At 44.5% G+C, this 144,179-nt stretch overlaps 1 protein-coding gene across 3 annotated transcripts; it reads left to right on the forward strand.

Moving 5' to 3' along the window:
• The first annotated feature begins 9,274 nt into the window (after positions 1 to 9,274).
• Positions 9,275 to 107,829, forward strand: IP6K3 (inositol hexakisphosphate kinase 3). Of its 3 annotated transcripts, XM_069633518.1 has the most exons (6): positions 9,275 to 9,394; positions 46,442 to 46,833; positions 77,238 to 77,442; positions 82,155 to 82,333; positions 88,389 to 88,564; positions 105,812 to 107,829. In XM_069633518.1, exons 2-6 carry the CDS (start codon positions 46,629 to 46,631, stop codon positions 106,271 to 106,273), a joined length of 1,227 nt encoding a protein of 408 aa, XP_069489619.1. In that variant the 5' UTR covers positions 9,275 to 9,394; positions 46,442 to 46,628; the 3' UTR covers positions 106,274 to 107,829. The 3 variants fall into 3 exon arrangements, with proteins under 3 accessions (XP_069489619.1, XP_069489620.1, XP_069489621.1); XM_069633519.1 differs by lacking the exon at positions 9,275 to 9,394 and having other exon boundaries at positions 46,709 to 46,833; positions 77,222 to 77,442; positions 105,812 to 106,394; XM_069633520.1 differs by lacking the exons at positions 9,275 to 9,394; positions 46,442 to 46,833 and adding an exon at positions 56,025 to 56,126 and having other exon boundaries at positions 77,222 to 77,442.
• Positions 107,830 to 144,179: the final 36,350 nt, after the last annotated feature.

Consider the following 144,179-nt stretch of genomic DNA (forward strand, 5'->3'; position numbering starts at 1 on the left):
AATTGGCTATTGATATAGCTGGTCCATATGAATCTTTGGAGTGTCAGAAGATCTATCTAATAGTATTGGTTGATTATACATCCAAGTGGGTGGAATGTGGCATAGCAGAGGAGTCAGTGACAGCTGCTAAAGTAGTGAAGTTTTTGGATGAGATTTTTAGTAGAGAAGGAGACCCGCAAGAAATTGTATCAGATAATGGAGCCCAGTTCATGTTGTCAGAGATTCAAGGATTTTTAAGGGACAGATCTATCAAACACAATACTACAGCGTTATACCACCCAATGGGTAATGGTCTGGTAGAAAGAATGAATCGTTTCATTAAAGGTATATTACAGTTAGCGTGTGCAAATGGGTTACCTTGGAAGGAGACACTTAAAGAAGCTCTCACTACATATAAGGTCACACAACATTCAATTACCGAGGAGGTGCCATTTACATTGATGAGAGGGAGACTTTTCACCAATAGATTGAGGCCTGCTTGGATGATGAGCAATGAGAGTAAAAAAAAAATTAACATGGATGACATTGTTGACAAAGTGAAAAGGAAACAAGAGAAATATAAAAGTTATTATGACAAGCAGAGAAACGTTCAAGAGAGTAAAATCAGGAAAGGTGATATGGTTAGAGTGAGGGAACCAACACGTATGATGAAAGGAGATTCTAAGTTTCGTGCTCCACAGAAAGTTATGGAGTGCTCAAGAAAGTCTGTGATACTGGAAGATGGCAAGAAATGGTCATGTGATGATATTGTGGTGGCAAAGGAGAATGAAGTGAGGAGATATGGAGAAGATGATTTTGTTGCAGGAAAAGGAAAGTTGCAAGGGAAGGAAGTACAGAAAGGTTCAATTGAAGAGAAAAATGACAGTGTTCAGTCAGGATCAAAAAGTAGAAAAAGAATATGGAATTACAGACAAGACTATGTATATTATTGAAGAGTTCAACATAGTGATATTTTCAAGACTGGCTGATACGTGAAAAAAAAACAAGGAAGAAATTGTATCCTTTTTCTTGGTTATTAAGATACAGTGTGATGTTCAATATTTATATTGTTTAGTGTTTTAGTTAAAGTTAACAGAAAAGTTTTGTTTGAATACAATATGTATTTTTATTGTTTAGAAAGGGAGATGTGAGAATGTTGGTTTGTTACCATGGTTACATCTTCGTATATGATTCCAGAATGTTGATGGAATCATATACGAAGATGTGGCTTGGCTGAGAAGGCCGTTTCGGGGGCTCCTCCGATTAAACTGATAAATAATCCAAATATACATGCGTTACCTGTGTCAACATCATTAAGAATTTCACAACAGCAGTGTTCGTGTTTGGGGAATGTAATTTTGCACCATGTTTCTGCTTGGCAAATGGTTGGGTGACTGGGGGACACAGTACTAGGTGTGTGTCTAGCGAAGACTGCTGTTTAAAACTGTTCGTTTGGTTTGGGATAAACTTTAGTAAGGAAAGGGGTTGGGAATAGCAATGTACAGCGCGCGGTAGCATTCCAATGTACCAATTTTACATGGCCGCCATGCCGCATGGGCTTTTGCAGATTACCAGTGTTTTTAAAACGCAATTATGTTCAGGTGTCCCACGCAAGGCAAAGTCGCACTATCTCCGGCAATGCTTGTGGTCTCATGTCACACCGGGGTAATTTATAAAAGCAACCATTCACAAGTCTTTCAAGTCGCAAGGATAGTGAAAGATTGGTTACATGGACCAGTCGGGATGTACTCGCGGGTCGGTTGGTTCACGTAGGTCAGTCAAGTAGTTGATGGCTGTTTTCATCGCTATGCTTCCATTGGGGCTCCCTGAGGCCGTATAGTGTTACAAATAGAGGGCATCAGGAAACAGATTTTATGGGGTCCTTAATAACTTGGTTGCATGCACCCAATTTCCAGGGACTAGCAGGAGGCAAGGAAGCAACATTTAAAACACGCCTAGCCACACGCGTTTGGGTCTGTAGGAAGGGTGTTGGGGGTCTTGGTGTGATGCACCTCCGTGGACAGAAGTTGTAAAGGCCGGAGGCAAGGTGTTCTAGAATGGACAAAGGGGTTTGCAACATATCTGAATAACAACTGTCACTTTTGTACCAGAACAGGTTGATAGGCCAGCTACAAAGGACCAATTTCTAAAAGTACAGGAGGTACAGTGGACAGCGCTCACGCACTGGTTAGGTGTTCTTTGGTGATTGAAACACAGGAAGAAATAAACAGCAGCACAAATGTTTTGCTGGAAGGATCAGGGCAGGTGTTTTCGGGGGGGAGCCAGGGGTCAGAGCTAAAGAGGTGGGACGTTAGGTTGCAATTAATAACTTTAGCCCAGGTTGGGCTGTGCAGAAAGCAGTAAGGGGCAGGAAATAAGCAGGTTAATACATTGAAAGTGAGGTAGCAAATGTATGGTAATTAATTTGTTCTTAATTTTGTCATCCAGCTTTAGGTTCTCGTGGCAATGTCTCAGATAGGGTCACCGGACCTATTCTCGGGGATAGAGATAGTTTTGGACACATCAGCCAATGAATTTGATGAGGAGGCCAGGTTGTTCGCACGATTCCAGGAACAAATGCGGGTGAGAGGAAAGGACTGGGCGGAGAAAGTGCTGAGCGAAGGACAAGGGCCACTTCCCCACCAGAGCACTGTGCAAGCACAAGTTCACGCTGTTCCAGATACCCGCCCCGCTCACGGAAATAACGCCGGCAAGTGTCCAGGCTCCTAAGAGGGCATCAAGCACCAGGCAAGGTAAAGGGCAATTGGTGGCACCTGTGATAGAGCAGGCGGGGGCAGGTTTGGGGGTTCGGGTTACACTGACCCCAAAGAAATGGGCGGCTAGGAAAAGCAAGGCGACACAGGCTGTGATCTGCCCTCCACAAGTATCGGAGGTGCAGCGGGCCCACATGGGAGGGCAGTCACCAACTATTGCTTTACGATTGGGCGAGTCCATCCCGACGGCCCCAGTGAATGATTTATTGAGTACTTTACCGGCGGTGATGGCCAGGATGAGCGCAAAATTGAACGAAACGCTGGGAGAAATTTTGAAGTTATTGCGGGGACCCATTGTTCCACCTGTAGGGACACCTAGTAATGGGTTAAGGGAAGCATGGGGAGCCACAACACAGCTAACAACTGGGGGCATTATGGGAGGGAGCGCGCAACCAGGACCTCAACCTCTACAGAGCCAGGCAGTATTTGGCGGCACTGCCCTACAAATCCTGTCGGAAAAAAGCAATGTTTCACCAGGGCCGGAGGTTGTGGGACAATTGCAGGTAGGTACGGGGGGTAGCATGGCAAGTAGCGCGACACCAGTGTTAGCAGCGGCGGTCCCAGCACCCACAACGACCTTACCCACACAGGTGACGGCCCAGCAAGCAGGGGTGACAGTAAAAACTGTCACGCCAGCCAATGGGGCCACAACTAGCACACCCACAACCGTCACACCTGCTAGTGGGTCAGGAGAGCCTGCTATTCAGCGGGTTGCACACGCACCCTTAATAACTTCTACTCTGGGGGTTGCTTGGCACGTGCCTAAGGATTTTAAAGAAAGAATATGGGCAAGGGAGCAATGCGACATACTGTGCATTCTGGAGACAGAAAACGCAGGACCCGATTTTAACATTAGCAGGGAAGAGGAAAGAAAAAGGCAGAAGAGGGTAAGACCAGAGGAGAACATTCAGAATTGGGAGTTGGCATTTGATCTGTTGGCAGCTGTCTGGTTGGAGAAATTCCCAAACGATGGTCAGGACTTGATGACATATAAAAAGGGAATAACGACGGAGCATAGAAAATATGGGACCACGGGCTGGATAGACTGTGATAGGGCCTTTAGAAGAAGGATGGCCCGGGAACCAGAGATGAGATGGGATCACAAGGATGTGGATGCGTGGATGGAGTTTATGGGAGGTAAAGAAAGGACCAGCATACCCAATGATGTGGGGATCAGGAGGGCGGGGTGGCTATGGGCGAATAAGTGGGCGGTGAAGAAGGAGTGGCAGCCATTTCAACCACCCCCTCCAAAGCAGGGAGGGGGGAACAGACCAACAAGGGAGCAATGGAAGGAAAACAGAGACAGGAGGGGAGGGACCAAACAAGTGGAGGATTCAGGGAGGGGAAGGAATGCAGGTCATTTAATAAAGGGTCGTAGGCATGGAGAATCAAGTGCCGTTTCTCTCATCAATGTGCGAAGTGCGGGAGCGGGCACCCAAGCATTTCATGCTTCAGAGCAGAGGGGGGCTCTGACCGGGGGGGGGACAAAAAGGGGGTAAATGAAGGGGCTTGGGTGATGGGGCCATCCCCGGTGGACAGAGGGGTGCTTCTGGAATTTTTACAGGACTACCCGAGGGCCGGGGATAGGGATTTGCTGTGGGAAGGTTTCTCTGAGGGATTTAGGATTCCTTATGAAGGCCCCTTGACGGGACGGATGGCGAGAAACCTCCCCTCTGCCCTTCAGCATCCTCTGGTGGTCACACAAAATATTGCAAAAGAGGTTGAACTAGGCAGGGTGGCGGGCCCTTTTTCCATCCCTCCCCTCCCAAACTACATTATCTCATCACTAGGCATTGTACCTAAGAAGGAGAAGGGCAAGTTCAGATTAATGCACCACCTGTCCTATCCCAAGGGGGATTCAATGAACGACTGGTTGGACCAGGGCAAATGTTCAGTGCACTATGCATCATTTGATCAGGCAATGTTGATGGTTGTCGCCACAGGCCGGAGGGTCTTGGCAAAAGTAGACATCAAATCTGCATTTAGACTCCTCCGTGTACACCGAGAGAGTTTTCATCTATTGGGTTTTCATTGGGAGGGCCTGTTTTATGTGGATAAGTGCATGCCAATGGGTTGCTCAGTATCTTCTTATTTCGAGGCATTCAGTACATTTCTCGAATGGTTCACCCGGAAGGTGGAGAGGAGCGGGGACATGATACATTATCTGGACGATTTTCTGTTCTTAGGGCAAGAGGGTTCTGGGGATTGTATGCAGGCTTTGTCCTCATTTTAGGGATTGATGGCTAGATTGGGTGTCCCATTGGCGCCGGAAAAGACACAGGGGCCCACCGAGGTGTTGACTTTCTTGGGGATTGAGATAGACACGATGGAAGGCACCTGCAGACTGCCCCGAGACAAAGTGACAGAATTGGTTGAGGAAATTGGGGCCACATTGAGTAAAAACAGGACAACTTTGGAGAGGGTCCAGCAACTACTGGGGAAGCTGAATTTTGCGGCAAAGGTCATCCCTGCTGGGAGGGTATTTGCACGCAGGTTAGCCAGGGCAACAGCGGGGGTGACAATGGCACACCATCACATCCGCTTAGGTGCAGGCCTGAAAGAGGATCTGCACATGTGGCAGGCATTTCTCAAAGATTTCAATGGGGTCACTTTATGGAGGGGCCCCTGGCAGTCCAGTGAGGAACTGCAGTTATACTCTGATGCTTCAGGTAGCGAAGGCTTTGGGGTGATACTGGGCTGTGAGTGGAGTGCCCAGAAATGGCCAGGCCAGTGGCATAAGCAGGGGAAGACTAAGAATATCATGGCTTTGGAGCTATTCCCTATTGTACTGGCACTCATGCTATGGCCTGGGGAATTGGGCAACAGAAGGGTGCGATTCTGGTGCGACAACAAAGCAGTGGTTCAGGCCATCAACTTGCAGTCTGCCTCTTGCCCGGCGGTTTTGAGCTTACTAAGCAGGATGGTGGAAGTGTGCTTGAAAAGAAACATTGAATTCAGGGCCAGACATGTACAGGGTGTGGTAATATTGCAGCTGACTCTCTTTCTCGTTTCCATTGGCATAAGTTTGGGGCGGCACATCCAAAGGCAAATACAGAGGGGATGGCTTTCAGGGACGAGTGGTGGCAGCTGGTGACATGGACCAGGCGCTCTGGGAAATGGGCGAGCGATTCTGGGTGGTTCTCTGGAGGAACAGGTACAGGCATTTGTGGTATGGGCCCCATGGTAATGGGAAGAGCAGGAGCTGGGCAGCTGCCCACCTGGCGGCCATAGCATTCCATTGCAAACTGAGGGGATTGGGAAACCCAATGGGGGGTGTAGGGTTTGTATGGCTTTAAAGGGATGGGGACGGGCAGAGGGGCAGAAGCAGGACAGCAGGAAGCCTATTGACTTAGATCTGTTGAATAAGCTAATTGAGGCATTACCTGGAATATGTTTCGATGAATTTGTTTCAGCACTTTTCGCGGCCACATTTTCACTGGCATTTTTTGGGGCCTTTAGGATCAGCGAACTAGTGGCAGCGGGGAAAGGGGATGTTTCGGCCAGGGAAATTGCAGTGAGGCATGTCCAAATCTGTTCAGAGGCAGACGGGGTCAAGCTAAGGATCGGAATACGAAAAATTAAGACGGACCAGGCAGGGAAGGTGAAGAGGGTGGTACTTCACCAATACAACCATAACAGCAGCTGTCCAGTGCGTTTGTTAAAGAGGTACCTGGCCATGAGGCCCCAACAGTCGGGTACGCTACTGGTGCACCAAAACGGTTCCCCACTGACTAACTATCAGTTTAGAAAGGTCCTGTCCACAACGTTGGGGGCTTTGGGGATAAGGGAGCAAGGGTAGTCATCCCACAGCTTTCACATACGGGCTGCCACGGCGGCATTTTTACAGGGCATTCCAGCACACGATATCATGAGGATTGGGAGATGGGAGTCAAACAGGTTCCAGCTTTATGTAAGACCCCAAGGGGCCACAGGAACCCATCAGCAGGGATGTAGGCTGCTGCAGCCAGGAGAGAACTGATGGACTGCATGATACATTGATTTCTGTTTTCTTCCCGATTCCTCTGTCTTTACTCTTTTGTAACTTTTTACCCACAGATGACACAGTATGGATTGTGGAACATTCCTTTGTAACACGGGCTGAGGTCGCAGCCCGGCAATGGCACTTGGGTTCCAACCTAGGGATGGACCATAATAGAATAGTGTGGTTAGGAACATCAGGGATGCAATGGCACTCTCTATTGCCGACCGTCCATAGGCATTTACAATGGAGGCCCGCTCCTAGGGTGCTAGTTGTCTACCTAGGTGGCAATGACCTCGCAACCATGGGAAGGGGACGATTATGGGCACAGATCCAAGTGGGCTTAGGCGCACTCGCCCAGGAGTTACCGGGCACAGAGGTGATATGGTCGGAGTTGGTGCCCAGGCTGCAATGGCGTGGGGTTGATTCATAGAGGGCCATGGAAAAATCTCGGCGCAGGCTCAATAGAGGAATCGAAAGGTTTACACTAGCTAATGGCTTTGGCTTTGTGAGACACACATTGCTAAACTCACTACCATCCCACTATATGGCTGACGGCGTGCATCTGTCAGAGAAGAGATACAACTTGTTCCTTACGGCCATCTTGGGCAGCCTCTTGAAGGTCGGATGTAAATAAGTGATGGTAAGTTGGTACGTTTTTGGAGCATGGGGGCATTGGGGCCAGCGGGGTGCCACCCCCAAAGCGTGGCGGAGTTAGGGGCAGTCCTAGCTGGGGAGGAGTTTGCCACGGCTATAACCGTGGGCGGTTTCCCGATGGCCGTACCCGAGCCAAAGTCGGATGACGGGCATTGGATCCCTATGGACACTGGAGACTCCTCAACTTCATGTGCAGTGGCCCGAGGGAGAAGCACTCTGTGCAATCTGGCGCGGATGTCCGGTGCCTTGCGACATGCATGGAGGCGGCAAGGGGACACCGGAACAGTCAGAAGATGCCCCACACTTTTTGGGGGCTAGGACTTTTTGTGGTATAGATGGTCATGAACCATGGTGCTTCAGGGCTGGGCCTGCCCCCCAATTTTGTTGTATGCTCCAATAAACTGTGATCTGTGTTTCCAAAATGTAAAAGGTTGTTGGACTTTTATTCTCTGACTGATCAGGTGGGATATGTCATCTGTACACAACAAGGGGGGAGAGCCAATGGGGGTTGACACCGCTATGAACTACTGCAAACAAACACCCAGTCACTGGACGCTGCCCATCCGGACACAATGGCCCCATTGCACACAACCCAAACACACCTGGAAATCTGACACGCACTAGATGCCACTTCCTCCTGGTTCTACAAGCACTAACAGAAAAGCACAATGTCTCCTGCCACTAACCTACCCAACCCTTTCTCTTAAAGAACAACAAGAGCACCTGGAGACCATACCCATGGTAACGGAAAGCGTGTAAATGGCTGTCCATACAGCAAAAAATTGACCTCAAAACTATCTACCTCACTTACAAGTCCCTTAACCACTTAGCCCCACCGTACCTCACCAATAACTTTACCTTAAAAACCGCCGCCAGAACCACCAGATCTTCCAACTCCCTATGCCTGTCAGTGCCTAGATTTGCCCTAAAAAGAGCAGGTGGCGTTAGTTTCACAGTGCTTGCCTCCCAACTTTAGAACACCATTCCGTTCAACATTAAAACTATTGAGTCCTTTCCAATATTTAGGAAACAGGTTATTGGTTGGTTACCGAACAAAGAATAGCATTTACCCTCACCTCGAAGACCTTCACCTCCCTAAGGCCACCACCTTGCCTAAATTTTATGTAACTGCTGCCTATACCTTGTAATCTATGTAAATTGCTGTACCATGTAAATGTTTATCTCATGCCTGTAACCGCTTCCTTAAGCGCCCTTCTACCTACGGGTCTGGAGCACTATACAAATTAATAAAACAAACAAACAAACAAACGTTGCGTGGCATAAGACAACTTAACATAACTCAACATCCAGAGAACCACAGAGCCCGGCAGCAAGACCAGAATGTGGGTCGACAGGGAAGATTGCCTAGCAGGGCTCATTAGTACTATATGCTTGGAAAGTAAGAAATCAAAACAGGGGAATTCTCAGAAAAAAGGGGTGCTTTTGAGGGGAGCATGAATTAAACATTATAAGGATTTTGGCTGAGGTCATTCAGAAGGTGGATTGCTTTCATTATTAATTACTTGACAAGGAAGATGGACACAGAGTCAATGGAGGTAGTGCACTGACTGAACGCTGAACGCATTGTCAATTGTAAACCATAATATAATGTTGCCTGCCTTTCCGAGACCCCGCCCCCCTCCTCTTCCTTGAGTGTCTTCCTCCCTAGACACCAGGACTCACGCTTAATCTCCCCTCCTTCCTTCCCCCTTATTGTTGAGCCCCCAGCCGCAGACTGCCCCCCCTCCCCCCTTGGCATAGCACCTGCTGATCCCTCCCTTCCTCCCCCGCCTGCCCCTTGCCAGCTGTGAGTCGCCGGCTCCTGCCAATCACTGCGTGAAGGTCGCGTGATCTGCTCACCCCAGGGCAGGCTGAGCCCTTCCTCATACTCGCCTTGGACTCTCCAGCAAGCGGCAACTCTCGGGACAGCCGGCGCGTCTGCCCCCAGGCCGAGGCAGGAGGGATCAACGCAAGGACTGCACAATCGAACACACGTGCACAGGGGGTGAGTCCAATTTCATCAATACTTTATTGTCATGTCTTGTGAGTTACGATGCGTGGCGGAACTTCACAGCTACGCAAGAATTTTAAGAATGTTGCATGTTAGTCTTGGAATCGCCAATGGTGCTTGAGCACTAAGAGCAAGATGAGGTTACTACTGGACCAGGCGGCTCAGTAAGAAAGAGGGGTTTAAAGGAACGTGCAGATGCAGAAACGTATAAACAATAAAGGACAGGGAAAGATGAGGGACCATAGTTAGCCAAAGCACATAAGGAGAAGACACGTACACACACAGGCAGCTTAAAGTGCAGAGTGGGGGGAAGGAGACCTACCTGCTGGAATTTTACATTTGAGGGCTCTTTTGGACTCAGTGGCGTGTTCTGGCATTTGTATGAAAGAAGCTTTACCATGACTCTGGTCTGCAGAATTTTGAGATACAGTACCAACAGCATGGGGTTTTGTTGCTAAAATGAACCATTTATTAAATGCAATAATATATGACAGAAATGTGATCCAAGAACACCAAAGACTCATCAGCACAGATGTAGAGTTCTAGGTCTCTAGCACCAAAACTCAAAGGACTCCTTTATTACCAAACAAAACAATTTACCAAAGGGAAAATATCTAGAGTAATTAGTTACAGTCAATTCCATTCCCAAATAGTAACCCACTCCGGTACTTAACTTCCACATCTCAGTGGGGTAAGGCGGTACAATAGAACCCTTTTTGAGATGGTCCTGGGCAAGTAAAAACCTTCTGTTTCTTAACCAAGTTCCCACAGAGCACTTTAGAAAGAGAGCAGGTCTGGACACTAGAGTTCTGGAAATAGCTGTGCCTTTGCCGCACCAAGAACATTTAAATATGGCGCATACAGGGGAGGCTGGGAGTAACTTGAACCGCAGCTTAATCCGCATGCACCAGGATGAATGCGCTGGACAAACTCCAGAAATAGTGGGCACCATTACCCTGGGCATGGCGCCAATGTGAATAACGACGTCTATATCAGAGGAAGAATGAAAAACATTTTTATTTTTGTCCGCTGGGTCCAGTGGTGCATGGGGATAATGCGCCTGCGGAAGAAAGCAGGTCAGATGCTAAAATACAATTACTTCTACCCAACCTTTCATCATTCTAAGATCCAATAAACAAGTTACATTGATACGGGGCAGAGTAGCATCTGTCTGTTACCTACAGTATACAGTGGCTAAAGGACATGAATATATATATATATATATATATATATATCAAACACCATCAATGTTATGGTGGGTTTAGAAATGTGCATAAAATGAAAAATCTTTCTACCTCAAATGTGAGAATAGAATAGCCCATTTCAGTGAACCAGCAGTACATGCCACAGCACCACCCAGAAGCGACCCAAAAAGTTAACTTCCAGTTACGAACCACTGGGCAATGCATTCTGGGTATGCAAATTAGAAATATATGTATATAACAGTCTTTTGTTTTTTTAGTAGAGTTAGTAGCCCTAGGTGTTAACAGGAAAGGTTATGGCACTGAATCATATGCATTGAAATGCACCACAGGTTGTATTGCAAAGAGGCCTTTTAAAATGCATCGGAACTACCGGTAACCCCCTGCTGGGTGAATACAATGGAAGAGGCACGGAACATCGTCCTGCGACACAGGGATTGATACAATCTATGTGATACTTGAGGCTGCATTACACAAACGATTGCTCCAAAGAAAGGGAGAAGTCATTTATACCTGAACCACTTCACAGAGTCATATAGGTGCAGATACTCGCCATCTCGCCTGTTCTGTGGGAGATTATGGAGTTGAGGACTGGAGCGGGAAAAGCAATAGAAATAGATCATGCATCAAATGACCTCTGACGGCAAATTCTAGTGCCATGTTTTATTCTGCAGTTACCACAGGTGTCCAGTAACTAAGAGTACCAGGTTCTGACACTCTAAACCTCCTACTGCACATTGTGTAATAGGTCGGGCTGTTACAACACGCAGGAAGCTCCAGCTACCACCACCAGTACTGGCAAATCCCATGTAAAATGAGGTGCATAATTACAAACTATTCTCGGAGCAAGTCAAAAAAAGGAAACCAATGAAACCAAGGAGGCAGCGTTCCTTTCACAGAAGGTCCTTTTCTCGCTACCATCCACAGTGCTCTTTTACCTTCCCAATTTGTTGTGAACAAGGGATAGCTGCAGCCTGAAAGCACCATAATCACTGTGTAGCTAATTTGTGGTCTTTTTCTGTTCACTGAGTTTAGGACTAAACTCCAACAAAATGTAAACACATATAATAACTTTCAATGCAGCCACTCTAAGAATGCATCGTTATGCTTTGGGCATCCTTGGAGTAGACACTTTAGGCATCTTTGGATGTAGAACACATTTGTAGGGTTTGGGCATCCTTGGAGTAGACACTTTAGGCATCCTTGGATGTAGAACACATCTTTAGGCTTTGGGCTTCCTTGGAGTAGACACTCTGGGCATCCTTGGATGTAGAACGCATCTTTAGGCTTTGGGCATCCTTGGAGTGGCCCCTTTAGGCACCCTAGGATGTAGAACACATATTTGGGCTTTGGGCATCTTTGGAGTGGACACTTTAGGCATCTTTGGATGTAGAACACATTTGTAGGGTTTGGGCATCCTTGCAGTAGACACTTTAGGCATCCTTGGATGTAGAAGGCATCTTTAGGCATCCATGGAATAGATACCTTATGCATCCTTGGATGTAGAACGCATCTTTAGGCTTTGGGCATCCTTGGAGTAGACACTTTAGGCATCATTGGATGTAGAAGGCATCTTTAGGCATCCATGGAGTAGATACTTTAGGCATCCTTGGATGTAGAACGCATCTTTAGGCTTTAGGCATCCTTGGAGTAGACACTTTTGGCATCCTTGGATGTAGAACGCAACTTTAGGCTTTGGGCATCCTTGGGAGTAGACACTTTATGCATCCTTGGATTTAGGACGCATCTTTAGGCTTTGGGCATCCTTGGAAAAGACACTTATCTGTGAAGTTGCCTGTGAAAAAAATCTCCAGCCTGCTACCACGTTCTGTCCCTCATGTCCTTAGGCAGTGGCTTATTGTGGGATCCTACTACACCAAGCTGACCAAGTCACATTTCAACATAGTGCAACGACCAAACGTGTCAACAATTAAAGCGTATGCTGGTGTACCAGGTGAGCAGTCTAAATGATATTTCACAGCTTTCCAAAATGCTTTCAAGAACGGTGAAGTTATTGCACAAGTTTATTGCCAGAAATGGACATCCTCTTTCTGCCCGGTGGGAATACTTGAGATTGGGGGAGTTATGTCTGTGCAGGGACTAGTTCCTGGCAGTAGAATGTCAGTGGTTATGACGTCATGGCAGAATTACTATTTACCCTCCAAAAGGGGTTAGGTGGCATGGAGGGTGGATGCATGGAGGGTGCACCCAGTCCACTCGGGAGGATAGCTCATTGGCAATGCGCTCGTCTTGGAAACACTACAACGCGGAGCAACACAATTTCGATCCCTGGGTCCGTGCTTAGAAACCTCTGGGTATAAAGCGTGTTATAAATAACTCATTACAATTACAATTACTTCACTGTGGCAGAACACACGATCCCTAGTTCCACCTGCTCTTCGCAGCCAGTAAAAATAACTGAAACGGTTCCAAGGTATCTTCTTCAACCTAGGTATCAGTGGGTAACCAGTACAATATGTAGATATGATATGATAGGTTATTTATAGTCAAGAGTGCTCCTCCGTGTCAAAAGCCGCAGGGTCACGGAGGTCCAACATCTGCAACAGCGACAGCACACCTTCATCTGCTGGACACAAACGATTATCATACACGAATAACAGTCCTCTGTCTGACCCATGCTTGCAGCAGTAGTTGCACCAAAAGAGATGAAATCACCAATTTCTTAGTCCTGAGACCAATCATCGACACGTTAAAAAAAACAATTTGATAGCCAAGTGAGGCTGGTCATGGGGCAGAAATGTCTTAAAGGTGGGTTTTTAAAAATATGGGTAGGTTCCACACATGTTAATGCCTTCAGGATTACCGATGAAAAAATGATACAATTGGCAGCCTGTGGCCCACCGCCACAGCCTGTTTTTTTTTCAATACTAAAGTCAGGATTTCATTTCCTGCAACACAAATAGGGCACAGAAGGAGGAATAGAAGAATGTACCTTGTTGAGACATTGGAAGATAATGGTCTCAAAAGATTTTCTTCATGAGAAATCAGGTTTCTGCCAGATTTCCACGGAAGAAAATCTTTTGAGAACATTGTTGTTGGCTCAATGTTCTTAGCCATTTCCCCCTTTATATCCTTGATACATTTACATAATTCAAAAACGGTGATTACATAACTTATAGCATCACTGGGAGGAAGGTAACGTCTCGTTGAATTCTGATTGGAGAAAGAAGCTCTTGCATGTACTGACTGAGTTCTGTTAATTTAGTTAAGTGCACAGTCAATTGTATAGGTGAAGTTGTTTTGCTTCCAAGATTGCTTTTTTTTTAAAGAGCCAGATGGCCCTCAGGAAGTTGAGATTGGAGTCCCGCTACATTTATGGTTTGCCAAAAGGGGTGCTAATGTGTTTGACCAACTTAATAGGCTCTGAAGAACTCCTTAAACCCATTTTAGGAGAAACTAATGCACGCTGGTTAGTAAAGGTTATGGATGAGATAATGTACGGTAGGGTTCAGTTAGAATAGCAGGGTGAGTTATGGGGCACCTTCAAATGGAATCCAAAAACCATTGATTGCTCTTGCCAGCCACCCCTGAAAAGATCTTTTATCGAGGTAATAGTAATATTCCTAGACATGGTTTTATCAAGGCAGTGGCCTTTTTAATATGAAGTGGAAATGTTGAACATAGTTCGGTCATGAGCATCTCTCAGAACATGGTATGTACACAGTCTCTTTTGTGTAAACAGTTAAAACAAATATTAAAATCATCTATGATCAGTAGGCGATATATACACTTTATAGCATCACAGCAAAAGATTGAAAAAAGCTTAGGGGATCCTGGGGGCAATATCAGAGAGCATACTGTGGAGGATCAGAAGGAGGACACTGACCCTTTGTGGCCAGATCAGTCTTGGTTTCAATAAAGAATAAACAAAACGCCTAAGAGTCCCTGTTTCTAAGGGGTGTTCCCTACCTACCAAACAAAGGTGCTCATCAGTCATCAGCGAATGTTCAAAAGAAAAGTGTCCACCGTCCAAGCTAAACCTAACTGACCCTGCCACTATTCTAATAACTAAAGACAGGAGAATGACTCCCTTCTCCTAGAGTTTGCGTTTAGTAAGTTTCTTCTTCTTTCTTCTCTTTTAGTATGATATTTTTAAGTAGTCCCTTGTGACTCCTATTATCAGTCCCTACAGTTCCTTTAAAGCTCTATTGCAATCCTTTTCTTTCCTGGAATTCAGCTTCTTGGGTCTTGAATAGTTACTTGGCTTGTACAGGATGATGTTCCCCTCTTCACAGGGTATTGAACCCAGTCTCTAAGTTTCTCTCTTGAAATCTCTTTCCCTTATGTCTTGGAATTCTATCTCTTCAGCTTCTCTGGTGTTGGATAGATATTCATGGTTGCTCTTTTCCCAAGCTGTTTTCTCTCACTCCTTAAGTGCCTTACAGTCGCCATTACATTCGTATCTTTCTCATTAAGTACTCTAGTTCTTTCATTAGGCATTTGCATTTTTAATGTAGTATCTTTTCCAATACTTAAAGCATGCAGGCTTCTTTTCTTATCATCATACCAATTAATTACTCGCCCTGTTATATTACTGGGACGAGTATGAATGGTCCTGTGATGATTACTCTAATTTCTTTTGTCATCATCATTCTGTTTCCTTATTCTCTTGTTCATATTACTGGGACGAGTATGAATGGTCCTGTAACGATTACTCTCAGGCCTCCGGTATCTCCTGTTTTCCCCATTACCTGCATTTGCCTGGGTAACATCCCTGGGCCCTTCGTCTGCTCAGGGTAGGCTGGTATCCTCTTGCTTGCTTGACTTTGGCGTCTTGATGCCCGCACCCTTTATCATTAAGGTTTATCACCTCCTCTGGTGAACTTCTGGTAGGCGGTCATGTCCACTGGTAGTTTCGGTGCAGTTTGAGGGACCCTCTGTCCACCACGGGGTCTCTGTGGTCACGCTACCATAATTGCATTCTCTCGTCTTGGCTGTCGCTGGATGTTTGCGTCCCATCTCCCTCTTGCGGTTTCCCAGCAACTTTCAAACTTGCTGGCTTTGCCAGCGTTAGAGTCTCCTCCTCTCACAGGTGTTATGTCTGTCTGGGGCTTCCCGGGCTGACATAGGCATCTCCCTGCCTCAGCTGACTGCAGCGTCACCTGGATTTGAGCTTCCTTGTCACATTGAAATGGGCTACCCTATTTAAAGAGACATATGCATCTTCTAGTTGGAAATAACAAATGATACCACCACTTTCTTCCTAGTCTTTACCTTGTATGTCCTTCATGTTTTCTGATACACCCAAATAGGCCACAAACGAATTTGGGAGTTCCTCAAGGGATATGGAGTCCTTGTCCACACAGGGGGAGTCTCTAACGGTGAGGTCCTGCTTACCTCGACCCCTAGGGAGGGTGTTGCACAGCGGGCTCAGCTCCCTAGCCTCACGGGGGGCGCGGCAGGGGGGCTCCCCCTTGGGGAGAAAGTACATATTCCCTTGATTCGTCAGAATACGCTTAATCTTGCAAAGAACGGCCTGCCCTTTTGAAACGTTTTTTTAAAGTCACTGCTAAGCCACCCGCTCCACAATTTGAGCCTCATCACGAGTTGGGCAGTAACGCCTGCGTTATTAGCGCCGGCGTTAATAGCCTTAACGCCAAACCCCCCGGCGCTAATAGCGCCGGATCACGGGTTTGGCGGAACGGGTATTGCCCATTCCCCATTGTGCCCATTCGGGAATTGCCCATTCCCCATTGGGCTCAATGGGGAAATTTTGTGCTCTTACCGCCGGTGGATTTCCCGCCGGCGGTAAGAGCGCAAAATTTCAGCGGATTTCCCCCCAGCTAAAAGCTGGGGGGAAATCAGCCGAAACCGTGATTTGGCGGGCCCTTAAATGCGGCGGTAATTGCGCTACCGCCGAATTTAAGGGTTACTGCCAAACTCGTGATGAGGCCCTTTGTGTACTTGAGACGGCATGAAATCCATAGTACAGCTCCTCTGCAGTGAGGTATGGTCACATCCTGCGGCACTTCCAGAATTCAATTGTTTGGGCGATGTAGTATCCCCAGTATAGGCTCCCCTGTTTCATAAACGTATGGATTCTGTAGCGTCCACATGATGCTGTCCATGGACAGGAAGCACTCGCCTACATATGGATTCCTTGAGCAGTGAGGTACAGTCAGAGCACGCGAGAACTCCCACTACTGCCACTGGGCAGGCAAGCAGTGTGTCAAAGCAGAGCAACACGTCATGGGGATTGTGCATCCTAGCTGTACTCGATAAACTGAGACTTTGTACTCCCTCTGCAGCTCTTTCCTCCACGTGCCCCTTCCTTAGGAAAGATTTGGCTCAGGGGGAAGTACAGTACAGACGGGGGACTGAGTCCATGAAGGTGACGAGGGGGAGTGCAGCGAGTGGAGGAGGCACCCCGATAACCGGGGCAGGAGCCTTACTCCTTTTCGCGCTCTTGCCCCTCCCCCCCGAGAGGAGGGCGAAAGAGCAGAGGAAAGGGCGTCAAGAGCCCCGAAAAGCCCGCGAAGGGCAACAAAGAAAGTGGGCGTGGCTTGGCGCTTAAGTACAGCGGGCGCCCGGCTTGGGAGCACTTGCAGCTCTTCCAGCAGCCGGGCGCCCGCCAAGAGAGGAGGACTTCGTTTGAAGAGGAGGACTTCGGACTTCGAATCGACTTCGTCTTGTCGGCGCTTCGTGGTGCGGCGTTCATCGTGGAGGGAGAGAGGTGTCCAGTGAGCGCGCGGCATCTGGAGGCGGCTACGACGGAGAGCTGAGGTCCCCGAGGCGTGTTTCTACCGGGACTGCAACCGTTGGGAAGAAGCAGCGGCGCCGACGAAGGTGAGAGCGGCCGACAGCAAGAGCCGCGGTCGGCGGCGAAGAAGGTCCGGAAGCAGGCGGGGCCATACATCGAGCGGAAAGGCAGCAGAGAGCTACACGCTCGCAGCCGGCAGGAGACGAGGGACGTTGCCTTCGTGACGCAGTAGGCAGAGCGTCAGTCTCGAAATCTGAAGGTCCCGAGTTCGAGCCTCAGAGAGGGCACAAGTGTTTTCCGAAGGCAGGCAACCGGAGTGCTAATCCCGCAGCAGAGGGGCATTCCGGTAGTACGGCTTCCGGCTGCAGGGCCTTTCAGGGGCAATTTTAAGCAGCCACGTGCTGAGAGTCCGTGGCACAAGCGAAAAGTGCTTGGCCTGGCAAGGCAGGCGACCTGAGTTCTAATCCCACAATAGGTGTGTCATTCCTGAATTGGGAGTAACGAGCTAGCAAAAGGCGACAGCAAGAGAAAAGACTTCAATTGAAACAGAATTTTCGCCGGGCTGTGAAGGAAAGCGGACATTGTTGGCAAGGACGGTGCTTAAAGAAAAACGATGCAGAGGCAAGGAAAAAGTCAAGAGGACCAGCAGAAAGAAGAGCTGGAGGCATTTTTAATGATGGCAAGAAGGGCAGGGGACAAATATGGCACCAACTGGATGCAGTTAATGGCAGCTCAGGTGGGAGCTGAGGTTGCTGGGCGCAACCAGAGGGCAGGGTCACCACTCCTGTTCCCACCCACACCCATCGAGGAGGCATGGGTGGAAGTGCACTCGCAAGAAGAGAAAGAGCTGGACATCGAGGAGCTCGAGGAAGAGGATGAGCCGGTCACCAAAAGGAAACGAGTGATGACCAAGAAAGCGAGGGACAGCCAGCAGCAAGCGGCGGCAGCACAGAAAAGAAAAACCAACCCCAAGGGAAAGGGGAGGGCGCAGGAGGTTGAAGCCATTCCGGCACCTGTCCCTGCTGAGGCGCCAAGACCAGTGGGAGGTCCACGCAGCACACCTGTAGCCACACCGGCGGTAGCAGCGGAGGCGCCAACCACCTTGGAGATGGTGAAAGGTATGTTTAGGGAATGCATGGAGGCTTGGGTGACGGGTGCAAATGGTCAGTTGCCTGTTAATAAGAATGCTTTGAACATGGGGGGTAAAGGAATACAAGGAGAGAAGGGGAGCACGGAGCAACTTGGCTCGGGGGCGAGTCAGCCAATGGCAGGTACAGGACAGCCAGTAATGGGAGGGAACCCGGTGCAGATGGCGACACAGGGGGCAAGCACCAGCTACACGCCACAAATTGGGGGGACACCTTGGTGGGGGGCACAGGCCTCCGCACAGGTACAGGGGCAGGAGCTGGCTAGTAGCAACACAATATACGGGAGGCCCATGCCAGGGTTTGCACCGGCCAGAGTGGCGATCAATGCATTGGCATGGCATATCCCGTTGGCATACAAAGAGCGGGTTTGGAGGAAGGAATTCATGGACATTATGGAATTGTTGGGGATGGCCCCCTCGGGACAAGGCTTCAGCGAACCCACAGAGAGGGAAAGGGAGAAGAGGGAGAGGGAGAGGCCAAAGATAGAGCTCAGCATACATACTTGGTTGAGGGCGTTCAGGGTTTATGCCACGATCATGTTAGAAAAATTCCCACAAGATGGCGTGGCATTGATGGCTTATGAGCAGTATATTCACGAGCAATACTTGAAGCATGGGGGGGATACATGGAGCAACTACGATAAAGGTTTTAGACTTAAAATGCAGGTATGGCCGGGAATGACATGGGATGAAGTAGACGTGGGGGGTCGCATAGATACGAAATCGGTCCCAGCCAGGCCGGTGGACGAGAGCGTGGCAAGCGAAAGAACAGCACATAGCAGGGGCAGGGGGTCCTATGCGAAAGGGAGGGGGTCCTTTCGTGGGAACTCCTCTTGGACCAACCGGCCCAGTTACCAAGGGGAGTTGCCAGAATGTTGGTTGTTCGCCGAAGGGAGGTGCACGTATGGTAATGCGTGCAGGTTCAAACACACAAAGGCAGCGAGCGCGGGGAGACACAGCCCCACCAGCCGAGAGGGCAAGTCAAGGGGCAGCGGGAAGGGGAAAGAGAAAAGCAAGCATGAGTGAAACAGAGCTGCCCACACCCATACGTTTACAGGCCATGATTCCTTTCTTGAATGCATACAGCGAGAGGGGTGACGCAAAACTGTTATGGGAGGGTTTCAGGTGGGGATTTAAGATTCCCTTCCAGGGGCAGTTAGGATCTAAGGAGGCTTGCAATTTAAAATCAGCGCTAGCTATGCCCGAAATATTGGCGCAAAAAGTGGGGAAAGAGGTACAATTGGGGAGGGTGGCTGGCCCCTTCCGCACTCCTCCTCTGGGAAACCTGGTGGTTTCACCATTGGGCTTGGTACCTAAAAAGGATAAGGGGCAGTACAGACTGATCCAACACTTGTCCTTCCCCGAAGGGGAGTCGGTGAACGATGGCATTTCGGGGGAAGAATGCAGGGTGCATTATGCAACATTTGAAGATGCAGTGGACTTGGTAAAGGCAGCGGGGGTGGGGGCCCTCATGGGGAAGGCGGACATTGAATCAGCCTTCCGGTTGCTACCAATTCACAAAGACAGCCATCATTTGCTGGGGTTCAAGGTGTTGCAGGATTACTTCTACGACAAATGTTTACCGATGGGGTGTGCAATTTCATGTGCGTATTTTGAAAGGTTTAGCAGATTCCTGGAATTTGCAGTCAGGCGAAAAAGCAAGGTTGGGGGGATGGTGCATTACCTTGATGATTTCATGTTTGTGGGGGGCCAAGGGACTCAGGATTGCAAGAACCTCATGGCGGTATTTCAGGGGTTAATGAAAGAATTTGGTGTACCTCTGGCGGAGGAAAAAACGATGGGTCCGGTGACATCACTTGTGTTTTTGGGGATTGAAATTGATTCTGTAGCAGGGGTGTGCAGGCTTCCGGGGGACAAGGTACTGAGGTTGAAGGAAGTGATTGCGGGATTGTTGGGCAAGGAGAAAGCCACTTTGAAAGAGCTCCAGTCCTTAGCAGGCAGCTTAAATTTTGCAGGCAAAGTGATCCCCCCAGGTAAAGCATTCGCTAGAAGCATAGAGTTGAAGACAGTGGGCTTGAAGCACGCAGGCCAACACGTGCGCCTAGGGAGAGAGGTTAAGAAAGATCTAGAAATGTGGGACAACTTTCTGGATCATTTTAACGGGGTATTGGTGTGGAAGGAACCCCTGGGGAAGGGAGATGGACCGAACCTGATTACCGATTCATCAGGGGCCCTAGGTTTTGGTGCTATCTTGGGCCCTAGGTGGTGCGGGCAGGCTTGGCCGGCGGAATGGCGGTCCAGGGAGATCGCCAGGGACATTACGGTACTGGAGTTGTTCCCGATAGTGGTGGCATTCAAGCTCTGGCCAGGGCAGATGCAAGACAAGAAGGTGCTAGTTTGGTCAGACAATCTGGCAGTGGTCCAGATTATCAACCAGGGAACAAGCAAGAACGGGAGGGCACTGGGGCTGCTCAGGGAATTGACTAGGTGCTTGCTGCAACTAAATGCAGAAGTCAGGGTACGTCATATACCCGGGGTTAAGAATGTGGCCGCTGATTCTCTTTCTCGTTTGCAGTGGGGAAAGTTCCGGGAGCACCATCCGGAGGCGAGCGCACGGATGACACCCTTCCAGTCACAGTGGTGGGGACTGGTTGGGGAGATCTGAGCGCACTGATCAACACGGCTCTCGCACCAGGCACCATGCGGAGATACAAGGCATGCTGGGAACGGTTCAGGGCCTTTCAGAGTAATATTCTGCCCGAGAGCGAAAAGGGCCGGCCGGTGCGCGCCTTTGTGGGTTGGTCCTGGAGCCAAGGACGGTCCAGGGCGTGGGTGGCATATCACTTGGCGGCGATTGCTCAATTCTACAAATTAAGGGGCATGCCTGATCCCACGAGGGAGCATTATATTGTCATGGCAATGAAAGGTTGGGCCAAACAGGTATTGGCAAAGCCCGACGAAAGACGGCCCATAGATGTGGGAAAATTGCACAAACTGATCAGGAACTTGGGGGTGGTGTGCAGGGACGAGTACGAGATAAGATTGTTCGCGGCAGCCTTCTCCCTCGCATTTTTTGGGGCATTGAGGGTAAGCGAGCTGGTGCCTGCCAACAAAAAGGGGAAAGGTTCGAGTTTCTTGAGGAGCTGTGATGTAAGGGTACAGGGGGAGCAGTTATGCTTATATCTGAGGAGGTCCAAGACCGATCAGATGGGAAAAGGCAGAATGATCACATTGGGGAGGGGGCAAGACAGTCCGGTCTGCCCAGTAGGATGCGTGAGCAGGTACCTGAGCCACAGGTGCCTCACGGGGGAAGAGGCCCCCTTCCTGGTGCACAACGATGGAACAGCACTAAGCCTGTTTCAGTTCAAAAGGGTGTTGGACAGATCTCTGGGGGAGGCAGGGTTCTCCAGTGGGAGTTTCGGGACACACTCCTTTAGGATTGGGGCCGCCACAACCGCGGCTGGGATGGGCCTGGGTGCGGAAACAATCAAGCAGATTGGGGGCTGGAGGTCAGGCTGTTTTAAGCGGTATGTCAGGCCTGAAAAAATGCAAGACTAACAGTTCCTCCCTCCTGTTTCCCCGCAGTAGCACCAAGGCTGGGAAGGCGGCGGTCCGCCTGGGTGGTGGGCCATTCGTTTGTGACAAGGGCCAAGGGAAGCTGGTCAGCCAAGCAGGAGGTGCTGACCGCCGGGGAGTACCGGGTGCAGTGGCACGGAGTGCCAGGCATGAAATGGGCACAGCTGCGAGGGCACATACGCAGTCTCCTGAGGCGCCATCGAAGGCCTGACGTATTGGTGGTACACCTCGGCGGCAATGATTTGGCTGAGTTGGGGAGGGGGATCTTGCTCAGAGAAATGATGTCATCATTGCAGGAACTGGCGGCGCAATTGGGGGACACGGAAATCATATGGTCTGAAATCATCTCGAGGCGCGAGTGGAGGGGCGCCGAGAGTCAGGCAGCCGTGGAAAACTCAAGGAGGAAGTTGAACTGGGCCATGGCTAAGTTCTGCAAAGGGAGAGGCCTGCAACACATCAGGCACGGTCTGATCAATCTTAAAAACACGGAGTACTACTTAAAGGACGGTGTGCATTTGTCGGAGCAGGGAATGGATTTGTTTTTCTGGAACATCTGCACAAAACTACTGGAGTTATAAGCTAGGAAAGGGGGGAGCCACGGTGGGCGAGAACCCACCTTTGGCGTGGCGGGCTGTGGCAACCCAGGATAAGACTAAGACTCCGAATGAGCCATTGCTAAACCAGAAGGGGCTTCGCCCATTCTAGACAGCGCCTCCTGGGAGCCTAAACGGCGGGGGTGTCTGGCGGTAGCAATTGGGGCTCAACTTCCCCCCAACAAACGGCGCTCTCCCAGTCCGCAAAGACCTGCAGGGGCAGGCGGTTTCTCAGACTCGAAGGCCTTGGGGGAGTTATGCCTGCAATCGGTATGGAGAAAAAGGGGGAAGCAGGACGAGGAGCAGTCGCCACACCTATTGGATCAAAAGTTTAATACCTGTTTGCAGTGGTTTTTGTATATGTAAAAAATAAATCTGCGGCCTTGTTATGCCAAACAAAGGAAATGTCTCATGCAGCAACTTACTAGAGGGGAAACTGAAGGGGCTGATAAAATGAGTAATGTTGGAAACAAATGGCATAACTATTGGACAAATGCCCAGGTTATGAAGGTGACGAGGGGGAGTGCAGCGAGTGGAGGAGGCACCCCGATAACCGGGGCAGGGGCCTTACTCCTTTTCGCGCTCTTGCCCCTCCCCCCCGAGAGGAGGGCGAAAGAGCAGAGGAAAGGGCGCCAAGAGCCCCGAAAAGCCCGCGAAGGGCAACAAAGAAAGTGGGCGTGGCTTGGCGCTTAAGTACAGCGGGCGCCCGGCTTGGGAGCACTTGCAGCTCTTCCAGCAGCCGGGCGCCCGCCAAGAGAGGAGGACTTCGTTTCCCACCCTCCCACCCTACAGCTATGGCAGAGCCTGGACGTCGTTGTCGCAGGATGGACAGGCGGGCTGTGGCAACCCAGGATAAGACTAAGACTCCGAATGAGCCATTGCTAAACCAGAAGGGGCTTCGCCCATTCTAGACAGCGCCTCCTGGGAGCCTAAACGGCGGGGGTGTCTGGCGGTAGCAATTGGGGCTCAACTTCCCCCCAACAAACGGCGCTCTCCCAGTCCGCAAAGACCTGCAGGGGCAGGCGGTTTCTCAGACTCGAAGGCCTTGGGGGAGTTATGCCTGCAATCGGTATGGAGAAAAAGGGGGAAGCAGGACTTGGAGCAGTCGCCACACCTATTGGATCAAAAGTTTAATACCTGTTTGCAGTGGTTTTTGTATATGTAAAAAATAAATCTGCGGCCTTGTTATGCCAAACAAAGGAAATGTCTCATGCAGCACCTTACTAGAGGGGAAACGGAAGGGGCTGATAAAATGAGTAATGTTGGAAACAAATGGCATAACTATTGGACAAATGCCCAGGTTATGGGGTTAGGAGGGCTCAACCCATCACTCCATACACGGGGATGGCAACGCTAATCTAGCTGATAGGAACATGCCCGGCACAGCCAAATGGCAAAGCAGTCGTAGTTGCAACCGGGGCCGCCTCCTACATTGAAGTCCTCTTTGTAAGTAAGAGGACATGAGACTATGCTGGCCGCAGGTTGCTACAATCCCTTTCTTTACTCGCTCAATGCACCCTCGAGCATTCTTTGTGTGCTGGAGCCCGCGATGCTACACAGCGCATGCTCGCACCAATGTCTCTGTGGCAATGCATTTTCAGTCTACAAGCATGAGCAGTGTGCCAAAGGTCATACTTAGTCAATCAACTGAAATCCAACATCAATTTCTGCCAACCGAGTGCGCGGTCATGTAAGGACAGGCATGCACAGTCTATCCCTTGTACTTACAATGGTAACTGCCTCAATTCAACAATGACATTTTTTAAATTGCGTAGGTTGAAACAATGAATGCAAAGCTTGATGTCCATAAAGTTAAAAGTGATCCGGCTGAAATGTATGCACCTGTGTTCTAAAGTAAATGGCACTTAAAGCGTTAGAAAAGAAATACCCTTTTACATAGGTAGACATGTTAAATGTGTGCAGAAAAATGAAAATACTCCTATGATTCTGACATAGTTCACTGCCAGCATGTGCCAGATTTCTGACATGGTATCGGAGGTGCTGTCAATATGTCCAGTTAAAACCTAACAATATAAATTAAATATCTGTAATAATTAAATAACACGAATAGGAAACACGTATAATACACCATAATTTTAAAATATGTATAACATAACACCCAATAAGTACAACGTGTATAACATATGTCACTAACATTTCGGAATTAAAAACAATAACTCTAAAATGTTCACATAATAGTATGAAATAAATCAAAACATTGCTAATAAAAACTATTGGAAATGAATGTTAAGTGAAAATCTATAATAACAAAAAACATCACCAACAAAAACTGTGATACAAATAAAACAGTTGTTAGAACATTAATAATAATTGTATAAATATGCTACTAAAATATGCATTACCCCTCAAAAAATACGAATGGAAGTATTGTTTAACTTGAATGACCGAAATAAACTTAACAGAGCAGCCCAGTTAACATTCCCAGCAGTGATTTTAGTGCTGGCAATGAGGCATTAATCTGTGCAAACACGTGCAATGTGCTTTGAAACCTTGATGCCATGCTCCCACACTGCAGCAAGGTATCTGCCCCCACTCAGCCGTTAGCAAGAATAGATTTGGAATCCATACTATGCAACTAAGAGGAGCCAATGTGCGGCCAGCATGATTTTGATAGGTTTTTTGAAAGCCACTTGTTAAAGACTGCGGTCTGATTTATCCTTAGTCCGAGTTTACTTGATCTCTGCAGTGTGGCCCTAAACACGCATGGCAACATACATGTTTGCTACCTACTAGTGACTGAGGACCATCGGAGAAAGAAACCCAAGTGTGCTTGCATTAAATGACGAGCTGCCACCACAAGAGTCTGGAGGATGTTCCATTTCCTTCCAGGAAACCGGAGCAAAGCCAATGCATTGGAACGCTGTAGCCTATGGCAGTCCAGCAAGACCACCCTCTGCTTGCGTTGCGCCCTCATGCTGCTTTTTCGATGTAGCAAAGATGCGTTTCTCCAATGAAAATCCTGTACAGTACAGGACCTTAGCAACAGTGCCTGCATGATAAGTAGCGTATGATTGGGAATGCGGCTTTCCTCTCAGTAGGAGACCGTCTTCCTCAGAAGCCGATCCCACTCAGACGGTATTAAATGGAAATAAAATAAGGTTTTCCTTTGGTTTCAATCCATAATGCACAGGAATATGTCACTGGTCTAACTTCGCTACTCTGAAATTAATTTTGACACGACTGCTGTTTTCCAGTATTCATTTGATTTGTCACATGTCTACTCCTCATACATGTGTGGACATGCTACACATGCAGTTACAGTGATATGTCATCTGAGGACTATTATTGTAAACGAGCATCAATCCTTCGCATGGGTGCTGGGCTTAGCACTTGCATAGGGATGGCGGGGTCGACAGTGGATCCCGGACACTCGCAGCCACTCATTCCACCTACACTCAAGTCCTGCTGCTGTGCCCGCATACCTTTGTGGAGTGGCGAGTAGTTAGACATTTCAAATCATGTTCTAAGTAAAGATATGCTTTCCTTCTTGAAAAAGTTAGTATTTAAAAGAAAGTTGGGAGTGGCAAATAGTTTAAAAAAAGAAAAATATCTGCTAATTGTATGCTCTTCTCGGCAAGGCAGGTCATTACTATGATGTAAATGAGTTTGCTTACACTTCTGATGAGGAGGGAACAATGCCAGCTCATTCAATTGCAAGCCTTATGGAGGGGGTTGTCATGCTCAGGGAACTAAGGCTAGCAAACGACTGGCAAGAAAGAAATCCGACTACGGAACAACTCAACTGATGTTACTTCCCATTTATTAATTCCATGATTTCTTAACAGTAATCTTCATTACACCCAATCCTACACTTCCTCGGCCCAGTCCTTAAACTATTAAGACCGCTGCCTTCCCCAAAGAGGTTCTCAAACCCATTCCATAAATCTCTTGCAGTCCTCAACCCCTCCCATAATGGAGGACTCCTACCGCATCACTTCCTGGCATATCAAATTGCTGAAGCGAACCATTACTCTACGGTGGCCATGGGGTGCGGATGGAGGGGTTAGGGGGGGCTAAGAGCATGGATGAGGAAGAGTCAACTAGGTATATTGAACATTTCTGGTAAGTACTCGTGGCATTACCCAATGTTCCTCTGCCTCTTTGCGGGCATTCAACGTGGTGCGGCATTCACAAGGTGCTTCCTCTAAAATGCAGTAGTTCAGAACTATGCCAGTGGGTTCAATTGGTCCCCCTTCGCTGTGTGGCTAGGCTGCTAAAAAGTTCCTATTCAGCCTGCCCCAGGATTAGGCCTCTTTCTGCTGCTTGAGATTTCCTTTAAGTCTGCAGGCCGCTGCACTGTGCTATTTCGTTCCCCTGGAGTCCATTGATTTGCAGTTCCTCATTCGGTAAAGAGCCTTCATAGACATCATCACATCTGCCAGGCGTTTGAATGAACTCAGGACTCTCCTATCCTCCCATCCTTACTCATTAGTATCCCCTGAGTACATCACGCTCAGCTGTGACCCAACTTTCAATCGTAAAGTGGTCTCTCTCTTCTTCATGACCCAAAAAATTGTCATTCCTTGTTTGCTCACAGATCTCTGGGTAGCAGAGGCTCTTGCGATAAGCCTTCCTTGACATCACGGCTATTCTGCTGGACTACTGGGCTAGAACGGTGGCTTTTCGTAGGTCGAACAGTTTATTTCTGATGTTTGGGCTCAGGCAAGGGAAGGCAGGCATCCTTCCTGACCACCAGCAGTTGACTTAGCGTCCTCTTGGCCCTTGCTGGGGTGCATGGTCGTTCAACGTGGGTGATGGCAGTGCCTTGGAGAGTAGAATGCTCCATCTGGAAGCTTTGCTACTTGGTCCTCTCCCTTGACATTTGCTCATCATTATCGTTTACATCTGCCCGGAAAGGGAGAATTTGCCTTTGAGGTTCTGTGAATGTCCCTGTTTTCATTAATGTCTACTTGATGTGCAGCAATGTTGGGCTTTTGTTCTTTGTGGTAGATTCAACATATGTCTTGTGTATGCTTCCTACAATAAGGAATGAGATGAGAAAGAGGGACGTGCGGGTAATACTGTTCCTCATCCCAGTACTTATACCCGGTCCTACCTGGTGGGAAGGGTCGCTTCAACATTGCTTACAAACGAAATTCAATAACAAAAAAAAAACATTGCTTGAATTGGATGAACACCATAGGAATTCCACCAAGAAAATTTAACCCGAAAGCGCGTCCTGGGTTTCCTTATCTTAGTGAGGACCTACTTTTAGCCTCACTAGCTGTTCGTGTGACAACTGGGTCCGAACAAGTGCAAGGACTGGGGTTTGACTTTGGATCCTCACTAGTGAAATAGGGAGCCATGAATTTAGAAATGCGAGAGAGTACCAAAGACACTGTGGGCCCAATTCATGGAATATTTGCTCAGTTCAAAGTGAATTTGCACTGCAGAAAAGTGCCTTTGCACTGCTGACACAAACCCTGATTCATGGAACTGTGCAGAGTATTTTTGCCATGCAAAGTCATTTTGAACTGCAAAAATACACTTTGCACGTTTCCATGAATCAGGGTTTGTGTCAGCAGTGCAAAGTCACTTTTCAGTAGTCAAAATCACTTTGAACCGGGCAAATATTCCATGAACCAGGCCCACTTGTGTTTTCCTCTGGGGCAGGGGGGTTGGTAGGTCTGGAAAATATCAAGACTGTTGAGCTTCAATCCAGGGCTGCAACCAAAAGACCCGGGGCTATAGCCTCCCTAGCCCTCCCCCACCTCCCCAGCAATGCCTCGGCTCTGGGGGCATACCTACACAGAACAGCCCTGGCGAAACCCACTACCCATTGAACGCAATCGCAAAAAAGGGGCCCACGCCGCTGTGATGAAACGGAAGACTGGCCGTCTCTCTAGCGGGAAGGTGTTTACCGCATATTTGTCCGGGCCACGCGACTTTCTAAAAATGGCAACTTTCTCATCACTCCACAATGACCTGTGGGTTTGCAAGACAACCGAGAAATGAAGATGTTCCCTCCAAGCAGCAGACCTGTTGCGGCAGGACACTTGAGAAAGGCAGGGCGGCTGGAACACCTGTTTCCCTCCCACAGGCAGAGGCGGAAAGAGCGAGATGACAGTGACTCAGCGCCCAGACAGGAATTTCGCTCCTAGAGCACAGCTGAAGCAGCTTCCATCCATGTCGCTTCTCGTTTTCACGCCTGGGAACTCTTAGGAGTTACCAATCGTAGCTGAGATGCAATGTTCTCAGGGTCATCTGCTTTCGCGTTTAGAAACCCGAAGAAGGGTGGAGCGTGGGTGGGATGGGGAATTCAGAAAGATACAGATTTGCACAACAACTGCTTAATGCTTACATTGCATCAAACGCCATCGTTTACAAATGTTTTGCTGGTTTGTTAGTTTCGTGCAATCCCGTGATTCCAGGCAGGCCAAAGCACATTTAGATGGTGATCTATATGTTTCATCAATGTGCATTTAGAAAAAGGTTCCTTTTCCTAGCCTTAGATGTGTATAATGTACACACTTGTTACACTACCCATGCGTATGTTAGCAACAATACTTGTTTTAACTAATTATTTTCATACCCTAATATGTCCTGCATTCGTAAGCATTGCTTTCCCACGCCGACCCTGAAACAAGCATTGGAACAGCCAACAGTTTTGGCTTGTGTATAAGTATTGGATAAACAGTTGGCTCTGCTTTGATATGCCCAGGTTCTCAGACCATGTTGCAGCTGTTGCCATGTTATGTTTAGTTAGTACCATTATGTCAGTGCCTGGAAAATGGCAATATCATACATACACAAATGCAAAAGCTTTTGGCTACATCAGTGCTTTTTTTTTTACAAGAATTCCGTGCAAGGAACAGATGCAAGGACAACCATACTGTTTATAAAACATGTGGCTGAAGGCACATTTGGTTAATTAAGACACTTTTATTACATCGGGGGCAGGTTTATCTGGTTTATAGCTGTATGTAAGGCATTACCTTTCAGAAGGATGCTTAAAAAGCAAAGAGCTAGACTTAAAGAGATCCCAGGAGGATGTGTTTTGGGAGGGATAGGTGGTGGGCATGAATGTCCACAAGGAGTAGCATGGCCAACGGTAGTTAATGCATGGGTGACTAACACCTGAAGGGTGTGTACTCCTCTACTTCTCTCTTCTCTCTCCCGCATTCAGTTAACATGGCAATAGTTTGGGCTGAAAGGTAGCACTTTCAGTGGCACCTTTTGTTCAAAATGTAAGAAATTGAGCATTTTGGTGCACTGCCCAACATAGTATACCCTTCTTATGCTATTTGGGTGTCAAGGTAAAACAGGGAGAGGAAATGTTTTTACAAGTTTTCTATATTAAGTGATAAAGTATTTTTCAGTGGACCACGTCATGTCAGCATATTTTGCCTGATGAATGTCTATATTAAAGTGCAATCGAGTTCTCCAGTACCATATTTTCTGACAGAGAAAACAGCACATGCTTTTTCCAGACTATCCAACATATGACACCTTACGATTAATAAAATGACATCCAAAGTGGATATGGTGTAGAGTATCAGATGCTCCTGACACGTTATTCACAAGGCTCATCACAGAAGGATAGCTTAGTCCAGACACGAGGAGGGCTCCCATCTTCCAATTACACCAAACCCATGAGCGGGTTTTCAAGCAACCAAAAAATATCTGTTCTGATTCTCTTGGAATTACTTCAGGTATCACATTTTGTACTATTAATGTATTCTTCTGTGACAAATGAGGACTCTTTATTGTCATCAGAATGTGTTTACTTTTGTAACTAGTTATGTGCGTAATTGACTTGTCTGTTTAAACTTGCCACTTTTCTTTTTCAATACTGTCATGTGTATGGTACTGTCCGTTCACCTTAAATAATAGTGAAAATAGTAAAATAAACAGTTTTATTATAGAACAATCAGGCTATTTATGTGAGTTCGTTATATACACATTGAAATATCTATTTAGACCATATTAGTAGGCCTTAAGGTACACAAATAGAGGGAAGTGTTGTTCTTGACAGTTTCCTCTGTTAGACCGGTTGCTGTCTTGTTTCCATGGTTGCAAACAATTATGTCATCAGTGATGTCATAGGTGATGTCATAATTATGCGCGTGGGCTGCACAACAGGGGCGCATGAAGTTAAGGTGGTGTGGCTTCTATCTGTCAAATTACGAGGGTTTTGTTTTTAAAACTTGCACCTTAACATCACTTCAAAAAAATTGTCGCTGGATTTGAAAGGTTTTGTTGCAGTGAACTGTTTCATATTCATCTCCTGCTACCCAATCCCAATACATTTAGCTCCTCTGCATCCACAAGTTGTAACTTTGAAATATAAACTTTCCAATATATTTGTGCTTGAATTTTAATGCAAAGGAGGGCAATTACTTTTCTGTCAAGCCTCAGACATCTACAACTCTTTCCTGGAAAATGTTCACTAGAACATTCTCGTTTTTTCTTGGCACTTCTTTAATGACCACGCTACCCATCATTATGATTTTCCACATAGCCAACTTGGAGAATAATCTAAGTGCTTTCTTAAACATCAAAATGTTTAGTAAAATAGTCCTTATTGTTCCCCCTACATACAGGATGAACCCACTTTGATACTTATCATACTTAATTAGTTACTTCCTCCTCAGATCCTCAAAACTCCAAACAGCTCTATGTTCATAGGTGCGTTTATGTACACTTTAAACATATACATTGCAATTCTCTGTTGCAACATCTCGAAGTTTGCGAAAAATAGTATATCTGTGCATCGACACTTACGATATGCACTAAACCTAATATGCTTAGTCCTTTCTTACTAATTCTCTTCTGTCCGATTTAGTCTAAAATCACGCATAATATAGGATTTTTCATGCAAGGCATGTGTTTAAACATCTTCATGTCACATCGCAATGTTTACACAGCGAAGGATAGCAAAACATTTTCTCAACTCAACACAAAATGTGCACCGATTTCAAATGACGCATAACGAATATACATGCTCAATGTTTTTTACGCCTCCATGGCAAACTCATGTTTTTCTTTTACTTGGTTGTATTTCCAGTCAAAATTGTCTTAAATTTCTCGCACACACAAACATGTAATTTGAAGTATATCTGGAAACTATTCCCTCATTTTCTTGCAAACAAAGGAAAACTTTCTAAATATGAATTGCTTGCCTGCTAAGCTCTGACTTTATTACCATATCTCAAGTTTCTTTCATTATCTCTTTTTGAATGCTTTTTCTATTATGTTCATAATGTCGGACATTACAATATCTCAGCAAAAAGGATTACTCATGCATTCCCAAACTCTGCACCTTCACTGGTCTGCCGGACTAGGGCAACCCTACATACAAAATTAAGCATACTTAAAAAAAAGAAAATATCTTTACACAGCTTCTCTGTCTTGTGCTGAAAAAGCAATTTATAAAATTGCTGTCTATAAGAGAAAGGCAACTTCTTGGAGCTAAAAGCAGGCAGCTGAGCTAATTTGCATACCCACAATGCATTGCTCAGGGGATCTGAACTTCCGGTGATTGGCAGTACGTGGCATTGTGACATGTGTGATTTAGCTGAAATATTTTATACTACATCTACAACTCAGAGTACAGGTTTTATTGCCTGCTTTAAAAATAAAATCACTTTCACTTCAATGGGGTTTGCTAAAGATATCCAAACAGAAGTATATCAGATTGTACCACAATGATGATCCCAAGAAAGAGTGAAAGGTGTATGCAGTTGTCTTCATCCTTAAAAGCCACCTGTCTTGTGTTTAAAATGCTATGTACAAAATAGCTCTACTCTGCAAAGCAAAAACGGCCATTTGTAGGAAAAAGTAGGCATTTGAGCAAATGTACATACTGGCTCTGAGCAGGAGGGGAACTTCCGGTGGTGGCTGTTGGTTAGGGCTGTGGCATGTGTGACTTCGAAGAAGTGGCTGATTTTCAAATACAGGTCTCAGGCTGATGACAGGGAAACAGTAAACACAAGTCTTATCTTAGCCATCATGTACACGTGTAATCAAATAAGTGGTTAAATATAATTCACCATAATGACCACGCGTATCTTTAAAATATAAAGTTAAGCAAATACTTGATTTTATAAAGAAATTAACATGCAAAAACATTGCTGTCATATTGAATGTTATACTGTAACAAAGCCAGACATTAATTGTTGCATAAACTGGCTGGACAGATTCTAAATACAACAGAAAACAAATTAAAGGCAGGCCTGTGTCACTGCCAACAGCCTTTTTAAGGCGACAGTGTGGTAATTTTACTAGTTCCAGGAACTCATTTAATCTATACCCAGTAGACTAGCGGGTAGCTTCGGCATCAGGAAGATCACTGGCCCAGCATTGAGACTCCCTGGGGTTCAGGGAGACTTGGGTTGCTCACACAGCTGGGATTCTTTATTTCCCTGGTGTCTCCTTTCACTGCACAGTTGGATGTCGTGCTTGAACGCATACCCCAGTACGCATGCACCAGTTAGTAGAGTTTGTGCGTGGAGGGTGTGTCCAGGACAGACCCTCACACCTGCCTCCTGTTCAGGGCACATGTTGTCCTGTGACTGCATTAGTCTAAACAAGTTGGCACACCACACCCGGCAACTTACGCGCTGCCAGAGTTTATTGTAAGTCTCCAAGAGAGGTAAACTTGAACTGAAATTGAATTCCCATGACGATGAGTCTAATTTAGATTTAGCATTTCTGCGAACTGAAACATGTACACTTGATATTTTTGAGTAAATAAATAAAAGGTTGCCCTCTGACCACTGAAAAGAGATTCACTTGTGGAATTACATATCTAACCAACAGGTTAAAAATAGTACCTTTGTCCTAAGAAGAATTTAAATGTGCAGGATATATTTCAAATCCTGGATTGAAGTGTACCACCTCCCAGACTTAGCAGTCACACATTTATTTTTCCACAAAAACACCAAAAAGGTTTCCCTGCCCTGCTGCTAAATTGATTCACTAATCAAGAAAGAGGGTTCAAGGCAATCTAAATCTACGCAAATGTGGGTCCCCTCCTCCTAATCCTGCTACTTTTCTTGTCCCTCTAATTTGCTATTATTGTACAGTGCATAATTAAAAGGCAAGGCATGTGGATGCACAGACAGGCTGTAAATATCTGCTGATGCTTTCATGATCACCTACGTGTAGTGTGTTCCGTGCTAATTGATTAGCTGTGGCTATTCGGTGACTATTTGTAAGGCAAGCAGGCAAAGCCACACGGAACGCCACAAAAGCAGAAATGGTTAGCAGCGGAGCAAATACAAAATAGAGAAGGGCAACATATGCCACAAGTGAGAGCACCACATTAATACTATGCAAAAACCCGACAATTACAGAAATATATTAATGTCTAAAAGTCTCCTTTAGTTGCTCGTTAAACTGCAGCACATAGTCTCACAAGTATTGTGCACTAGATGAAACATAATCCAATAGATGGACAAGTTACTTACCAACTGTAACGTTCTTTCAATTGGATGTTCCTCCCACGTATTCCTCATCTTAAATATATCCTTACCTTTAGGTTTCGCCTCGGAAATTTTTTTCTCTCTCCAGCAGAGGGCGCTCCACTCGAGGTCGTGGCATCGATGTCCCTCGGCGGCATCCGTCGAACACCGACGTCATCCCCTGTATAAGAGCCTCGAACACGCCCGTTGGCTTCAGTTCTGTTTTTACGTATATTATAGTCTATGGATTTTGATTAGTTAATGGCATGCCTCTTTTGACCAAAGCCTTTAAAGAGTTTAGAGTGTAATTCACGTAAACTGTACTGTGGGAGGGTCGATGAGGAATACGTGGGAGAAACATCCAATCGAAAGAACGTTACAGTTGGTAAGTAACTTGTTCTTCTAATGGATTGTGTCGTCCCACGTATTCCTCATCTTAGATAGACTCCCAAAGCAGTTTTGTATTGGAGGTGGGAGTACAGTATCTTTTTTAATCGTGTATAGAATGGAGTACAGATTTAGCAAACAGACCTCCTTGAGAAGAAGTCGAGTCCAGTGCATAATGTTTTATAAAGGTGTGCATGGATGACCATGTGGCTGCTGCACAAATATCTTGTACAGGGACACCCCTCTTTAGTGCTGTTGAAGTTGCCATGCCCCTGGTTGAATGAGCTATCAGTCCATCAGGTGGTTGTTTTCCAGCCAATCGGTAATATTCTGTTATGGCTAATATTATCCATCTGGATAATGTTTGTTTAGTTACCGGAAGGCCCAGTTTGCGTCCAGTGTATCCCACGAAAAGTTGATCACACTGACGAATTTTTGCCAATCTTGAGATGTAAAAACTAAGAGCTCTCCTGGGATCTAGTCTATGAAGCCGCTCCTCTTCCTTGCTTGCATGAGGAGGAGGGTAAAAAGTAGGTAAAGTTATTTTCTGTGACAGAAGCAAATTTGAAACAATTTTTGGCAAAAAAGACGGTTTAACCCTAAGAACTACTTTGTCCTTATAAAAGATGGTGTGAGGAGGACGGCTCGAAAGCGCCTGCAACTCACTTACCCTGCGGGCTGATGTCAATGCTACAAGGGGTATTGTTTTCAAAGTAAGGAGCCTTAGTGGACAAGAATGTAAAGGCTCAAATGGAACACACGTGAGAAAGTTTAGAACCAAGTTTAGATCCCACACTGGAACCTGAAAAGGTATTGGGGGAAAAACATCATTTAAACCTTTTAGGAATTGGGGTATTTTAAAGTAAGATTCTTCTTCAGAAGAGCACTTAAATATGGATAGCGCTGCTAAGTATCCGTTTATCGTCCCAACCTGGAGCCCCAGATTGGCTAAATGTAACAGAAAAGATCAAATTGTGGGGATATTACATTCAAATGGGTCCACATTCTTTTCTCTGCACCAGATACTGAACTTGTTCCAACGACACCGATACAGAGATTTGGTTGCTGGCCTTCTGGCCGAAAGCAAAATCTCCATCACATCATCCAGAAGATCCCAATTCTTGTATCTCAGCCTTTCAGAAGCCATGCATGAAGGTTGAGTGTGTTGACCTCCGAATGGAGAACATGTCTTTCCTGTCGCAAGAGAAGATCCTCTCTTCTTGGAAGACATATTGGAGGGCAGATGGACATGTCCAGAAGGTCCGGCTATCACATTCTCCTGGCCCAATCCGGGGCAATTAGGATCATGGTTTTCCCGAATGTTCTCAACCTCCTGATTACTTGAGGGATCAGAGGGATTGGAGGAAACGCATACAGAAGTGGAAACTTCCATTCCACCACGAACGCGTCTCCTAGAGCTCCTCTCGGGGGAAATTCCCTTGAGCAGTACAGTTCGCACTTCCAGTTGGCCCCGGTCGCGAACAGATCCACTTGAGGGGTTCCCCAAAGGGCAAAGATCTTTTGAATGACTTCCTGAGCTATCTCCCACTCGTGAGAGTGCTCAGAGTGTCTGCTGTTGTGTTTTGCTCTCCGGCTAGATGAATTGCCGATAGAGAGATCACTTCTTGTATTGCGCAGAACCAGAGTTGCATCGCCTCTCTGCACAGCGGTAGTGACCCCACTCCTCCTCTCTTGTTGAGGTAATTGATGGCCACTGTGTTGTCCGTCATTATCAGAACATTCTTTCCCCGTACAGGGGGCAGGAAGGCCTTCAGCGCTAGTCTGATTGCCCTCAACTCCAAAAGATTGATGCGTAGTTTGGACTCCGATGGAGACCAACGTCCGCTGATTGTCAGATCGTTGATATGGGCTTCCCTCCCTATGAGTGAGGCGTCCGTCACTACTGTTATCTCCGGCCATGGCTGCCAAAAATATTCTCCTCTGAGGATATGATGTCTGCAAGACCACCATTGTAGGTCCTGTGCTACTTGGACTGGGACCTGCAGCAGATCTGACATTTCCCCTGAGAATTGGGACCATTGAGTTCTGAGAGCCCATTGAAGAGATCTCATTCTCAATCTGACTTCTGGCACCAGAAAAATGCAGGATGCCATCAGACCGAGCAACCTGAGAAAATCGAAGGCCGGAAGATGCTGGGCATTCTGGAATTTTGTTACCATCTGCAGAATGTGGTGAGATCTCTCTTAGGGAGGCGAGGCTTTGCCCGAGCAGGTATCCAGGACTGCTCCTATAAACTGGAGTCTCTGTGATGGTATCATGTTTGACTTTTTTAAATTCAGAGAAAAACCTAGTTTGTGAAGGAAATGACAAGTCTTGGACAGATGATCCAGGGTTTGCTTTGGAGAACGTGCTCTGATCATCCAATCGTCCAGATAGGGGTAGACATGGATCCGCCCTCTCCTGAGACTCGCTGTCACCACCGCCATCAACTTGGTGAAAACTCTTGGGGCGCAGATTAGCCTGAATGGCAGAACTTGAAACTGATAGTGAGAATTGCCAATCGCAAACCTCAGGTACTTTCTGTTCTTGAGATGGCTTGGCACATGAAAGTAAGCATCCTGAAGGTCTAATGATACCAACCAATCCTGGATTTAGAGAGCCTGAAAGATCTGAGAAAGAGTCACCATCTTGAATTTGTCCTTCCTTAGGAACTTGTTTAAGTTTCTCAAATACAAGATGGGTCTCAGTCCTCCATCCTTCTTTGGAATAAGAAAGTATGGGGAATACCAACCCTTGTTCCTCTCCGCTACAGGTACATGTTCTATTGCATATTTCTGTAGCAGGGATAAAACTTCCTGCAACAGGAGCGGATCTGGATATTTGGCAGAGTTGTATTTCGGGGGTGATTCTGAGGTTTCTTTAGAAAAGGAAGGCAGTAACCTTGGGATACTGTTTCGAGTGCCCAAGCATCTGAAGTAATGCCCCGCCATTCTTCTCGATGCTGTGAGATCCTACCTCGCACCGGGGTATTGTGGGTCAAAACCTCAGAGTAGTTTTGCGGCAGCTGCAACAGCGGCTGAAGGTACAGATGCCGTTGCTGGGGCTGATCTAGCACCTTTTCCTCGCCCGAGGATATTTTCTTTGACCTCTCTGATTGGCCTGCCCTCGTCCTCTTCCAATTGAGGAATAATAGCGAAAAGGACGACCCCTCCAGGACGATGAGCCTGTGTAAGGGCGCTGCTGAGGTTGTCTTATGGCGGCACTAAGAGATTTTGCCGCCGCTTTGGAGGTCTGTAGCTTCTCCAAACTTTCATCTGCCTTGCTACTGAACAACCTCGAGCCATCAAAGGGTATATTAAGAAGCCTACATTGCACATCAGGAGCAAACCCAGACTTTCTTAGCCACGAAAATCTACGTAGCACTGTGCTAGTCGCCATGGACCTGCTGATACTGTCAGCTGTGTCCAACCCCGATTGAAGGCATTCTCCCGAAGCCTCCTTTCCATCCCTTATAATAGCTAGAAAGCCATCACATTCTTCACCTTCCAGGATGTGTTCAGCTGCCACTGACATGCAGTCCCACAGGGAATATGTGAACCTTGCCAAGGTACAAGTTACATTAGTAGACTTCAAAACCATACTGCCAGATGCGAAGATTTTCCTAGACCATGCATCCACCTTTTTATCGTCCCTATCTGGAGGGATTGTAGGGTATGCCGCATTCTTTGTGGACGTGGCTGCTTGTACTACCAAACTTACCGGAGTAGGGTGTTTGCTGAGGTATTCCGGATCAGATGTGCAAGGTTTATATTTTGCCACAAACTTTCTATTTACTGCCCCTGTGGCTTCAGGACGTTCCCATGCAGAACTAACCCTTCTTTGTAAGGCAATATGAAATGGTAGAATTGGGTCTTGTTGGGGTGTTCCAGATATCCGTCATGTCATCATCTTGGCAGACTGGTGAACTCCTACCCCACCCCATAAATTCTGTAACTCTGCTCATGAGTTTTCTATAACTCATATTCATATCAACCTGTTCTGATGGGTCTGGTTTGTCAAATTCATACTCTGGAGAAGTATCCAGGTCACTTGCTGTTTGTAAACATTCTTGCAGATCTTGAATTCTTGATTGAGGGTTAATTAACTCCTCCGGGACAGATCTTGTGCCAAATTTAACACCAGCAGAGGTTACTTCCTCCTCTTTCTGTATCTGTACCCATACAGCCCCCCCCTTTTCTTCCTGCACTTTCAGACCTACACAGCCTGCTGCCATAAACCCAGCACATGCCACCTGCTGGCTGCACTCCCATTGTTTGTTGCCTTTTTATTTATTATTTTATTATTATTTTTTTTCCTTCTCGCTCCGCACTCTCCTTTGTTCCCCCTTCCATGCACTTCTCCCCCTTCTCCCTCTACCCTGCACTTGCTCGTTCTCAATGTCACTGGGCCTAGTAAGATTGTTGTTTTTGTTCTCCCCTGTTCCCTTTCCCTGCCTGGTCGCGCTCTGAAACACTTGTGTATGAGCGCGATAGAAATAAAATATCAATCAATCAATCTTCTGATGAATCTCCCTCATAGATGGATGACATGGTCCTGAAAAAATCATGTTGACTCTCAGGTTGAAAAAGCTTTTCAGGCATTACAGGTCTTTCCCTTATTAAATGTTTGGGCGTCGACGAAAGCGTCGATGGCGCCGAAGTTTTAATCACTTCCTTCGACATTGTTGAAGGAACTTTCGACGACCTCGATGTAATCGTCGAGGGAGCCGGGGAAACCGTCGAAGGAACTTTTGCAGCTTTCGAGCGCAAACTCGACGTAGCTTCCTCCGAGGGAGTTGTCGACTCGAGGACCTTCGAAGTCTTCGACGACGTTGATGTTGACTTTTATGGCGTATGATCTTTCGATGCCATTTTGTTTCCCTCTGCCTTCGATTTATGCACCGAAGGATCTGTTTTACGAGGTGATCGAGGAGAATCTCTCGATGACTCTCTCGACGTCTTTTTATCAGCTCTCCTTGTTTTGGACCTTCCTCTGTCACTTTTCTTGTGAGCAGGAGCATGGTCTTCTTTAGCTATTTTTGAGGGGGTCTGGGCCACGTTCTCAAAACTCAATTTTTTTTAGCATGGATACTCGAAAAGCTTCCCATTTTCTCGGAGAGTCATGTTTAGATGGACATGTGATAACCTCTTCTGAAGATGTCGAAGAGGATGAGGGAGATCGCTGTCGTCTCTTCTTAGCCTTTTTAGAAGATGAAGCAGAAGACTTCCTCGATCTACTCCTCGAATTATGTTTTTTATGATATGACTTCGAAGACTCGTCCGAGTCTCTCTTTTTTAAAGTGGACTTCGATAAACCCTCCCGCATCGCCAGTTTACCTCTACGCTCTTTTAGGGCTTTGTGGGTCATCGACTGGCACGAACCACAGTCTTCCGTACAGTGGTCAGGACCGAGGCACCATAGACAATTCTTATGTGGATCCATCAGGGACATCTTCTTTCCACATTTTAGGCATTTTTTAAAGCCTGTCTTCGGTGTGGAAGGGTTCGAATACGACGACGACATAGGTTTTTTTCACTCAAAATACTGAAGCGCCGTTTAACTCGATCCGAAGCGATGCTAACGGAAAAACGGAACTGAAGCCAACGGGCGCGCTCGAGGCTCTTTTACAGGGGATGACGTTGGTGTTCGACGGATGCCGCCGAGGGACATCAACGCCACGACCTCGAGTGGAGCACCCTCTGCTGGAGAAACATTTTTCCGAGGCAAAACCTAAAGGTAAGGATATATTTAAGATGAGGAATACGTGGGAGGACACACTCCATTCGAAGTAAGGGATACAGCTGAACGCACATGCGAAGGCAGGGCACATTTATGGCCGCACCTGTTGCAACAGTCCTATGTGAAAAGACCTCATTATAAAGGTCTCAGGAGAAAAAGACAGATTATATTTGATCGTTTTCCCGTTGATTGAACATCCGGCTTTGAAGCCAGCCTTTCTTTTCTTCATCCTTTTTACAAGTCTGAGGAGGCATGGGGGGGTTTGATCCCAGAACCTCCCACTGCTCCTCAGCCCTTATGCCCACACCCCACACTCTCCTCCGCTATTACCTCGTAATTGAGGGTTTTGCCCCTAACATTCCCTTTCCAAGCACCCGCCCCATCCTACCCAAGACTCCCCTAATCAAAAACACATACATACACACAACACACATACTTACCAGTTCCCCACTGCCTGGCAGCCCCTGCGCGCAATCGTGTGTGGTAGGGACTTGACAGTTCCATTTAGAAAGACTGCTCCGTGCGGTCACAGAGCAGTCTTTCTAAATCGTTTTTTTATTTTTATGCGTTCGTTAGAAAACGACATCTTCACTTAGGAGCGTTGCAACTCGTGATGCATTTGCTCACACACACAAAGAGGAACCTCTTTCTTCCATCGTCCACACAGGGGACTTCATGATGTGGTGTTGCCGCCATACTGTGATGGTTCTATTTTACAAACAGAGCTTCCTATTGAAGTTACACTTTACTGAACCTGCCTCGGGCATCTAGAAGGGTTTGGTGAAGCATATAACCAGGACCTGGATTGTGCATGATATGTGAACAATCGCTAAACTTTCTGTGATTTGAGCCATGTGGCCAGCTTCTTCCAGGGGGCCCATTATCAAACACAAGGGAAAGGAATAGGAATTCCTTTCCAGGTCCAAGGACCTGCAGATCTCCTTGCAATTAAGAGGTCTGCGCTAAAATGTCTTTTAGAAAGTCCTAAAACAAGATGTGTGTAATCTATACCTCCCAAGACTTTGGACTGCATTAAAAGTATGGTGGTAATCGTAAAAACATAGTGTTTTAAATAGCTCTTATAAAAATACCACCTAATTATGCGTTTGGATTTTGAGGGTTTTTAACTGTATGGGGAACATAGAAATTACGGCGTGGGGTAAACGCATTTATCGGAGGCAGTGCATTCATGTCCTTACTTCCACACATTTCTGTGATACCCAAACTCATAATTAGGTGGGATTTTGAAAGTAGGGTGTATTTAAAATATCACACGCTGTTACAGTTTAAAGCACCAAAAGTAGCAGGCTAAATCTTGAATAATTGTGACGAGCTGCCTGTGCCATGTATTGCCACAAGTGGGTATTCACTTGATGAATGATAGAAACAAAACTTTAGTTGCACATTTCTGGCCAACACATCAAATCTGTGCTTTTGGGGTCCGGAAAGGTGCTTATAGTGTGGGTGCTTGTTGGCCAGTGGCTGAGTATGTCGGGTGTAAGTTTCTGATGTTTCAAATCTGGGGCGAAGGTCTTTAGTTTGGCCTATTTGGCAGCGCTTGTGCCCCCTATAAGCAGGAACTATTGCAACTGAGTAGAGATGGGGAGAAATGGCATATGAGGAGGGACACACAGCTTGTAGGTGTTGTTTGGTAATATGCCAACCCATTGACTGCCTATGGCCATGCTAATACCTATGGATGTTCCCACCCAGTTTCTGCCACCCTGCCAAAACACCTCCTCATAGGAACTCTATGAGCAAACTTTAATCAAGCCTTAACATTAAACTTTGCACTCGAAGTGCCTACCAGTGTTTTTCAAAGCAGTCTTCTGAAAGTTAATGACAATTGCAGTGGTAAACCTGCTACTCGTGTAATAAAAATGCCTTCAAAAGGTATGCCTTCAAAAGGTATGCCTTCAGCCACTTGATTTATAAACACTATGCATGGACGTCCTGTTATAACCAAGCATTGGCAAAGCCAACTGTTTTGGCTTGTCTATATGCATAAGCCATTTGCTAGGCACTGCTATTAGATGCCCAAGGTACCTGCACCATTTTGCACTTGCTTCCATCAATGGGCAGATAATACCACTATGACAGTGCCCGGCAAGTGCCTTTCCCATGCTTACACGAAAGCCCAAACTGTTGGCATTCCCAATGCTTGTTAAGTCTTGTGTGAGCACAGTGCTCCAGATGTCATCGGCTTCATGGGGAAGGAAAAATGCACGGCATGTGAATATTTTACACCTACCTTTAAGAAAAGCTGCTTTTCTGTTAAATTACAGATGGTAATCTGGGAGCAAAAACAGTGCCTGGCAAAGGCCTAAACCTTATACCCTAGTCAAAACTGTTGGCTTTGCCAATGCTTGTTTTTAACACGGCATGGAGTGGCTAAACCAGACACGGCTAAGACATTTTTATTACACTGGTGGCACATTTAGAGCTCCAATAAGAGATTAACTCTGAGACGACTGCTTTGAAAAAACATTGCCAGGCACTTCAAATGCAGTTTGATGGTAAGGCTTATTTAAAGTGAGCTCAAAGAGTTTCCATGGGGAGGTGTTTTGGGCAAGGAGGGGCATAAAGTAGGTAGGGTTGGCCATCGGGATTAGCAAAGCCATGGGCAGTCAATGGGTGGGCAAATAACCAAAACGCCTACAAGCTGGGTGTCCCTCCTCATCTACCATTGCTGCCTATCTGTATTCTAATGCAATATGTTTGGCTTATAGGTGATACCAACTAATAGGCCAAGCTAAAACTAATTCTGGGGTAATTTCTAGCTCAAGACCCCTGAAAGTGAGAACTTCAGGGGCATCATATGTGCAAAGTGAAAAAGCTCCCCAACGAAGAACTTCTGCCAACAAAGACAGGGGCCGCAGGGAAAGTCAATCACGAGAAAAACTTTATTATAACTTCAGAGTTTAGAAAATAAATCCTTCAAAGAAAGAATGAAACTCTGAGCTGCTGGCTGTGGATGAGCTTAATCTCCAAACTGTCAGGCCAGCAGCCGGATTTATCTCCACGAGATGTGTACTTGTCAGGGCCCTGAGTGCATTCGTCTGGCCGGTAAATGTCCAGATGAAGGGGAGGGTTCCCGACAACTGCAAGCAGAGCTGTTCATCATTAGCCCAGAGGAGGCTGGGCGAGGTGCTAAAGAGGGACGGCGCGGGGGGGGGGGGGTGCGGGTTGCATCAGAACCAACCAGTTCATCTCGGGCCTGTGTGGGATGCAGGGAGCGCTCTCATCTGAATCAGAACTAGGCCATTTATCATGAACCTCAAAGGGTGAGGTGAGCTGGTGGAAGGGGGGGGCGTGTCTTGATCCTGGGATGCTTCAAGTTGGAGAACTGCTTTACTACTTGGCCTTGCATGGACTTCACACCTATGGAACCTTCAAGAGAAGAAATATTGCTTGCAGGATTTAAGCTGCAGGGAAGGACCAGCTATGAGGGTCCTGCAGAATAAGGATCCTTACCACAGATAGGCTGTGCACTGTAGGAAATGACTGGTTCTAGAGTTCCTTCAGAAAAGGGAACAATATGACAAGTAGGGTGTGCACTGCCCAGATATGGGTGTCATTCATAAGAAGTCAACGTTTGCAGCCGGTAGGCCATGGCCCCAAAGTCCTAGCTAAGGTCGCATACAGAACACTGCCTCCGGTACGTAGGTCTGTATGGGGGGGGGCGTGGCCTAAACAGAGCAGGAAAGTAGACCTGGAGGGAGGTGGATAAGTGGGGTGGAGAGGGAATCACAGCAGAGAGAGATGTCAGGGATCCCCTCGAAAGGGACTGGAAGAGGGCCGGTAACAAAAGGTGGACCTGGGGATGCAGCATTTTGGTCTTTTGTTACCAGCATTCAGATCCTGAACAGAAGGAGCCTTATCCATGGCAGGGAATGCCCAGATATGGTGATTCTTCGGAAGAGAAATCATTATAACTACCAGGGTGTGATAAGCAGCGAGTGCTCAGAATTCCTCAACTAATCAGCAAAGGACCTTTGGGACCTGCAACTTTTTAACTTGAATCAGACCGATATTGCCATGAACATGGACCGTGCAGTGCACAAGGCGTCTGCCAAGGGGTACAGGAGTATGGACTCATTGGGTGAACCGCATTAGGCTCTCTATCTGAAGCTAGAACAGAAGCAAAACTCACCTATAGAGGCTACAAAAACTCAAACAATGCAGGACAAACTGTTCTGAACACAACAGTTACCTCTCTCCTAACTGCTCTCCCTATTCTCTAGCATACTCACATCTTACTCCTTTTCACGACTCACACTTGCATCTACCACACACGACAGAAAGCTGCCCATGTGCACACCACAATTGCTGAGCAACACTGCTCTAGTCATACCACACCCCCACCCATCAGCTAAACAGGCCCTTGCCTAGCTGATCAATCGTGAGGTCTCCCTTATGGATGAAACACTCCCAGGGCATTTCTTTTCCAGGCCACTAACCACATTAGACCAAAACTCAGGATTGGAGTACGTCCAGCCTGCAAGCGTGAACACTACATGTTTCACATCTTCCTTTTTCCTCTAACACACAAACACCACCCAACTCCTTTGCTCGCAGGACCACCATAGCAATGCCATAAAGGAATGGCAGGAATGTGTTAAACAAGGCTACTTTACATTATACTACATGCAAGGGCCCCTCCAACGACGATGCAGGGTGTGTACTCAATGGAATATTCAGATACAGGGGTTCTTCAAAATAATAAAGCTTATCAGCAGGGAATGCCCAGATATGGGGGTCCTTCAGAAAGAGGAATCATGACACTGGCAGGCTGTGAGAGGCAGGGAATGCTCAGATATTTGCGTCCTAAGAAGGAGGAGCATTATCATTGGCAGCCTGTGAGCGGCAGGGAATGCCTAGACACGGAGGACCTTAAGAGGGGGAATCTTGGCACTGGCAGGGTGTGAGTTGCGTGGTATGCCCAGATATATGGTTCCTAAGCCTTATCACTGGCAGGCTGTGAGAGGCAGGGAATGCTCAGATATGGGAGTTCTTTAGAGGGGGACTCTTGACACTGGCAGGCTATGAGTTGCGTGGTATGCCCAGATATTTGCGTCCTAAGAAGGAGGAGCATTATCATTGGCAGCCTGTGAGTGGCAGGGAATGCCTAGACATGGAGGTCCTTTAGAGGGGGAATGTCATTACTGGCCTGGAGAGAGAAGCAGTGAATGCTCGAATCTGGGTTTGTAGTAATAACAAGTAACGTACACTTCTCTTACTGAGCAAAGTACATTATCAAACCCTTGCATGAGTATACACATTATTTCCCGATAGAAGGTCGTCATTTTAAAAAGGAAAACCTGGAACACCTTTATTTTACACTTTCAAAATACCCCTATGAGGCAGGGGACAGAGACATATAGAACCATTAAGGGTTGCTGGGTGCTTTGCATAAAATCAAAAAGCATTTTGGGAGCATAAGAATGACCACACATTTTTATATTTGTTAAATATATCTGGATTTAAAGGTGTGTATGTGTGAATCATAAGTACGTAATATACAGAGGGGATACATACACATACACACACACGGACAGCTCAAGCTTACAATTTGAGGATAAAATGGTGGCAACTTCAGTCGCATCCCTGGGATTCCAGGGCTGTACAGACATAAGGAGTCCTTTCCTTGCACTACATGTTTGCCAGGTCTCACTGTAAGGATGGATGTACAGATGCTCAGTTCCCAAATGCTCAGGCACCCTACATAGGATATGGAGGTAAGGCAGTATTAAGTGCTGAAAATGAAACTTATATATCAGCATATGGTCATTAAAAACAAGCACATTTCATATACTCATAGATAAGTTTGCTTCTGTGTAGAATCTGCACCTACTCACCTCCTTGACACATCGGCACTTTGTGACCCCTGTCTGATACCTATCCATTTTGGTTAATATCCCCATGCATTGACAAGTTCTCCTACTGGTTTGAGGCTTCAGATTCAGTTTTCATTCCTAAAAGACGACTCTCTTTCCCAAGGCACCCTTCAGACAAATGATGTTATTACTTTTTATGTTTTTTGCAGTCGTCGGCGAATTCATTTTTTGAACAGATAGCTTTCCTATATTTCTAATTTTAAAAATGTTTCAAGGGTCTTTTTTTCATCAGTATTGTAACATTCTTTACAATTGTAGTAAAGCGCTTCATCTTTACGAATGTCATAAATGCTAATAACATCTGAATAAAAACATGCTGTTTCTAGATTTTGATTAATGGTGGGATGCTACTCAGAATGCAAACTGCTCTAATTTTGTACTTTGTCTTGTAGCCATGGCAGGAGCGGAATGTTAATGTGTGCGACGAGCAGAAGGAGCCAAAACAACTGAGGGATTCTCGGCTGTTCCCACGACCTCCAACCAGTAACACCACGGCCTGCCCGCCTTGCGTCACGGCGGCCACAGAGAAGAACGCATCGTCCCCATTTGCCAACGTTGGCCAGCCGGACCCCGCCCGCCATGGTGGTACATGATGGCATGGAGGCGGTGGACGCCGCTGCAAGACAGGGAGTGGTGCTAGAGCCGTTCCACCATCAGGTGGGCGGCCACATGAGCATGATGAAGTACGATGAACACACAGTCTGCAAGCCACTGATCTATCAGGAGCAAAGTTTCTACGAATCTCTGCCTGTGGCCATGAGGCAGTTCACCCCTGAATACAGAGGTAAGGGCTCTCATGGGCTGGAAGTACCTTGTAGGAGCTTTGCAGAGGCTAGATGGAGCAACATGGTACCTAGTGGAGGATGAGGTTCATTTGATAGGTGCAGTACAATGACCAGCCCCTTCAAAGTCGGGAGTAAAAGCTAAAGGGTTTCATTGTGGTGGCAGCATCCCTCAATAAGCCCAGAAAGAAGAGACAGACACCATTGACACCGGCCCAACCTCAAAGAGGACTCAAGCCTGCAAATATGGATGAGGGCGTGCGTATGTGTGTGTGTGTGTGTGTGTGTGTATTGTGTTTTCTGTGTCTTTGTGAGCATGGAACAACAGTACCCAGGAGTCAATGAAGCAGCTTTCAGTGACAAAAACCTGCCACCGTTAGAGCTTTGAATGTTTTTGCTTTGATTGTTGACCAATGAGAAGGTATTGATTAGCAACCACAATACTTCCAATACTCCAACCCAGATTAAACCTATTGCGGATAGTATTTATTGGAAGAGACAAAATGATTGAGATGATCTCAAAAGCTCAGGCAAAAACTTATGGAAAGTCAGAGCAGAAGAGGGAGCATCCATGGCAGTAGACATGTTCTTTGGTGTAACATGTGAAAATGCCTTTCTAGTAATTAACCCTGGGAAAAATGTCTTTCTTTAAATATCCGTCCCTCATGGGGGTGAGGTGGTATACCCATCAGAAAATTAAAAAAAAAGACTTCCAAAAATCACCCAGCATTACAAAATGGAAACTCAACATTATCTCTCAAAAAGCAAGTTAGCTCCATGGCCTCCTCTACTGCTTATACTTGTAAATTGATTCGGGCCTGCAGACCCTATCTCTCCGAATCTAATTGCATTACACTTGCCAATGCACTTATAATGTCCAAACTTGATTACTGCAATGCCCTTTATGCGGGCGCTAACAAAAAGAACTTAAACAAAATGCAAATACTGCAAAATAATGCACTAGGAGCAGCTCTCAATATACCCCGCAGAGAGCATATCTCCAACATCAGGAAAGATAACCACTGGCTAAAAATTAGTGACAGGATATTTCTTATAACGGTATCCCTCACATTCAAAGGTTTTAAAGGCATGGTCTAGTAAAAATGTTTATTTAAAAAATAGATAGGCAACATAAAAAAAACTAGCATTCTCTTTTTTAAAACTTCCTATGTAAAATTGTGAGCTATTGAAGTTCAAAATTTGCAAAAGCAAGCACATGGGCGCATCCATTTTGTGAAATGGATGCCCTCATGTGCTGGCTTTTGCTTTTGCGGCACTAATGAAGGAAAAGCCAGCCAGCTGTAGTAAACAAAAGCTACCACTGGGTGGCTTTCCCTTCATTAGTGCTGTACGCGGAGGACAGGGACCGGAGACCAGAGCAGGAAAGCTGCAGCTGAATCTCAGTAAGTACTATTTATTTTTTTTTAAAAAAAAGCACTAGCTGAGGTTTTTTTTCTAAGTTTTCTGGGCTGGAGGAGCCCGGAAAACTTAGAAATAAAACTGCAGCTTTAAAAACGTTGTATTTATGTTTGCGGTCGCTTTTGAAGCGAGCGCAAACATAAATACAACGTTATTGTGTTGGAAAACGCTGCGGTTTTTCTTTCCGAGTTTCTCAGGCTCCTCCGGCTCGGAGGAGCCTGAGAAACTCGGAAAGAAAAACCGCAGCGTTTTCCAACACAACCGCGTTGTTTCTGACTGAATCTGCTTTACCATTTCGGGCTCTCGGGCTCCCCACAGGGAGCCCGAGAGCCCCAAATGGGAAAGCAGAGTTAGGCAGACACAACGCAGCATTTAGCATTTCCCATTTGGGGCTCTCGGGCCCCCCGTGGGGAGCCCGAGAGCCCCAAATGGGAAATCAGCTGTAGGCAGAAATACTACGCGGCATATAAACACAACCGTGTTGTGTTTCTGCCTGCCTTGGCTTTCACTTTGGGTCTCCGGTGCTCCCCTTGGAGCACCGGAGACCCAAAGTGATAGCCACAGCAGGCAGAAACACAACACGGTTGTGTTGGAAAACGCTGCGGTTTTTTTCCGAGTTTCTCAGGCTCCTCCGAGCCGGAGCAGCCTGAGAAACTTTGAAAGGAAAACTGCAGCGTTTTCCAACACAATAAAGTTGTATTTATGTTTGCGGTGGCTTCAAAAGCGACCGCAAACATAAATACAACATTTTTAAAGCTGCGGTTTTATTTCTAAGTTTTCCGGGCTCCTCCAGCCCGGAAAACTTAGAAAAAAAAACGCAGCTAGTGCTTATTTTTTTTAAAAAATAAATAGCACTTACCGAGATTCAGCTGCAGCTTTCCTGCTCTGGTCTCCGGTCCGCGTCCTCCGAGTCCCGGCACTAATGAAGGGAAAGCCACCCAGCAGTAGCTTTTGTTTACTATAGCTGGCTGGCTTTTCCTTCATTAGTGCAGCAAAAGCAAAAGCCAGCACAGGAGGGCATCCATTTCACAAAATGGATGCGCCCATGTGCTTACTTTTGCGAATTTTGAGCTTGAATAGCTCAAAATTTTACATAGGAAGTTTTAAAAAAGAGAATGCTAGTATGCCTTTAACAATGCTGCGCCCCCCTATATCTCTGCTAGATTTTCCAAAAGAATTTCCACTTACCACACGAGAGCCTCCAATGACCTTTGCCTAGAAGTTCCCAGGTTCAAACTGTCCAAAGCTGGAGGAGCCAGCTTCCCAGTCAAAGCTGATATTGCCTGGAATACACTACTGACTGCCTTCAGAGAGGACCAGCCCCTCTCTAGATTCAGATGTCACCTTCAGAACTGGCTCCGCAGATTCAGATGTCACCTTCAGAACTGGCTCCGCACTAAGGACAGCTCATAAACCCATACCTTTCACTGAATGAGACCTGACTCTGACATCATGTTTATGTGACTCTGCTATATATGTACCTTGTATTCTACCCTCCTTGTTTCCTTGTATTTATATATTTGTAAAGTATGTATTGTAATAACCATCTGTTTTAACTAAGCTCTAAATATTCTTGTAACTGTTGCGCCCTGCTATTTGAGGGTTTGGTGGTGACCATGACAGCAGTAAGGGGCCGGACCAAACCATTAAGCACAGCCAGGCTGCTTGGGTCATGGCCATCATCTATATATGGGACTCTACCTATAAAACATTAGAGTTGGTAGAAATCCAACATGGAAATCAAGGAAATTAAATGTAAGGAGAGCAAGGCAACTTCCAACCTGTGGGAGGCCTAGAAACAATTTACAAAAAATTAAAATAACAATTTAAAATGTTTGATGTTTAAAATAATTTGTTTCTGAAGGGCAGCTGGCTGAACGATATGCAAACAAGCCAATTTGATAAATGAATACCAGTGAGACCGTTATAGAAGAGCAAAATTAGATATATATTTCAAATGAGTGTGTATTTGTTTGTAACATTCTCGTGTTTCAAAGTATTCAACCCTTATAGTTCACTGTTTTTGAGAATGAAGAGTAGAGATCTTTCTGTTGCCCCCAGGCCACAGAATCAAGCCTAGGCAGGGGCCCGGTGTCTTTTGTCTTTCCAGGGTCCATAAAATGAGTAACATCAAGTTGCATAAAATATCCCCTTTATATTTCTGCGCCAAGAGACAATTGTTTTTATGGCCTGCACTACACAAAGGGTAAATATTATTGGCTCAGCCTAAATAGTAATAAGACAGTGCTTGCGATCATCAGCCCCTGTGCCAAGACCCGTAAAATGAGTCGTAAAGCTCCAGCATTAGCCATTGCATCTCAGACCCTTCGAATTTCCTCGCCAGCTAAAACCATGAGAACCCTTTTCAATTCAAATGTGACTATAGAGCTCAAATTAACTAATTGGCCAACCTAAGAGCTGCTATATTCAGCTGTTCAGACGTATGTGTCTCATCTCTAAGAAAGTCTCTTGAATGCAATATCCAGCGCGTTGCAAGCTAGATTACGGAAACCTGTGATAAACGTATGTTCTCAATAGCAATATCAAAAGCATTTCTATTTTTTTTGTTGGGTAATGAAAAAACACACATACCACCAGCAATGTTAAGCGTTTGTTAGAATAAAGAAGAGGCACACGAAAGAGTTAGAGAAAAGGAAAGAAAGAAAAATAACAAAGAAATAAAAAAGGAAACATGAAAGAAAAAAGTAAGACAGCCAGAAACTTGAAATACATAAGTGGGCCATTGGCCATGGCCAAATCAAAGACATCCAAGAAATCAAAGTCAAGTATTAATGACAATTGCATTAATATGCAGCCAGAAAGATATAGAGTAACTGTTATAGGAATTTAGCAGACCGAAAAACTATGCATTCTTAATATTAACAACTATTATAAACAGCACGTTTTCAACTTTCAATTGTAAGTTCTAGATTTTCCATAGTTTGGCATAAAGATTCATGCTATGAAAATAAATTGCAATATAAATCAACCCCAAGAAATATCCACTTGTCAATTTTCTCGATATTGCTTCTTGTAAGGATTCTCGGAGACTGAAACACTGTTTCCCAAAATACATCCAAACTCTACATTTAAAAACAATTTTTATTCTCAATGCTTCCATATTTCTAAAGGAGTAACTTGAATTGTGTCAGAATGTTACTCATTGTTACTCACTGTGATTTGATGCAATTGCATTGATTTCAGCCTGGATAACTGCCAGAATCTGCAGCAGTCCTGCTATGGAGAAATATGAGAGCTATGACGCAGAATAGCGTGACATGGAGCGAGACAGTAACTCAACCCTGGGAATGCGGTCATAGCCAGTGCAGTGCAGGCACTTATAAACTTAAAAATAAGGCTCCATAAAGCCATCAACTCCAGTAAGACAGCCATACCGGGATTCCATAGGGAGTGCTGCAGTAGAACCTCTCACTCCTTCTGCATTAGATAACTGAGTGCAATCGTCTGTAGGTCCTACAAGGGGCGTGGCTGGCCCCTATTCTCATGAACCATTTATATAACTCTCCTTCAAAATGTGATCCATTCTTAGGACTTCATTTGAACTGCTATGTTAATAAGCACCTCATTGTGAAATGTGGGATAGTTGGTGTTAAATTAAAAAATTCAAATTTTAAGAATTAAAGTTTGAAAATACATCTTTGAGAACACAAAAGTTGGAGAAGCAAAACCGATTACATAATTATAAGGAAATGTACAGTAGTAGTAGTGGGGTAAACCGACTGGTGTGAAATACTCTTAAGAAGCATTTATTTTTGAACTACAAAAGGAAAATGTTTTTGGGAAGGCGAAATGTCAAAAGGGTGAAGGGGGAAAAGGGACCAGTGCTCCCGTTATAATTTATACAACTGAGTGGAGGGAAGTGTTAGAAATGGCTGAACCTGTTAATTGTAAATTGGCGATGATTTCTGAACCCTTCATTCAAAGCTAGCTAGTGTGGCTAATGCCCCTAATGAGAGGAACGTCATCTCTAGAGCGATATTTAATTGCCTTCCACTCATAACTAATTCCTCAAAATGGTCAGGTGATGTCAAGGGGAAAAAATAAATAAATTAAATGCATCAAGAGAAAACTATTTTCAAACTTAAAATGTCTAACTTAAAGGCATGGCATTGTTAACTATATGCAAAGTAATATTTTCGAACTTGAAATTCCGATCCACCGTTTTAAACCGTTGTTGTTTAAACCTTAAAGCTTTCAAATGGATCAGTTCTAATCACACGTCCATGGTCCATAACACCAGAGCTAGGCTAAGATGAATCAGTTTTACCAACCCCCAAAGACTAGATGCTTAAGAGTTGGCTCTTTCAATAGCACACAGGCTGAGCTGTTCCTTTCTCTGTCATCACCTGGGGCATCTGAAACTATTACGCGTGTCTTTGACGACCAATGATATCAGGTGCCACATACAGACAATGTCAATTTCACTCTTTAAAGGCTGATGTCCATTGAGTGGCCAACAATTGGTCAATACTACTGCAGACAGCTTGCGTTCTGCCCATCACCCAAATATGGCCAATTGGCACAGATGCAGGAGTCTTTACAGCAGGATACCCGAACACAAAATGTACCTAAACAAGAATTATAGATACAGAATAAGCTCATACAAATATTTATTTTTATTTAATTTATTTAAAAAAATGTCTTAGGCAGCACACAATGTGTACAGCATACTAATATGAAATGTACAAAGAAAAATCATCTTTGCAAAAAAATAAACATCTAGTAGTCTATGCACATTTAATCCATATTTAAATATTTAAAACATTAAACAACGTGTGATCATTATTCACTGGCTATACCACCTTGTTGCTATTCTTTTTATGGCTTTGATACCTCTTTTGTGAACTGTCTTTCTTTCAAAAAAAAATTAAAACAATGGACCCGGTAGAGTGATTACTTGTTTTCAATACCCCAGTGTCCTCCAGAAATAGCAGGCTGCTTGAGTGCCTTTACAATGTGGAAGTGTGACTAATCGCTCTGAGTTATACACCTCAAATCTCTTTATTATACTATATGAATAATCTTTGTTAACTAAAGTGCCCACTGTGATTTAAATCATGTCTAGAAATCAATTTTGGCAGACAAGGATACAAGGCATATTGATGTGCCCAGGATTTGGTCAGTTGGGAAGGCCTGTATATGCAAACCATGTGAATTGGTAATATGCATCCATGGTGTTCACTAATAGCACATTAAGTGTAAGGCAGGAAAACAGTCCATAGGCCCAATTTATTCAACAAACGTGGCCTGATAGTTTTCACTTCAACACCTCAGCAGAGACAATTAAATAGTCACACACATAGAGCACCCATTAAAAGAACCCAGCCCACATCCTCTGAGCCATCATTTACTATCATGCATAAACATTCCAGCTCACATTCATAGTAGTTCCATGGGAATGGTCAGTACTGCAATTCCGCGCTCAACCCATTATAAGTTAAGCGAGTTGAAACATCAGATAGATTGTGCGATGATTTATTCAGATGATCAGCCGACACATGTTTCGACCCTCCAGTCATTCTCAAGGCTCAATATTACTGTTAGTTAAGACTGTCTAAATGTTGTGCTCTTCGAATATATATAATAATGACTTCTGATGTCTAATAGGTTATATATTAGCCCTATAATTGGATGAATATCCTTAAAGTGTGTCACAATACACAGGTTTGTTGCTGGGCGCCAGCAGAACAGTCACCAAGACCAAACAGTGAGAAAAGCAATTGGATCACAGTGCTCCACTTATCCCCAGAACCTGCATTCACGTTACAGCCCACAAAGAACACCTGCAAAGGGCAACCAGTTTCCACTGTGCTGTTTCCAGCATGTGGCTGTTACAGGGATATTCGCTGAGGAGGGACCATGGTTTCCCTGCTGCCCACTCAAGCCACACCTATACTGAACTGCCCCGTCTCTTGCGGTCCATGCGTATTCTGTGGTTTACAAAGCTTTGATGGTCGCTGTGTGTATCCTGGACCTATTGGACTATGTCGCACCTACCTCTTGGATTTCACCATCTGCTGGTTGCCATGATACAATTGTGTGGCATTTGTCCTTTATGTATAGCATCGGAGGGACCTGCTTTGATGTTCAGGCTCCCTTACTGTGGAATCTTCTTCCTACTCCCATACGTCTAGCTGTCAACTTGTCCACTTTTAAGAAGGCAGTTAAAACACATCTATTCAACCTCAACCCGGACTAATCTAGGATTCTCCCCTATTGCCTACACCACTTCTGAACCTTTGATTCTCTCCCCTTTTCTTCAGTGTTTGTCCTGTCACGTTTAGTGTGCGCTCTGAGGCCTACTGGCGTGTGCCGCTTTATAAAAATAAAAATGTATTAATTAATACAAATACAATAAATATATATGACCCATGCAGAGCTGTTCTTCAGGTATATAATTCAAGTTACAGCTAGAGTTGTTCTAATGTTCGAGATCTCACCGCTCTGTCATTTCCTTGAAAGTGTGGTCGAGTTTGTTTTCAGGATTTTATGATGTGCTGGCGCTGTCAGCTGCTGCTGTGCTGAAAGCAAACACGAAATACGTATTCATTGCTGACGATACTTGCTTTAGGGGCAGCGGAAAGAGGACGGACGGATTGGTCCGGCATAAATCCCAATCAAGACACCAGACCAATGGAAGTTGCCTGGCAGAGAGGCCATTTAAAGATCCTGACAAGCTTGTTTGATTTAGTGGGAGGCATAAGCCAGCCACACTCCCTTGATCGAAATCCAAGACACTGAAATGGATAGGACGCAATGCTAAACTATAGCAGGGATGTTTACTTCATGAAACACTTTTGGGATACAGCTGTGCAGAGAAGAAAGATCATTTCAATTTCTATTTGATTCGGAGTTGCTGTCTGCTTGCAGACAAGTGAAGCAGGCAAAGCCTTTTATGGTTCCCCAATGTATATTCCTGGGGAACCAAGTTATGGAAGTAACCAAGAAACATGATCTTTCCCTTTCCTTTCAGTGATGCTGGAATACTTGTGGGGTATTAAATATTGAAAAAGAATTACACAACTTTGGGCCTGATTATAAGTTGGGCAGATGTGTTCAAACATGTAGTAATCCAGAATTACCAACACTTCACTATTTGTTACCGAAACTTTTAACTGCCTACTTGTCTGTGGAGGAAATATCCTCGACACAAAAGCATAGCATGCATCTCTATCCCCATGCAGTAATAAAACACGTCATCAATAAAGTCATTTAGTTTCCAAGGGAGAATACGAGAAGGGTCCGCATGACTCAAATCATTTGGGCCGTTCACATTATTGCAACTATAACTGAGTTTGCCTGTGTCACCAGTGGTAATGCTGACAAACTCATGATATGTTTCCACATGCGTGCCTACACCCCTGGCCCTCAGTGTACAACACTAAGGGCAAGCCAAGATCAGTGAGCATATGACCATGGCTGGTGAATGGCCATCAAGCTTACTGGGCAAATGCCCAGCTTGCCAGACTCATAAATGCATTCAGGGTTGGTCACCCAATGATTTATAGCTGTGTAATTTAGGCACTGCAACCTCCCCACCACCAGCCAATGGTCCGTCTCAGCAGAGACACGCCATCAGCATGGGCTGCTCCTACCTTTTCTCCTCATGTTTACAGCTGCACCTGAATGAAAGACCCATATTGCCCGCCACAACATAAGGCTTAGTGCCAAATATTGGGAGAGGAAAAAGGTTTATTTTCTATGCAGACAAAACATGTATACTCTATCTTGAATATGAACCCCAATGTTTTCTAGCACGCGGAGATCCAGGTATAATACTAGCTACGGAGAAAACTGTGGGATCTCCCTTTCCATCTAAAAAATCTCAGTTTGCCGAGGAAATCTTGGTTTGCAGGTAAGCCTCCACAATTATATCACACAGTCTCTTGGATATCTCTTTGCTGTGCTTTAGTCTCTTAGCAAGCCTCTGGTAAATGTATCATGCAATATGAGCCAGGTTTGTGTACCATGGCCAACTAAAGGACGACCGCTAGTTAACAATTCAAATGTCAGGGCCTCTAAAGTTTTGCAAAACGATTACCAAGCTGACACTCTAATTACAGGCTTTCTCCATTCCATGAGTGCATTTTCCAGTTTTATCCTTTTTTACACCTTCGAGTCCGAGAGGAAAGCTGGCAAAGTGACTCATTTTGTGACTGCAAGTGTTCTTTGAAAAGTCACTGTTTGTTGCACATGTGAAGTACTACTTATGTCCAGCATCTGCGTGCAATATCTTGTCCACCTGAATATGGAACTTAGCCTCCTTTCTGAAAGCTATACTCCCTGTGTACAGATCTGAATGGTCTTGTTTAAGCTGAAGTGCAGAATCCATCGCTGTGAGTCGTGTTTGGCCCAGTCTCCCCTTGGCCCAGTCCATTGTTGCAAATACACAACCTTCTGTCTAGGGTTTGCCCTAAAAAAGAGGAGGCCAGCTAGTAAGAGTACAGTCTAACATTATCCCATCATTTCTGGGCTCAGAAGGATTTTGGAGCCCTTTGGTCTCTCAGTCTAACTGGTCTAAGATGCCTTTCTCACAGAGGTAGTTGGCTTGTGAACCACCATCCCCTGCCACCAACGGATTCAGCATGTGTTATAAATGGAAGCAATGATACCTGAACCAAGAAGAACAAAGGCCCTAAAGATTCATCTGGAGATTTCCCGACATCCACCGACACATTTGAATCGGCAGCGCTAACCTTAGCTCCCTAGGAACATTATTTGGACACAACCACAGGAAACAAGTAAGAAACATGACGTTTGTTTGGACGGGTCCTCCATTTTACCATCCTTGGCCAGGAAGCCCTCCAGCAATTGTGAAGGCATCATGAAGTAAGACACAGACAACAGATTCAACTTTCTAAGTAAATTTTCTATTTTTCTTAAATGTCAGGATGGAGTAAGGGCTAATGTGCCCTATGCTAAGGTGGGATTGCACTTCCTAAAGAAAACTAAGGATAGTCTGTGACAATAAGTTCAACTCAAAATTCTGTCTGTGTCCAAAACCTATACTTGCCCTCACAACTAAATATACGCAATGCGTAGGGATGTGAGCAGCAAAAGACATAGGGCCTCATTACATGGTAGGCGGAGGACCAAGGTGCTATTAGCACCTTGGTCCATGCCGGTAAAATACCGGCACCGCCTTGGAGGAAAGGGGAATTACCGCCCTAGTCCAAGGTTGGCGGGCCGCTAATTCCCCCTTCCCCCATTGCCCTTCCCCATTCCCATTTTTGCCCCATAGGGCTCTATGGGAAAGGGGAAGGCGCTAATTACGATGCCGCAAATTGCGGTACCGTAATTAGCACCCTGGTCCCATTGCGGGTTGGTTTTTAACGCCTGCTAACTAGCAGGCGTTAAAGTACCAACCCGCAAAGGGACCTCGTAGTAAGGCGGTAAGGGTTTACCGGTACCGGTGCCCTTACCGGTACAGGTAAACCCTTAGCGCCGTCCGTGTAATGAGGCCCATAGTGTTCAAAATAAAGTTCTGAGCTTCTGACAGCTCCTGGCTTATTTTCAGCTTCCCCTTCCCCAAGTTCAGAACAGTTGCAAAAGGCCTGAGGGTTCCTTTTCCCAAGAGTTCAACACAGATCACAAAGTCTCGCGGGTCCCCTTCCTCAAGAAGTCAGCTCTTTCAGCTATAATCAGTTCAAATCTCCTGGATTTCAAACCGGTTCCAGTTCAACTCCTTAATCATCCAGGCTTTTCAATAGTTCACATAGATTGCTCTCGTTCTGCATTTCTCATTCACCTCAGTAACTGTTGCAAAATATCAGCTTCTTAACATTTGCTTTCCTTGGCTCTTTTCATGCAGTTGTCAGACCACACGGTCCACCCATTACAGGTCACACAACTGAGAACACTTGGCACTTTCTTATGCTTCTGTATTCTTCAGGTTTTTGCCAACACAGGTTTTGTCTCTCTTAACCTGTAATTGGCCAACACTTATTTCAGATTCTCCTTGGCAGTATCCTTGGCTTTGCCACAACTTGTGTCTCCCACACATTTGTATCTTTGGCCCACACTAATTTCAGATTCTCCTTGGCAGTCTTTTGGCTTTACCAAAAACGGTATCCCACACAACCAGACTCTCATTGGCAGTCTTTTGGCTTCGCCATAACTGGTATCTCACACAACTTACTCCATGGTGTTCACCCTTTTCCACCACCTTGCTTTCACCTTATTCATAAATGCTCACCACTTGCATTTGTCTCATGCTATAATCAAAATATGCTCATCATATCTTTCATTTAGCTCAGTATTCATTAATGCTTGTTGCACTCTCAAAAGTACTTATAATAATTTGCAGCATGTTTGGTATTAAATATGCTCAAATATTTCAGTTAGTTCGGTATTCAACAATGCTTTTTGCAACTCTCAAAAGTACTTATAACACTTTCCAGCTTGTTCAGCATTCAAAAACACCTATTTTGTTCTTCTCCATCCCGCTCTGCTTCTAAAAGCTGCATCCTTCTCTCCAGGCCGTTTTTCTGTCTCAGCTGGGAGGGATGTGGCCTAGCAGTTCGGGCTGGACTGCCCCTTTTGGGGTGGGGCCAAGCCTGATTTGCATATGGTCTTTCCCCTTCTGTAATGACTTGGCAGGCGAAGAACAGTGGTCTGGAGGGTTGCCCAGAGCATTGCCAGTGGTTAAGATTCATTTTAAACCTTCCAGCCATCACCTCTTTGTTTTTGCTTTGTCATCCCTAGTGGGACGGGTATGCTCAGACGTTGGTCCCGTGCCTCCTGGGCCTAGAGACCCAAGTTACTCCTCACTGATGAGCCCCAACAAGGGTGAAACATGTTTGGGGATGCTTGTGGTCTCGTGCAGAAGGGATGTGGCCTAGCAGTTCGGCTGGACTGCCCCTTTTGGGGTGGGGCCAAGCCTGATTTGCATATGGTCTTTCCCCTTCTGTAATGGCTTGGCAGGTGGAGAACAGTGGTCTGGAGGGTTGCCCAGAGCATTGCCAGTGGTTAAGATTCATTCTAAACCTTCCAGCCATCCCCTCTTTGTTTTTGCTTTGTCACCCCGAGTGGGACGGGTATGCCCAGCCGTGGGTCCCGTGCCTCCTGGGCCTAGAGACCCAAGCTACTCCTCACTGATGAGCCCCAACAAGGACGAAAAATGTTTGGGGATGATTGTGGTCTCGTGCAGAAGGGATGTGGCCTAGCAGTTCGGGTTGGACTGCCCCTTTTGGGGTGGGGCCAAGCCTGATTTGCATATGGTCTTTCCCCTTCTGTAATGGCTTGGCAGGCAAAGAACGGTGGTCTGGAGGGTTGCCCAGAGCATTGCCAGTGGTTAAGATTCATTCTAAACCTTCCAGCCATCATCTCTTTGTTTTTGCTCTAATAGGCTTAGGCCAACACTTCGGACCATAAAAGCAACAGGGCAGCCACTGCTGAAAGGGGCATTGGCAAATAGTTGGATCAACATCCATGCGACATACCACACTGTGATCCACCATCTTGGAAGGCTGGGGTCCACGGGCTGACAAGCAAAGAATAGCCTATCCCTCCCAGGGGTCAGAGAACTCTGGGGAGATTCAGGCATCGGGGACATAAGATCTCAACCATGCTATGATAATACGATCTTCTTGATTCATTAGAGTCCCCCCAGTTGTATTACCAGACTATTTTGGAAGCAATGAATGCTCCCAGTGATATTTGCTGTACAGTGTTGGGCATAGAAATAGAAACAATGCTGTGTCTCCCCACGGAAGTATCTGGATCCTATATTTAAAAAAAAGAATGTTTCTATGGTGTTGAATGTAAATTAGCCCTGGTTTTACTATGTAAAATATCTGTATTGTGAAAGTAGTCACCTTTCTACATCTGTTCATTCAGCCTTTCCGGTTTCCTGCCTTTTGGCTACAAGCACTCTCAGATAATATATTATCAAAATACCAAATGATTCCTCCCTCTTACTAAGTTCCAGGCTTGCAAAATATCCCAGAATGTGTCGACAAATCTATAGCAATCTGTTCTACCCTGTTGTTCTCCAAATACATGCCCCTTTCACGCCGTATATTCTAGGCCATGCCACATCTGACCTCCTACTTAGGCAGTCCTAAATTACTATTCAGAGTTTGCAATATGGAAGCATTTAAAAGATATTTGAGAACGGCCTTGGCTATTAGGAAAAAGAGTTTGACGAATATTGAGCTTCCTTATGAATATAATTTGCACTATTTATATGTCTGTTTATAGACTCTGTGTATTTGCTGCCATTGGATTGGTGTTACTATATGGCACAGAATTTATCGGTTTTATATTCTATATTTTATCTATATTGCAATGTGATTTTATGGTATTTTTACTGAAATAAATCTGATTGACTGACTCAATAAAAGATAATCTTGGGTCAAATATCCACCATGATTTTACGGTTTCAGGTAATATTATCCCCACCAATAATATCGCCAGATATATGGTAGTCGGGAATGGCTATAGGGGATATTATTAGTGGGGCTAACTTTTGGGGTAAATGGGGGCAGGGGCTGCGGGGGTGTCCCCCGCTCCCTTTAAAATAATATGGAGGTTGCGGGGGTGTCCCCCACAGGTTCAATGGGTTAACATTGCTGCAGAAATAGGGTGCAAATTAACAAGGGGGGTCCTGGGAGTCCCTCTGCCAGACGTTAGTCCTGGTTACGAGAGACTTACCCAGAGTCTTTAGCTCACTATCTTTCACAGAGAAGAAATATCCTAAACATATCAGTCTTTGTCCTGCCCTGGGGCAGTCCAGCACCGAAAAGCGAGGCAATTCTCCTCTGAATAAGAGTACCAACAGAAACCCCAGACACGTGTTTCGGTCTGGTTGGACCTCATCAGTAGGGTGGATCTGTGCCTTTCTAAGAATAGTGAGCGAGGGGTCCACGTCTGGATTCCCCTAGTAACTTAGGGTGAGACCCAAGTTACTTAAATATGCAAATTAACAAGGGGGGTCCTGGGAGTCCCTCTGCCAGACGTTATGTATGGCAATATTTTTGCGGGGATATTAACACATGGAACCGATTTTACTTGGTAGCTGTAGCGCATCTCAAAGCTATCACACAGACGAACACTAAAAGTTTGCAACTACCTATTGCCCCTCTAAACTGCTTCACGTAGACAATCCTTTTAATGTCGACATGTTTTGAACATATCTTCCATTCTAAATTCCTTTTCCTGAGTCCCTTTCCTGGATGGATCCACAAGTACCCAAACTGTCACAAACAATTATTTTCCCAGTAAAAAGATTAGTGTTTACTAACTTCCACACAACTGATGGTCTTCTTGCCAGGGCTCAAAAACATCTACACACTCAGAAGATGATGAAACAAAAGTTGTTTGTTGACCACAACTGCAACCAAACACCGTTATGCATCCGAGAAAGGAATGTAGTTCTTGTAAGGGTGAGAGCAATCTGATTAATGCAATATCCGAGTCCTTCAATCCACACCTAACCTGATAGCATAATCCCCTCCTTAAGCGGGACAAGTCAAGGAAGTTATTTCAGGCACACACATCATTCAGTAGTCTAGTGGGATGAGGCCAACACTTGACCAAAGGCAACCCGGGTTTAGGATGCCATTCCCATGCTGCAAGTTAACAATACGCAGAAAAAACATTGTTTTCGGGGTACAGCTTTGAGCCCAGAAATGACAGGGGCGATATAAGCCAGGAGGATAGCTGTACAAGAAAGCACTCTGTGCCCTGTGCTGAAATCTTTGTGCAGCGTGCCTGTCAGGTGCTCAAATTGCAATGGGGCCCTAAGCATTTCATTCTTATAAGCTCTATAAAATCAGAACCAGTGAGTTGTGTAACATAACCTCCTCTTGAAAGAGCAAAAGACAACTGTGTTTGTAAACTGCAAGTTTGCCCTTTACTGATAAACGAATACGAGAGGAACGGCTCCTCTCTGAATATTCAAGCCACATCGCTAGGCCCTTCCTCAATTTGTATGAACCTATAAAGGCAGCTTTACAGAAATGTCTAATACTGGAAACAATTGTATTTTTTATTTTTTATTTTATTGTGTTATGATCAGAAAAATAATGATCTTTCATAATTACAACAATTAAAACATTAATGATGTCACCACGATTACCAAGATTTAAGATAAACAAATAATCATATATCATACAATTCTTAATACATTAAGACAAAATCATGTATAAAGAGCTTATGTGAAAATGAGATACAATAGTATTCTATCTTCTTTCATCTAAAATAAATTAAAATTCATCCAAAGTAAAGAATAAAAGCAAACTCGAGCCACAAAACTCAACATTATACTTTGCAAAGACCCAGAGTAGTCAACCATCGGATTACTTCCATATTTAAAAACACTTCCTGCCCCGCATTCTATCTATGGCATATAGTCTGATGAGCAATGTCCTCTTTAAGGGAAAAGAAGCATCCCAAGTATAGGGTTCTATCATCTATAAGCAATGGACATTGTACCAGTATTTGCCTTAATGATTGGATGACCTCTTGATCCTTGCAAAAGGGACATATTGCAGTAGTCGGATCATGATTTTAATCACCTGAATATAGGATTTCACCTGTGGGCAGCAAATTCAAGCGAAGTCGGAGGAACTGATCTCGAGTCTTATGGCAAGGAAATCGGACTAGATACTTTGGCAGTGTAGCAAACGATTTTCAACCAAAGACAGCGTAGAGTGGAATTTATAACTGCAAACCCTACTTATAGTATTTATCCAATCCATCTCTTTTAGTCTTTTCTTCACTCCTATAGGAATTTGAGATCAATTCCTCAACTGATTTCCCACAACTATCCAAGCTCTTAATGAAAAAAGCCGGACAAACTCGCTAGAACGTGAGTAGTACGGGCTCGCAATTCCACAAGTAAGCTAATATAAAGTGAAATTTTTGATGATGCATAAATATTCCACATCGTAGTTACCACTCTCAATTGATACCAAGATTCCAGAGGTAGCAGACCCAATCCATACCTAATTGAGGCCATGGGGATTGAGATGGTTAGATTAAAAACTCTTTTCCATAAACGCCCCATCCAATCGCTCCCAGAGCAACTTAATTGATAGATGATCGATTTCCAGATTCTACAGTATCTTAGGTATTACCTTTCCAATGTAAAAAGATAGCGGTGGTTTAATTTAAAACTTGCAATGATTAGAGCATTTTTTTTCATTTGAAAAATCAGGGGATCAATCTTATTATAAACACATTTTATAACATCCTCCCTTTTTGTAGTAGACGTAAGATTTAAACCCAAATGCGTAGTATCAGATACCGTTTAAATTAGTAGAACAACTATAGCTTTGTTGTATGAATCTCGGTTTACTGAAGCGAATAACATAGGACTTTTTATGATTTATTACTAAATGGTTTACTCTGGCAAAATTACTCCGTTTTGTCAATAGCCTTTGCAACCCTATGGAAGTTGAAGCTAGCAGAGCGATATAATCAGCATAGGCAAGCCAGCTCACCGGCCGTCCACCTATCTGGGGACTCAACAGGCCTGCGCTAGTTAGAACATCCTTTAAGTTGGCCAAATAGAGATTAAAAAGGCAAGGCGCAAATATGCAGCCCTGCCCCAACCCCCTGGTATTAGGGATGGGTTCAGTGACTATACCTTGATCATCCAATCTTATTCTGATGGAATTATCAGAATGTATGTACATCAATATGGAGAGTAATGGACGAGGTATGCCCCATTAAGTCAATTTCTGCCATAGGAGATTGCGATCTACCATATCGAATGCTTTCAAGAAATCTATCATACCAACATATAATTCTATGTTCAATGTATTTGTTCAGGGAACTATTTTGCCTTTTAACACAGAAAGTATTAACCCATTTAGGGTTGTGACCATTCCCCTTCTGAATCCCTCCTGAAGATAAGAAAGGATGCCTGCATCTCTAATCCAGGTCCCCAAATGCTACAAAATAAGGGACACGAAAGTCTTGCTATCGGCATCTAGCAGGGCTATATGCCTGTAGTTTTGAGGATTAGTTTGCTTGCCCTTTTTTATTGATGGGGATAATGAAAGATTCTTTCCATGCATTTGGCATAGATCGATGCTTAATAATATCCCTAAATACTAGGAACAGAATATGCGACCACAAGCCAATATTTAATTTTAGGATTGTGTTATTTAGGCCGTTTCAGCCAGAGGCTCAGGATGTGGAAGCTTCACGTATCAGCCGTTCTACATCCTCCACCTCAAAGGCTAGTGTATCGTGTTCAGATAAAAGTATATTTGATTTTTCCTCAGAGCAGCTCTGCCCTTGAAGGGTCAACCAATGCGTACGCCAAACGGCTTCATTAACAGAAGATTACTGTAGCTCGGACTGTTGTTTGTGCAGATTATTAATTGGTGACCAAAAACCTGGGGTACTTGGAGATGCTAGTGCAGTTACCATACCATCCCTTTGGAGCATAATAGATCTATGAGATAGGAGCCAATGTTTATAAGCTTGGCGAAGGGTTTGCCTTTGCAATTTTTAGGATTCTGTGTTGATATAGTTTCATTGAAGAAAGCAGAGTCGTTGGCGGAGTACTCTTTTCCTGGCCCACTCCTCTTTGTCGGAGTTATGGACATGGCTTGTTTTCTTCGAATAAGAATATTGGCGTATTTCATTTTTCCAAATGAACTGCCTAAAATCTTTACTTGTATATTCATTTGACAGGCCCTCCAGGGAGGAAGTTATGACAGTTTTTTCAATTTTTGTTTCGGGGAAACACCTCTCTAGTAAATTTCCGAATACTATTTGCAGCACAATTAGTCACTAGATTCCCATGAGCACCTGATAAGTAGTGCTTTACATCGAAAGTAAATTCTGTTAACAGCATATTATGATTGCTTCAAGGAGCGGTGCTGATCTGGAAGTCCTTGCATGCTTCCAACAAAGTTTTGGATGTGATTACATAGTCAATACAGGATGATTGGGAACCCCCTTTTCAGGTCACTTGAGATTCAAGTTTTTTCCCCATTGTCTCATTTATTATATACAGGTCCCAGGCCTTCATCACATTTATCCATTGTTTACCCCCTATTTTCATTGCCTTGCTTTATACTGTGGCATACTTAAAGCATTGGGAATTCAGATCACCTGCCATAAGCACGTGAGGTCCATTTGTCAGAAGCCATGTGCCCAAAAGATTAGACATCTTATCAGTGAAGCAAGCCTGTCCCTCCAGTACTCATTTACAATAGATATTTATCAAAATGGCACACAAACTTTTACCCGTTTCCGAAATTGTGATTTCCACAGCAAGAATTCCAGGAAGAGAATTTTAGATTATTTTTACGGCATTCATTTTTGAGTTTCTTAAGGCTATCAATTATCTGCCGAAGCACCTACCCCGATTGGATTTAATTGGCAACTGCTGTATTATAGAGAAACCGTCTAAATAGATATCGTGGATGGGCATGGTTTCCTGAAAGAATATAATATCTTGGGTTCAAAATATCTGATTTTGGTCCTCGTATTTCATAAAGCTGTTGAAACTTCGGGTGTTCCAATGAAGTAATTTTAGTTCTCTATCTAACATAGATGATTATCCACTTGCCGAGTTTGTATTTGCATTTATTATTTTATATAGCGCCCTAATCCAAGGCGCTTTACAATGAACAACAAAAATACATTAAACATGGAACAGTAGAAGCAATAACGGTAAACATGAGTCAAACCAGAAAATCAGCTTGTAGAACAATTTGCATTTGAGGAGAGGAGGGGGGGGTGGAGAAGGAAGGAGAGGGAGAGAGAGCAGTGAGTACATTGAGTAGTAGGAAGAAGGGAGATTTAGAAGAGAAGGGGAAAGATAAAGAGAACAAGAAGAAGGGAGAGAAGGGTGAGAGGGGAAAGGGGATCAGGGAGGGGAATGAAGAAGGAGAGATTTCATAGAGGAGCGGAAGGAGGAATAGGTAGGGGAGGAATGGATAGAAAAAGGTGGGGAGCTCCAGTGTAAGGGGGCAATGAGCTGAAAGGAACGGAAACGAGAAGAGGCACAAGGGGGCGGGGGAACTGAAAGTAAGAAGAGATCATCAGAACGAAGGGAGCGAGAGGGGGTGTAGAATGAGAGAAGATAGGAGAGGTAAGGAGGAGCTATTTGGGTTCCAGCTATTTCTCTCTTTAAGAGGTTAACAACTGATAAACAGCCAATGTTTTAATCTCACTACTCTCTGTATAGACTAAACAGCAGAATGTTTGGAACTCGCTACTTTCATCCCAACTCGTTCTTTTTTTTACAAAGGAGGATCTCCACCACACTTCAACTAAATCTGTATGGGATTCTAGGGGGAAAATTACAAAATAAATATCCCTGGTTGTAATTTTTTCTAATGTGGGAATTTGGTTCACCAATCTCAAAAGACATGCCCTATTAAGAGTAATATCCAAATTGATGTGTGGTCTTAATTCAAGTACACTGTGTGCACACCTTTTGCTTCTGTCCCCCTAAAGTGCATATTTCCTTTCCCTTTTAAAGGTGTAATATTCTCAGGGTTTGCTCGGGCATATGCGCTCGCTTTAGGCCCAAATTTCCTAACGCGCTGTAGGTCCAATAGTTGAATTAGTAGCTCTCGATCACCTGTACCTTCACTCTATTCATTTACAACCTCAGGGCTCACTGAGGGAGTCATTCTGTTTGAATTTTGTTCAGGGAGTAATTGGGCCAGCAATCCTTCTGTGTTGTTGCACCTAGATTTTCCCCTTTCATTACCCATGTCAAAGTTTCTATTATGTTTTTGCACTGTGCAATTGAATATACTAGCCCATTTTTCCTTTGCCATCAATGTTGGGGATTTAGGAACAATTGGAAGACCACCTGATTTGCTGTTTACCCCTCTAAGGGATGCAGCGGACACTTCATCCAGTGCTATTGGCTGAATTACATCATTTCCCTTTATGATACATGTCTGTGTAGATATGGTGTGTGCTTTCCCCGTGCCTACTAATGTATTTTGAGTTGCATGCACTATTATTCTGGGAGACTGATTTCTCATTTTTATTTGATCCACAACAGCAGAGGGCATGGTGGTCAGAGTGCTATTATTATTGTGTGCATGGTTCATAGAATTTATTATTGGGGAGGAACGGCAACCAGTGTCAATTTTGGTTAAATCTATACATGGGGTGTAACGATATCTGATTTATCTGTATTTGGTTGAGACAGTACAAGGTTTACAGTCCACAACCATGCATGACTTACCGAAAGGCAAGAACTATCATAAACCAAGTGAACCCAAGCTACATGTAACCTGACAAAAAATCATCCACTCTGGCAGACATGTGGCATTTACCTACCATCATAGGCAACTACAAATGTGGGAACTGCAAAATATGTAAACATATGATGAATGGCAAAACCAACATAGACTTGCAAAATGGAACACAGAATAAGATCTACCAATTTATCAACTGCAATACAAAATATGTCATATATGGTATACAATGTCATTGCAGCAAAGGGCATATTGGAAGCACGATACAAAATCATAAAGTAAGTCTAATGGAGTACCTTAGAGCAATACAAAATAAAGACATAAGATACCCATTGGCAGCACATTTCATCACAGAACACCTAGATGTAAAATTACAAAAATTACAAGCTCTCTAAGTTGTGGGTCTGGAGAAATTGGACATGCCGCCACAAGGTGGCAACATGGAAAAGCTACTTAGACAGAAAGAAGCAAAGTGGATTACCATTATGGACATTTGCTCCACGGGATTGGACCAAGACAAGGGGCCTCATTATAAGGTTCACGGAACGGGTTAACAGGCTCCGCTAATGGAGGCAGACCCATTGAACGCGTTCTGCGAAATTACGAGGTCCCCTCGCGGGACCCGGTAAAGACACCTGGTAAAACCTGGCGTTGTTACCGGGTCCCGTGAGGGGAAGAGGGAGCTAACAACGGGCCGGTCGTAATCGGCCCGTTGCTAGCTCCCTCTCCCATCCCCATTGAGCCCTATGGGGGCTCAGATGGGAAAGGGGAAGGTCCAGGCCCGGGTTCCTAGAGGGAGGAATTACCGGGCCCTCCGAACTCCGAATGGCCCGGTAATTCCTCATTCTGGGAACCCGGTAATGGGGCCCGGTTTGGCGGGCAGCCATGGAGCTAATGGCTACCGCCAAACTCGTAATGAGGCCCAATTAATTTTTTAACTATCTATAATGTAACTGTGGAAAAGGCTAGCTATTTCCACCATACAAAACATAGAACTCTTGATCTACCAGCAAGATTAACTGTGCGAAAATCCCTTCATCTATGATATTCCCAAACCTCATCTATTTCACATCTGTATACAGAAATGCGTAATCATGTCCACAAGTAGTTCCCGAATCTCTATCATTTCAGCATCATCATATTTATCTAGATTTATTTCCCAGATTATTTACCATTCGACGTGTCCTCACCTTTCTAAATACCAACTTCCCTTTAACAATGTATCAACCGTTTCCAAAACCTAAATGTATTACTGAAGACAAACCATATTTGCATTCTACATGTAGGTGATTGGTTTTATGGCCGGCTATACACGTTGCCCCAAACCCTGAAAAACTAGTCCTCATTAGAAATGATTGGGCCAAACCCTGAAAAACCGTTCCTCTTTAAATGATAGGCCCAGAATTTATAGATTTGCAATTATGACTCGTGATGATGTCATCGCACACATTTATTTCAAGCGCATTGACGCTTTGAGATCCGGCTTCACTTCAATTGAAAGGCTCCGGCCTTTGTTTACTCGCGACCCCAACAGATGATGGTGTCATCACGCATACGTAATTCAAACGCGATGACGTCACACGTATGTATTTATCACAGTAACCTTTTTCTAAATGCCGAATCTTATCTGATCAGCGCTCCTCTCTACCGAAAGTTGACTGAAAGTACAGTTTCAGTCAGATATATATAAGAAAGGTGAGCTATCAACTTTTGCCCTCATTATTGGGCCTAAACTCAAATTTTTAAGACCTTGAACTTTTCTACTTTTGACTTCACATCCCCGCCATCGCACCCCACACCTAGCCCCCCCTTTTCCCTTTTTAGACCAACCATCTTTTTCAATATTTTATTTTCTCTTCACAGGGCCATCCAACTTTAAAAAAAGGATCGGCCCCATTGATGTGAGCCCCTATACTGGGCCATTACTATTACAAGGAGTTTACCCCCTTTCTTCAATCAGCAACACAGAAACCCGGGGTGAGTTGGCTTCACTTAGAACTTATTCCTGAAACCCAGTTCATTGCAGATATACAGAAAGCTTTTCATTGCATTTACTTTGTTCATCTTTATTCACCTCACTTTATATTTTTTTAGACACACTTATAAATCAATGAACAAGCAATGAAAGTGTATGTTTAAGCAACCTCAATGAATTGAATTGATGTACAACATACTACCTCTTTTCCTCCTGATGAGCCATCTTTCCTCGATGGTGAAACTCACGTAGAGGAACCAAAATTGAGGAGTCAAAATATATCTTTTTGAAGGATTCATTGCATTGAGAGCACAAATAAACCCGAAGATCATCAAACAACTGATTTTGTTGTTATTCATCACGGCCACACACCCAACCAGAAAAACATCAGGTTGGCGCCAAAAGTGTGCTCCATTTTCTATTTTACAACTTTTACAGTGGTTGAGCTATTATATGTTTCAGCAATCATCCCATGATTATCACCTCTTCCTGAGTCTTCATCACTGAAATGTACATTTTGGAGACATTTTCTCAAATTGTTTCTCAATTGTTCTCTCCTTCCATTTTTAGATTTTTGTTTGGCTTTTTTTTGGAGCATTTTCCTCCCATGTTTTTGGGCAAAAGCTTGTAAATTAGTTGGAGAAGTCACTTTGCATAAAAGCAATACCAACTAATTTGTGCCAACTGATTTGTCACACTCTGGTGTCGTAAATTTAGAATTGAGGGACCAATTGATCATAAAATTGATTTTAACATTTAGCTCACAACATGAGGGTATGGGCCTTCACTTCATCCCTTATATTATCGTATAACTCAACCTGGGCACTAAGAATAGAATTAAGGGCAGAGATGGAGGGAGATGTAAGTTTGATGTGATCGTCCACTTCTCTGAGCATATGGTGTAAAAGACCTTTGATTGCTGGTATCAGGGAATTGTGACAGGTCACTAGAGGAAAGCAATTCTGTTAATTGTGAGGGAGAGCCAGAGATAAAGTCACCTTCTCTAGATGATAGTGCTTCCTCCCGGGCCCTATCATTAGGAGTCAAACTTTCCCCCCAACTTCTGCTGATTCCCTAATAAACCTTGATGCATCATCTTGAGTTAAATCCTGAAGCTGTAATTTCCTCTTTATCGCCTTGTGTAGCAGATTGTCAGATGTGATAGAGGTAGTTAGTTCCTGCGGCACTTCACTCAGACTTATCTCCTCCTGTGCAACCAAAACAGGGGCGAGAAGCCCCAGATCACTTTGTATGGTTTGTACGAGTGATGCCTCTAGAGCATCTCCTCCTTCAGCCGCACTGAGAGACAAATCACTTATTGCTAGGTTTACCTGCTTTACAACTCTATTGGCACTGTCCCAATTTGACACACAATCATTTTTATGTAAAATAGACATAGAGGCTTTCTTTTGATTCCTTGTGACAGCATGGGACATAATAGACTGGCTTCAGATAGGATAAAATGGCTTTAGAGAAAGCAAATTAAACCCTATCTGAGGCCACTTTTATCAATCAAAATGTATAGATTCAATAGGCTCGTGTGGCCCACTATCGCTCTCAGAAATCTCTCTTAACACACCGGATTAATAATTCGATTCCAATAAATCTATACGCAGTCTTAAACAGCCTCAACGGCAAAGCCAAGGAAGGTGGGTTTAAAGGCACTATGGCCCACAGTCACTCACCCCACTCAGCCACTTGCCAGACAAATTGAAAATCGTCAAGCAGAAGTCAGGGCATCAGGGACTTTAAAGCCAATAATTGCCCACAGTCACTCACCCAACAAAGATTTCAGCGCAACACAGCACAATGTAACTTTCAAACAAGTTTGATCACGCGGATGAGACTAGCAATTAAGGCGTTGTGGAGCTCAAAGGCGTTACTGCCTGTTCTCCCGACTTTCACTCCTTGCTCAATGGACATTTTGCAGATTTGTCAGACATTAGTATTTATTTGGAATAGTTCCCTGGACTAAGATAGAATAAGGTTAATCTAACATCAAGTATTTCGAGTGTTTTCAAGACAACATTGGGGAGATCAAAGGCCTTATCGCCAACAGTTTCTCTCCTGACTCAACTCGGAATGCAGGATCAGTACGGCCCCCCGGGTATAGGAGCTGTTTGCAGAGGCTTACCAGTGCTGAGATTACCTTGATGCCTCAATGCCCTTAATTGTTTGATAGACAGTCACTTAGAGTTGCAACAGTTCGGCACATGTACACTGTGGGCCTCATTACGAGGAAGGTGGTAAGGGATTACCGGCACCGTAAGGGCACCGGTGCCTGTATTCCCTTACCGCCCTACTACGAGTTCCCCTTGCGGGTCCTCCCATAACGCCTGGTTTTTCCAGACGTTAAGGACAGGACCCGCAAAGGGACTTTAGAGCTAATAACGTTACCGCAATTTCCGGTACCGTTATTAGCGCCTTCCCCATTCCCATTTAGCCCAAATGGGAATGGGGAAGGGCCAAACTTGGAATGGACCGGTAATTGCTCCATTCACCAGGGCGGAGTCGGTAAGGTTTTGGAGGCAGCCATGGCGCTAATAGCGCCATGGTTACCTCCAACCTCGTAATGAGGCCCTGTTTTGACTGAACTCAGAGTTACAGGCAGAGATACAGATACAAAAGTTATGTGTCACAAAAGATATTCGAGAGTGCGGTACTCAAGTACCTGCAGATCCAATTCAAAGTTCTGAGTAAATCCAAGTAAATCAGTACGAGAGAAGGAAAAAAAAAGAACACTGCGACTGTCGCAGCCACCTCCCTCGCTCTCTCCCTCACTCTCTCCAGAAAGACGAAATAGTCAATGGGCCTCATTCCGAGTCTGGCGCTAACCAATGGCGCTATTAGCGCCTTGGTCGGCGCCGGACCCGTACCGGCACCGCCCTGGTGGAATGGGAAATTACCGCCCTATTCCGAGTTAACCAGGGTGGTAATTTCCCATTCCCCAGTGCTCTTCCCCATTCCCGGAATGAGGCCCAATATCTGAATGGATGGCCCGACGGAGTAGCATTGACAATGATAATAATAATAAGCACAGCAGAGATATGTCCCACCTCAGATTGTTTGACGGCTGTCACACGATGGTCAGATAGATGGGGAGGCACAGATAAACAGCCCCCAGAGCAATTTCCACAATTTGAACCACTGAACTTCGAACACCAAACAATCTTTTGCACTCTCTCCGCCAATTGTATTAAAACCTGACAAAGGCATGATGTAGCTATTTGCACACAATCCATTACCCTGATGGTTCTCGAATCAATCGACAGTCACAGGCAGCAATGAAGTTAAGGACATTGCAGGCCAAGCCATATTCCGCCATGCTTGTTTTTTCATTCCACTGAAATCAATAGTTAATAAAAATTCCATCTCTCCTTATTTCCATTTATTAATACATTCCTAATTTAACCAGGCATAAAGTACTATTGTATATTTAGGCATCCATAACTATTTCACTTCCACCTTTCACATGATTGGATTCAAATGTCCATAGTGAATTCCAATTTTAAAAATATTTTCCATATTTGAAATATATGTAAACATAAACTTGTAGTAACTTATGTAAGTTTTACCTATCAACATCTTCAACAACTGTAATACTGCAAATTGTGAAAAATTCCAAACTAAGCACATTATGTAATATGTGCATATTCCAGGTAAAATGTTACTACCCCTCCGACTACAAATGTAGGCTTAGATACTGCACTATATCCATATATTTACCAACTGTGCAAATTTGCTATTTTGCAATTTGTGCAATAGGCATATCCCTTTATAATCCAGTTTATAAATGACTTCAACTTTCCCAATGATTTTAAAAATGCACATGTCAAGTAATTAAATAACAACAACTAGGACTTGAAAAGAGGAAAGACAAGCACACTAAAAATGCAATTCATTGGTGCGTTTAGCTGCCATCACTATGTCTAAGCCCTAATTTTAATACAATTACGCATATGATAAACAATGAAATAATAATTAAAATAGAAGGGGAAAGGCATAAACTCTTCTAGATTCTAGCTGCCTTTCTGAACTTTTATTACCTTTAAGCTTTGGAAGAACACCTTAAGAAGTATTTAGTTACCAAAAGAGAATGATTAATCAAATTCAGAAAAAAGTAATCTTCTCAGATAAAATAGGCAAATGAAGATATTCATTTCATGGAAGGGAAGAAAATGGGAGAGAATTACAATATCACATTCTTATCGACTAAAGACACCAATCTAGTCAATTTCTTTAACTGAAGATCTAACTATACATTTTAAACTCGGGAAATAGTCTGCAGCCAAACAATGATTTGTGTAATAGGGCACACATCATCTAAGTACCAAGGAGATCATTTACGTACAGTTCATACATATGAATGAAGGCCAGAACTCTTAAATTGTTCTATCCACTAGATATTTGGATATAGTCCTCCACAAAGTCATCGAATTCTTCAATTCATGTTATTTTCATGTTGGGATTTATGTCTACAAATCAATAATTTTTCTTGCCTCGTTTTGTCTGAAATTATGTTCCCTATCACCCCAACACCGATGTATGGGCATCTGGTCAAATCACCTCCTGCAAACTGCATGGTCAACGGATATGTGAAGTAATGATTCTTAATGGCCCTCAACTAATGTAAACTTTGAGTTAGAACTTCACAGAATGTGCTCTTAACAAACCACTTTTTACAATCCCTTTTTAGAATATACATATTAGAACATACCAGCTATATCGACTTTCGTATTAGATTATCTCTTTCTTTGTCAAGCCAATGTATTTATGTATTTCCTTGTAACTGTTCCATATCTGCAACCTTTGCACTTGGGGCATTTCATAAATCCATCTTCTTTTGTTTTCAGCCGTGTAGTCATACAAGATCTGGGTCCATTGTTCATATTCTCAAATGGTTGTTTACAGTATAGTTCTCTTTGATTATTAAAAGTAGTACAAATATCCTAGGGTCAGGGCTATAGGCACCTATTTTATTCTGTTTCTCTTTTGAATGCAAAGGGTCATCTCGTTTTCATTCACATGTATTTTCATAGGCAGCATTCGCCACTTACCTACTGTTCTTATTGCAACCTTTGGCTACCCGCTGAGATAATCTTACGTGTTTCTTCTCATCTGAACCATTCTCTCTTTATGTATAAACCTCGGGAGTGGTATGCTCCATATCAAACTTATGGGGTTCAATGCAAAATGGAATATGTACATGTCTCTTTGCAATAGAGGGTACTCTTAAACTTTACTCTAATATTCAACTCTAGATATCTCACTCTTCTCATCTATAATGCGCTGTGAACTGTACATTACAATCATTGGTATTCATAATATTTATAAAATATTGCATATCCTTTTTAGTTACATTCTAAATTAAAAGCAAACCATCAATATATTTGTTCCACATCTGTATTTTCTCTGTAGAATACGGATAAACTGCTAAGTGCACCAATGGTTCTTCCCATTAAGCACAAACACATTTCTTTAGTAAGAGCTAAAAAAACAAGGTTCTATAAAACAAAATAGAAAATAAAGGTATTATGTTCTATTCAACACCTTAACATAGCAAAGATCACCTGTGAGAGATCACTGTAATTAGATTACTTTGATTTTATAAAAATGCATACTTGCTTGTATCCCTTGCTTCTTGGCAAAAGAAGTATATAGGGGTACAAACTCCAGCATCACATGGTGTAAGAATCGTCCCACGGTATGTCTGCTATTTTACTGAGCAACTCATTGCATCTCTCAGATAAGAGGGTTAGGAACTAAAACATATAAATAAGAATGCATCTTTAGAAATATAGGTTTTCTCCAAATAAGGGAAAGCCATTTGTGGCCAGCATCAGCATGCCAGGGTCTCTTCTTCTTCTGGACTTTGGGAAGGAAATATAAGGTCAGAATTATAGGATGAGTGCTGGTTAAAAACTGCCTTTCTTCTCATTCTACGCACCCTCAATCTTGTCAACTTGTAACTTGCTATCATACTCTAGCTTGTGTTACTGAGTTGTCTGTGAGATTCACTAATATATTTCTTGACACGTGGAATCACACTATTTCCCTCATTGTCGTTAGTTTAATCACAATTGCATAATCTCGAGTGTTGTATTGCCTGCCACTGTTCCGTGCTTAAATTCTTTTTTTATTGTTAAAGTTCACATTTGTTTTCTTCATATCCTTTATGACTAAGTCTGCAAATATTTCTAGAGTCTCAAAGAGACTCATGGACTACCTAGGTGTAAATGAATCAATACCGAGTTGTTCCAAACTAGCTGAGAAACAGCCTTCTTGTACATCATTCCCAAGCACTGTTGCTATAATGCTATCTGGTCCGTTATCCATTACCAGAAGTATTGGTATGTCACCTATTGTAATTGGTGACTCAATAGGCTTAGAGCTCACTGACTTTTCTATTCCCTGTATACTTGTCCATCATATTTGTTATCAGGGCAGAATGTTAAGCCCTTACTCAGAACTTTTACTTCTTTCTTGAAAATGTGTCTTGGCGACTCGTTAACCACTGGTAGCTCTTCTATTTCTTATGGCTCTGCCCACTCTTCCTGCCCCCCTTCTTCATTTCCCCATCATCGTCCTATATGGCCTCCTTTTGCTGCTCCTCTTGGTCATTGCCTGCCACGCCCTTTGCCTGTTAATCTTTTCCATCCCTATGTAGTAAATGTATCTCCCCTAAAATATGTTGATGTGGCAGGGTTTCTTCATTTTCATTTTCAATGGCAGATGTTTGAAAACATGTGCTTTTTCCTCTCTTTAATTTAACACTCCAAGTTGTCCATTATTTCTTGCATTCTTAGTTTTAATTGATTCACTTCATCAGGACAAGTAAAACAAGATTATTCTAATATTCACATTGTATATAACTACCCTCAAACTACTCGACATACATTTTGTGTGCACTGAGGCCTGCTGCTGGGTGAGGATTACTGCAGCACGTAGATAGTGCTGTGTGCTGCAAGTAGCAGAAATCCAAGACTGTGCTCTTCATGCTGTCCCAGGGTCTTGCCAGTAGTGCAATGTTTCTTGTAAACTTGAGAATCAAAGTATGTTGTGCTGAATCCTCATGCTATATGATGGTGTTGAGTGACAACGTGTCAAATGATCGATGATTGGATGCTGGTGGTTCTATGACACAGAGTGATTTGTTGCTTGACTGAAAGTGTGATGACAGTCTTGTGATTTGCTAGCCATGACTCATGGTAGTACCACACCCTGCTAGTCCTATAGATTGATCACTTTCTTGTACGTTAATAATTCATTGGCTCATTGAATGAATTGTACACACCCTGCCTGCCAATGAGGTCTGTGCAGGGAGATACAGTCCTGTAATTCGTTGCTTATACTGTGTGGTGCTGGTCGTGTGTGTCAGTTGCTGTAATGTTTGCTTCTGGTCTCTTCATTGGAATAATGTGTTGCTACTAGCCCTGGGATCTATGGTAGTGAGGAATGGAATGTTACAAAGAAACAGATGCACTTTGAAACTACTGAGACACAGGTGTGCAAAGTTTGCTTGCTTGAGGGGGTGGGGCGTTGTGACAGAGGTGCCTTGCTTCACTAGGATATTCTACAGGTAGGGCTTCGGATGGATAACCTGTAATATTGTTACCTGCTAAGGGTGTACCAGAATGCCCAAAACTAGACAGCTCCATATGTTAACTCTAGAGACCAGGATTGTGTTCAGCTATTGTACTTAGTTGTATGTCTCCAGAAGGGGGAGACAAATCGTTTGTTAGATGAATAACAGATGTAACACATGGGCCACTATTAACTCTTGCAAAGTGTCCTGTATCTGCAGGGATTATTTCGGTGTCCCTGAGAGAGGACAGCATGGGACGCATCTCTCTGATAGCCAGTCCACAAGCCGACATCCAAGGTACATTGCACAGCACAGAATCGTCGCTCACCATCTGGCACCAGATAAAGATGGCCAAATCCAGCAGTGGGGATCACTCCCTCTCCAACTGGAAGCAAAGCAACCTGCGGAAGACGCGGAACGAGAGGTGAGCTCACTTGCTACTAACTTCGCTGCTTTCTTAAAATAACGAATCACGGGCACAATGAGTATCTTGCCGGCCCCTACCAGGCTAATATCCAGCTCGTTTGTGCTACCTGCAAAACTGAACACTAACCAACAACTCATTCAAATTGTGTATAGTGTATGCAGCCGGCAGAAATATACTGTGATCTCTTCTAAGAATATACAGGTACCTATGCACTTCAGCACACCTACTGTCTTAACATTGGAATTTGCATAGTAGAATGTCTACTGCTGCTGTTGCTCATATCGAGAATGCACCTGTACGTTTGTTATAACTTTGGCACATGCAATTGTAGTTTTGAGTAACCATCATGCTGTGTCCCAATTTTGTGCAAGACACATGATTATAAGCTTTAAGGAGTGCGTTTTTTAACCACATGTCTTTAAGCACAAAACATGTGTTTGCTTTCCTTTGCTGCTTGGTTTTACTTGTTATTAATATAATTTTGTCAGTCATTTTGTTAGAAAGTTTGATCGAATGTAAAAGGCTTATGTGAGATAATTAAGTAGGAAAAAAACATTTGTATTCATTCTTGTATTGAAATAATTGAGTACTCACCAATTGTTAAGTCCCTCATTTCCGTGGGCACATGACAAGAGTCTGCCTAGAGCCTGAAAGAGTGTTGCTTCTATGTGTAAAGCCAGGTGTTTCAGCTGAATTCCCAATTTAAAGCTGCTTAGCATCCATTAAGTCTTTGCTCAAAACCGTTGAGTTCTACGGAGCTGTAGCATAACGTTGGGGCAGTGTGGTGGAGAAAGCTGCGGGGCAAGTGGAACTGTCTGTAGATAACCAATGCTGAGAGGAATCGAAGTACTAAATCTGTACAGGCACTAATAGAGACTAAGCTATTGAAAAATCAGGAGGTTATGGCGAGTCAGAAGAAGAACATGATTCACAAACTTTTATTAAAGTAAAGCATACATTTGCCCATTTCTATGGGTTGTCATTGCCTATATTTCTAACTACGGACACTCGTCAGCCACACGTCAATATACAAGCGGATACAGTCAGCTCTCCAAAAACTATGCTAACTGACCCTACCACTATGAAAACTAACTTTCACCTGGAAAATGACTCCCTTTTCCTAAGGGTACTTTAGTACCAATCTATAGGTTTGTTTAATGATGTTAAATTTTCCCCAAGTCTCTTGTGACTTCTTAGTAGTCACAAGAGACTCTGTAACTATTCAATTGCACTATGTACTTTTCCCGCCTCCATGGGATCCCCTTTAGGGCTTCTTTTCCAAGCTATATACTCTTTGTTAATAGTTCAGCATATCCTGGGAGGAAACTATTATTCAGGTGATCTTTCGCTCTTGGTGAATCTGAACTCAGCTTACTTTGTAAACCTTGCTTATTTAGTTGATTTAGGGCCTCATTACACTGTAGGCGGTGGACCAAGGTGCTATTAGCTATTAGCACCTTGGTCCATGCCGGTAAAATACCGGCACCGCCTTGGAGGAAAGGGGAATTACCGCCCTATTCCAAGGTTGGCGGGGCGGTAAATCCCCCTTCTCCCATTGCCCTTCCCCATTCCCATTTTTGCCCCATAGGGCTCTATGGGAATGGGGAAGGTGCTAATTACGGTACCGGAAATTGCGGTACCGTAATTAGCACCCCGGTCCCTTTGTGGGTTGGTTTTTAACGCCTGCTAAAAAGCAGGCGTTAAAGTACCAATCTGCAAAGGGACCTCGTAGTAAGGCGGTAAGGGTTAACGGTCACCGGTACCATTACCGGTGACCGTTAACCCTTACTGCCTTCCGTGTAATGAGGCCCTTACTGTTATATTCCCTTATTTACGGTATACAGTCGTTTGGCCGACAGGAATTTTTTAATGGAATTTTTACCGAAGAAATGCCATTGAAAAACTCATTGAAATGTCAAAGGGGGGATAAAATGGTTAGGGATGGGGTTGGGGTAGTATTTAAAATATAGGGAAGGGGGAGTTTTTGGGGGGGGTTTCAGTAATAATTCCATATAAAAAACTCCCATTGGCAAACAAAGAACCCTGATTCAAAATGCTCTTTCCTTTTGTTTTCCTCTTCTTCTTCTGAAATTAAATATCATATGGGTTTCCTCTTCTCCCAGGGTATTGTTATTCCCTGTTTTAGTATTTTAACATACATATTTTCAGTGTCTCTATCTCTGTTTTTCTGATAATTTAGGTTCAGGGATTTCAGATTTGCTTTTGTGAATTGTTCTCTGCTGATCTTTTCTTATAATGTTCTTGCTCTCTCTTGTATCCCAACAATGTAAGTTCACCTAGTTCAAGGATACGTCTGTGTAACCCCTGTGTCACAATGGTTTCAACTCTTCAAGAGGTTTGGAGGTGCTCTTTCTCAGGGCTTGCCACTTCCGCGACCCGGGCCTTCACGCTGGTGCTCCCTTGACAAGCAGGGGAGCGCCTGAGAGCACCGCCACGCCCTAGTTGGAAAAGAATAACCGCTGGCCCTGGGCACCTCTAATTACTGGTGCGCCCCATAAGTGGGGAGTGCCTAATGTGTGTTTAGCCCAGTTGGGCTTGTTACAAGTGAAGGGGCTACCCCGTGTCAGGTGGCCGACCTGGACTCCCTGGGCCACACCTGACAGACATGACCCCGTTTGAGTAGTGTTGTGAGTGGCTCCCCACGCTGCCTCATAGTCCTGGGGTGCATCTGACATACACAGCACAGCCCATTTAAAGACTTTGGCGCCCCTAAACACGTTTGCTGTTACTGTCTGTTGCCTGCCACAAGAAGAAGCCTAGTCAGTGATCGCAGAGGGAAAGAGCAACATCTGGAGAGACAGCCGCTGAGACCTTGAGACAGCCCTGGCCAGGTTGTTTTGCAAGTAAGGTCTTAATAAATAGCGTTTAATACAGTGCACCGTATAGACTGTACATATTTTTGAAAGACACTTATATTTTATAATACTTTAGAGGACTCTTTTCATATTTTTGGGTTTTATTCTTTAGATATGCAGCTGCTAGAAGTAATTTAAGTTGTATATAGTGTCCAGTGTTTGCCCCTTTCATACATACACTCTCATAATCCTGCTGGTGTACTGGAAAAGTAAATATGTGAGCTTTTAACAACTAAAAAGAACCATACACCAGCCTTCCTTTGTCTGCCTTTCCTTTTGTGTAACAATTACTCTAACCTTGTGTTTTTCGCTTAGGGTTATTTAAGGATCATACCCTAAATACCTGATCTTCCCTATCCTCACCACCTTCATAGTGAGATACATCGGGGTGATCTTGAACCAAGGAGAGCAGGGTTTGGAGACAGGTAAGAGGCGGGCTAAGTTAAAAGTGAAGGTTTAAGCTGGCTATTGTAGACCCGCCTACACCTGTCTTCCAATAAGGTGCTTTAGACGATCTCCTCAGTACATCAGTCTCATAATTTCTACTGCAATGAGTGGTCTGCACAATATAATTATCTATCTTTTGTCTCCCTTCTCCTCGTTAACTTCTCTTACGAAGGGTGAACATTTTTGGGTGATTTGTTCCTCAGCGACCACTTCTCGGGCCTCAGAGCATGGTCACCTTGCCTTCTTCAGCGTACTTCTCCTTGTGGTATCTCTTCTCTCTATGGGGTCTCAGTCTTCTGATGAGGGGCCGGACACTCTCGGCTTCTCTAGACGTGGTGGTATTGGCGACCGTTCTAGAACTGTCTGTCCACCATGGGTTTCCCGTGCTCTCGCTTCTCCCGTGCTTCTGCCCTGCTGATATCTCACACTGGGGTTGCGCATTGGCTCTGGTGTCCCAGTTTCTCGTTTCAGGCTCTTGGCCTGTGGATTTCTCATGCTTGGGCTGCGACATTCATTTGGCATCCCAGCCTGCAGTATCATGCGAGTTTCAAACTCATGTGCCTCTTCTCTGGTGAGTACTCCACCTCCTCTCGGTCATAAACAGCACAAAGCCCTCTCTAACCTGCACATGCGTTCCTCTCCTCTCTCCATACAGGGTCGGTTATTTAATGTACTTGTCTCAGTGAGCTGCATACTTTGATTTAAAGGGACATGTTCATTTCTTATAAGATAATGGAATCTCTGTGGAGGTTCTTCATCCTAGTCTTGATATTTACAGGATTCCGGTATTGTATAGCCTGTCATTTAGGCCATAGTGTTTACGACTGTAGGGAGTTCCTAAGGGGAACCAGAGTCCTTGTCCCCTAAGGGAAGTCTCCCCCGTGAGGTCCCACTTGCCTCAAACTCTCTATTGTCTCACAGAGGGGGGGGGGTGCTCACCCTTGCGGAGAAGGGACACATTATTTTGATTCGTCACAGAGTATGTTTGAATGTATAGTTGAATAAGTCACATTGCAAAGCTGTACCTAACATGTGGTTGATTCTGCCAAAGCTCTATTTTTTTCATAGGTGGTTTGATACAAAAGAGGGAGACCCATGTTTGAATTGGCATGGCGGCTGAAGCGGCCACCCTAAATCCAGAATCGCTAGAGGGATGAGTACTATGATGCCGTGTGGATTAAGTGCATATTTTATCTGTCTAATGTGCACCAAAGTCAGATCACTTCCCTGAGGCAGTAGCTAACCTTTTGCAGAAGTAAATGAATGATCTCAGATTAAGAAATCACTAGCATTCACTACCAATGCAGTTCCAGTTGCAACAGAGGGAAAAGGTTTGTCTTTGGCATGCGAGAAATGAATCCTTTGATCTCCTTTGTGCCTTTACAGCTGTCCTGGGACAAACTTGCTGAGGACAGAACTGCATGTCCGCACTGAGCTCACCTGCCACCTAGAAGACTCCAATGGAAACCAGAGAGCGAGATCCGCCTCCAATCCCTGGGGGCTCCAGTGCCACCGGAAGCAGCTCAGTCTCATGTCCTCAGAGTACCACAAGAATCAGCTGCACCGTATCCTTTTGTTGCATTGTGAGAAGGAAGGATTTACCCAAAGTGCGATCGCATGAAAACGATCAATAGCTATGCATTCTAATTTATCCACACTGGCAGCATCCGCTGCTGTGTAGCGTTTAGAGTCACGCTTGGCTGAGCAAGCACCTCTGCTTGGCAAGTTGGCAGTCAGGTACATTTTTAAATTGCACAACCCATATAAAGTTACCTGCATAATTTCACCTCTCCTGTCAGTGGATGGGACTTTGGCTAAACTATTAATAATTTAAGGGAGCACGCATACATGCCACATGCCAACATGGCAACTGTACTTTAAGGGAATACTTGCAATACAATCTGTACCCGGCATAGCATAGCCTGATCCAGTAACAGGAACGTCTTTTCATGAAAGAATCTCCGGTTTCCGTTCACTCCTTGTAGTTATCCCTTTCTTTCCCTATCTGAGTCTCCTACTGTTGCTTTGTCTCTGCCTCTTTCTGTAGCAATTTGTCTGGTTGTCTGTCACTTGCTCTCTCTCCTTCTCTCCACACCCCATCTGTCTGCAGGGCCAGATGAACTACGTGGAGGCTCCTTGGGGCCCATTTAAAAATGATGATTGGGAGTGCCTGCTCCCTTGCACACAGCTGGAAAAAACCTGTCTGAGGTGCATAGAGTATATATAGGGTGCAATGATTATAATGGAGATATGTTCACACCATCAACCCTTCCTTTCGGCTCTCTCCTGTTAAAAATCCTTAATGACTCAATAGTGAGGAGGAGGGGGCGTGAGTAGCTGCAGATTATGACAGGCCAGGTTTAGTGCACAGAACAAAAAGTCAACCAGCAGGAAGCTGAAACCCTAAACGACTATTCAGAAAGATGGTAATGTTGTCTAGAGCCGGAGCGCAAAGGCAATGAGGCAATTAGTACTAGCACACTTCTGGATACAGCAAAAACATGGAAGGAGGCCTGTGGGTTGCAGGGAAGGGTATCCTATAATGTTCACACTTCAAAGTACCCAAAGTACGCATTTAATGTACTGGATGAAAGAAATATGTTGCCTTATAAAAAGGATGCCAACATTATAGGGCAGCAGCTCCCAGGCTCCTGAGAATCAATGCACATTTCAACTGAAAGGTTCAAAGGCTCTGGCGCTGGGCTTGCCGGTCTGCTCCTTTCTCTTCTTCTAGAGATCTGGAGCCGTCCTGTGAGTAGTGTGCAAGATATTCTCTCCCTCACTCTCTATTTCCCATTACATCATTTACGGAGTAAACTGTAATGAAATAAAAGTTAATTGAAATCCCCATTACAAACACATTTTCCCCCCAAGTCATTATCAAAGCCGTCTGAAAACAAGGTGAAAGCCTTTCAAAGAACTGGCATGGTTTCAGACATCTCAAGAAATGGCTACAAATTCAGCAGAAAATAACCACACATTCATCATCCGCTGCTGCAAATCCTGAGAAAATACGTATTACAATGCAGAAAATATACTTAGGATGATGAAAGAAAGTATAAATGCCATTGTGTAAGATAATAATCCCTGTTTCAGAAAATATATCCACCACTGTTCCAGAAACTATACCCAATATTGCTCCAGAGACAATACACATATAACAGTGCAAGCTAATTTATACCTGATAATGCAAGAAAATATATTTTAATCTGGTAGGACAAGTCATATACACCTATATGCTAGAGAACATTCCTGCCCTTGTGCCAGAGAATATTTCCATCATTGTACCAGAAATTATACCAATTTCTGTGCTAGGGAATAGTGATCTTGGTAATGCCGTTTGCGTTTAGACTCCTCTCACTACACTCTATGATCCCATGTATAAGGTCCATGTACGAGAGAATTACCCAGAAACGGATGTTCTCTACTCTGCATCCTTACACTACAATCCACACCTGATTACTTAGTAATGTTGCTGAAAAACAGAGTTAAAAATGAATAAGAATTAAGTTTGATTGGACCCTCCCCAACATCATAGTTCTCTGACGATATTGAGCCAGGCAGGTTTCGTACCCAGATAACCATTTCTTCTCTTTGGATGAAAGCAGTCATGATCATACTCTTCTATTGCACTGTTTCTAAATGCCCGCTCCGTGCTCAATATCTGTTCATTTCCCTCCTCTCTGACCAGTGATCACTTCTCAACTTCACAAAGTTACCTCCAAAAACTGACCCCCACTCACTCTCTTTATACCATGAGGCCAGATTAATCGTCTCCGCACATGTTTTCTCCATTAGATAAACTTGGTTAACTGAGATGTTTCACCTGTATTATCTGCAGTACAAAACAAATATCAATGATCTAATATGTTCCACTGAGAACTCTCAATAATTCACAAGCCCAACTAAGGAACCCATAAAACCATTTAAGATTGTCATGTGGGTATATTGTACTCTCTATTTTTTATAGGGAGAACTTTTATTTCTTGGGGCGTAAAAAAGTCATTTGCATTCCCAATGAGGGTGATTTTTAGGCAAGTAAAAGTATATTTGAACTTTAAAGCAGTTTGTTTTAGTAATCCATACTTGTTTTCACAGAGTAATTCAAGCAAATTAAAAGAATTTCTGCCTCAACGACATTCTTCAGAGCAGGCAGCATTAATACTATTGCTCCTTTCTGGCATACCTTCCTGTGGTAGCACTAATTCCAACATGTCTATGGAGCCGAGTGGTTCGACGTATGGGGTATGCTCCTATGCGTGTGCTGTTTCCTATTTTTTGTTGAGAGCATTTTGACTCTTTGATTCCGTTGGAAGTATTTGACATTTTAGATATAGTAAAAGTGGCTAGCACGCCACATATCTGTAGGGCTGTACACAACTTCCTTTCACATAATTTGATACCAGTAACAAAGGTCTGCTTATGTCAAATTTCCACTCCTACCTACTAAGCAAACTTTCAGGTGATATACATACAATATTGTAGATACAAAACGTGGCCTTTGCCCAATATTTCATACATACATGATCATCTCCAACCTTTGCATTTGTTTTTCTTCTCTTAAATCCATGTAAGTTATATGTGAACATATAAAGATATAAACGCAAGGGCAAATGTAGTGAATATGTCGCATGCAAGTTAATCAGGCGAGAACGAAAACATTTTTACACGTAGAGGCAATATCAATTTGTATGCCACATATATATAATTTGGGTTCTAAGTTCTTACATCGCCAGGTTTTTTTTCACTGAGTTCTTTGCCAAAAATGTTCGGCTGAAAAACTGATCTAATTTTTTTTTATATTTGGGGGGATTCCACAGCAAGACCCATTCCCTATTATCTATCTAGTCCCTATTCCCCACCCCCGTTCTCCTTATATCCCTTTCCAAACCCCCATTTTTTTCGATGAATTTTTTTTGGCTAAAAGATTTCAATGGCAATGTAGCAACGTCGTACTTGTCGAGAAAGACACTGGTGTTACACTCCAAATGTTAAGTGTATCAGGTTAATTTGGTAAAGACACATAGGGTGTAGAAGAGAGTATAATCACCCTGGCACCAGGTGGAAAGCATAATAGCAAAGGAAGGAAAGAGTCCTTAGTAAGGACCCTTGCATCCCCTGCACAACCAAAAGGACTGAGAACAATCAAAATTATTCCTGATTTGAAACGAGAATTGTTTGAAGCTTACAAATCTGTCATCAAAACAGTGATTCAAAGGCACCTATAATTAAATATATTCGGAGAAAATTCAATCAAACAAACATTTAATGATGTGGTCAAACAATCAATGCAGAGCTCTACACGTTTCGGGTAATCCCCTTTGTCAGGAGCTTGAATTAGGTCACCAGTTCAACAATTTTAATCTTCCAATACTATAAGGTAAACAAAGTGCATTAGACATGTCTGTGCTAAAAAAAATCAAAAATTAATGGTTTCATAGTAAAATTGATCTAATCAATGGAGAATCAAACTTCCATATTAAGGGTTCCTATTTGTATCTGCGTCAAATGACCGAATGCCAAAGGCCGACTACCAAAAGTCTTATCTTTTTTTTCCTCAATTCTTCCGCAAATATATATGTGGGGGGAGACCACCCCACAACCCTCCACCTTACCCCTATACATTTTTATTAACTTTACCCCCCCACATATATATCTGCAGAAAAATGGGGGTCGGACTTTTGGGGGTCAGACTTGTTGCCCTCTTTCATTTTGTCCTATTCCCCCTATTCACCTGGATTCCAGTGGCAGTCAGTGTAAGCAAATCAATCTGAAATTCTATTCTGGAGGACTAAACCTCTTCATCAACTTTACATCACAAACTAGTGCTAACTGTGGAAACATGACCTCTTTAGTCGGTGGAAATTCTAAAGTGAAATGGGTAGCAAAGAGTTCAATGATGACAATAAAATCAAAACCGGTAGGTATCTTAACTAGAACTATGAAACAAGAGGCGTCCTTTCTTCAAAATTTGAGAGGTAAAATCGACTGTTCTCTACATTCAAACAAGACTCAATGTAAGTATTGTGCCGCAATATTGCCCCTGCCCTGCAATTCTACATCACTGATGTATTGCAAGTCACTTATACAGCCTAACGGGACAATAGCCCACAATGTGTCATGTTGGCACATTGTTTACATCATGACGTCATCACATCCATGCATTGACATCATACGTTATATTTGTTTGAAAAAGCGGCCAGTTAAACGGGTGTACAAGGAAGACAATAGCGAACTCCAGAGTTCCTATCTCCTGTCTCCAAATCACTCCCTCTTTGCTTATAATTTTTCACAGGCTCGCAAATGCTGCCATAAAGGTGCATTGGCATGCTATGGGCCTCATCACGAGTCTGGCGGTAACCCTTAAATGCGGCGGTAGTGCTATTACCGCCACATTTAAGGGTCCGTCAGATCATGGGAATGGGGAAGGTGCTAATAACGGGCCTGTAAATTGCAGGCCCGTTATTAGCTGCAAGGTCCCTTAACGGGTCCCGCTAAGAACGGCTGATCAGACCAGCCATTCCTGGTGGGACCAGCTAAGGGACCTCGGAGTAGGGCGGTAGGGGTTACCGGCACCGGCATCCTTACCAGTGCCGGTAACCCCTTACCGCTCAACTCAGAAGAATGACCCCCAATATGTTAATTCAGGGCCAACCCAGCACAGGTTTTAAAGAAGGAGCCTACTCTTCACTAAGCAATAGAAACATTGTGCAATAGAAATTCTTAATTGGACTCATTTTCAAAATGCAGATAGAGATGGAGCCAATGGTGAAATTAAAGCCTGCCTATTTTAATAGTTGCGTGAGGACTGGCCAGGTGTGTGTATTATTGCATGATATCACTAAAGCTTCATATCAAGGCAATCACAAAGAACAGGGCATAAACCAAAATGATGCACGAAGACCAATGCCATTTCAGCAGGTTAGCAAAATGTGCAAACATAATAGGTAAAAGTCGTTGTTGAGGAGTCAAACAATTTTAACATGAGCAGACATGATTAAAGCAACAGTTTCAGGGGACTGTAACGCTTCCAACCCAAGAAAGGCTGTTAGCATAACTATTTCAAAACAAGGAACACAAGGGCTTTACAATCATTTTAAAGGTGCGTGTGCCTAAGACAAGAAGTCAATATATGTACGGCTGACTCTGAAGCCACATACTATATGCAAAGAGGCTGTATTTGCACATTTGTTATGAATACATGCATTTGTAAGAAGAAGTAAGTTATTTGCCTGAATCTTCCCAGCTTGACGAAATTGGAGTGGATCGCGGATGCATGTGCCTAGTGGCTCTTTCATTTATTCCCAAACTCTGTGCATCACATACCACAAATACTACAGCCAAGGGTGTACCAAAGTGAGTGTACATCACCATGATGTAGAGCCATTGTGCACCAAATACCTCGTATATACTGCCTCACAGGGTGTACAAAAGGGTGTGCATTATATGTCACAATTTACATCCTGCCATTTTAATATGATGATGAAACTCACAATATGCATGCTTCCTGGGTTCTAGGGCCTCTCCGCCAAGTTCCTTGACATGTAGAGTCCAAAACTTTGCTCTTTCCACTTCTAAATAAAAAAAGAAGAAAGTTGATATTTCTTAACCTCACAAAAGGATTTTTATTGCTGGAGAATGTGACCTCCAAATTCTACTTGCCATGCATTTTAGACCTCAAAATGGGGAATCGACAGCATGGCGACGATGCCACAGAGGAGAAGAAGGCCAGGCACATGAAGAAGTGTGCACAGAGCACATCAGCCTCGCTGGGTGTGCGGTTCTGCGGAATGCAGGTAAAGTTGATTGAAAGATCATGGGGACACCTGGCTACCATGCGGACACTTTAATTATGGGGACCCAAAAATGGTATGCAGTTCAGCTGTTCTTTGGGTGAGGACTGCACCTTGGTGGCCTTCTACATGGCTTTTCGTACCACTACCAATTGTCCTCTAATCAAAACCCTACCATTTCCACTCAAGTCAGAAAGTTTACTCCAGAAGTGAGTTCATAGAGAATCACTGGGAAATTCAAGGGTGGCAAAGGAAAGTGGAAGCCTAGGGACCAGATCAGACACGCATCTGCAGAAGGGTTCCATGTTCTTTTGACTTCAGTAATGACTTTGTGGTACTTTTCCACAAAGTACATTCCCCTTCCCCTTCCTTACTGCCCTACCGCAAACCCTCCCAGTGGTTGAAAAGGAACACATTTAAGGGGGAATCACCAAGGGGTGGGGGCGAGGAGGAGGGGCACGGTTCTGAGGAGGCAGAGTTCAGAGGGGGCAGAGCTGGCAGTTGAACTCCGCTCAAAGTAAATGTTCAAAATAATAGTTTTTAAATGGTGCAATTTCTCTCATCTTGCTTCTTTCCAATTTATTTATTTATTGGACACCTGTACACAAGTGTTTCCAGGCGCCACAAGACACAATGGGGGTTGGCGGGAGTAAGAGAAGCATGAAACAACAAACTATTATATTGGCCTTGTGACAATCCTACCGCGCAAGTGCTTGAGAAAGTGGTAACTGCAGGGGGTGAGGGGGTAGAGGGAGAAGTGCAGGAGTGGAGTGCCCCCAAGGAAAGGGGCAGGGAAGTGCTGGATGGGCCAAGGTGGCAAGTGCCAGGGGAAAAGGGGGAAAGGGAGGATGAGTGTGGTGGGCAGGTTAGTCCAAGATGGGCTAGTCTGGGAAAGCGAGCCCAAGGGCAAGTGCTGGCAAAGGATACAGAGACACTGAATGGGGTTGGTTTGGCCCTTGTATGACCTCTGAAGGGACCAGTCCCCAGTCGTAGCGGCAGAGGGAGAGTTAGCACGGGAGGTGGAGAGGGACGGAAGAGGAGAAAATGTTTGAGGTTTTTCCAGAACTTTAGAAGATATGGCTCAAGTCGAAGGGAGGAACGGGCTGTTCCAGAGGGAGGAACCAGCTGAGGAAAGGGATCTGCCTTCCACTCTCTGCTAGGAGAAACGTTTGACCGGGAGAGAGTTTGAGCCAGAGGATCAAATGATTCTTCCCGGGAGGTATTTGGGGAGGAAAAGCTGGATGTAAAGAGGTCCCAGGCCCCAGATTTACTTGTGGATGATGCAGAGGGTCTTCAATTTGATCCTTGCAGCCCTGTTCTGGATTAGTTGGAGGGGGCAAAGGGAGGCAAGAGGCAGATTGAGGAAGGGGCTGCTGCAGTAGTCAAGACTAGAGAGAACCAGGGCTCTTGAGACATTCAGTTTCTGGGGGACGGTGAGGAAAGGTACAATGTCCCTGAGAAGGTGGAGGTGAAAGTTGGCAAGGACTGTGATGTGTGGAGAGAAAGAGAGATAGAGAGAGAGAGAGAGAGAGAGAGAGAGAGAGAGAGAGAGAGAGAGAGGAGTCAAAGATGATCCCAAGGTTTTTTTGCCTGACTGGTAGGTGAGGGGATGGGACCCAAGGAGTCTGGCCAGAGAGAGGGGGGGGGAAACAAGGAGCAGACGTCAGCATGAGTAGGATCTCTGTCTTACTGGCATTAAAGCAGAGATCATTGGCAGAGCATCATGCCTGAATAGCAGTCAAGTCAGGTAGGAGGGAGGAGTAGGAGGAGGAGGTAGAAGGATTGCAGCTTGAAGGAGAGCTGTTTGTCATCTGCATAACACTGGAAATGAGGGGACAAAGTGGAGATCAGGTAGGCCAGAGGACTCAGGTAGATGCTGAAGAGCCACAGTGATAGAATGCAGCACTGAGGGACGCCACACGTAGAGAGTGTGGTGGAGGAGAGAAAAGTACCTATTTGCACTTGGGAAGGTCTGCTTAAAAGGATGAGATGAGACACACCAGTGCCCTGTCCCTGATGCCCAGGGTACCACAGAGACGGTTTATGTGGATGGAGTGGTTGACTGTGTCAAAGGCAGAAGAGAGATCGAGGAGGATCAGAACAGAGGGAGAGCTGGAATCCAGGCTGGATAGTATGTCTTATGGGGTGTTCAGGGGAGCAGTTTCTGTCTGGTGATCATGGAGGCAGCTGGCCATTTCGGTGTGGAGGGTCGGTTGAAGGATGACCAGGTTCTCCATGAGTTTGCCCAAGAAAGGGGTGATAGAGAATTGCGATAGTTAGCCGGGCAAGAAGGGTCAGCAGACAGCTATTTTAGGAAAGGGCACAAGAGAGTGCTTGAGGGGATGTGGGAAGGAGTCAGTTGCAAATGAGTATGTGCAAAGGTCAGCCACGGCTGGAGCGAGAGAGGCAATGTTGTCCTTGATGGTTCTGGAGGAGCAGGCAAGCACCTGTTTAGAGGAGACTTTCATAGAGAGGACGACTCTAGAGATCTCATCTGGCGCAGTGGGAGAGAAAGAGGAGAGTAGGGGGATGGTGGTGCCAAGGGAGGCGAGAGAGGGAGTGAGGGTGTGTAGGGTGGAGCAGATGACAGAAAGGACAAGATGTCCAAAGTTTTGGAACACAAGTGGGCGGCCAGTGCAGAGTAGAGGGCCTGGGTAGGGGGAGGAGAAGAGGCGACTGCAGTAGGATTGGCAAGTTCCTTGCAGAATTTAAAGAGTTCAGCCATGTTGTTAGTGGCTACAGAGATACAGGTTTGGACAAGAGCCCTCTTCTTCGAGCAGATGGTGAGACTGTAATGCATTTAGGGTAAGCGGCAGGCCAGTTTTTCAGAGGATGAGCTAGATGCCAGCCACTTCCGCTCTGCAGCTTTGCACTTGCGTTCCAAAGCGGCCAAGTCGGAGTCCTACCAAAAGTTGCATTTGGAGGCAGGCTTCATGCAGATCCTCATGACAGGGGCAAGAATGTCCAGGATGTTGGAGCTAGAGAGGTGGAGGTTAGCAAGAACAGAGTCAGAGGGAGAGTCTAATGAGGAGGGCAGAGGAGGGATGAAGGAAGCGGCAAATGCTTCATCTGTAGAATTATATGATATGATATGGTATTTTAACGCGCCTATACACAAGTGTTTCAAGGCGCGACCGGGCAGGGGAGGGGGAACAAAGGGGAGACAGACAGTGATCCTACTTGGCCAGGTGACATTCAGATGGCGCAAGTGCATGAGAAGGGGAAAGGGAAAAGTGCAGGGGGGGAGGTAGAGGGGAGGAAGTGCAGTACAAGGGATAGTACTATAAAATAAGATAAATAAAACGGCCAGCAGGTGGCAGTGTATGGTAAGTTTAGAACATATGTGCTGGTAGGGGGGCTGTAAGGATACAGAAAAACAGTCCCTATGTGCAGGGGTTGCCAGGGAGGCAGTGCAGGTGGGCAACTGGCGGGCCTGGGCCCAAGATCAGAAGGGAGCAGTATCTATCAGGAAAATCAACAGGGGAGAGGGGGAGTGAAAGCAGAAGCAAAGAGGAAGGTTTTGAGGTGCTTCCGGAACCGGAGATAGTTCTCCTCAAGTTTCAGGGAGGCAGGAAGGCTGTTCCAGAGGGAGGCCCCTGCCGAAGAGAGAGATCTACCACCAACTCGTTGCTTGAAGAAGCGACTGACCCTGAGGGAGTTGGAGCAGGAAGAGCGGAGAGGTTGAGAAGGAAGATATTTAGGAAGAGAGAGTTGAAGGTATTTTGGCCCCAGGCCCCAGAAGGCTTTGTGGACAATGCAGAGGGTTTTGAACTTAATCCTCGCAGCCACTGGGAGCCAGTGCAGAGATTTCAGTCCTGGAGAGATACGATTCCTGGGCTTTAGGCCAAGGACAAGTCTTGCAGTCCTGTTCTGGATAAGTTGCAGAGGGCGGAGAGTAGAAGCAGGCAGATTTAGATAGAGGCTGTTACAATAGTCCAGCTTAGAGAGAACCAGGGCTCTGGAGACAGTGAGCTTCTGGGGGAAGGAGAGGAAAGGAAGAATACCTCTGAGGAGGTGCAGCTGGTAATTAGACTTCTTCGAGACATCAGAGATGTGAGGAGAGAAGGAGAGTGTGGAATCAAAGATGACCCCGAGGTTTTTAGCCATGCAGGTGGGAGCGGAAAGAGGGCCAAGAGAGGCCAGCCAGAGAGCTGCAGGGAAGGAGGGAGTGGGTGTGCCGATGAGAATGACAGAGAAGGAGACTGGTAGTGCAGGTGGAGGGGTCAGGGGACAGGGAAGGTCAAGGTGAGAAGAGAGGAGAGAGTGGTCAGAAAGGAGAGAGGGGTAATGAGAGGGTAAGAGGGGGATGTCTTTGAGATGATAGCATCAAGGGTACGTCTGGCCGAGTGTTTTGGACCAGAAGGAAGGATAGAGAGGGAAAGAGTGTTGCAGAAGTTTCAGAGAGTAGTGGCCACATTGAGAGAGTCGAGATGGATGTTGAAGTCCCCAAGGAAGATAAGATTGGGGGAGGACAAGTCGGCCCATTCTGAGAGGAAGGGGGAGGACGGTTCGGTGGGGGTCGGTAGATGGTAGCAAGATAAAGAGAGAAAGTAGGTGAGACAGACAGCCTGCAGATTAGGCTTTCAAAGGATGAGTAGGTTTGAGTGGGGATGATGGAGGCAGGAACCCACAGAGAGAAGATCGGAGCAACTCCATCACCAGGCCACGAGGGCCTGGGATTGGACAGGATTTTGTAGCCTTCAAGGAGAAGAGTGTCAAAAGCACTACCTCAGCTGGCCTTCACCCACGTCTCAGTGAGAGCAAGGATGTCAAGGTCTTCAAGGTGGTGACAGATGTCAGAGGAATGTTTGATAGCAGAGCAAGAATTGAGGGTGGCTAAGTGAAGCTGGTTAACCACTTTAAAAGATTTTCAATGGGGGGCAGAGGGGTGGGGGCCACCACTGGGGGAAGGAGGGATGAGGGAAGGAGGGGTAGAAGGAGAGGAAGGGAAATTGAAGAGAGAAGAAAGGCACCTGTCAAGAAGGCAGCGATTGGGCCGAGTGCCAGGGGCCTGATAGTGCCATTATGTTAGAGATTAATGGTGCATTTGGAAGATGCGAAGTGTGCCAAGAGCACTTCCCATCTGGTAATGCCAGTGATGGGAGAGGAGGAGAAAGGGGAGAGGACAAAGACCATATGGGGGGTCCATAGATTAGAAGAAGGAACAGCAAAGAGAATGTCATTGATAGTCTGTATGGAGAAGACATTGGTGTAGGTGTATACGATGGGCAGACCAGGGTTAGAACTCAGGAATGCCTTTTTTAGTTTCTTCCTTGCAGACTTAGTGAGAGAGGGAGGATATGAGATGACGAAGCAGTTAGAAAAGATCGGGGGGACAGAGAGAGCCATGAGGGGAGATAAGAGGAAGAGGCGGTGGAGGGAGCCAGAGGATACCATGGGAGAGGGTCAAGCACTATGCAACAGTAGAATCACACCAGGCAGCCAAGCAGACAGAGATCAGTGAGCATGTTGAAAATGCCTAGGTATACAGATCAGTTAGCAAATTAGTAGCACACCTACATTTGCATTAGGTCAAAAGCACTAAACCAGTACAAAATGGTGGCGGATACACAGTTGGATGCACAAAACTAAATTAGATTAAATTTGATTCAATAACTTTGCTGACAAAGGGCCTCATTACAACTCAGGCGGTAAGGGTTTTACGGCGGCGTAAACAGCGCCGACCCTTACCGCCTGAGTACGAGGTCCCTTAGCGCCATGGCAGACTTAACACCTGCTTTTAGCAGGTGTTAAAATCCATGGCGCTAAGGGACCATGGAGTTAATTACGCCACCGTAATTTACGGTGGCGTAATTAACGCCTTCCCCACTCCCATTATGCCCTATGGGGCAAAATGGGAATGGGGAAGGGTAAATGGGTAAATGGGGATTTACCGCCCCGCCAAGGTTGGAATGGGGCGGTAAATCCGCCAACCACCATGGCGTAAACATAGTTTACGCCATGGTGGTAAAGTCACGGCCCAGGCGGTAACTTACCGCCTTGGTCGTAATGAGGCCCAAAATATAAAAGGTGCTCGCTTTTTAAACCCAGCAATTTATAGTGCAATATTTCCTGGAAAACAACATTTCCAAATATGAGACGTGCTTTGATGACAACTTTGTGTGGTCTTGTGGGTAAGCGTCAACACTGGAAACGTGCAGCCTGGGTGATATCCTGCTAGCCAAACACTTGAACAGGATTGCCGGCCTCAAAAGCACCCAAGTGGTGCTGTGTCTGCACTTTGAAAGAAAGCAACACTGTCCACCCACATGTATCTTTTCCTTGTGCCTGGAAAAGCAGCACATGGCCACAATCATGGAAAATAACTACCCCTGTCTCTAGGATTGCAGACTCTCTTGCCACATGACATCCTGGGCAAACATAAAAGACCCTCTTGCACTCTCATCTCCCCTCCACACCTGCTGATGGCCTGAAAAGTGCACAAACCACACTAAGGTACGCACACCGATATATTTAATGATGTATACATTTGTGTGTGTACATTACCATGGTTTGTGTACATTTCAAGCCATCTTGTATAAACATAAGGAGAAATATTGTGGGCAAAGCGTGTACAATTGTGGCATTTCCCCCATTTTGACTGAGAGACTACAAATACCAGAATCCTTGCTGGCATATTTGACAGAGCCCCCACCTTTGCATGTGTACCCTTGGCGAAGCTGGGGTCTCAGTAATGTAATTGGCTCTGACCACGCTCGCACAGAGCAGCTGTGATCACTGAGCCGCCAAGCTGGGGCTGAAGCAGGCCGAGTCCCGACACCCGGCCAGTCATCGGACCACTCCCAACCCCTTTTTTACTTCTTAACTCCACAATTCATTAAAAAATGTGATGAAAACTCAAATAAAGAACCACAAAGTAATTACTGTAGGTAATAGAACGCAATACCATGCAGAATAGCTGGGAGTTAGAGCTTGTTTATGCAACCACCAATCCAATTATACTTACCTAGGCCACCTTGGCCTCGAAAGAAAGTTCCTGACCAAAATCTTCAGTTTTGCACTCCTCAGAACTCCGGAGTTGTGCCTTACGCGCTCTTGAGGAGAGAGAGGAAACCGGGTTTTAATGAGCCATCTGAAACCGTATATCGTGGGTCGAGTGCTTAATTTGTGAGGGTGTTTGCCAGGGCTGAGCCCTGGCACTTAATTTTGAGCCTGTGCACTTATTGTCTCAGACTCACTTTAATTATGAAGTTGTGGTAATCAGTGCATCCATCAACCACAATGAGCAGGTGCGAGCTGTAGTCTAACCCCAAATATATTGACACTTTGGAGAGCAGCTATGGGTGGTGGCCGTAGTGTCACAGGACTGCAAAAAAATATTCAGGCCCTGGCACTAATTTATTTTTACAAATTTAGCACTACCCGAGCACCGGCCATAATCGAGTGGCCTGGATTGGCGTCGATCTGTACAACGTCCCTTAATTGAAACTGCCGGCCCGAAAGGCTGGGGACATAAATATGCTTCACAGGTGTCCCTGGGTTTCAGACCGAGGCCTCCTGAGCGCTGACACCTATCGATCCGTGTTGGCAACTCGGCCGCATTCCAGACCGGCACTTTTTTCATTTTGTGTAAATATTGATTTGACTCGCGCTGTGCTCTGTAGCTGAGGTGTAAGCAACTTTGCATCAGACTCTGGGTAACAGCGCCACCAGTTCTCTTCTTGCAACATGGTGCTTGGCTGGAAAGGAATTTAGATTGAATGAAACCAAGTCTGAAATGAAGAGGGCCTCTTTTTACACAGTTTTCTTAGTATTGTAGTACACTCAGTGTTGAAAACTGAGACGCATTCCCTTACATGGACAGCTCAATTAAATAAACACTCTTGCAATATGTCTTAAGTGTTCCACGGAAGGCGGTTTAAGCTTGTCCAACGCAACTTTACTCTACAGGTAGGTTAGTGCTATACAAGCCCAAACACAAGTACAAATAAGCTTCTTTCGTATGACATGTTATCCCAATAAAGGAAAAATGTGTGCGGACGTCTGAGAAGCTGAAAGTCTGATGCAAGTCTTTTTTTCTGCTTGGTTTGGCATGTGCCCTTCATATTCCAGAAGACTATGGTCCTCATTACGAGTTTGGAGGTATTTAGGAGGTAAATCCTCCAAGATACCATCAAACGGATTTACAGTTATCACCACTTGATCCCGTGGATTTAAAACAGGATTACAAGTGGTGTTAGGTGATGTAAATCCCAATTTTCTGGAGTTCATGGTACTCCAATGGGGATTTTTGGCAGAATGACCACGGATGGAATAATGAATGGTAATTCTGCCAATTTTTGGGAGGAAAAGTGGAGGATGCACTGGAGCATTTCTGGTTTGGCTGATGGCTTATTGATGGCTTCATTACGAGTTTGGTGGCGATATATGTATTTATATAAGCATTCAGGTTCATATGATGAGGGTTCATTACAGTACAGCACAGAGTGCCAACATTGCCAGGGGGAACCCGTTTGCTTGTTCAGAGTTTTAAAGGAAAGAACAAGTTACTTGTTACCTTGTAACGTTCTTTCGACGGGATGTTCCTCCGATGTATTCCTTATCTTTGAGAATACGTTTCCAGCTTGCTGGCCCCGGAAATTCTTTCTGTAGAGGGCGCTGCGCGTCGACGTCCGCCGAGTCGATGTCCCTCGACGGCCACCGTATTGGCGCCGACATCACCATGCCCATAAATAGCCACGCGCTGCGTCCGTTGCTCAGTTCCATTTTGTAGCATAAGAAAAGTCATGCCTGAATTGGTTATTGACCTTGAAGGAGCGTAAGCTGCAACCACAAGGGAAGTATTACTGCAGGGATGGATGGGAGGGGCGATAAGGAATACGTCGGAGGAACATCCCGTCGAAAGAACATTACAAGGTAAGAAGTAACTTGTTCTTCGAAGGGATTGTGTCCTCCGACGTATTCCTTATCTTTGATAGACTCCCATAGCAGTGGCATGTAATTGGAGGTGGGAGTGAGAATGTTATGTATCCCTTTAGGGATGGACCGAATGTAATACAGCCTTGCCAAATCTGGTCTCTTGACTAGTGGAGGAATCCAGATTGTAAAATTTTGTGAATGTATGTGCGGACGACCATGTGGCAGACGCACATATGTCTCGGACCGGTACCCCTCTTTGGAGAGCCCAAGAGGCTGCGATACCCCTGGTTGAATGAGCCCTAAGATTTTGGGGTGGCTCTTTCCCTGCCAGTTTGTAACATTCCAGAATGGCCAAAACAATCCACCTGGAGATGGTTTGTTTTGTTATGGTAGTCCCAACTTGTGACCTGAGTATCCTACAAACAGTTGGTCTGCTTGCCTGATCCTAGCCATTCTGCTTGGGTCCAGCCTATGTAGCCTTTCTTCCTCTTTCCCCGGATGGGGAGGAGGGTAGAACGAAGGTAAGGTAATTTTCTGAGTAATATGAAATTCAGAAACCACCTTTGGGAGGAAATTAGGCTTCACCTGTAGGACAACTTTGTCCTTGTGGAAAATTGTATGTGGGGGTTTACAGGAGGGAGCTTGTAGCTCGCTCACCCTCCTAGCAGATGTTAGTGCTACCAATAGGACAGTTTTAAGCATGAGAAATCTCAGCGAACAAGAGTGAAGTGGTTCAAATGGAGTGCCCATTAGGAAGTTTAAGACAAAATTTAAGTCCCATAAGGGAACCTGAAATGGTTTTGGAGGATAAACATTAGTTAATCCCTTGAGAAATTGTATCACTAAAGGAAGTTTGAAATACGATGGTTCCTCCGCAGTGCGCTTGAAGATAGAAAGCGCTGCGAGATAGCCTTTTACAGTGCCAACTTGAAGGCCTGAGTTTGCCAAGTAGAGTAGAAACGATAACACCGTTGGTGTACCACATGAAAAAGGGTCGATATGCTCTTCCCTACACCAGCTGCAAAATTTGTTCCAACGGCAGCGGTATAAAGACTTTGTTGCTGGCCTTCTGGCCGAAAGCAACACCTCCATGACGTCATCAGGGAGATTCCAATCCTTGTACCTCACCCTTTCAGAAGCCAAGCGTGAAGGTTGAGGGTTCTGGTGTCTGGATGGAGAACCTGATCTCCCTTCTGCGAGAGAAGATTCTCTTTGAGTGGAAGACGGATTGGAGGACAGATGGACATATCTAGAAGGTCCGGGTACCACGTTCTCCTGGCCCAATCCGGGGCAATTAGGATCATGGTTTTCCAGAATATTCTCAACCTCCTGATCATTTGAGGAATAACAGGGACTGGTGGGAACGCGTAAAGGAGTGGAAACTCCCAGTCCACTACAAACGCGTCTCCTAGAGCTCCTCTCGGGGGGAAATTCCCTTGAACAGAACAGATCACACTTCCTGCTTGTGGTGAACAGATCCACCTGAGGGGTTCCCCAAAGGGCGAAGATCTCTTGAAGGACTTCCTGAGCTAGCTCCCACTCGTGGGAGACTGTGCTCTGCCTGCTCAGAGCATCCGCTGTCAAGTTCTTCTCTCCAGCTAGGTGGACTGCCGATAGAGAGATTCCTTCTCGAATTGCCCAAAACCAGAGCTGCATTGCCTCTCTGCAAAGTGGCAGTGATCCTACGCCTCCTCTTTTGTTGAGGTAGTGCATGGCCACCGTGTTGTCATCATTATCAGGACATTTCTCCCCTGTACTGATGGCAGGAAAGCTTTCAGCGCTAGTCTGATCACTCTCAGCTCCAATAGGTTGATGTGTAGTCTGACCCCGATGGAGACCAACGACCGCTGATGGTTAAGTCGTTGGCATGGGCTCTCCACCGCGTGAGTGAGGCGTCTGTGACTACTGCTATCTCCGGCCATGGTTGCCAAAACAGTTCTCCTTTCAAGATGTTCTCTGGATAGGCCCACCATTGAAGGCTGCGGGCTACTTTGTCCGGAATCCGGAGGAGATCTGTCATTCTCCCTGAGAATTGTGACCACTGACTTCTCAGTGCCCACTGAAGAGATCTCATTCTCAGGCGAGCCTCTGGCACAAGGAATATGCAGGATGCCATGAGGCCTAGCAACCTCAAAAAGTCGAAGGCTGGGAGACGTTGGGCATTTTGAAACTTGGTGCCCATCTGTAGAATATCTTGAGCCCTCACCTCTGGTGGCGAGGCTTTTTCCAGGGAAGTGTTCAGGACTGCTCCAATAAACTGGAGTCTCTGTGATGGTATCATCTGTGACTTCTTTAAATTGAGGGAGAAGCCCAGTTTGTGAAGGAAGTGGCAGACATAATCTAGCTGGGCCTGGGCTTGTTTCGAAGATACAGCCCTGATCAGCCAATCGTCCAGGTAGGGGTAAAAGTTGATCCCTTCCCTCCTTAGACTCGCCGCCACTACCGACATCAGCTTGGTGAAGACCCTCGGGGGAGGTCAGCCCAAATGGCAGAACTCGAAATTGATAATGAGAGTCGCCAATTGCAAACCTCAGGTATTTCCTGTGTTTGAGATGGATTGGCACATGGAAATAAGCATCCTGAAGGTCCAGAGATACCAGCCAGTCCTGGAGGTGGAGGGCCTGAAGGAGCTGAGAGAGAGTTACCATCTTGAACTTGTCCTTCCTGAGGAAATTGTTCAATTCTCGTAAGTCCAGGATGGGTCTTAGCCCTCCGTCCTTCTTTGGTATGAGAAAGTAGGGGGAGTACCAGCCCTTGTTCCTGTCCGCTACAGGTACCGGTTCTATGGCACCTTTCTCTAGCAGGTCTATAATTTCCTGCAAGAGGAGCGGATCTGGAACTTTTAGAGAGCTGTTCCCCGGTGGATGACTCTGAGGGATGTGTAGAAAGGGTAGGCAGTAACCCAGGGCAACTGTCTCCAATGCCCAAGCATCTGACGTTATAGCCTGCCATTCCGTCACATGATGAGTTAGCCTGCCCCCTACAGGTGTATTGTGTGGAAAGGCCTCAGAGTGGTTTGGGGCGGCTGATGCAGATGCCGAGGGTAAAGAGGCACCTGCTGCTGCTGCGGCCTTAGTACCTTTGACCCGTCCACCTCGGGTGTATCGCCTTTGGCCTCTTTGAGCCGGCTGTCCTCTGCCTTTCCTGAATGCAGAATAATAGCGAAAGGACTTTCCTCTCCCAGAGGTTCCTGAGGGGCGAAAAGGAGTTTGGCGGATAGCAGCTTCTAAAGATTTTGCTGCTGCTTTAGAAGTCTGCAACTTTTCCAGACTGTCATCAGCCTTTTTTCCGAATAGTGAAGAGCCGTCAAAGGGCATATTCAAAAGTTTGGCCTGTACATCTGGAGCAAAGCCAGACTTTCGCAACCACGCATGCCTGCGGATTGTTGTACTTGCCGCCATGGCCCTGCTGATACTGTCAGCAGAATCGATGCCAGTTTGAAGTGATTCGCACATGGCATTTTTGCCATCTTTAATAATGTTAAGGAAGGCTTCCTTTTCCTCTCCTTCGGGTATGCAGTCAGCCGCTGATGAAGCACACTCCCACAGTGTGTGACTGAACCTGGCGAGTTTACAGGTGGCTTTGATGGACTTCAACGCCATAATACAAGCTGAGAAGACTTTCTTCGCCATAGAATCGTACCTCTTGTCATCTCTATCCTGTGGGATTGTAGGGTAAGCGGTCCTACTGCTAGATGAAGTTGCCGCTTGGATCACCAGGCTCTCTGGAGTCAGGTGTTTTGATAAGTATTCAGGGTCAGCAGCCGCTACCCTATACTTGGCTGACAATCTTTTATTGACTGCAGGGATAACTTCAGGAGTTTCCCAATTAGATGTAATTTTCCTTTGTAAGGCTGCATGGAAGGGGACCACAGGGTCCTCCTGTGGACCTTTGTCTAATATGTCTGTTAGGTCATCCTGTTGAAAGACAGGCGAAGGCGCAGACCAACCCACACATTCAATAATTCTTGCCATAAGGGTTCTACAGGGTGTTTCAGCATGTTCTCCTGGGTCTGGCTTAACAAATTCCACTTCTGGGGAAGTGTCCAACCCACTTGCCTCATGTAGTGACTCCTGTAGGTCCTTCAACCTTCTTTCCTCAGAGGTGAAATCCTCTGAAATAGGGAGTGTGGTCCTCTGTAACCCAAATGTTTCCTGGTCAGAATCTTCCCCCTCTTCATAAATTGAAGATAGTCCAGGGTACTCTGACCTCTGAAATGGTGTAAAACCCATCTCTAAGGCAGAAGGAGCCAAACTCGTCATTATTGGGCGTGAAAACGTCAATGTCGTCGACGCTGATGTGACAGGCTTCGAAGGCGCCGAAAACGGCAAAGAGAAAACTGGAAGAGGTCTCGAAGAACTCGAGAGGATCGGGATCCTACTCGAGGACATCGACGACGGTCTCAGCATCGTGCCGGAGGCCCTTGGAATCACCTTTGGCTGTGGAGTAGCCTTGGTCTTCTCTTTCATCGGCGTCGATGTCGACGATGGCTTCGAGTCGATCGACCGATGCGTTGAGGAACCCTTCGACAACGGCTTCGATGGCGCCGATCCATGCGTCGAAGGAATCTTCGACGACAGCGTCGAAGATGGTGCCTTCTTACCCATGGCGCTCTCAGGTGGAATGTTTCGGCGGGTGCTGAGACTCGCAGCGTTTTGATTTTTTGGGTTCTTCACCCGGGTTATCACCCTCAGCTGTCTTCGAGGGGGTCGAGGCCGCTTTCTCAAAGTCGCTTAACAATTTTCTTTCTGAATTCTTCCCACTCAGCCTGAGAGCTGTGTTTTGTGGGACAGGAGACCCTTTATGGGGAAACAGAAGACGATGAGGGAGGGGATCTTCGACGTCTCTTTTTTGAGTGTCTTGATCTCGACGAATGGTGGGAGCTACTTCGAGATCTAGAATGGGAATGTCTTCGACGGCGAGGAGACGAATGCCTCGACTCAGCCGAAGAAACCTTTGAGGAGGTTTTGACTGACTTACCTCTCTCAAGCTTCCCCTTGCGCTCCTTCAAGGCTTTCGCCGTCATGGACATGCAGTCCTCACACTCCGAACAATGGTGCTCGGCTCCCAAGCACCACAAGCAGATCCTGTGTGGATCCGTTTTCGAAATTTTTTTTCCCCCGTCTCGACATTTCTTGAAGCCGGATCGCGGCGTCGTCGGTTCCGATGAAGATGCCATCGAGAACGAATAGGTATTTATTAGAGTAGATAAAGGGTTATCCTGACTGAACTGAGCAACCACGTTCCGAGGCCCCACGGAGCGCAGAAAAACGGAACTGAACAACGGTCGCAGCGCGTGGCTATTCATGGGCTTGGTGACATCGGCGCCGATACGGTGGCCATCGAGGTACATCGACTCGACGGACGTCGACGTGCAGCGCCCTCTACAGAAAAAATTTCTGAGGCCAGCAAGCTGGAAACGTATTATCAAAGATAAGGAATACGTTGGAGGACACAATCCCTTCGAAATATGCCCACTGCAATGAGAATGAAGGGAGTTTAAACATGTTTTATTATGGCTATAAGCTCCCGTTCCAAGGGCTGGAACAGTAGTTAACGCCTTCGCTCAGGCGGATAACGAGGGCTCTGGGCCATTAACCCTTGTGCTGTGTCTGCACTTTGAAAGAAAGCAACACTATCCACTCACATGTATCTTTTCCTTGTGCCCGGAAAAGCAGCACATGGCCACAATCATGGAAAATAACTACTCCTGTCTCTAGGATTGGAACGGGCGCTTAAGGTTATTAGCACCCTGGTTTGCCAAAGCAGTAAACCGGGGTGCTAAAAAACTGGTTTTCCTTCATTCAATGGGACGCCGCACGCGTCCCGTTGAATGAAGGAAAATCCTTTACAAAGATGGCCACCATGGGAAAGAGAAGGCGGGGCTCCATACGGAACCCCTCCTCCCTTTCCATGGCGGCAAGTGGAGACATAAAGAAGGAGGGGCTGCAAGTGCCACTGCAGCCGAAATAAGGTGAATGGGGAGTGGGAAGGGATTACAATTTTAAAAAGGAGGAGGGTGAGAGGAAGATGGCTGCGGGGGAGCCGGCCGTCAGGCTGGCTGGAACGTGGGCTTGCAACAGTGGTTCTAGCCCTCATTCCTAGCCACCTGATTGGCTAGCTTACCCCGCTCGGGTGCTAATAGGATGTAATGTCCTTAAAATTACCTTGATCGCTCAGCGATAGCAACCACGTGCTTATTTCCATCACACGACTCCAATCTCCAATGTGTTAGACATGGATGGCCCTAGATTTCTATTGGTTTATGCTGAAGTACTCAAGACATATGCTTTGCTAGGTAATTGTAAAGCAAGAAGCATGTCCCAAATTACACAGATGACAACGGTCCAGTACTTGCCCTAGAGGTTTTGCTGGCATAGGGATACATTCCCTGGTATGCCATCGCACATTTTCAATTGCAACACTACACAGTCACGGAACGGCAGTGGAGCCACAAAAATATGTTACAGGCACAGGCCAAACCCTTTCCTTCTGTCCATCCATATGTCTCCTATCATTCCCCCTCTACCCATCCTGACCCTGTGCTGGTAGGCTCCATTTTGGTCTCCATCACCTCTGAACAACAAGTTCTCTCTCTCACTGCCCATCCTCTTCTCTCACATCTGAGCTCCTCTTCCCCGTTCTCTCAGAATTCAAGATTCTTGTTTTGTTGTATTTTTTTTCGGCATTTCGGTCTCTCTCCACATTTTATTTTTTAACTGTAAAAATAAGTTTTAAGTAGATTAGTTCCACATGTATTCAAATTAGACATGTAGATTAGTGATAGGTGGCTCTAATGCGACACTCGCAAGGATAGGTACCTGTACGTCAAGCTATGCTCTAATTCACCTTAAATGTAATTGCTGCTGCCGTAAATGCGGCTAAACTGACCCTCATCTCTGCAGCCATTTAAAGACCATTAAATTGCTTAATGCTTGTTTGCATTGAATGGCCTTCAAGGCATGACTGACCACTTCGAGAGGCAACCGCGAGACCAACATTGATTTTCATATTAATTTTACAAAGAAATATTGATAGGAAACAGCGATTTTTGGCTGTACTTATGTGTAAAAATCAAAGTGCTGCCAGAGGTTTTTAGTTTGCCCTAGTTGAGACACATAGTTTTGAACCAGATCCTACCGGGATTAAGAGCCAGTGTAATTTGCGCATGGTTGGGGTAATGTGGTCAAATTTCATAGATCCGGTGGTGAGGTGAGCCATGGCCTGGTGGCCCGCTTTGAGGAGAGTTGGGGAGGGCAGGTAAACAGCCAGGAGACCTGACAAGAGGGTGCTACCATTGTCAATATGCAAGATGACTAAGTCCTTCACTACCATTCACAGGTCCTGGATCGTATGTCTTTGTGACTTACAAAGGATCTGACCATATGCTATTCTGTTACTGCTCACACTATCTTCTTGCAATTATGAAACACCCAACATTGGGATTACTACTGTCAAGCTTTGTTCCATGTGCAGTTGTTTTGTTTCTATCATGGTTAAAATGCAAATACAAACCCAACACTGCCTCTCTTTTCTCCATGTCTCCAATCCATCTATCTTGGCTTTCCATCCCTACTTCTTTCTCAACTCCTTTGTGTTCAACTTATCTCCTTTTTTGCCTCTCTGCCTTCCTTGCTTAGTTGTCTCTCTGCTTCCATAGTCCTCTTTTATTTGCCGTTTTCTTTCTCAATCTCGCTTTTTCTCTTTCTCTTGCTATTATGACCCTCTATTTGGACGCCACAATAATTGAACAATAAAAAGAAAATCTTCACAAATGTATACTGAAAGCTGCAGACGTCTATATTCTTGGGTGTCTTACATGTGTTGATAATTTCTTTACCAACGTTGCCTCCCTCCCTTTCATTTGCAGCCCCAGGCAAATGTCTAGGCATGCCACTTTAAACAATCTGCCTTGAACCCATGACTGTACAGACAGCCATGCACATAACGGGCCCCTAGATTAATCCATGCTGATTTTCCACCAAAGGAAACAGAATATTGCAGTCCCTTAAGATCATCAATAGTCCCGCAATGGACTTGCCAGGCATCCCCAGAAGTGAACCCTGCCTTCTGACTCCTGTGGCAGAATCATATGTTGCCTTTCTGCCATTTAACATGTCTGCTCCGTCTAACACTCAGAGAAGGCGATTAAGTTTGGAGAAGAATGCCCTAGGAGTGCATTAAAATGGCAATTAAGCAGTAAGTAGGCTTGGGGACTCATGATCTGTGTATTGAGACTTAGAGCTTTGGTTTGCAATGCATCAGTTCGATTCATTTTTTTATAACCTTTCAATTCACATGCAAGTATAAATTATGAACTATACCTTTCAAAGTAACAGTCATAACTAATACGCATTTCGTTTCTTGCAGGTTTACCAGGCAAACACAGGCAGCTTCATCTGCAAAGACAAGTACTTTGGAAGGAAGCTTTCAGCAGATGGCTTCAGGCAGGCACTCTACCACTTTCTACACAATGGGCAGAGACTGCGCACCGACCTCTTTGAGTCCATCATCTTCCAGCTGAAGGCCTTAAAGTCAGTAATTGAGGGTCAGAGCTCCTATCGCTTCTACTCCAGTTCCCTGCTCATCATATACGAAGGTCAGGAGGCAACGGAGCACATGCCAGCATCAGACAAGCAGCCTCCAGGCAGCCAAACCCATTGCCCTGGCAGCAGCTTTCCCAACGTGGATGTCCGCATGATTGATTTTGCTCATACAACCTACAAGGGTTCCAGGAACAATCGCACCACTTACGATGGACCTGACCAAGGCTACATTTTCGGTTTGCAGAACCTCCTGCAAATCCTTCAAGACGTTCATGAGGGCGAATGAGATGGGAAAAGAAAAAGGACTTGGTTTTATGTGAAGGCCTAGAGTAAAGCCACTAGGCTTTGAATACCGGTGAATGCCTCCCCTACATAGCTTTACGGCTGCAACACGTTTGAATTCCCATCTTTGTATGTGCATGTATTACGTGTACTGGTGAAGGAACACATGACTTCCTGTGCTCAGCGCGCTGTAGTTGGTAGGACATATGACAGAAGCGATTAGAAAGTCTTAAGAATATTGAGCACTGGGCTGATGCCAATCTCCTTGATGTGACAAGTTCTTGATGTGACAAGTTCTACAGTCTGCACCAAGCTTGGCAAACCCAAAATCTATTTCGAAGAAGTGTGAGAAAGAGATGCGGCTGGGCCTGCTTCCAGATGGGCTTGGAAACCATGATGACTTATCAGATCTTAGCAAGTTGCATCAGGCGTGTCCATGCAAGGACAAAAGGCGAGCCAAGGACATTCATTAACTACTATTGACCAAGCCAAGAAAACAACACACACATGCTGTCCAACCACTTTTCAAAGGTCAGCTCCTTTGGACCCAGAATACCAGGCTTCCAATAGAGTGTAATGCAGTGAAAACTCTGTTGGCTGTAATTTGCAATGTTGTCGCCTACAGTTCAGACAAACTCCACACGTGACCTGGATACTGGGGTGTACGTTGTATCCTGGCAGGGGGCCCGCCTACCAGCAACAGACCCCTTCCAAAGGATCGTGCCTGCCGAGATCTATTTCAACCTCCTTGTAAAAAAAAAAAACAATACTGATGCTCGGGGCCAGTTCTTTTCCACTACTATATATCGCAATCCCCCTCCCCACCCCGCTTTTGAGGGAGGACTCATGCTTGGCTTCCCACAGACCTTTTAGCATCATTGAGGATGACTGCAGGACGGTCCAATCGTGATCAAACAATGGGCCAGTAAACAGCAATATAAGTAAAATGAATTCGATGGCAAGCCTGGCTGCCCTCTTCTCATTGCTGAGCATTCTGGAAAAGTAGAAACATAAAATGTTTCCATTCCTACTGACAAAAAAACTTAAATGTTTAAGAACATTCTGTCAGGAGTTCAAATGTTATTCAACAGTATTCTTCGAATGGTGCACAGCCACCATGTCCTGATTGACCTGCTCCCCATCTGCCCCATCTTGCTCTTAACCCCCTGACAGTTCTCCATATAAACTGTAGTTTTCTGCTGGTATTCCTTTTTTAACATTACTTGCGTTTCACTGTACCATAAAATTTGCACTGATTGACAAGTTTAAATGTTTACATATATGATCTGTATATTTTGCATTGTGTATTTGGTGACATTGATTATGTGCACTTTTTACTGTGACCCGTATGCTTTGGTATACATATATATGTTTTGGCTTCCAAGATGTTGCTTGCACCTTTTGAGTTACAAAAGAGCACTTTTTAAGTAATATCACACGTTTAGACAGTTGGCGAAAGTGCATACTGTTTGTCAAGGAAGCATTATTTAAAGATAAGCGTTAATTGAATAAGAACAATACAAAAGATAGGTTGAAGGATTAATAAAACTGTCTCTATGATATGCGCCTTGCTCTTTTGTTTGATATCAATTCTACTTACATGCTGCTTTATATCGCGTTTCTACGTATACATTATACAACATATAACCCTATTTTTCTCTGTGGATGCATACAGTGTGTCTTGGTGGTCATCTCCAGAGCCAGCATGGCCGTTTTTAAGCTCAGATTTAGTCATCAAAGCAGTTATTAGAAAATAAGTACAAGACAGTGCTAGCCTAAATATCCACGCATTGCAAGTATAGAGTGGCATATCTGGCGTGTTGGAAAGCAACAGTGAGGGAAACATCGTTCAACAGAAGCCCAATGGCTTTGTGCGACACTAGTTGACATAACATAAGGGGACACCCATAAATGTATCGCTATACCCATGTGCAATAGTACATAGCATCCACCACCTGCAAACTCCAATAACATTAAGATATTCCTGTAGACTCCCAGTTTAACATTCTGAGTAAGATCCGCCATCCATTCCCATTAAGCACCCAGTTGGTCATGCACAGTAATTGGCATTCCTTTTAAACTTGAGGTGCCCAATGAGTTACCAGTTTGACATTTCAAGTGTGCGCCCAGTTTGACATTACAAGTACAATATTACAATTACACCATTTTGGCATGTTTCGAAAATTAAAGCAAACATAAACAGTGCATCCTCTGCACTTCTTTCATTTGCATTTATGAGAATCTGCCCCAAAATGCCCCAACGGAAACCTCAGATGGTGTGTACTGTAGGGCGTACCATTTTATAAAGGTTCACATCTCACCCTTGGGGACACCTTTTTCCTTATGCCACCATCACAATGTCCCACCTCAAGTTACCCCATCAACCATCTGTCCCCATCAGCGCCCTGTGTCTCCCTCTGATCCATGGCTTTGGCTCAGCTTGGCCATTGCGTCCCCCCTCCACTTTAGATGCATGTGCATCTCTGCAATGAAGACAGCACTCGGGCAGTACTATTATAAACATGTGGTACTCATTACTGCTTCTTCAACATGGATGCAGGTACCTACATTCGTAAGGGCACCTGCTGGCCTATCCACCTCACATCAAACTCAATTGCGAACTGACATTTCAAGAAAACTCACTCAATTCTTGCACTTATGTGTTCCATTCTCCTGCACATTCACGGCACCACGCCCACAACGTTTTTGTTGGCAGTTATACTGGCGGTTGGAAAAGATAGCACTGTAACAAAGTCTTATGCCATGCCCTCGAGGAAATCACTCTGGTAAAGGCTCTACCCTCCGTTCAACGACAGCAAAGGTAGGCTGTTGAATGGGAAAGTCTGTTGAGACCTGGGAGTGACTATAGACTGAGGGGTTGTCATTAATACCTCTAAACCTGGTTAAGTGAACCCACTTTAAAAAAGCAACTAAGCCCAACCCTGTGGGGCGCTTAAATGAGACAAGAGTGCCTCTGTCCCTTGCCTTACTTAGGGGTAATGGGCACCACCTCTTGGTAAGAGATGCTAGGACCTGAGGCCGTGGAGGGAGGATCCAGTGAGCTATCCCACCAGCCTGCGGGTTACAAAACCCAACCTGGGGTGGAACCCTGCATTGAGGAGTACAAGAGCCTGGGGACTTTTGTAGGACCCAGAGTCTTGTTTTGAACAATGTCGCTTGTGTTGCAACCAGAGACTTTTCTTTTCCTGATTGGAACCCTAAGGAAAAGCCATTCAGTGTTGTGGTAAAATATGTCTAAGTTGGCTCTATTATGGTACCTGCAAACCACCGGTCAGGTATAAGCAGAACTAATCCTGCTAATGAAACGTCTTGCCCGGCCCGGAGGAGTCTCGTCCATACTTATCCCGGATTGCCAGTTAAAGAGAGAAATTGGAGTATCTGTGTTTTTTGGTGCAAACCTGTCCCTACTCTAAAAAAGAAATCTTTCTACTTCTGGGCCTGTGTGTTCTTGATCCTGCTCGGGTTTGTGACAGCCGCACATCTCCATTTATAAAATACACAATATGGACTAAACATATTCCGCGCAACTGCAGACCACACACTCATTACACATAGACAGAGAAGAGTCAAACCTCTTCTAACATCAAATAAACTATGATACACTTCGCTCACCTCAGCATGCACCACAATGCAAACCATGCACCTCACAGTGCATCTTTTTTTATAACAAATCCCGCTAAAAGGACCTCACTCTACTTAAACACCAATCATACAGCTCTTCTAATAGTATGGCAACACTAATGCACCACAACGTGCACCTACAAAATTTGACAAACACAAGATAGACATATACTACAGAATACAATTCAATGGGGGGCTTTGGCAACACTGTAAAACAAAATAAAGTGCAAATCCTTTGATCTTCATTATAACCGCATTTAATACATGCATCTATACCCAAAAACCTTGGCCAAATTGGGTACCTCCACAAACATAGGCCCGTGATTATAACAGTTACTCCATCACCTGTACGTTGGCCTCTCGCAACAGCAAACCAGTCATGAAAATAAGACTGGCATCCCCAGCAAAGTTCAGAACAGGTTACATAGGTTTGCTTCACAGATGCAATTATTTTCATCTGTACATCACACAACAGCTTGCTATGAAATCGCACGTGTGCTGCTGTTGCCTGGGAAATGTACACACTGAGACACAATGGCATCTGCTTAAAAAAACTACATTGGTGCAATACATCATAAGTAGAACACTTGCATCTATGTTTGTTCTATTGCTCTTCAAAAACAGAACTGTAGTGCATGTTCAAATTCAATGTGTATATTCACTGTTCATTAAAACTTTGTTGCAGTTCCAAAAGGTAGTGTTGCCTTCCATCTACGATTGCATAAACATGTGTCCCTCTTCCATGATAGTGAATGGAACGTTGCTTGTCAGGGCAAGTTGTTTCACCAAGACACAAGCAACCTTAGGCACTGTGGCACAAACAGTGACCTACTCATCATTGTGAGATTATGCAGCACATCAAGCAAGTTAGTATAAGCAGCTGATCAGCATCATTTAGTGCACAATCAGCTCTTTTATAATTTTCCCTCAAGAATGCATCTGATTCTTCCGGGCCCACTCCTGGCATTTGATATAGGTTTTCAGTACACCCTGACACACAACCCGATGAATGTGCATTCCATTGTTTGGCCCGGTGCTCCAGTCAATCATGCAAAGAGCACTGACTTCTCTCAGCACTGATCTCGTCAGTCACAACGGGACACAGCACTGCAGGCTAAGGGCAACACCCAGACACTCTCTGCACACTGCAATTGGGGTAGCATCGGGCTCACCGGGAACAGCCACAAACATGGATGTCAACAACCATTGTTTGGCCCGGTGGTCCAGTCAATCATGCAAAGAGCACTGACTTCTCTCAGCACTGATTTCGTCAGTCACAACGGGACACAGCACTGCAGGCTAAGGGTAACACCCAGACACTCTCTGCACACTGCAATTGGGGTAGCATCGGGCTCACCGGGAACAGCCACAAACATGGAGATAGCCGCTGGGGATTGTTTTAGGCCTCTTTATGTTTGAGATCTGTCAATCACAGGTCAGTGCCTAAACACTTTCCTCGTACCTTTTCTTTACTGCTGACTTGTTTTCTTTTCAATTTAAAGCATTGGCGTCTCAAAACACGCTGAAAAGGAGAAAACCACTACACATTCTCAGTAGAAACGCCCACAAAAAAGTCATGGGGCCTCATTGCGAGTATGGAGGTAGCCATGCCTTTAATAAGGGCATGGCTGCCTCCATAGCGGGTTCCAGCTCCGGGTTCTGTGAATGAGGAATTACTGGGTCATTCCAACCTTGGAGGACCTGGTAATTCCTCATTCACAAAAACCAATCCCCATTCCCATTTGAGCCCTCATAGGGCTCAATGGGGATGGAGCTGTTAACGGGCCCGTTTATAACGGGCCCGTTATTAGCTCCTTGGTCCCCTTGCGGGACCCGCTAAGGACATCTGGTCTGATCATATCAGACGTTCTGTGCGAGTCCCGCTAGGGGACCTCGTAATAAGGCATCCCGTAATGAACGGTGCCGGTCCCGTACCGGCACCCTTCATTACGGGAGCGCCAGGGCCATAATGAGGCCCATAATCTGGTTTGCTCAATTTAAACTCTACTAGGATGCACCTCATTTGCACTGCGGTGGAGCCAGTCTTTACTTTTCCTCTCACCATGACATAGGTATGTCATTTTTAACTCATTGCCTCTGTATTAACGATATTGAAGATGCATTTACAGTAGTAGTATAATAGCCTCCAGCTTATTCACTGTTTCTTCTTCATCTTATTTATAGCTGGCATGTAGATTGGTGAAGACACCAACGGCCCATCCATCACACATGCAAGTCAATTCTAAACTGACTTTGTGATAACACTCACTGAAAGCTTGGACCTCCTCATTCCATTAACCAGTACATTCATGAGAGTCAATTCACATAATGCTGACAGGCCAAGATACCACACTCCCCCCCATCATCATCTTATTCCCCTTCCCAGCATCACACATCGACCTAAGAGACTTGCCCTTAACATTAATTTTGTATTCATCTTCGTCATTATAGTAACATTTGTTGGGATAAAAATCCATTAAGCATATACATTCAAAACGTGCATCAAATCATAAACATTTAACAATAATAAAAAACATCAATCCATTGACACAAAAACAATTACATCATAAAAAATGCAATCTATCAACAACCTACATAAATGCTGCAGATAGCTTCAATCTAAATGTTCAAAACATGATCATCTAAAAATATGAATATAATCAATCATAAATTAATTTCACAATTCTATAGATAAACACACAAAGTCAAAAAGTAAATGTTTTATAATATTACAACCTTCCGCTTGAATGAATAATCCTTGCTGGGGTTGCCTTCTTAGATGTCAAACCCTGCTCAGATAGTTAGCTAACACTATCAGTAACATTGCTCAAATTACTACATTGACAAATATGGAGTCTCAATTTCATAGCTCAATCTTCAATGGCTTACATAAGTCCTAACCATACGTGAGGCAGGTCAGGTCAGCTCTAGCTATAGACTAATGATAGCACATATCTCCAAAACTCGATTTTCAGCTTGAAGCACATAATTCACAATCTTACTTCACATAAAGTACTTTGGAGTTATATGGTTCGATAAAGTAGGGATAGTGTTCTATTGCAATGCACTTTTGATGGCTAAGTACTTATACGTCAAGCTTTGTTCTTTACAAGTCGTTAATATTACCATTACGCCACCACTCATTATAAAAAAGTTTGACCTTCTGCTTTGAGTGGAGCATATTAACCAATAGATCCTCCCAGCAGTAGTCAAGTTTCATTAGATAAGAAATCTTGTGAAAATAAGACTACCATGGTAAAGAGGCTGTCCAGGGAGAAGTACAAAAATCAGTTAGGGAGTTCTTATAGAGAATAAAAAAAGGGGCAGCTTCATATTTTGAGGCAGTATAGCATTTTTCTTTTTTGGCTGCATTGAGTATCCTCCTCAACCATAAATCGAGGTACAAGTATATATATTGGGATAACAGAGGGGCTGAGGAAGATGAGACTTAAATAGATGATTGTCCCTGCATACCAAAGAATGAAACATTTCTACTGCCCAAACATCTGGCTTTTCGAAGGAGCTCGAAAGGGCATGGGCATGGTAGCCTTCCATCATAGGTGTTCGGTACCTATCATAATTAGAAAATCATTGAATAATAAGTCCTGAAGTCTAGAAAATATGAATTCCCTTATAATCTGTGACCAAGAAGCATTCTGAGATAAACAAACATACCCTCGACCCCCCCGAAAAATAGCAAAAAATATCTATTTTCATACTCTAGTGCTTGAGAGAAAAATATCATTATCAACCTCTTCTCTCAGCAGATTACAATAAAAATATTGAGTTGTTTGTGAAAACCAGAAAGGGTCCTTCAAATGAAAACCGTGCTATCGGCTCAAATTCTATACTCTAATTGTGGGGGCTCTGGTTTCCAAATTGGCAACATCACTGCCAAAATATTAATAAATCTAGTAAAGAGCAAATGGGCCAAGATACAACCTTGCCTCGAACCCATTCTGTCAGGGGAGTTGATCATTGGGTGGCCTCCGCCATATCAAACAGAAGTAGAATTGTCACTATTCAGATTGTGTGTCGCTGCTATCCAGTTCTTGGGGACCTTCATTCTTCAAGTGTAGACCATAGGTTGCCACTTTTACAGATGTTTTTAAATAAACAAATATGAAATACTAACTGGGGTACCCAGCGTTTCCCGTGTCCTGATCGAGTGGTGTCTCATGTGACCTGGAGGATGTTGCTCTTGTCCTCTGCTCAGAAAGTCATGCTGCTGTTTGTTGTTGTGTTTCAGAAGCTCTTGATATTCATTTTCGTTGTGCATCAGCTTTTGCGTGTGATATTCGTTTTTGGTGCGGCATGTTTCAGTCACTCAATGGCTTCAGCACATTTGAGAAAATGTCCAAGAAGGATTGATTGATTGTGCTCTCTTCTTAAGTAAATGAACTTAAGTGAACTGTAACCTTGCCATTTCTCATATTTGGAGTGGCGTGATAAAACAATTTTTTCATTTTTTTTATTCCCTTTTAAAATGCTTTAATAAACACTTACAGTAGTAATGCATTCAAAGGAATAACCAACACATCGCACATTTTGCTTCAGAAACTTCAGAAACTTTTCCAAATGTTTCCTCCTTCTAGTACCTAATGTAGTGAATCAGGGTAAGCATCGGTAAATGAGGGTGTCTACGGAGTTCATTTTTTTGCATCCAAATAAGACTACAATCTTGCCCCATACAAATGAGGAATATGCAAAATTTGGTAGAAGTGGGTTCAAAAGTGTTGATTTGTATAGCCAGACAAACATACACACACACATCATTACATTGTTTTGCATATAAGATTTTTGCATCCAAACAGACTACGACCTTGCCCCAGACAAAAGAGGATTCCATGCAAAATTTGGTAGACGTGGATTCAACGGTGTGGATTTGTATAGCCGGAAGAAACACACACATACATACATTCAGCTTTATATTAAAGATAAACATGGTTCCTTAGTAAAGTTGACTTTTGGATAGGTACAAATTTAATTAAGCAATCTGATCAACCTTATTAATGCCATGGCAGCAGCCTCCCTAGAGATTGCACTGTGAAGAGAAGGAATCGTGTGCAATCGATCAGAAAAATAAGGATCATTCTTTTCCCCACACCAACATTTAGGTATTCTCCTTTCCGTATTCAATCCATTCAACAGTCTTAACAAAAAAGTGGATGCAAATTATGGGTTCATCTTTAAAAAAAAAAAAAAAAAATAGGTATTCAATCAGAGCCCGGGGGATTTCCTTTCTTTTCACTCTCAAAAGCATGAATAATCTCATAAGTAAAATATAAGGGTACATGTAAAGACTCATCAATATAATCAAACTAATATGTAGTGCTCAAAGGCACACCAATAAATTAATACAAATATTTCGAAATACTTAAGCAACTTCTTTATAAAGCTCTTGGGTGCCGGGGTGTTAAAACTACATTAACACAGTAAAAGACAAAAGCAAATGGTTGCCAAAACATCTTTGGATTCCCTGAACACCTATATACTGGTAACTCTTTAATTGTATCAAGTGCAACATTTTCCCTAATCTTCAATCAATGATTTTCTGTGATTCTTCAAAAAAAATGAGACTACAAACTTTATCACATTTTTCTTATTTGGTTTATTTCCAAAGGAAGACATTTCTCAACGTGTTTCTGGAAACAATATTCCCTTCATCAGGAGACAATCTTAATAATCTGTCCTATTAATCAAAGGTACATGTCACTAATGTTATCAAAAGCACTTTTATAATAGTAGCAAGTATTCTATTCCACAAAGTATAAATATAAGATCCTGTAGATTCAATTAATAACCAAAATAATCAATTTAAAATATAATAAAAAGTTATATCTCAAGAATACCCAATTATAAAACCTGTAATGACATGCCCTCCTGTTGCATATCTAAGTTATTTTAAATCATAACCGATGAATAAGGCATAAGTCATATCAATACCTGAAAAAGACTCCGTGGAAAATCCAGATATCTAAAACACAACCCAAAAATGCAATATATGCCATCCCTATAGAAAAGAAAATGTGTGTCAAGGATACATAAAACAAGTTACAGTGTTTGTGTCACTGAAAGACTGAATGCCAATAAACTCAGAGCATATGGCAGACCCATATACCTAAAAATATAAATTGAATTAGCCTGTGTACCTAAGGATAGTGTGATATACAAGCTCCCCTTAACTATTGCTTAGTTTTAACAGTGGCACCCCTCATATGTGATCAGACTTACCAGTGTGTTCAGAGAGTCGAGTGTTGAACACAGTAACTGGCACTGCAAGGAAAGTGCCTAAAGACTATGACCAAATAAATTTAAAAAAAATTGCAGCTGCGAGAAGTAACGTGGTGATGTCATCACGCAGAAGCCTGTGGCACCATCGTAATAGCTTGCATAGAGGGAGTGAATAATAATAACGTAAGAACAGTAAAACGTGGCAAAGTGAGGCTAAAGCGCAGATGCGTGTTCACCGCAAAATGTTATCATGCGATGAAAGACAGCTAGCAAAATAAATAAGACAAATCAAACAGAAAACGTATATGTGCGCCACTCCCATTCTAAATAAATTCCACATGAAAGATATCAAATAATAGCTTTGCTAGAGAATTGTAAATACATTCCCTAGTATGCCATCACACATTTTCGATTGCAACACTAAACAGTCACAGAACGGCAGTGGAGCCCCAAAAATATGTTACAGACACAGGCCAAACCCTTTCCTTCTGTCCATCCATATGTTTCCTATCATTCTCCTTCTACCCACCCTGACAATGTGCTGGTAGGCTCCCTTTTGATCTCCATCACCTCTGAACACCAAATTCTCTCTCACTGCCCATCCTCTCCTCTCACATCTGAGCTCCCCTTCCCTGTTCTCTCAGAATTCAAGATTCTTGTTTTATTGTATTTTTTTTTTACATTTTGGTCTCTATCCACATTTTATTTTTTAACTGTAAAAATAAGTTTTAAGTAGATTATGTCCACATGTATTGAAATTAGACATGTAGATTAGTGATAGGTGGCTCTAATGGGACATTCGCAAGGGTAGGTACTTGTACCTCAAGCTACGCTGTAGTTGTCCTTAAATGTAATTGCTGCTGCCGTAAATGTGGCTAAAGGGACCCTCATCTCTGCAGCCATTTAAAGACCATTAAATTGCTTAATGCTTGTTTGAACTGACATTGAATGGCATGCAAGGCATGATTGATGGCTTTGAGAGGCAACCGCGAGACCAACATTGATTTTCATATTAATTTTACAAAGAAATATTGATAGGAAACAGCGATTTTTGGCTGTACTTATGTGTAAAAATCAAAGTGCTGCCAGAGGTTTTTAGTTTGCGCTAGGTGAGACACATAGTTTTGAACCAGATCCTTCCGGGATTAAGAGCCAGTGTAATTTGCGCATGGTTGGGGTAATGTAGTCAAATTTCAAAGAGCCGGTGATGAGGCGAGCCACGGCCTGGTGGCCCGCTTTGAGGGGGGCTGGGGAGGGCAGGTAAACAGCCAGGAGACCTGACAAGAGGGTGCTACCCTTGTCAATATGCAAGATGACTATGTCCTTCACCACCATTCACAGGTCCTGGATAGTATGTCTTTGTGACTTACAAAGGATCTGACCATATGCTATTCTGTTACTGCTCACATTATCTTCTTGCAATTATGAAACACCCAACATTGTGATTACTACTGTCAAGCTTTGTTCCATTGCAGTTGTTTTTTCTAAATTCCTTCTATCATGATTAAAATGCAAATACAAACCCAACACTGCCTCTCTTTTCTCCATGTCTCCAATCCATTTATCTTGGCTTTCCATCCCTACTTCTTTCTCAACTCATTTGTGTTCCTACTTATCTCCTTTGTTTGGCTCTCTGTCTTCCTTGCTTAGTTGTTTCTTTGCTTCCATAGTCCTCTTTTATTTGCCGTTTTCTTTCTCCATCTCGCTTTTTCTCTTCCTCTTGCTTTTATGGCCCGCTAATTGGACGCCACAATAATGGAACAATAAAAAGAAAATCTTCATAAATATATAATTAAAGCTGCAGACGTTTATATTCTTGGGTGTCTTACATGTGTTTATAATTTCTTTACCAACGTTGCCTCCCTCCATTTCATTTGCAGCCACAGGCAAATGTCTAGGCATGCCACTTTAAACAATCTGCCTTGAACCCATGACTGTACAGACAGCCATGCACATAACGGACCCCCAGATTAATCCATGCTGATGTTCCACCAAAGGAAACAGAATATTGCAGTCCCTTAAGATCATCAATAGTCCCGCAATGGACTTGCCAGGCATCCCCAGAAGTGAACCCTGCCTTCAGACTCCTGTGGCAGAATCATATGTTGCCTTTCTGCCCTCAAACATGCCTGCTCCGTCTAACCCTCAGAGAAGGCGATTCGGTTTGGAGAAGTCTTTTGGATGTGAGTATTCTCATTTTAAATAGCAATGCTTATCAGTAACTGAACTGAAAATCTGGTTTCCACTGACAGCCTGAGAATGCCCCAGGAGTGCATTAAAATGGCAATTAAGCAGTAGGCTTGGGGACTCATGATCTGTGTATTGAGACTTAGAACTTTGGTTTGCAATGCATCAGTTCGATTCTTTTTTTTAATAATCTTTCAATTCATATGCAAGTATAAATTATGAACTATACCTTTCAAAGTAACAGTCATAACTAGTAAACATTTAATTTCTTGCAGGTTTACCAGGCAAACGCAGGCAGCTTCACCTGCAAAGACAAGTACTTTGGAAGGAAGCTTTCAGCAGATGGCTTCAGGCAGGCACTCTACCACTTCCTACACAATGGACAGAGACTGCACAACGACCTCTTTGAGTCCATCATCTTCCAGCTGAAGGCCTTAAAGTCAGTAAATGAGGGCCAGAGCTCCTATCGCTTCTACTCCAGTTCCCTGCTCATCATATACGAAGGTCAGGAGGCAACCGAGGCAACCGAGCACATGCCAGCATCAGACAAGCAGCCTCCAGGCAGCCAAACCCACTGCCCTGGCAGCAGCTTTCCCAACGTGGATGTCCGCATGATTGATTTTGCTCATTCAACCTACAAGGGATCCAGGAACAATCGCATCACTTACGAAGGACCTGACCAAGGCTACATTTTCGGTTTGCAGAACTTCCTGCAAATCCTTCAAGACTTTCATGAGGGAGAATGAGAAGGGAAAAGTAAAAGGACTTGGTTTTATGTGAAGGCCTAGTAAAGCCACTAGGCTTTGAATACCGGTGAATGCCTCCCCTACATAGCTTTATGGCTACATCGCGTTTGAATTACCATCTTTGTATGCACATGTATTACGTGTACTGGTGAAGGAACACATGACCTCCTGTGCTTAGCGCGCTGTAGTTGGTAGGATATTTGACAGAAGCGATTATAAAGTCTTAAGGATATTGAGCACTGGGCTGATGCTAATCTCCTTGATGTGACAAGTTCTTGATGTGACAAGTTCTACCGTCTGCACCACGCTTGGCAAACCCAAAATCTATTTCGAAGAATTGTGAGAAAGAGATGCGGCTGGGCCTGCTTCCAGATGGGCTTGAAAACCCTGATGACTTATCAGATCTTAGCAAGTTGCATCAGGCGTGTCCATGCAAGGCCAAAAGGCGAGCCAAGGACATTCATCAACTACTATTGACCAAGCCAAGAAAAAAACACACACATGCTGTCCAACCACTTTTCAAAGGTCAGCTCTTTTGGACCCAGAAAACCAGGCGTCCAGTGGGGTGTAACGCAGTGAAAACTCTGTTGGCTGTAATTTGCAATGTTGTGGCCTACAGCTCAGACAAACTCCACACGTGACTTGGATACTGGGGTTTACACTGTATCCTGGCAGGGGGCCCGCCTACCAGCAACAGGCCCCTTCCAAAGGATCGTGCCTGCCAAGATCGTTCTGGATAACTAATTGATATCTCTTTCAACCTCCTTGTAAAAAAAAAACAATGCTGATGCTCGGGGCCAGTTCTTTTCCACTACTATATATCACAATCCTCCTCCCCACCCCCCCCACCCCAATGAAGACTGGTTTCACTGAGAGGGCAAATAGGGAAAAAACGTATCACACTTAACAAAGCTTCTGCTGCCCCGCTTTTATTGCAATTGGCATTCAGTGGAAACCCCTTTGGATGATTTTCTTTAAACCCTTCATCAGTAATCCTTTTTACACATCATCCATGTGAAGAACACTTCAACAGAAGGCTAGGCAATCTTTTGAGGGAGGACTCATGCTTGGCTTCCCACAGACCTTTTAGCATCATTGAGGATGACCGCAGGACGGTCCAATCGTGATCAAACAATGGCCCATTAAACAACAACTACCAGGTTACTCACCGTAGTGACCACCTTACTCCTAGTCCATAGTCCCCTTTCCTCCATACTTATGGGACATCTCTCCGTCCTGTGGGACGGGACCAGAGCACTTTGTAAAAAGCATCCCCATTTTTTCCAAAAAATGTGTCCTTCCTCTCTTTCTTGCGCGGGACTCGGCATGCGGCCGTATCCCCGCCCATCTTGGCTCCGCCCCGCGCATCGCCCATCAGTCCTTTTCTATTGCCAGGTCAAAGACCTATTAGCAATAACAGAGGAACCTTATTAGAGGGGACGGCAGGTGGGCGTATGGAGGAAAGGGGACTATGGACTAGGAGTAAGGTGGTCACTACGGTGAGTAACCTGGTAATACTCCTACGTCCCGTCCCCTTTCCTCCATACTTATGGGAGATTCCCAAGCACTCCTTACAGGAACTACGGGTGGATGGAAATACCCCTCACTGAAACAGGTTCTTCAGCACAGCCTGACCAAACTGAGCGTCAGCCCTTGAGCTCATGTCGAGACAATAATGCTTACAGAAAGCAGATGGAGAGGCCCAAGTACCTGCCCTAGCGATGGACTCCCAGGGGACATATTTCTGAAAAGCAACCGCAGCTGCCTTGCCCCGCACCAGGTGTGCATGACTACCCTTAGGAGGTTTCAGCCCTTGGACGGTGAAAGACTCCGTGATGCAGGCGGCGATCCACAGAGAAATAGTTGCCTTAGACGCCTGCATGCCCTGAGGGTTACCGAAGGTCACAAAAAGTTGAGAAGAACTCCTAAGCTCGGAAGTCCTGTCCAGGTAGAACTTAAGAGCTCTTCGGACATCAAGACAGTGTAGAACCCTCTCAGCCTCAGAGGCAGGGTTCGGAAAAAAGACTGGTAGGGAAATCGACTGATTCAGATGGAATTCGGTCACAACCTTCGGCAGAAAGGCCAGGTTTGTCCGAAGGACTACCTTGTCCTTGTGAAAGACCAAGAAAGGATGCTCCACCGACAATGCCTGGAGCTCACTCACTGTCCTTGCTGACGTAACGGCAACCAAAAAGGACACTTTCCAGAACAAGTACTTGAGGTCCACAGTAGCCATTGGTTCAAAGGGTTTATGGCACAGCGCCGTCAGGACCACATTTAGGTCCCAGGGCGGGTGCGGATTACGAACCGGAGGGTAGAGGCGTTTCAAGCCAGCAAAATGCCTCTTCACCACTGGGTTAGTCAGGGAATAAGAACACTGGTCTGTACAGAGATAAGCGGAAACCGCTGAGAGATAGGTCCTGCATGACAGAACATGAACCCCTGACTCTGCTAGGGAGGACACGGAGGACAGCACCGTGTCAACCGTGGCCACCCTTAGATCCAACTTCTTCTCCAAACACCAATGACAGAACCTGAGACATTTGCTCTTGTACTGAGATCTGGTGTTTCCTGGATGCCTGGATAATACACCTGTTATCCGCAGACAAATTCAGATGCTCTAAACACTTGAACTCAGGCGCCATGCCGCCAAGCTGAGTGATTGAGGAGAGGGGTGCCACAGCTGCTGTTCCCATTGGTGAAGAAGATCGGGAGTTACTGGTAACCTGATCGGCGGATACACGACAGGTGTTGAAGCTACAGGGCTATGAGTAGAAGGGAACAGTTCACCGAATTCTTCAACTTCCAAATTGCCCGGTGAGCTAGAGGCAGAGGCGGGAAGGCGTAAACTCTCATGTTGTGCCATGGAATCTCGAGAGCATCCCCCAGAGAGGAGGCTCCCATCCACCCTCTGGAGGCATACTGAGGAAGCTTCTTGTTTACCGCCGTATCGAAGAGGTCCACCTCCGGTGTACCCCAACACGAGAAATCCATGAGAGGACCTCCGCCTTCAATTCCCACTCGTAGCTGACCACTGTCCGCCGGCTGAGGGCATCCGCTGTGACATTCAGCTGACCCGGGATGTGTACTGCAAGCAGCCAGACACCATGAAGCACGGCCCACTCCCATATCTGGATAGACAGGTCCACGAGGGGGGGAGACTTCGTTCCCCCTTGCTTGTTGATGTAATACGTTGACGCCACATTGTCCATGCGTATGCGGACCACCTTGTTGGGAATGAGCGGTCTGAAAGCCTTGAGCGCCAGAAAGATCGCCAGAAGCTCCAAATGATTTATGTGCAGGAACTTATCCTGAGGCGTCCAGAGGTCCGAGACCTGAAGAAGACATCCCAGAAGGGAGGAGTCCGTCGTGATGGTCACCGTGGGGGCTGGGTCCTGAAACCCTGCACCCACCGACAGGTTGCTGAGAGATGACCACCAGTCTAGGTCCACTCTCATGGAATCCAGAATCATTATCCGCTTGGAATCCGGGTCCACAGCCTGACGCCAGGAACTCCGAAGAGCCATCTGGGTCCGTCTCATCTTGAGACGAGCAAGAGGAAGTGCCAGCACGCACAAGGCCATGAGGCCCAGAAGCCTCTGGAACTACCAGGCCAACATGCTCTCCGACTGCGCAAATATCTGACACGTGGCTAACAGATCTGCCATTCTGTCCCCGGTCAGGTACACTCTGCAGTCGATCATGTTCCAGCGACAACCCAGGAAAATCAGGTCCTGCGAGACTGTCATGGAAGATTTCCGCCAGTTCACCGACAGCCCAAGAGACAAGGGCTGCGTGAGAGCCAGTCGTCCAAATACAGATACACATGGATACCCTGGAGACGAAGATAGCCCGCAATCACCGACATCATCTTCGTAAAGACACGCGGCACCGAGCTGAGGCCAAAAGGAAGCACTCGAAACTGGAAGTGCTCCTCTCCCAAAGAGAAGCAGAGATATCTCCTGTGTGGGTTCCAAATCAGGATATGCATGTACGCGTCCTGAAGATCCACAACGCTGAGCCAGTCGCCCGTCTGCAAGGAGGAGCGTATCTGGCTGGGCGTAATGATCTTGAGTTTCTGTTGCGGTAGGAAAAGATTGAACTGGGAAAGGTCTAGGATGGTGCGCAGGCCAGTCTGGTTGGGTTTGGGCACCGTAAACAGCCGGGAGTAGAAGCCCTCCCCTCGCTCCCAGAGGCGTTCCAATCATAAACCGGCCGGTAAGGATGCGCACAAGGGACCTTAGGTTCATCCAAGGGACCAAGCCCTACACCAGAGGCCAATGGCGTAGTTTTCGAGGTAGCACCTAAAATGGCCGCCTTCGGTCGTGGCGGGAACGGCGCCATTTTGTCCTCATCTGAGGGGAACTGCGGCACGTGAGGTAGTGAGGCAGGGGTCCCCGTCGATGGATCAGGGGTCTTAATCTTAGCCTTAACATAAGGAACCTCGGCAGAGCCGGTACTATGAGGCCTGGAATGGTTTTGTGACATACCAACCGCCAACTGAGCCTTCGAAAGAAGGACCTCGGCACTGCCGGTAAAAGAAGAACTTTGCTTCTTTGCTCCCTCAACAGGTCTGGTGTCACCACAAGAGCGGGAACGGTGAGCAACAGCTTTCACCGACAAAGCCTTGACCGGCCTCTCAGAACTGTTGGTAGCTTTAGCCTCTGAACAAGGGACCTCTGACCCAGGCCCGGTAAAAGCCTTATCTGCGCGAGCCTCGAACATCCATTCGGTAAACACAAGCCCAGCCAAGGCCTCAGGGTGAACCCTGGTCTTATCTTTGAGGGAAGCCGACAGAGAGGCCTCAGAGCGAGCTCCGGTACCCCACGACTCAGTAGAACTGGGTCTACAAACAGCCCCCACAGGAGGGGCCTCGGAGCATACTCCGGTATTCACAGGCACCTTACGGATACCCTCGGAGAAAACTCCAGTAGAATTATTAGGCCCCAAGGGCACCTCAGGGCGAGCCCCGGTGACAGAGCGATCAACGCCCCTCCCTGCCCGAGAGGAACCCAGAAAGGTGTCCCCTGCCCGGGGTGCTCTGAAAAGCAAAGAACTTACCGGGCGTTTCTTCTTCTCATCGATGAACGCCTGAAAATGTGAAGGAGGAGTTTGTTGGAACACCTCCTACCACCGCTCCAACCGACGTTGAAGTGCCCGGACCGAAAGGGAGTGACAGTAAAAACAGGAGTCCCAACGGTGATCATGACCCAGACACTCTAAACAAAGAGGATGGGGATCCGCCCTTGCGAAGCGACGGTGACACAATGAACAATCAGGAAAGTCTAGTTTGAACGACATGGACAGACCAGTAAACGAACGCTAGCGAGAGCCAGAGAGGAAAAAAGGGAAGAAAAACTTCTGAGGATGCAAGTGCGTCTGGCCCCGATCGAGCGGAGAAAAGGACTGATGATCGATGCGTGGGGCAGAGTCAAGATGGGCGGGGTTACGGCTGTGTGCCGGGCCCCGTGCAAGAAAGAGAGGAAGGACACATTGCGTCCCCCCTCCACTTTAGATACATGTGCATCTCTGCAATGAAGACCGCACTCGGGCAGTACTATTATAAACAACTGGTACTCATTACTGCTTCTTCAACATGGATGCAGGTACCTACATTCGTAAGGGCACCTGCTGGCCTATCCACCTCACATCAAACTCAATTGCGAACTGACATTTCAAGAAAACTCACTCAATTCTTGCACTTATGTGTTCCATTCTCCTGCACATTCACGGCACCACGCCCACAACGTTTTCGTTGGCAGTTATACTGGCGGTTGGAAAAGATAGCACTGTAACAAAGTCTTATGCCATGCCCTCGAGGAAATCACTCTGGTAAAGGCTCTACCCTCAGTTCAACGACAGCAAAGGTAGACTGTTGGATGGGAAAGTATGTTGAGACCTGGGAGTGACTATACGACTGAGGGGTTGTCATTAATACCTCTAAACCTGGTTAAGAGAACCCACTCTAATAAAAACAACTAAGCCCAACCCTGTGGGGCGCTTAAATGAGACAAGAGTGCCTTAGTCCCTTGCCTTACTTAGGGGTAATGGGCACCACCTCCTGGTAAGAGATGCTAGGACCTGAGGCCGTGGAGGGAGGATCCAGTGAGCTATCCCACCAGCCTGCGGGTTACAAAACCCAACCTGGGTTGGAACCCTGCATTGAGGAGTACAAGAGCCTGGGGACTTTTGTAGGACCCACAGGCTTGTTTTGAACAATGTGACTTGTGTTGCAACCAGAGACTTTTCTTTTCTTGATTGGAACCATAAGGAAAAGCCATTCAGTGTTGTGGTAAAATGTGTCTAAGTTGGCTCTATTATGGTACCTGCAAACTACCGGTCGGGCATAAGCAGGACCAATCCTGCTAATGAAACATCTTGCCCGCCCTGGAGGAGTCTCGTCCATACATATCCCGGATTGCCAGTTAAAGAGAGAAATTGGAGTTTGTGTGTTTTTTTGGCGCAAACCTGTCCCTACTCTAAAAAAGAAATCTTTCTACTTCTGGGCCTGTGTGTTCTTGATTCTGCTCAGATTTGTGACGGCCGCACATCTCCATTTATAAAATACACAATATGGACTAAACATATTCCGCGCAACTGCAGACAACACACTCATTACACATAGACAGAGAAGAGTCAAACCTCTTCTAACATCAAATAAACTATGATACACTTCGCTCACCTCAGCATGCACCACAATGCAAACCATGCACCTCACAGTGCATCTTTTCTATAAAACCTCCCGCTAAAAGCACCTCCCTCTACTTAAACACCAATCATACAGCTCTTCTAATAGTATGGCAACACTAATACACCACAACGTGCACCTACCAAATTTGACAAACACAAGATACACATATACTACACAATAAAAATCAATGGGGACCTTGGCAACACTGTAAGACAAAATAAAGTGCAAATCCTTTGATCTTCATTATGACCGCATATAATACATGCATCTATACCCCAAAACCTTGGTCAGATTGGGTACCACCACAAAAACAGGCCCGCGATTATAACAGTTACACAATCTACCGTACGTTGGCATCTCACAACAGCAAATTAGCCATGAAAATAAGACGGAACGGGTTACATATGTTTGCTTCACAGATGCAATTATTTTCATTTGTACATCACACAACAGCTTGCCATGAGATTGCAGGTGTGCTGCTGTTGCCCGGGAAATGTACACACTGAGACACAATGGCATCTGCTTAAAAAAACTCCATTGGTGAATACATCATAAGTAGAACACTTGCATCTATTTTTGTTCTATTGCTCTTCAAAAATAGTAGACTCTAGTTCACGTTCAAATTCAATGTGTATATTCACTGTTCATTAAAACTTTGTTGCGGTTCCAAAAGGTAGTGTTGCCTTCCATCTACGATTGCATAAACATGTGTGCCTCTTCCATGATAATGAATGGAACGTGGCTTGTCAGGGCAAGTTGTTTCACCAAGACACACGCAACCTTAGGCACCGTGGCACAAACAGTGACCTACTCATCATTGTGAGTCTATGCAGCACATCAAGCAAGTTAGTATAAGCAGCTGATCAGCATCATTTAGTGCACAATCAGCTCTTTTATAATTTTCCCTCAAGAATGCATCTGATTCTTCCGGGCCCACTCCTGGCATTTGATATATGTTTTCAGTACACCCTGACACACAACCCGATGAATGTGCATTCCAATGCAAGAGCAGCCCAACAACCATTGTTTGGCCCGGTGCTCCAGTCACTCATGCAAAGAGCACCGACTTCTCTCAGCACTGATCTCGTCAGTCACAACTGGACACAGCACTGCAGGCTAAGGGCAACACCCAGACACTCTCTGCACACTGCAATTGGGGTAGCATCGGGCTCACCGGGAACAGCCACAAACATGGAGATAGCCGCTGGGGATTGTTTTAGGCCTCTTTATGTTTGAGATCTGCCAATCACAGGTCAGTGCCTAAACACTTTCCTCGTACCTTTTCTTTACTGCTGATTTGTTTTCTTTTCTATTTAAAGCATTGGCGTCTCAAAACACGCTGAAAAGGATAAAACCACTACACATTCTCAGTAGAAACGCCCACAAAAAAGTCATAATTTGGTTTGCTCAATTTAAACACTACTAGGATGCATCTCATTTGCACTGCGGTGGAGCCAGTCTTTACTGTTCCTCTCACCATGGCATAGTTATGTCATTTTTAACTCGTTGCCACTGTATTAACGATATTGAAGATGCATTTACAGTAGTAGTATAATAGCCTCCAGCTTCTTCACTGTTTCTTCTTCATCTTATTTATAGATGGCATGTAGATTGGTGAAGACACCAACGGCCCATCCATCACACATGCAAGTCAATTCTAAACTGACTTTGTGATAACACTCACTGAAAGCTTGGACCTCCTCATTCCATTAACCAGTACATTCATGAGAGTCAATTCACATAATGCTGACAGGCCAAGATACCACACTCCCCCCCATCATCATCTTATTCCCCTTCCCAGCATCACACATCGACCTAAGAGACTTGCCCTTACCATTAATTTTGTAGTCATCATCCTCATAGTAACGTTTGTTGGGATAAAAATCCATTAAAAATATACATTCAAAACGTGCATCAAATCATAAACATTTAACAATAATAAAATACATCAATCTATTGACACAAAAACAATTACATCATAAAAAATGCAATCTATCAACAACCTACATAAATGCTGCAGATAGCTTCAATCTAAATGTTCAAAACATGATCATCTAAAAATATGAATATAATCAATCATAAATTAATTTCACAATTCTATAGATAAATACACAAAGTCAAAAAGTAAATGTTTTATAATATTACATCCATCCGCTTGAATGAATAATCTTTTCCGGGGTTGCCTTCTTAGATGTCAGAACCTGCTCAGATAGTTAGCTAACACTATCAGTAACATTGCTCAAATTACTAGATAGACAATATGGTGTCTCTCTTTCATAGTTCACTCTTCAATGGCTTACACACGTCCTAACCATACGTGAGGCAGGTCAGGTCAGCTCTAGACTTATGATAGCACTTATCTTCAAAACTCGATTTCCAGCTTGAAGCACATAATTCCCAATCTTACTTCACATAAAGTACTTTGGAGTTATATGGTTCGATAAAGTAGGGATAGTGTTCTATTGCAATGCACTTTTGATGGCTAAGTACTTATACGTCAAGCTTTGTTCTTTACAAGTCGTTAATATTAACATTACAGCCACCACTCATTATAAAAAAGTTTGACCTTCTGCTTTGAGTGGAGCACATTAGCCAATAGATCCTCCAAGCTGTAGTCAATTTTCATTTGATAAGAAATCTTGCGAAAATAAGACCACCGCGGTAAAGAGGCTGTCCAGGGAGAAGTACAAAAATCAGTCAGGGAGTTCTTATAGAGAATAGAAAAAGGGACAGCTTCATATTTTGAGGCAGTATAGTAGTTTTCTTTTTTGGCTGCATTGAGTATCCTCCTCAACCCTAAATCGAGGTACAAGTATATATTGGGAGAACAGAGGGGTTGAGGAAGATGAGACTTAAATAGATGATTGTCCCTGCATACCAAAGAATGAAACGTTTCTACTGCCCAAACATCTGCTTTTTCTAAGGGGCTCGAAAGGGCATGGGCATGGTAGCCTTCCATCATAGGTGCTCGGCACCTATCATAATTAGAAAATCATAGAATAATAAGTCCTGAAGTCTAGAAAAAATGAATTCACTTATAATCTGTGACCAAGAAGCATTCTGGGATAAACAAACATACCCCTCGAACCCCCCGAAAAATAGCAAAAAATATCTATTTTTCCTACTCTAGTGCTTGAGAGAAAAATAGCATTATCAACCTCTTCTCTCAGCAGATAACATTAAAAATATTGAGTTGTTTATGAAAACCAGAAAGGGTCCTTCAAATGAAAACCGTGCTATCGGCTCAAATTCTATACTCTAATACTGGGGGCTCTGGTTTCCATATTGGCAACATCAACTGCCAAAATGATAATAAATCTAGTAAAGAGCAAATGGGCCAAGACACAACCTTGCCTCAAACCCATTGTGTCAGGGGAGTTGATCATTGGGTGGCCTCCGCCATATCAAACAGAAGTAGAATTGTCACTATTCAGATTGTGTGTCGCTGCTATCCAGTTCTTGGGGACCTTCATTCTTCAAGTGTAGACCATAGTTTGCCACTTTTACAGATGTTTTTAAATAAACAAATATGAAATACTAGCTGGGGTACCCGTTGTTGCCCGTGTCCTGATCGAGTGGTGTCTCATGTGACCTGGAGGATGTTGCTCTTGTCCTCTTGTCGGCAAGTCTTGCTTCAGCTTGCTCTCGAGTCTCATGTGCCCTGGAAGATGTTGCTCTTATCCTCATGTCAGCAAGTCTTGCTTCAGTTTGCTCTGGCATCTAATTTGCCCTGGAGAAAGTTGCTCTTGTCCTCTGGTCGGCAAGTCATGCTGCTGTATGTTATTGTGTTTCAGAAGCTCTTGATATTGATTTTCGCTTTGCATCAGATGGAGCTTTTGCATGTGATATTCGTTTTTGTGCGGCATGTTTCAGTCACTCAATGGCTTCAGCAAATTTGAGAAAATGTCCAAGAATGATTGATTGATTGTGCTCTCTTCTTGTGAACAAACTTAAGTAAACTGTAACCTTGCCATTTCTCATATTTGGAGGGCGTGATAAAATAATTTTTTCATTTTTTTATTCCCTTTAAAAATGCTTTAATAAACACTTACAGTAGTAATACGTTCAAAGGAATAACCAACACATTGCACATTTTGCTTCAGAAACTTTTCCAAATGTTTCCTCCTTCTAGTACCTACTGTAGTGAATCAGGGTAAGCATCGGTAAATGAGGGAGTCTACGGAGTACATTTTTTGCATCCAAATAAGAGTACAATCTAGACGCAGACAAATGAGGAATATGCAAAATTTGGTAGCAGCGGGTTCAGCAGTGTGGATTTGTAGAGTCGGACAAACATACACACACACATCCATACATTGTTTTGCATATACGATTTTTGCATCCATAGAGACTACGACCTTGCCCCAGACAAAAGAGGATTCCATGCAAAATCTGGTAGACGTGGATTCAACGGTGTGGATTTGTATAGCTGGAAGAAACATACACATACATACATTCAGCTTTATATATAAAGATAAACATGGTTCCTTAGTAAAGTTGACTTTTGGATAAGTACAAATTAAATTAAGCAATCTGATCAACCATATTAATGCCATGGCAGCAGCCTCCCTAGAGATTGCACTGTGAAGAGAAGGAATCTTTTGCAATCGATCAGAAAAATGAGGATCATTCTTTTCCTCACACCAACATTTAGGTATTCTCCTTTCCATATTCAATCCATTCAACAGTCTTAACAAAAAAGGTGGATGCAAATCATGGGTTCATCTTTAAAAAAAAATATATAGGTATTCAATCAGAGTAGGGGGATTTCCTTTCTTTTCACTCTCCAAAGCATGAATAATCTCATAAATAAAATATAAGGGTACACGTACAGAATCATCAATATAATCAAACTAATATGTAGTGCTCAAAGGCACACCAATAAATGAATACAAATATTTCGAAACACTTAAGCAACTTCTGTATAAAGCTCTTGGTTACGGGGTGGTAAAACTACATTAACACAGTAAAAGACAAAAGCAAATGGTTGCCAAAACATCTTTGGATTCCCTGAACACCTATATACAGGTAACTTACTTTAATTGCATAAAGTGCAACATTTTCCCTAATCTTCAATCATTGATTTTCTGTGATTCTTCAAAAAAAATGAGACTACAAACTTTATCACATTTTTCTTATTCAGTTTATTTCCAAAGGAAGACATTTCTCAACGTGTTTCTGGAAACAATATTCCCTTCATCAGGAGACAATCTTAAGAATCTGTCATATTAATCAAAGTTACATAATGACACTAATTTTATCAAAAGCACTTTTATAATAGTAGCAAGCATTCTATTCCACAAAGTATAAATATAAGATCTCATAGATTCAATTTCTAACCAAAATAATCAATTTAAAATATAATAAAAAGTTATATCTCAAGAATACCCAATTATAAAACTTGTAATGACATGCCCTCCTGTTGCTAATCCAAGTTATTTTAAATCACAACCGATGAATAAGGCATAATACATATCAATACCTGAAAAAGACTCTGTGGAAAATGCAGTTGTCTACAACACAACCCGAAAATGCAATATATGTCATCCCTATAGAAAAGAAAATGTGTGTCAAGGATACATAAAAAGAGTAAAACAAGTTACAGTGTTTGGGTCACTGAAAGACTGAATGCCAATAAACTCAGAGCATATGTCAGACGCATATACCTAAAAATATAAATTGAATCAGCCTGTGTACCTAAGGATAGTGTGATATATAAGCTCCCCTTAACTACTGCTTAGTTGTAACAGTGGCACCCCCCATATGTGATCAGACTTACCAGTGTGTTCAGAGAGTCGAGTGTTGAACACAGTTACTGACAGTGCAAGGAAAGTGCCTAAAGACTATCACTAAATAAATTTTAAAAATTGAAGCTGCGAGAAGTAACAAGGTGATGTCATCACGCAGAAGCCTGGTGGCACCATCGTAATAGCTTGCATAGAGTGAGTGAATAATAATAACGTAAGAACAGTAAAACGTGGCACATTGAGGCTAACGCGCAGATGCGTGTTGACCACAAAATGTTATCATGCGATGAAAGACAACTAGCGAAATAAATAAGAGAAATCAAACAGAAAACGTACATGTGCGCCACTCCCATTCTAAATAAATTCCACATGAAAGATATCAAATAAATATCTTATGCATTTTAAAACATATTTAACATCTGTGTAATTAAGCAATTCTCAAATTTAACATGAAGTCAAAATCACATACAGAAATGTGTCAATAAAAATAAAAATGTGTAACCAAACATATAATTGTAACCTACAACTATGTTGAACAAACAGAAATCATGATTCCAATATATTGCGATGAAGATGAACATTCTCAAATTCTATATTCTATATTCTACATAAACCAGATGTCTCACTATAACTATACTCAAACGTAATTACCTTATAGGTTATGAATTGTACCCATCTATTCAAATGAAACAATGCAGGCATTCCTTGATTCCCCTATGGATCCAGAACATCTCACGTTGGGTTAGACTGTTAGTTAAGTCCCCACCTCTTGTTGGAATTTTAACAACTTCTATTAGCATCCTTAGCGGGTGCAGGAGCCAATCAGGTTGCTCCAAACCCAGGCTGAATCTACTGATGTGAACCCAGGTTCGGAACAACCTGAGTGTTCTGCGCACTCGCCCTCCACCGGCGCTACTGTTTTCCCTCCTCCCCTGCATCCTGCCCTCAAATCCAGCCCCTCAACACCCTCACCATCTCATTCAACTTACCTTAAATGGGCTCGTCCAACAACTCCGCTCAGTCAGCTTGGCTTCCTGGCACCGGGACCTGGCATTAATGCCTGAGCAAAAACGTGGGCCCAGGCTGTTATCGGCCAGTGAAGTCCACAGAAGACAGTGTTATTGCTTAAATACTGTGAATTGCATTTGGGCAATGTTATGACCTTTTTCCACAAAGGGTCTTGCTACTGGTGAATTTTGGTTGTGTACTTGGACATTCGATTTATGCTCCACCCATTTCTCACATACTTTTCTAGTAGTTTGGCCGGAATTGTACCAAAATGTCGCCTTCACAATTACAACGGCCGGAAATGCAGAAGAACAAGTTACTTACCAACTGTAACGTTCTTTCAATTGGATGTTCCTCCCACGTATTCCTCATCTTAGATATATCCTTACCTTTCGGTTTCGCCTCGGAAATTTTTTTCTCTTGTCCAGCAGAGGGCGCTCCACTCGAGGCCACGGCGTCGATGTCCCTGGGCGGCATCCGTCGAGTATCGACGTCATCCCTCATATAAAAGCCTCCAGCGCGCCCGTTGGCCTCAGTTCTGTTTTTTCGAATAATATAGTCCATGGGTCTTACTTTGTTTTAGGTATGCCTCTTTTGACCCAACCCCTAAAAGAGTTTAGAGTGTAATACACGTAAACTGTACTGTGGGGTTAGGATGGGAGGGTCGGTGAGGAATACGTGGGAGGAACATCCAATTGAAAGAACGTTACAGTTGGTAAATAACTTGTTCTTCGAATTGTGTCCTCCCACGTATTCCTCATCTTAGATAGCCTCCCAAAGCAGTTTTGTCGCGGAGCTGGGAGTACAGTATCCTTATCTAATCATGTACAGAATGTAGTACAGATTTTGCAAACAGACCCCCTTGAGAAGAAGTCGAGTCCAATGCATAATGTTTTATAAAGGTGTGCATAGATGACCATGTTGCTGCTGCACAAATATCTTGCACAGGGACACCCCTTTTTAATGCTGTAGAAGTTGCCATGCCCCTGGTCGAATGAGCTCTTAGTCCATCAGGCCATCTTTTCCTGCCAATCTATAACATTCTGGTATGGCTAAAATTATCATTGTGGATAAAGTTTGTTTTGTTACCGGAAGGCCCAGCTTACGTCCAGTGTATCAAACGAAAAGTTGATCACACTGGCGAATCTTTGCAAATCTTGAGATGTAAAAACTAAGAGCTCTCCTGGGATCTAGTCTATGAAGTCTTTCCTCTTCCTTGCTTGTATGAGGAGAAGGGTAAAATGTAGGCAAAGTTATTTTTTGTGATAGATGAAAATCCGAAACAATTTTTGGCATAAAAGAAGGTTTAACCCTAAGAACTACTTTGTCCTTATAAAAGATGGTGTGAGGAGGTCCGCTCGAAAGCGCCTGCAACTCACTTACCCTGCGGGCTGATGTCAATGCAACAAGAATATTAGTTTTTAACGTAAGGAGCCTTAAAGGGCACGAATGTAAGGGCTCAAATGGAATACATGTGAGAAATGTTAAAACTAGATTTAGATCCCACACTGGAACCTGGAAAGGTATTGGGGGAAAAACATTATTTAAACCTTTTAGGAATTTAATTATCAAAGGTATTTTAAAGTAAGATTCTTCTTCAGAAGAGCGCTTAAAGATGGATAGCGCTGCTAAATATCCCTTTATTGTCCCAACCTGAAGCCCCAGATTGGCCAAATGTAACAGAAAAGATAAAATTGTGGGGATATTACACTGAAAAGGGTCCACATTATTTTCTCTGCATCAGCTACTGAACGTCTTCCAACGACACCGATACAGAGACTTAGTTGCTGGCCTTATGGCCGAAAGCAAAATCTCCATCACGTCATCCGGAAGGCCCCAATCCTTGTATCTCAGCCTTTCAGAAGCCATGCGTGAAGGTTGAGTGTGTTGACCTCAGGATGGAGAACATGACCTTCCTGTCACTAGAGAAGATCCTCTCTTCTTGAAAGACGTATTGGAGGGCAGATGGACATGTCGAGAAGGTCCGGGTACCACGTTCTCCTGGCCCAATCCGGAGCAATTAGGATCATGGTCTTCCTGAACTTTCTCAACCTCCTGATTACTTGAGGGATCACAGGGATTGGAGGAACGCGTACAGTAGTGGGAACTCCCATTTCACCACGAACGTGTCCCCCATAGCTCCTCTTGGGGGAAATTCCCTTGAGCAGTACAGTTCGCACTTCCGGTTGACCCCGGTCGGAAACAGATCCACTTGAGGGGTTCCCCAAAGGGCGAAGATCTCTTGAATGACTTCCTGAGCTATCTCCCACTCGTGAGAGACTGTGCTCTGCCTGCTCAGAGCTTCCGCTGTTGTGTTTCGCTCTCCGGCTAGATGAATTGCTGATAGAGCGATCCCTTCTCGTATTGCCCAGAACCAGAGTTGCATCGCCTCTGTGTACAACGGTAGTGACCCTACTCCTCCTCTCTTGTTGAGGTAGTACATGGCCACTGTGTTGTCCGTCATTATCAGAACATTCTTTCCCCGTACAGAGGGCAGAAAGGCCTTCAGCGGTAGTCTGATTGCCCTCAACTCCAGAAGATTGATATGTAGTTTGGACTTCCATGGAGACCAACGTCCATTGATTGTCAGATCGTTGATGTGGGCTCCCCACCCCGTGAGTGAGGCGTCTGTCACTACTGTTATCTCCGGCCATGGTTGCCAAAAAGATTCTCCTCCGAGGATATGATGTCTGCAAGCCCACCATTGAAGATCCTGTGCTACTTGGGCTGGGACTTGCAGTAGATCTGACATTTCCCCATAGAACTGGGACCATTGAGTTCTGAGAGCCCGTAGAAGAGATCTCATTCTCAATCTGGCTTCTGGCAACAGGAATATGCAGGATGCCATCAGACCGAGCAACCTGAGAAAATCGAAGGCCGGAAGATGCTGGGCATTCTGAAACTTTGTCACCATCTGCAGAATGTGGTGAGCTCTCTCTTTGGGAGGCGAGGCTTTGCCCGAACAGGTATCCAGGACGGCTCCTATAAATTGGAGCTTTTGTGATGGTATCATGTTTGACTTTTTTAAATTCAGAGAAAAACCTAGTTTGTGAAGGAAGTGACAAGTCTTGGACAGGTGATCCAGGGCTTGTTCTGGAGAACGTGCTCTGATCATCCAATCGTCCAGATAGCCGTAGACATGAATCCCCCCTCTTCTGAGACTCACTGTCACCACCGCCATCAACTTGGTGAAAACTCTTGGGGCAGAGGTCAACCCGAATGGCAGAACTCGAAACTGACAGTGAGAATTGCCAATCGCGAACCTCAGGTACTTTCTGTGCTTGAGATGTATTGGCACATGAAAGTAAGCATCCTGAAGGTCCAATGGTACCAACAATTCCTGTAGCTGGAGAGCCTGAAAGATCTGAGAAAGTGTGACCATCTTGAATTTGTCCTTCCTTAGGAACTTGTTCAAGTTTCTACAGTCCAAGATGGGTCTCAGTCCTCCGTCTTTCTTTGGAATAAGGAAGTATGGGGAATACCAACCCTTGTTCCTCTCCGCTACAGGTACATGTTCTATTGCACCTTTCTGTAATAGGGTTAAAACTTCCTGCAACAGGAACGGATCAAGATGCTTGGCAGAGTTGTATTCCGGAGGATGGTTCAGAGGTTTCTTTAGAAAAGGAAGGCAGTAACCTTGGGATACTGTTTCCAGTGCCCAAGCATCTGAAGTAATGCCCCGCCATTCTTTCAGATGCTGTGAGATCCTGCCTCCCACCAGGGTCTTGTGGGTCAAAACCTCAGAGTGGTTTTGCGGCAGCTGCAACAGCGGCTGATGGTACAGATGCCGTTGCTGGGGCTGATCTAGCACCTTTTCCTCTTCCCCGAGGAAATTTTCTTTGACCTCTTTGATTGGCCTGCCCTCTTCCTCTTCCAATTGAGGAATAATAACAAAAAGGACGACCCCTCCAGGAAGATGAGCCTGTGTAGGGGCGTTGCTGAGGTTGTCTTATAGCGGCACGTAGAGATTTTGCTGCCGCTTTGGAGGTCTGTAGCTTCTCCAAACTTTCATCTGCCTTGCTACCGAATAACCTCGAACCATCAAAGGGCATATTAAGAAGTCTGGATTGCACATCAGGAGCAAACCCAGATTTTCATAGCCACGCAAATCTGCGTAGCACTGTGCTAGTCGCCATGGACCTGCTGATGCTGTCCTGATTGAAGGCATTCTCACAAAGCCTCCTTTCCAGCCCTTATAATAGCTGGAAAGCCATCACGCTCTTCGCCTTCTGGGATGTGTTCAGCTGCCGCTGACATACAGTCCCATAGGGTATAAGAGAACCTTGCTAAAGTACAGGTTACATTGGTAGACCTCAAAGCCATACTGCCCGATGTAAAGATTTTCCTGGACCATGCATCCACTTTTTTATCGTCCCTATCTGGAGGGATTGTAGGGTATGCAGCATTTTTTGTGGAAGTGGCTGCCTGTACTACTAAGCTTTCCGGAGATGGATGTTTACTGAGGTATTCCGGATCAGATGTACAAGGTCTATACTTCGCCACAAACTTTCTATTCACAGCCCTTATGGCTTCAGGATGTTCCCATGCAGAATGGACCTTTCTTTGTAATGCAATGTGAAAGGGTAAAATGGGGTCTTGTTGGGGTGTTCCAGATAATATATCTGTCATGTCATCATCATGACTGACTGGTGAACTCCTACCCCACCCCATAAATTCTGTAACTCTGCCCATGAGTCTTCTATAACTCGTATCCACTTGTTCTGATGGGTCTGGTTTGTCAAATTCATACTCTGGAGAAGTATCCAGGCCACTTGCTGTTTGCAAACATTCTTGCAAATCTTTAATTCTTGATTGACACCAGCAGAGGTCACTTCCTCTTGTTCTGATGAGTCTCCCTCATATATGGATGACATGGTCCTGAAAAACTCATGTTGACTCTCAGGTTGAAAAACCTTTTCAGGCATTACACGTCGAAGGAGCTTTCTACGATCTTGATGTAATCGTCGAGGAAGCTGTGGAAACCGTCGAAGGAACCTTTGCGGTCTTCGTGCACAAGCTCGACGTAGCTTCCTTCGAGTGAGTTGTCGACTCGAGGAGCTTCGAAGTCTTCGACGGCATCGATGTCGACTTTGATGGCGTATGATCTTTCTATGTCATTTTGTTTCCCTCTGCCTTCGATTTATGTGAGAAGAATCCCTCGATGACGTTCTCGACATCTTCTTATGAGCCTTTCTTGTTTTGGACCTTCCTAGGTCACGTTTTACGTGAGCAGGAGCATGGTCTTCCTTAGCTATTTTTGAGGGGGTCTGGGCCGCGTTCTCAAAAAATGTTAACATGGATACTCGAAAGGCTTCCCATTTCCTAGGAGAGTCATGTTTGGATGGGCATGTTATAGCCCCTTCCGAAGATGTCGAAGAGGATGAGGGAGATCGATGCCGTCTTTTCTTCGCCTTCTTCGAAGACGAAGAAGATTTCCTCGATCTACTTCTCGAATGTCTTTTACGATGAGATTTTGAAGACTCGTCCGAGTCTTTCTTTTTTAAAGTAGGCTTTGAAACACCCTCTCCCATCGCCAGTTTACCTCTACACTCTTTTAGGGCTTTGTGGGTCACCGACTGGCACGAACCACATTCTTCCGTTCGGTGGTCGGGGCCGAGGCACCATAGACAGTTCTTATGTGGATCCGTCAAAGACATTTTCTTTCCACATCTTAGGCATTTTTTAAAGCCTGTCTTTGGCGTGGAAGGGTTCGAAGACAACGACATCGCTTTTTGTCACGAAACATTGAAGCGCTGTTTTACTCGATCCGAAGCGAAGCTAACGGAAAAACGGAACTGAGGCCAACGGGCGCGCTCAAGGCTTTTATACGAGGGATGACGTTGATACTCGACGGATGCCGCCGAGGGACATCGACGCCGCGGCCTCGAGTGGAGCGCCCTCTGCTGGACAAGAGAAAAATATTTCCGAGGCGAAACCTAAAGGTAAGGATATATCTAAGATGAGGAATACGTGGAGGACACAATCCATTTGAAATATGTTTTTGTACACCCCCTTACACCACATATATATGTGGGGGGTTAACAACATAATATTAATAAGGGGGAACCGCGGGGGGTCTACCCATATATATATATATATATATATATATATATATATATATATATATATATAATATATATGGTGTAAAGGGGTTAAAAAAAAGTCTGCATTTTCGGCCATCGCAATAATCACATAGATCCGTTTGGGCCACATATAACACGCTACATGTTCATTTGATACAATAAATCACATTTGGTGTCTGACATGTGGCATAATATTTCAATCTGATTCTCCTGTATAGGGACGTAGGACAGAGTTCCCCTTGATTATATTATTGTAATTGCTTCAATTCAAACATGGGAAAGTCCCATTCTTTTGTTTCCCTATAAATCTTTTTTTATCAATTGGCAGATGTTCTGCTTTTACAAGTCTATCTTTAAAATTCCGACCTCTCTTAAAAGCCATCATAGGGGGTTTGAAAAAAAATGTAATCAGTTGTGGATCATAGTTTAACAGTTTCCAATTTTTCTTTATGATCCTAAATATATTTGTACTGTGATTGGAGAATGTTGACACATATCATTGGTGATCCGATTACTTTTAATTTAGGATTCCATAAATCATGTTTCTGAACATTGGATGCTGTTGAACGTGGTCTTGATGCAATCGCAAATGGGTAAATACTTTATTTAGATCTATCAATCTATGTGTCACATTCTTTTTCATATATATCTGATGACTCAAGAATTGACTGTAGGGTAAGCTTTCAATCATAGGGCGAGGTTGGAAACTATTGTAATGGAGAACTGACTCTCTGTCACATCACTATTGGTCTAAATGGAGAATTTGTTCTATTCTTGTGTATCTTAGCCAGTGCATAAAATACAGGTTTTAAAAGGAAACTTGCTCATAAGAAAATCTTTGGTTTTAGCAGAGATCCATTAATTGTCCTCTGCTTTGTACACAATAGCCTTGATGATAATGCTCATCTCATGTGTAGCATTACCATCGAATTTAGTGTATGTAGTTTCATTTTCAAGAAGTGGGACAACTGTCTTTGTAAAAATTCATATCCATGACCACAATGGCCCGCCTTTATCTGCTGAGTTTATGGTGAGCGTCGCGTCCTTTGTCAAGTTATTAACGGTCATGAGTTTTTCTTCTTAATATTTTCAGAATTTCTTTGGTGCACTTTATATGCTTAAGGTGATAAATACTTTTAGACACAAACATATTAAGCACCACATCGTTAACCACATGATCAAAGACACTCTTAGGCTCCATTTCAATAAATTCAGAAGAATCATTACTTTCTTCCCCTATAGGTATAGAGTGAAAACATATTTTAAGACACATTTTCCACAAACGTGTGTAAAAACAAACCCTTTCAGAGAAAAGGTCAGTGTTCTGTTAAGGTACAAAGGAAAGGCCTTTATTGAGCATGCTTAGTTGATGTTTAACCATTGTTTTATTAGAAATATTAACAACTAGATTGTTCTCCTCTAACTCTTTGTATTCTAACTTAGATGTCTTTTGGACTCTTCTTGTTTTCTTCTTTTGTCTAAAAAAAGAAGAGGAGGTAGATGCTTTGGTGAAATCAGGTGTTGTATGATTAGTCATCTGAGATGTACCTCCCTGTAATTTTCCTTCTGAGTGACTTGTTGTCTCTATATTTCGATCCACTAAAGAATTGCTATTCCCTAAACTGCTATCACTACTAGGGTCTGTACGTCCGTGGGGTTTTGGACATTGGTGGCAATCAAATCTAGAGTTAGTGGTTTGTTAGTTTAGTAGTATTCCTGCCAATTATAAACTATGTTGTGTAGGTAGTATAATGTATCTCACCTGAGTAGGTAGTATAATGTATCTCACCTGAAATTAATAATCTTTCTTTGTTCAATGTCTTTTTTTTATAGGAATGGTTTGTGGTCCATATCCTCCAATACAGATTTTACTTCAGAGCCAGATTGTAGAAGAGCCAGTTGTGATTTTTAGTCAATTATTTCTTTGTCAAGTGAATTTAGTGATTTAGCTAGTACCTATATAATTAGGCAGATAGGATGTAAGGATCATTTATTCAATATTTGCACACATTTTGTAATGAAACCTAATCTATCGTTACAAAGAGTAGGGCGCAAGTAAAGACGCAATCCTCTAGGTATCCTTTTGATTTGAAATACTGGACTAGTGTGGAGGCATGCCATTTTTTTCGAGATTTCCCTCCTTATTAGTCATTCAAGTTGATTGACTAACTTAGTGGAATTGTCATTAATGATCAGTGATTTATCGATGTCACTGATAAAGGATAATATTCTATTGGGTTCCTCTGATGAAAATTATACAGTTGTTTCACGTTTTTCAGACAATTCATAATTCTTGAGAAGGGCATGCTGTGTGTGGTTGCACTGAAACAACACTGCAAACAGGAGACTAGTAAACCAATATGAAGTGTTCAAATGCACACCAACAAATGAATACAAATATTTAGGAACGCTAAAAAAAACTTCTTTATAAAGCTCTTGTGTGACGTGGAGGTAAAACTACCTTGATACATAGGTAGAGACAAAACACAAAAACAAATGGTATCCAAAAAATCTTTGGATTCTCCTGCCTCGTGCACACCTATATACTGGTAACTAATCCAGTCAGCAATTTAATAGTACTTTGATTGCATAAGGTGCAAAGTTTTCCTTAATCTTCAATCCAAGGATTTTCTGTGATTCTTCAAATTAATATGAGACTTCAAACTTAATCAACTTGATAAATTTGTCTTATTCAGTTTATTTTGAAAGGGAAAATTAAAAAATATCATACTGCCAGGCTCTGCTATTCCATGATCTAGGATTTCAGTAGAATTTGCCAAAAATTAAGCATTTTCTTCCCAACAACAGTATTTTGCAGTGATCCTCACTTTCTTATCCTCAGTCTGTTTGCATTTAATCAATGCTTTGTATTTGTTACGCTCAACTGGTTCCCACAGGGGCGTCGATCGGACCCGGACAGCTGCGGTCTCCACCAACGTGATGCTTAGTGCCGAGATGACTGTCTGGACTGGCCCGCCTAATCTCGTCTGCTTGATTCGTAGAAGTATTCTCCTGCAAGTGGAGAAAGGGATTTAGCCACCCGTGGATTTTAGTGATGGCCCCCTTCCACTGTTCTCGTTCTTCCCACTTGTCACCTCCGATATCCCTTTTTAGTAACCTCACTTTATGTTTTTAAATGATGAGCTCTCCATCCTGCATGGCATGCAGGGGCGCGTAGATACCAGTTACTTCACTGGTTTGAAGGTACAGGAGGAGTTCCAGAGGAATATTGACTCCGGGGTTTATAAAGTTCAAAGAGTTCAATATGTCCGATGTTCTCTCTTTTTACATTCCCTTGTTGAATTGCAGCTGGTTCAAAAGAATGTTGCCTGGAGGCAGCTGATGGCGTTCAGGTAAGAGTCTGTACTACCCAACACAGTCCGGTAAAAGTTGCATGAGTTTAACTTGTTGTTTTCTCTCCCTTTATAAGTGCGGCATATGAAGATGAGGCGTATTAAAGGGTAATGCCTCGGTAGTAAATCAGGTAAGCCTATGGTGGTAAGAGATTGTATTTGTCGGCTCTCTTGGCTCACCTTGTTGTTTCTTTTGTTTTCCCCCAGGTGCTGGAGTTCGACGAAGAAAATGATGGAGGCAGCGCTGAGTCGAAAGATGCTGTGCACTGGTGAGTAAAAGATGCTGTGGACTGGTGAGTATAACGCGCGCTGCTGCTGGCGATGCGACGCGTGCTGGAATAATGTCCTTTCCAGGCTCAGAGATGTGCTGGATCCGGAATCAGGTAAGGAATTAAAATAATGTCCGTAATCTAACCTTTTCTTCCTTTTTCCCCTTTTTCTAGGAGCTCCGGATTCGAGGCGGGCGTGGCAGAAGACTTGCAGGCACGGTGAGCGTTACGCTGCAGGATGCTAGGGGCTGAACCCAAACAGCCCCTAGCCGGGGCTGCTGGGGTTTTAACAAGTATCTGGATGTCTGCTCCCGGGGCTGATGGACTCGATCCGGATGCCCGGGGTTAGGCATCATGACAGCACTCCCCCCCAAGGCCCCTCCTAAAGTTGTTCTTCCCCTTGGTCCTGGCTTGTCTGGGAAGTTCCGATGGAATTTTTTCACCAACCGAGGAGCATGAACGTGGTCACTAGATTTCCATGACCTTTCTTGTGGTCCGTAATCTTTCCAGTCGATTAAATAAAAAAGTCTTGATTTAACCCTTTCAGAGTCCAGGATGTTTTTTACCTTGAATTCTGGTTCTCCATCTATCAAGATGGGGTCAGGTGGTTTGGTTAATCTTGTCCCGTGTTGAACTGGTTTTAGAAGTGAGACATGAAAGACAGGATGAATTCGCATATTAGAGGGTAATTCTAATTTGACGGCCACCGGGTTGATAATGGCCTTAATGGTGTAAGGTCCCAAATATCTAGGATTAAAAGTCTGAGCTCCTTTCAGAGGTATGTGTCTTGTAGCCAGCCAAACTTGATCTCCAATCTTATATGGTGGAGTCTCACTTCTATGTTGATCAGCATTCTTCTTGTATTTTTTCTTTTGCCTGTTTCAAATGTTCTGTTGCCTCCTTAAAGGCTTGTGTAATAGTAGAGTGCAGATGGGTCACTGCCGGCATTTCTAAGTGCTGGGGTGAATCGAGTTCTGAGGATGATGTCCATATATGGTATAAAAGGGGCTTTGTCCGGTTCCTGAATGTACAGAGTTATTGTATGGCATTCAGAAATCCATAAAATATCCTTCCAATTACCTTCGGTTTGATGAAGCATACAACGTAGGTATTGTTCAAGAGTCTGGTTGGTCCTCTCCATCTGACCATCGGTTTGGGGATGGTGACTGGTTGATAACCTTACGTCGATTTGCGCCAATTGACAACATTTCTTCGGAAATTGCGAAATGAACTGACTACCTCAGTCAGAAATTATTATGGAAGGAAATCCATGTATTCAAACAATGTTTTTAAGAAATTCCTTGGCCAAAATTGAAGCGGAAGGTAATCCTTTCAAAGGAATAATGTGGGCCATCTTGGAAAAAAGATCCACAATCACTAGAATGGTGTTGAATCCATTACATGGCCGTAAATCTGTAATAAAGTCTAAAGACAAAGTGTGCCATGGTGTTGGTGGAATATCTGAAGGTTGTAAAAGACCAGCTGTTTTTTTCTTCTGACTTTTGTTTTGGGCGCAGATGCCACAAGACAGTACAAATGACTTTACGTCTTTCCGCCAGGTGGGCAACCAGAATTGTCTTTTAATTTTAGCTTCAGTCTTTGCTATACCTGGGTGCCCTTCCATCAGAGCATCATGGTAATTGGAGATGACTAGTTCTTGTAGTTCCTTGTGTGGTAGAAATAGACGCCCTTGATAGTAAGGTAAGTCATTGATGATTGAATAATCTTGGCCCTTTTTCACCCAGTCCTGCAGGGCTGCTGAATCGAAAAGTTGGTGGATTTTTAAATGAATATCTTCTAAAGTCTGTAGAGTAGTTATGGCAAGAATTCTTTGTTCATGAATTATAGGCACTGGTTTTGGGTTCCAATATGCTTCTCCCATCCCTATTTGGGATCAGGCATCTGCCTTACCATTCTTACAACCTGGTCTATAAGTGATCACGAAATCGA

This window comes from Ambystoma mexicanum, chromosome 13, assembly GCF_040938575.1.
Source record: "Ambystoma mexicanum isolate Mex_15411 chromosome 13, UKY_AmexF1_1, whole genome shotgun sequence".
NCBI classification, from domain to species: Eukaryota; Metazoa; Chordata; class Amphibia; order Caudata; family Ambystomatidae; genus Ambystoma; species Ambystoma mexicanum.

Excerpts from the sequence above, each read along its gene's own strand:
- IP6K3 (XM_069633518.1), top strand. The coding sequence starts at position 46,629 with ATGGTGGTACATGATGGCATGGAGGCGGTGGACGCCGCTGCAAGACAG. Across the intron at positions 46,834-77,237 it reads GTTCACCCCTGAATACAGAG|GGATTATTTCGGTGTCCCTG; the intron begins GTAAGGGCTCTC and ends CTGTATCTGCAG. Across the intron at positions 88,565-105,811 it reads TGCGGTTCTGCGGAATGCAG|GTTTACCAGGCAAACACAGG; the intron begins GTAAAGTTGATT and ends CGTTTCTTGCAG.